This window comes from Pelobates fuscus, chromosome 6 (genome assembly GCF_036172605.1).
Source record: "Pelobates fuscus isolate aPelFus1 chromosome 6, aPelFus1.pri, whole genome shotgun sequence".
Taxonomy (NCBI): domain Eukaryota; kingdom Metazoa; phylum Chordata; class Amphibia; order Anura; family Pelobatidae; genus Pelobates; species Pelobates fuscus.
The window spans coordinates 71,482,136-71,626,314 of record NC_086322.1 but is presented as its reverse complement, the minus strand read 5'-3'; the positions used below and the strand labels follow the sequence as shown (position 1 = coordinate 71,626,314).

Here is a 144,179-nt window from a genome sequence, read left to right as displayed (position 1 = left end):
TGCAGGGCTTAGCTCACTGACTGAGAGCGATTTGCATACTTTCTCAGCCAATGATTTGACCCTGCACAGCCCAGCTAATGAAAGCTCCTAAGCAGAAGCTTCAAGTTATTTTGCTGAGGTAGTGGAGGCAGGGATATGTGCCCTGTGGACCCCAGGTAAGAAATCAAACTGTTCTAAAACAAAATAACTCCTTACCATAAGAGCTACCATGGCTGTCTTGGTGATGGCCAATGGTGGTTATATGGCTTGTAGTGTCTCCTTAAAAATGAAAGCCTTTATAACAGTTGCATAATATTATGAAAGTGCAGTGTAAAGGAGAACGGTCACTTCTCAAGAAATTACGCCATTGAATAAAACATTGAAAATCACCTATGAGTTGTGTGAAGCATTTGTTCATGCGATACTCCATTTTCTTCTACGTTTATATCGAAAGGACACTCCTGGCTCACTCATGGCAACACAACCTAAAAGATAATCATGCTGTGTTTATGCCACATTCACATCTTTTTAGTTTTCCTGTATGTGTTCTCTATGTCGAAAGCCAGGTATAAACTACAGGATTATAATATTTGACAGAGGGCTAAGATGGAGGTAACTTGTTTCAGAGGTGTTGTATTTTAACATATATATATGTCTTCTGTCTATATGTCTCTCTGTCTGTATTTCTATGTGTATCAGTTCATAGGTATAGAGGATACATACAGATGAACCATGTTGTATGGGAAATAATGTCATTAACAACTTTATTTACACCAAATACAATTTAATGTTATTTGATAGTGTAATATGACATGGTAATGTTTGGTGGCTAGTGTGTAGTGTGTTATTGCAGTGTAATGGTAAATGTGTAGCATAGTGTGTTAGGATTGTGTATGGGTTAAAGGAAGAAGTTGTCTCTTTTGCAGCCTGTAACAGACACATACCCGTTTGATTAGTGGGAGTGGGAGTAGCTATTTCAACTACTGTAACTAAAAGAGTGGCAAGCCCTGTATCTCCCACTAAAGTCTGGCAGATCAGGAGACTATGTCCGAGTTCTGCCCGAGTTTAGGGCCCCTAGACTGCCCAGAAGTGATACATGTATTAATACATCTCATTACGGGGAATAATTGCACGGATATATATATATATATATATATATATATATTACTCTCTGTAACCTGTACTTATTTTTTATGCACCCACTATACAGATGTGAGCAATATGGTGGTAATTTAAGAATAAAATTAAAAACAATTTTGTAAACATATTGTATCCAGAATGTTGGTGCTATGGCACATTTAGGGGGCACATTGAGTGAAAATTGTTTGTAACTGCCTTGGCACTAAGCAAGTGAATTACTGTGCTGTGTTTGCAAGGCCGGCATGACCACTAGGCAAATAAAAAAGTCACCTAGGGCACACTGGCACTGGCTGGGGGGGGGGGGAGGGGGAGCAGTCTCCGGGTGACCGGCAGTAGAGGAGCACACAGTGCAGTGCTCCACTCTAGCTGGTCACTACATGTAGCATGGCCGAGCCTGGGTCAGCGGTAGAGGATCTTATGTATCCCCTACCCAGTCTGACAGGAAGTGCTCACTGAGAGCAACTAACAACTTCCTGTCAAACCAGGAAAAGGATACAGAAGATCATCCACTGCTGTCTGCAGCTCGGCCACTCTACATGGTTAGAGACTACAAAGGGATGGGGAAAGAGGAGCACAAGGGCAAAGAGGCACACAGAGGGCTAATGGTGGGAAGGGGGGGAGACGCACACCGGAGTGATGGGGGGGAAGAGGCATACAGAAGGCTAAGGTGAGTGAGTTGCACAAAGGCCTTGGAGGGGGAAAGAGACATACAAAGGGGCTGAGGGAGAAAGACACCCATAAGGCTGGGGGTAGAAAGAGAGACACGAAGAGGCTGCAGGGAGAAAGAGACACAAAGGCATTGGGGGGGAGAAAGAGAGACACACAAAGGGGATTGGGAAGAAAGAGAGACACAAAAAATTGTCTGGGGAGAAAGAGGTACACAGAGGGAATGGGGAAGGGGAAAAAGAGACACACAAAAGAGTTGGGAGAGAAAGAGACACAAAGTGGCTTGGGGAAGAAACAGACACACAAAGTTGGGAACATTTGTTTTGGGTGGAGGAGGTGCAAGGAACTGGTCTCGGCTAGGACACAAAATAGTATTGCACTGGCCCTGTGTGTATAATAGCAAAGTTATTAGAACCGTTTTAAAGTAAACCCTAGGTATTCTTGGGAGTCCAAAATTGAGCCCTAGGAAGTATCCATGCATGCGAGGCACCGATAACCTATGCTTGACAAAACGGAGAGACTAGCAGGTGGGAATGCCGAACTGCTAGGTCATATAAGAGGCTGTCTGTACCAGGATATTAGAAATACAAATTACTGAGTTGCAACAAAAGTGAAGGAGATTTTTCTACACAATTTTTAGTATTCTAAATCTCCTTCAACTTATTGCTGGTCTTGTGATTCAGTCATTTGTATTTCTGTTGACCAGGGTTTTTTTTTTTAAGAAAACCTGTCTGCACCCAGCTAACACTCTTGTGAGTGCTGGGCCTCCATATTGTGTTTCTGTACCAGAATATTGTTCAGGTATGGGGTAATTCTGGTACCAATGTATGCACTTAAGTCATTAGGGCACCAAGAACCTTGGTGTACACCCTGGGAGCCATAGCCAATTCAAAGGGCAAGGAGACAAACTGGTAGTGATGGTCTAAAAAACTAACCATAGAAACTTGATAATCCAAAAGGATCTGAATATTAAGTTATTTGTTCAGCAGATTCATAGTTGTCACAAATCATAGGTCTCCATCTGAAAAGTTGAACCCTGATAAACAACTTGACTTCAGGTCTAGAATGTGATGAAATGTACAGATGGGACAGATTGAGGTGTGAGTAAACAACACACCCTATTCGGGAACTAGAATAGGAGAAAGCACTTTGTTTCTTTCTAACATGGTTATTCAATAAACTGAGTATTCAAAGTGAATTTAACATTTAAGGTCAAATTAGCCAAACTAGAAAAAGTCAGTTATGATTTCAGTTTGGCTACTCTGACCTTAAAGAGACACTATAGTCACCAAAATAATAATAAATTCATTTTCAATCAGCTGTTAGCTTACTTTGGAAGTTTTTATTTCCTAGAATGCAAGGTCTGGAATGCAAGGTCTAGCATTCTGTTAACAGTGCAGGAGATATGAAATTCTAATTTAAACAGAATTTGCAATAAAAGAAGTGTAAATATTAGATCTAATTTTAAAGGAAGTGTTTTGGAAGGCTGTTCAGGTTACTTGCAGGGAGGTGTGACTAGGACTGGCTAAACAAAGTGATTTAACTCCTAAATGGCAGAGAATTGAACAGGGGCATGATCTATACACCAAAACGGCTTCATTAAGCTAAAATTGTTTAGGTGACTGTAGCGTGCCTTTAAATTTGAAATTAACTTAGAATTCAATACAAAGTTAAATTCAAGAATGAATGCATTGAATTATCACTTTAGTAAATAACCCTGTAAGACATGGAGTCCATAAAGGCTTGAGCCTAGAGAAGATCCCAGGAACAGTGTTAAAGCAGGAATTTATCCTGAAAGCTAAGCTGTTAACCCAAAGAAACCATATCCAGGATCTATGGGTCTGAAAAAGACTGGGTCAAGGACTTTAGCTAGAACTGCGTTGGTTCCCTAATTTACAATTCAGGCCATGGGGTGGGCCACTTTCATGGATTCTTTGTGGGGATGGTAACTCAATTTGGCTGCTTTGTTATTTTCAATAAGAGAAACCTTGCCTCCACAGGGTTATAACAGTGGATTAAGAAGATCATTAGGCATTTGGAAAGGGCAGATACCCTACAAAGCTCTGAAAGAATGAAAGTAACCATGGAGCTAACAGCTTAAAGATCATCGACAATAAACTGCTTTGCCTTGGCAACTACACCCCATATGGCCACTCTACTCAAGACTGCTAATTTGGAATTAAAAAAAACAACCTTAGCTGAGACATTGCATAGTAATCAATTTGCCAGCTTTAGTAAACTCACATAATCCAAGGTTTCTGCTGGTAGTCCAATTTAGCCTCAATAAGGACTGAATCACAGCAAAAGGACATAGCTGATGACAGGCTGACCATAAGGACAGTGGGGCTGAAAAGCTCACTAGAAACCTGTCAATGAGGCCCTTGAACAATTTACTATTCTTTAAAAGTATAGTTTTCTAAAAAGTGGTTATTGGTTAAAGCTAAGCAGGAAATGAGCATCATCCTCCTTGACAAAAGAGCCGAAATTAGGGGAGCTAGGCACATCAAAAGTATGCTCAGCAAGCCTTTTGGCTCAAGGGCATAGCACTAACCAGATCAGCAATGGCAGCCTTAAAAATCCTTTTTAATTGTTATGTAGTATAGCGGAATGGACGCTGTTATATACTTTTTACTCCCTTTTTCCTTCTCCCCCCCCTCGTCTACCGCACCCCCATCTGTGTGGTCCATGTGGTCACTTCTTTTAACAACCAAACACCCCTGGCTGTTAACTATTGCTTGTCTGTACCTCTCCTCCTTTCTTTTCCTGTCCTAGCAGGACGTTGTCCCTCTTCCATCCCCCATCCGCTTCTTGGGATGGGAACCCTGTTGTTTGTGTTGGAGACCCCATGTAGGGGTCTGTGCATGTAAAACCTTATGTGACGAAATAAACAGAGGTCAGTTAGGTTTGTTTTCTTTTCAAACTGTGTGTCGTCCAGTTACTGGGGGAAAAATGATGCCTGCTTGTTGTAAGGGTTCCTGAATGGCTGAAGGAAGGGAATTAGCGGAGGTAACTGGTCTGGTTACCCGGGGATCCGCTGCATGTAGCATGCTCTATTCAATTACAATTAAGACCCCCTTAATAAAACCCTGTAAAAAGAAGATAAACGTACCCAGCATCCATTTCCACACTGACATCACTGCTACCCTGCAAGATCCAAACAAATGCCTCTCAAAGAGAAGCATTTGATTATACCATTCTCCCGGCTGGTAGCAGGAGTGAGTGGAGGTGGGAAGGAAGGAACATTAAAATATACAAAAATACAAACTTTACATATATATGGTGGTGGGGATGGCAGGGGGGACTTAAATGAAAGAAGGGAGGGTGATGAGAAATTAGGCTTCGCCTTGCAGGTAATTTATTCACAGAATTGATATTAGGCTTCTGTTTTGAACTATTGTTTGCAGAGAACAAGACAATAAACTCTACCAACAGTCTCACTGCCAGGAACCCATGGCATAGTTATTTTATAAATGTGTCAATTTAACTTAAAACTGACACTTTTATAAAAAGAGTCATCAATTACAGAAAATGTAACCCTTTAGGTGCCTGATTGTGTGCTTTTTGTCTGTCACTTTTTCAAGACGAGCCTTTCAAAGTGTATTGGACAGCACTGCCAAAGTCTAACAATGAGCATCACTTTGCTAATAAATTATTGATGAGTCCTCTGCTGATTTAATGACCAGTGATTGCGCGCTCTGCAAAATCAAAGCCATAAAACAACATCTAGCTGCAGTTAATCGCAAAGACACAGGTCAAATAATTATTTAACAGGTACATAATGCCACAAGCAAATCAGAAGCAAAGCAAACAAAATACTTTTTCTTTCATTCTATTTTTACACTGTTCAACTATTTAAATGCAATCACACATCTATTTTTGCATGGAATGTTTTTGTTTTTTGTTTTTTACTACTTTTTCGGTTATTTATAAATAAAGCACACAAATGACAATTTTGCTGAATGCTACAATGCTACAGTTACAATATATTTTAAATATTACGTTAATTTACAGTTAAAGCAGCACTATCACCATCTGTGGACTTTCAATAATTTGCAAAGACCACGACAATGACATCGCCACTGGTGGTCCAATGGCCAGGGGGCAGGGGAAGGTGATATTAAATTACCTGAATCTATCCCTCGTGGGTGCCATTTTCTTTTTTGTCGGTCCTCTTCTGCTCCTCCGGAGCTGACATCACTGCTGTACTCTTATGCATGCGCGAGAATCCAGCATTAAGATCTATGAATTCTGAATTCTGTGAGAATGCAGGATCCTCCATAGATACAGCTAATATCTCTGCAGCCATCACTGGTGACAGCTGGGAGATTGACACAGCCAGTATAAGGATTTAATAAAGATTTTATCTTTATGTAATATTCATTTTACATGGGGGGGTAACAGTTGCCCTTTAAGATGGCTTAAAAATATACCAAATTATTGTCAATCTTTCTTTTATTATGGCATTTGAGTCACATTTTACGGAATAAAGGGCGGAGTTATAAAATGGTAACATGAAAAAAAGGTGTCAACGTAATCTGGAGGTAACTCCCCAAAAAGACTGCCACCTTTTTATATTAATTTAAAAATGAGAAATCAAACAAGAGATTGCTGCGTACAAGATATCTAGAGATAACATTATAAGTGCTGCGAGTAGATTATGTAACAGAGAAGCTGGGAATAATTAACTAGCATTGTTTATGTGTGAACATCATGCACAGCAAGCATTTAACTCTGATTAAAGTAACCTTCCACTGGGACCGCGATCTATTAAACACATATAGCGCGCCACATGAGAGAGAATAAACTAAGATATAGCAAAACTCGGAAACAACAGGTCTGCATTAGCTACATGGTCAGGGCTTCATCCAGTGTCCACAGTGAGTCGGCCTGGTGAGTCGGCATAGAGCATAGGGTAATATTGTGTAGGAACAGTAGAGGAGGAACCAGCTGAGAGACTCAGTGAAGCAGTGGCAGTCTGTGATTTTAAGCTAAGCTGGCCTTGTTAGGCATATACTAGTGCGGTCGTAGGGATAGTGGAGCTAAGAAAGTCCATAAGTCGAGATGCATAAAATTGGAGCGTGATAATGTCACAGGCTTAGGAAGCCATTGGGGCTCAACATAGTCAGTGTCAGAGTCTCTTTTAGGTGGTGCAGATAAGCGGTATCTGTCGGGTGCGACCCCTAGGACTCCTTGTGGCTTGGAGAGTGTCAGGTGTAGAAGGCGAACAGGGGCAATTGCATAGCGGTGGCGGGGTGAAGCCTCTCCTCTGCCCCACGCCCATGTGAAGACCGGCATCCATGTGCCACGGGCTAGGTTCTTCTGTGGGTCTGGGTCCTTCCCATGTCAGGCACGACGGAACGCCCAGATGTTCTGCTGCCGCTAGCGGCAGGTGGTGCTACAGCGAGGTGGCCAATGCTTCTGGGGTGTCCCCCTTGTGGTCTCCAGCCCAGGCAGGCAAGCTGCAGGAGCTGTGCCCAGGTGAGGCCCCCCCGGCCTCCGACCTCCACCCCCCATCCTCTCCCCCTTAGGTAGGTCTGGTATATGAGTTGCGCTCTTCCAGATTGCTCGGTTTAGTTTGGACCAGAAGCAAGCAAAAGCCCTTTTCAGGCGCTCTTCCCACCAGGCCCATAAGGAAGTGTTCTGGCTTGTCATTGTTTCCCCCGCAGTGGCCATTTTAGGTTGATTAAAAGCAGAGGGGTGTGTCCAGGGATCATCTTCTCGGTATGAGCCAAAAGAGCCGCTGCCCCAGTGGGGACCGGGATAACCCCCACCGGTCCAGAGGGGGGAGGGGGAGTAGGAGCATGCTGGGTGTCCGCTGTCGACCAGAAAACACAGAGAGTCTCTCCCTGTCCCAGCCATCCGCAGGCCACAGTTTCGGTCCTCCATGGATCTTCCAACAGCCGATAATATTTATACTGATTAGCAGTGCTCGGGACACTCAGGAGGGCATGGCCTGCGTTGCAGCCGCAGAGGATAAGTATTTTGTTGAGAAATCTGGTTAGTTTAGGCTCGTAGACACGGAGCTCAGCTCAAGCTTGCTGGCTCAGCAGTCGGACTCTGCCCCCCAATAATATGTCAAATTATTTAATCAGCAGACTTTGGTATCTGACTATAATACTGTTTTGTATACCCTTATTATTTTTTTACAATAAAGTTATGCTATCAGTGGGCACAAAGCACAGTTTTTCTGTAAGCTTCAAAAATGATCTAGATTAGCAAAATTCTGTGAAATTGTCCTAATTTTCCCATAAATTGCTATTTGCATCTTTACTAGACAGAACTTGTGATTTATATGGGGATTCGCACAGATCATGCTTGTCCTGATCTTGTCCTGATCTGAATAAATCTGTGTGTGTCAAAAACAACAACAGAGAAATGGTTTACATGTCGTACAAAATAGTTTATACGTTTTTACTAGTATTTATCACAAACTAAAATTTACAGAATTGATGCATAGATACGGACTGTTTTACATTGCAGGATTTCAATGAGATGAAGTGGCTGTGTGCCTATAGTGTCCTTTTAAAGAGACACACTTTTAGAACAACTTTAGATTAATTAAGTGGTGTTGGTGTATAGATCATACCTCTGCAGTCTTACTGCTCATTCATCTGCTATTTAGTAGTTAAATCATTTTTTTTCTGCAGCCCTAGCCACAACTCCCCTGGCTGAGATTCACACTCCTTACACACTTTCTGGAAAATAATCTATTTGTTAGCTTCCCTTATTCCACAGACTGTTACATTTATAATTTCTTATCTACTGCTCTGTTAATGGCCTGCTAGAGCCTGCAACAAGCTCTTGTAACTGATTAAAGTTCAGCTAACAGAGCAGGGGATGAGAGCTTCTACAGTAAACACACTGTGCGTCATGATCTGATTGAACATTAAACCAATTTTTTTCATGCAGGCTGCGTGTCACAGCCATAGGAGGTGTGTCCATGGCTGCATAAATAGAAACAAAAGTGATTTAACTCATAAATGCAGAGAATTAAGCAGTGATACTGCATAAGCAGGATTGTTACATCCAAACTGTTTTATTAAATGAAAGTTGTTTTGGTACTTGGAGTGTCTCTTTAATCTTTACTCAATATGTGTTACTAAGTTCCTGTAAAACCGTACATTTTACTCTGGTGATTGTGCTACCAAATAGCTGAATAGTGTAACATACATCGTAAAGTGAGCCAGGAACTACTATATATGTAATCGCAATCAACAATTAATTGTTGAGTAAATTTGAAGATCCTTTCCCTTTTTAAACTGTTTGTATATTATTTGTGTTGTTCCTGAGGAAGTTCTATACGGAATGAATCACATGGTCTTCCACCCATTACCCATGCCATTTAGTAACTGAATACAATCATTACTTCATATCGATTGAGGAGTTATTCCCTGTAAAAGGGATATGGAGAGAGAATACAAATGCATCTAAAATGTACAAATTGCCTCCCAACTGGGACTGGGACTTACTATAGATTTTCAGAAACAATAAAGACTTTTTACTCAACATGAATGCAATTCTAGCACTGAGAGAGAACAGATACAGTTGCAAGAAAAAGTATGTGAACCCTTTGGAATGATATGGTTTTCTGCACAATTTGGTCATAAAATGTGATCTGATCATCATCTAAGTCACAACAATAGACAATCACAGTCTGCTTAAACTAATAACACACAAAGAATGAAATGTTGCCATGTTTTTATTGAACACACCATGGGAACATTCACAGTGCAGGTGGAAAAAGTATGTCAACCCTTGTATTTAATAACTGGTTGAACCTCCTTTAGCAGCAATAACTTCAACCAAACGTTTCCTGTAGTTGCAATTCATACGTGCACTACAGTCAGGAGAAATTCTTGACCATTCCTCTTTACAGAACTGTTTCAGTTCAGCAATATTCTTGAGATGTCTGGTGTGAATCGCTTTCTTGAGGTCATGCCACAGCATCTCAATCGGGTTGAGGTCAGGACTCTGACTGGGCCACTTCAGAAGGCATATTTTCTTCTGTTTCAGCCAGCCATTCTGTTGTTGATTTACTTCTATGCTTTGGGTCATTGTCCTGTTGCAACACCCATCTTCTGTTGAGCTTCAGCTGGTAGACAGATGGCCTTAAGTTCTCCTGCAAAATGTCTTGATAAACTTGGGAATTCATTTTTCCTTCAATGATAACAATCCATCCAGGCCGCCTGACTCAGCAAAGCAGCCCCAAACCATGATGCCCCTACCACCATACTTCACAGTTGGGATGGGAGGTTTTGATGTTGGTGTGCAGTGCCTCTTTTTCGCCACACATAGCGTTGTGTGTTTCTTCCAAACAACTCAACTTTGGTTTCATCTGTCCACAGAATATTTTGCCAGTACTGCTGTGGAACATTCAGGTGCTCTTGTGCAAACTGTAAACGTGCAGCAATGTTTTGTTTGGACAGCAGTGGCTTCCTCTGTGGTATCCTCCCATGAAATCCATTCTTGTTTAGTGTTTTACGTATTGTAGATTCGCTAACAGGGATGTTAGCATTTGCCAGTGACTTTTGTAAGTCTTTAGCTGACACTCTAGGATTCTTCTTCACCTCATTGAGCAGTCTGCGCTGTGCTCTTGCAGTCATCTTTACAGGACGGCCACGCCTAGGGAGAGTAGCAGCAGTGCTGAACTTTCTCCATTTATAGACAATTTGTCTTACTATGGACTGATGAACAGCAAGGCTTTTGGAGATACTTTTATAACCCTTTCCAGCTTTATGCAAGTCAACAATTCTTAATCGTAGGTCTTCTGAGAGCTCTTTTGTGCGAGGCATCATTCATATCAGGCAATGCTTCTTGTGAAAAGCAAACCCAGAACTGGTGTGTGTCTTTTATAGGGCAGGGCAGCTGTAACCAACCCCTCCAATCTCATCTCATTGATTGGCATCCAGTTGGCTGACATCTCACTCCAATTAGCTCTAGGAGATGTCATTAGTCTAGGGGTTCACATACTTTTTCCACCTGCACTGTGAATGTTTACATGGTGTGTTCAATAAAAACATGGCAACATTTCATTCTTTGTGTGTTATTAGTTTAAGCAGACTGTGATTGTCTATTGTTGTGACTTAGATGATGATCAGATCACATTTTATGACCAATTTGTGCAGAAATGTATATCATTCCAAAGGGTTCACATACTTTTTATTGCAACTGTAGCTTAGTTCCAGGACTCTGTATGCTCCGGTTTCCCTCTGTGACCGATCGGGAAGGACTTCCATTCAGCAACATTGCACATTCAGTCTGGAACTTATAGAAATATGAATGTTCGAGTGACAGAACTTTTAAAGTTTTACATGTCTTGTACAGTATATGTACACTATGTTTGATCAAGATAAACTAAGGAAAAATGAAGCGGTCCAATTACTAAATTGTAAATGTAAATAGTAAATTGCCACAAGTTAATAAATGACTTAGATAAAATGGATACATTAAAAACAAAAGCATGTCACTATACAGCAAATAGATTCAAAAGCATTTGTTATAAAATCAATGAACAGGATACCTGAGAAGTAGGTGATCCCAATTTGTGCAGTTATAAAAAAGCATTCAGACAACTTCGTATGAATTGCAGCTATCTTCTCTGTTCTCCTCTGTTCACCACAAAGGCACACAATGTAGTGCTTAAAATCTCCTATTCCTTATGTTTGGTACAGTTAACAATAAAGGGACACTATAGGAACCAAAGCAATTTTAGCTTAATGAAGCAGTTTTGATGTATAGATCATGCCCCTGCAGTATCAATGCTCAATTCACTGCCATTTAGGAGTTAAATTGCTTTGTTTGTGCAGTCCCAGCCACACCTCCCTGCATGTGACTTACACAGCTTCCTACACACTTCCTGTAAAAAGAGATCTAATGTTTAAACCTCCTCTCTGCACTGTCTGTTTCATATTGAATTTCTTATCTCCTGCTCTTTTAAGAGCCTGCTAGAGCTTGCAGTAGCCTCCTGTGTCTGATTAAAGTTTAATTTGCAGTGTTTAGAATAGAGTAATTTAAGATCTGATTTAAAATGAAACAATTTATTTCATGCAGTTGTTGTCTGTCACAGCTAGAGAAGGCGTGGCTAGGGTTGCATGGCCAGAAACAAAAGTGATTTAACTCCTAAATGCAGAAAAGTAAGGAGCGAGATTGCAGGGGTATAAACTATACACCAAAACTACTTAATTAAAGGGACACTATTGTCACCAAAATCAACTTTAGCTTAATAAATCAGTTTTGATGCACAGATCATGCCACTGCCTTCTCACTCCCCAACTCTCCATTTAGGAGCTAAATCAGTTTGCTTGTGTTTATGCAGCCCTTGTCATGCCACCCGATATATATGACTTACACAGCCTTCCTTAATACTTCCTGTCAAGTGAGATCTACTGTTTATGCTTCCTTTACTACACAGTCTGTTTAATTTAGAATTTCTCATCTGCTGCACTGTTAATATCTTGCTGAACCATGCAGGAATTAAAGTTTAATTTATAGAGCAGGAGATTAAAAACATATAAAATAAGTTAACAACTGATGCTTTTTTCATGCACAGTATGTGAATCACAGCCAGAGGAGCTGTGGCTAGAGCTGCATGGACAAAAACAAGAGTTGTTTAACTCATACATGGCAGAGAATTCAGCAGTGAGACTGGATGCACATGACCTACACACTAAACTTTATTAAGCTCAAGTTGTTTTTGCGACTATAGTGTCCCTTTAAGCAAAAGTGTTTTTGATGCCTATGGTATAATTTTAATATAGATTTTGCAATACATCTTGAAGGGAAACTCCAAACCTCTAAAACACTTTAGCTGGTTGAAATGTTTTAGTTGCGAGAAGTTTGCCTCAATGTTTTTTTTTTTCATTTTACTAAACGAAAAAATGTAGCTTTCAATAGAATTTGGTGGCTGGTGAAGTTTATGTCACAATAACCCTAACTCACAACTTGCTTAGGCAGAAGTAGAAATGGATGTGTTTTACTTGTCTTTAGAATTGGCTGGGCTTAATGCTACAGAATAGCAACTTGTAAGACAACGGTCAGTAACTAGATAAGGTAAGGTTGCGCCAAGTAACAAAATATGTAGAAAAATACTAGAAAATGTATAAAAATATAGAAAATGTATAAAAATATAGAAAATATAAAATTAGTTCAATAGCAGTGATGATAGTTTCAAATCACAATCAAATAGCAGAAAGAAAAATGCCTAATGCACAACTTGCCAGGAAGGTAACCAACAGTCTGTAGGGAAGAATGTTCTTAAGAGGAGCCGGTTGGGGACAACTTTTTGGAATACGTATATGGAAACAGCGAGAAGATAACAGTGCAATAAGTCCTATAAAAATCGGTATTTAAAAAATACAGGGTCTGATGTGGTCCTACTCACGTGTAGTAGAGCTTAAAACCAGCTCTAGTATGAATGGCATACAGAGGTACATTCCCCACTTATAGGATATGTGAAGAGGTGTGAATATCACAGCAGTGTGTAGACCATAAAAGGGTAAAAAAGAGACAACAAATAGTGCTCACTGTATAAAAGGATAATAAGAGTATAAATATCAAAATGTTTACTCACATTTAATTGAACAGACGGACTGCTCAGTGAATCAAGTGTAAGTGGTATAATCCCCACCTTGGATTTCTTTGGAGTAATACTCAACTGGAATAGTAAAATCTGGATACCAGGCAGTGATAGTAATAAAAATATAAAATGATAAAAAGTAAAATGGCACATTCAAATAATTAAAGATGGTCAGTTACTAGCTGAGGTCGAAGGTTACAATAAAGTAGACATAAGCCAGTCTATTTACAGAAAATAGAATAGTCAGATACAAGCTTGGGTAGCAATAAACTAATTAAACTCATGTTTGGATCACCACAATGGAAACAACTAGTATCTTCAATTTTATTTATTTCCCTGGGCCTGGTGCTGCCTCTTGGTCCAGTTTAGCACCCAGATCTTCACGTGATTGGAGCGTGGTTAGTTTTTTTCTCTTTTTACAAGGGAAACAACGACAGAACAAAGCTTAGAAGGCAGAGATGTCTAAGAACCCTATGATTGGTTTGCATCATTCCTCCTCAGGAAAGATGCCTGAGAGCTTGCATCAGTAATGACGCAAGGCTTACTGGTGTCATAAATTGACATGGGACTGGAGCAACCAGCATCCAAAGTGATGCTGGAAAACGTGAGTGTGGAAAGAGGTGGCTGTTGGCATCAGAATCAACACAGAATTTACACGCAGCATCAATATAGGCGCCAAAATGACCATGACAGTTTATGTTTGATGTTGAAGTTCTAGACTCTACCCGTGAAATTTGGCTCCGTGTGAAAGGGCTGTGGAGAGGGAATGGAATTATGGCAGAGGGGAGGATAAATATGACTATGGCTGTGGGACTGTGGGGAATATGGCTAAGATGACAAGGGGAAGTGTTGGTGAATAGATAAGGAAAAATACTTTGGAAGACTCATGATAGGTGTAAATTGAAATTACAGCTTTTGGAAGTGTTTGTGTGAGTTCCATGCCTCGGACCTATAAAATCTTAATCTGGCTCTGATGTCATATTTCTCTTGTAATGTCACGTGGTAGGGGGAATTTAACTATTGGCCAGAAGGAATTGAGACTCTAACAGTAACCATGACCTGTTCAAGAAACATAAGTGTCTATAGGGAGTCTTTGTTCCTTTCTTACTGTGTATTTGGCAAAAATAGCAAATAGTTAAATATTACTAAAATTTAAACAAGAACAAAACAATTAAGGCTAAAAGTGTTATTAGCAAAACATTGTTGTGCCAGAGCTAATGTACTCTGACCGAATACCTCCTCCCACTCCACTTCCTAGCCACTTGGGAGGGAGCCTGGAGCGCTTCAGTCCCAGTCGCCGAAGCTTAAATGTGGTCTCTCTGAAGCTCTTCCACCAGACCAGGCTGCAGCTCTCCTTACAGTCAGGTATCTTCCACTTTGTCAATTCTTTTGCAGCCCTCCTTCCAGGCAGGTATCCACCTCTGCCTGCACTGTGATAGCTCCTGTCTTTGCAAAGACACTTGAAGCTCTCAAACCTAGCTCTTATTTTTACTTGTCCCAGGTTAGAGGGATTGTACAGCCATCCAGGGCCGGATTAAGAGCACAGTGGGCCTGGAGCTGACAATTATGATGGGCCTAATTACTGACTCTTATCGACCAAAATCACTAAAACAATCATACCTCCCAAGCGTGATGTATCTGATGGAGATGGTGCCCGAGGGAAACTCATAGGATGCAGCTATAAGAAAACACATACTCTATGCTAATCGCTCTCTAATTTATGCTTTCATCTTTCAAGTAAATCCATAACCCCTAACAGCAGTGTCCAGTGAAGCAGGAAGTCAATGGGCGGGGTAAAAGGGTGGGCCACTGGCGCAAATCACGTGACTAGACCTGCCAAAAGGGGTGAACATGCCCAAAAAGGGGGCATGTTTGTGCAAAGAATTGGAAGGTCAGCCTGGCATGAATACATGTCAGGCTGCCTGCCAATCCTGCAGGCTACCCAACTAAGGACATACTATGCAGGCAGCACCTTGAGCTTGACATAAATGCGTCTAATAATGCGCTCACTCCATGCTTTCTAAGGATTGTCCCCTAGCACTCGCTGGTCCACTTGTCTCCTTACCTTCTTACTAGCAGGCAGAAGTTCCTGGTATATAGTCTGAGACAGAGAAAAGGTGTATGTAGTGAGTGTAGAAGAAAGGGGACATGCCACAGTGTTAGAGAGACCAACGTCTGCATTACCTAAACTAATTTTAATGTCAGCCAGTCCACACAAATTTTGTTCCCATACATCTCTCTTAAGCTTCCAAACTTAAAGGGACACTATAGTCACCAGAACAACTACAGCTTATTGTATTTGTTCTGGTAAGTAGAATCATTCCATTCAGGCTTTTTGCAGTAAACACTGTCTTTTCAGAGAAAATAACTCCACTGGCTGCTCCTTAGATGGCTGCTAGAGGTGCTTCCTGGGGCAGTACTGCCTAGTGTGCAGCACTGCCATTCAGTGTCTCCACCCTCTGCATGCAGACACTTAACTTTCCTCATAGAGATGCATTGATCCAATTTATCTTTATGAGGAGATGCTGATTGGCCAGGGCTATGTTGGACTTGTGCTGGCTCTGCCACTGATCTGCCTAGTTGACAGTCTCAGCCAATCCTATGGGGAAGTATTGTAATTTGCTCAGACCACCACTTCTGAGCCAGCATCTGCAGAATTGAATACAAGTAATATTTTACTATATTTAGGGAGGCAAGAAGGGGCCAGGGTGGTGGTTTTAGCATAATAGGGTCAGAAATACATGATTGTGTTCCTGACCCTATAGTGCTCCTTTAAGCAAGAGTATGTGAAGAGTAGTTAAGGTTGCCACCTTTCTTGGAAAAAAAAAATACCAGCCGTAATCATTTGTATAATTAATTAGTTATGCGTGACATCACATGATGTAAATCACAAGGAGTGACATCAGATAAAATTCTGTAAAATCACAAACAAACTACTCACAGTTTGATTCTGCTGTATAGATGGATTGCTCCCAGTGTCTCCCTGTCTCCCAGTGTCTCAGTGTCCCTATGTATCACAGTGTCAGTGTCCCCATGTCGCCCAGTCCCCTAGTCTGCCAGTGTGTGTGTCCCCATTTCTCCCAGTGTCCCAATGTCTCAGTGTGTCCCCATGTCACTAGGATACTGGGGACACTGAGAGACATGGGGACACTGAGAGACCCGGGGACACAGAGACATGGGGACACTGAGACATTTAGGGAAACTGGGAGACATGGGGACACTGAAATATTTGGGGACACTAAGACACTAGGGACACAGAGACATGGGAACACAGACACTGGGAGACTAGGGGACACTGGCTGGGAGACAGACACTTGGGGACAGTTGTGGACATAGACATGTGGACACTGGGACATATAGGGGCACTGGGAGACATGGGGACACCAGGCACACTGAGACACTAGGAACACAGACACTGGGAGACATGGAGACACTGAAACATTTGGGGACACTAAGACACTAGGGACACAGACACTAGGAGACTAGGGGACACTAGGAGACTAGGGGATACTTACTGGGAGACAGACACTTGGGGACAGTTGTGGACATAGACATGGGGACACTGGGACATATAGGGACACATGGGGAGCAGGGGCGTATTAGCCGCGAGGCAAACAAGGCATTTGCCTTGGGCGGCATTTTCCAGGGGGCGGCAAAAAAAGCCGCCCCCAAATGCCCAAGGCAAAAGTTCTTGTTAGCCTTGCGGCTAACAGACATGCCGGCGGGCTGCTGGGCGATCGGGCGGCACTGCCTGGCGGCCGGCCGGCCGGCGAGGGAGCACTTCCCCTGAGCTGTCTGCTCAGCTCCCTCGCCAGCCGCAGAGTGAGGCTGGGAGGCGGAGCCGGAATATGACGTCATATTACGGCTCCCAGCCTCACTCTGAGGCACGCGAGGGAGCTGAGCAGACAGCTCAGGGGAAGTGCTCCCTCGCCGGCCGGCCGGCCGCCAGGCAGTGCCGCCCGATCGCCCAGCAGCCACTGGACCACCAGGGAGGAAGAGACACCCCCCTCCCCAGCATTCCCAAAGGTAAGGAGGCTGGGGGGGTGGGGGGGTGTTAAATTAAAAAAAAATGTGTTAAAAATAAATTTTAAAAAAATGTGTTAAAAATAAATAAAAAAAAATGTGTTAAAAATAAATAAAAAAAAATGTGTTAAAAATAAATAAAAAAAATGTCTTAAAAATAAATTTTAAAAAATTTGTTAATTTTTTTTTAAAAAAATGTGTTAATGTGGGTGGGTGAGTGTGTGTCTGTGTCTGTTAGTGTGTGTGTCTGTTAGTGTGTGTCTGTGTCTGTTAGTGTGTGTGTGTCTGTTAGTGTGTGTGTGTCAGTGTGTGTGTGTCAGTGTGTGTGTCTGTTAGTGTGTGTGTCTGTTAGTGTTTGTGTCTGTTAGTGTGTGTGTGTCTGTTAGTGTGTGTGTCAGTGTGTGTGTCTGTTAGTGTTTGTGTCTGTGTCTGTTAGTTTGTGTGTCTGTTAGTGTGTGTGTCTGTGTATGTTAGTGTGTGTCTGTGTCTGTTAGTGTGTGTGTCTGTGTCTGTTAGTGTGTGTGTCTGTTAGTGTGTGTGTGTCTGTTAGTATGTGTGTGTGTGTGTGTGTCTGTTAGTTTGTGTGTCTGTTAGTGTGTGTTTGCCTGTGAGTGTGTGTGTATGTTAGTGAGTGTGTGTGTCTGCTAGTTTGTGTCTGCTAGTGAGTGAGTGTGTTTCTGTTAGTGTGTGTCTGTTAGTGAGTGTGTTTGTCTGTTAGTGTGTGTGTGTTTCTGTTAGCGAGTGTGTGTTTCTGTTAGCTAGTGTATGTGTATCTGTCAGTGAATGTGTGTGTGTATTTAGAATGCGGGGCGGGGGGAAAGGTTGTGTGGGGGTGGCGCCTGAGTTTTGTCCTGCCTAGGGCAGCACAAAACCAGGATACACCACTGATGGGGACACTAGGCACACTGAGAGACATGGGACACAGACACTGGGAGACTTGGGGACACTGAGACACTAGGGACACTGGCTGGTGGACATGGGAACATAGTGTCTCCGTGTCCCAATGTCTCAGTGTCTCCCAATATCCCTATGTCTCACAGCGTCCACATGTGTCTCAGCATCCCCATGTGTCCCAGTGTCCCCTAGTGTCTCAGTGTCCCCTAGTGTCTCAGTGTCCCCATGTGTCCCTGCTGCCTTTCCCCCCCAATCCCTCACTTACCTGAGCTGTAGAGCTGCTGTCTGGACTCTGTGCTGTGTTGCTGCCCCCCCATGGATCAGTGAGTAGTAGAGAGAGGCAGGGATATGCTGTGTAACTTCCTATCCCTGCCTCTCTCCACACGCAGTGACCCCTACTGGCCGGTGCTGGTATTGCAGAGTAATTTCCATTTATTCTGAGAAAATTACTTGCATTTGTATTGCCGGTATTACTGCAATACTGGCACTGGCCAGGCAGCTTAAAATACCAGCTGTGCCAGTAAAACACCAGTCAAGTGGCAAACCTAAGAGTAGTGTGTAAAAAAAAATAATTTTTTTTTTTTTTTTTTAAATGGGCCTATTCCATGGGCCTGGGCCTGGAGCTGCAGCTCCATCAGCCCCTATGTTAATCCGGCCCTGCAGCCATCCAAAAGGTCTGATGACTCGGTTACTAGGATCCCTGAGATTCAACACAGGATACACAGTTCCAAAAGGAACTAACATACAAAACTTAACTTTGAACTTGGACTAACCGTTGGGGACAAGTCCGGAAATTTGTGGTGACAACCATAAAAAAATACCATTACATAGAACATTAGAGAACAAGCAATTATCATTAATACATGAACTATATAATGAAAGTAACATTTTCATACACACTAAAAAGCAATAATATATACATTAAACTACATATTTTGTTGCACTCATTTGCATACCAAGCTTATGCAAATACACACACTTCTAGTCAGTCAGCAGAGGGCACTGCAGAGTTATAAAAGTAACAATGTTTTCAATGGATTTCTGCTGTCACACACATCTTTCATGGACTCTGTGGACAAGAGGCTGGCCTTCGAGCCTCTCCAAAAGGCCATGGCAGCTTTTGGGAGCTTTTGTCACAAGCCTTGTGCTTTCTTAGCTTGTTTCTATAGAACACTAAGAGATAATGAGTACACTCCAAGCTTGTCAATATACATTTCTCAGGGAATTTTAGTTACGGTCCTTTATAAGACTTACTAGAGGTTGGGAGCTACGTCAAATGTAGAAAAAAAACTAACAATAATACATTAAATGTATAGCAAATCTATTTATTTATAAAGATGTTAAATATCACACTAAACCAGATGTGCGCTTTCTGTTTTATCACCTGACTGTATTTTGTGTATGCTATTCCGTAGAGGTGCTCCCCTCATTACAATCTCCTGCAGATGTTTTTAACTCCAGTATCGAGTGATTAATTGTGTTTTCCCTTACACACAATAAAATGGAAATTCTGAGTAATAGCCATCTCCAGTAACAATTACAAATGGTGGATAAAAAAAATGTAACTTCCAGCTGTGCCTAAGTTTTTTTGTAACTGTGATGCCATGAAAGCGTAATATGCTGAACTGTATACCCCAGACTCTTTTCCTATAAATCACATTATGTCTGCAGAAACCCACATTTACCAACTAATGTACTTCATTAAAAAGGGAAGAAAAAAATAATAATACTGCACCATAAAGTCTCATTTATCAAATAACATGTGGCATTGGGGTTATATATTTGTATGAGCAAATACTATTCATCAAACAAGCAGTATCAAGGAGTCAGGTAGAAAATAAGGGTACGCTGAATTTGCACTTTCTGTTGCTAATGTATTTTTCATTGTTTAAATAGCATTGGCTGCTACTTGTATGCGTTAGTTTCTAACCATGTAAGAGAAAGAGCTAGGGGTCAGTTCATTAAGCAGCGAGTTTAAGACCAATGTAAGCCAAGAGCCAAACTAAATAAACTAATTTTCCAAGTTATTACATTTTGTTTTCTAATTTGTCTGTTTTTGTCTCAGTTTTGCAAGTCAGTAGTAGTGAATAAAACCATTAAATTGCTGCCACATTGATCACAAAAAGCTGTGACCTATCATGTGTTGCCGTTTAAAGGAGAATTACCCCGGGTACAATGTATAGTGGTGCACACACTTTCAGTATTACTGTAATCCTAGAAGAACTGGCCAACAAACTCGTTATACGTGATGTCTGATTTATTTTTAACGGTTTCCTCTAATACCCATTAAATTGCTACACCCGTCTAAAGTATTAGAAACAATGTATGTTGCGTATCTATACCCTCGATCGAAATGGAAGTGATAACAAATGTAGCACAACAACAAGTGGAAAGACTCAAGTCACCCAGCCCCACTTGCTTCACCAGGACTATTGTGGACTATAGAACAATTGTTACAGGGTTTGCGCCTCCTCATTGAAGAAAATGATATGCTACATGCTCAATATCACTTTGGCATTTAAAGTAGAACTTTGAAATGTAGGATTTCCATACAAACACAATTATATCTATGGTCTCCTGCTTTCAATTTGGCTACTTTGACCTTAAAATTGACAGTATCTTGGAATTCTCAGTTTAGTAAGTAACCCTGATAGGTCTGGATACATAGGATTTGAAAGAGCACACTTGGAGGAAGTACTAAAAATTTAAATGTAGCTTTATTGTGCTTAAATGACAATATTTATCTAGCACTGCCAATGCAAATAAGGCTGACATCATTGGCAACCAGACTGAGCAGAAACACCAGAGAAGCAGAAGCAGAAGCAAAGAGAATTAATGCCGGAATTATCAAAGAACCATCCAAGGTATACACACAGCTGCAGAATAACCACATATCCACTCAAGACGCACCAAGAGCGGAGACTGAACAATACTGGAAGAAGATCTGGGTTAAACAAGCATCACATTACACCAAGGCCCAAAGGCTACTACACAGGCAACAGACCTGACATGATCCATACCTACTGGATGAAGAAACAAACACCTCTTAATGGACACCTAGCAGCAGAAACAGACCAGCTACTAGCTACTTGCTCCCACCCTGATTGGCTAACACAAGACAGAACTGGTCATGAAGGACCCTCACAAAGGAACAACACCAGGAACTACACCATCGAACAACCGACCAGCCCCCTGTCTCCGACACATGGAAAGTAAGCATCTTAGCCTCGAAGATCGATGGGTATATGAGTTACTACATGAGCAATACTTAAAAGGGAACTGGAAACAACACTAGAGGTTAAAATACTAGCTGCTCGTAGACCAAGCAGTCACTTGGGATTCCAGACAGACCAATCTGGGCACAGCCTGGTTTCACTACAAGAAATTCAAGAAAGATGTAAATTATTTTATTAATGATAGCAAATGACTCTCTGTAATATAACACTATTTCTGGATGTTCCAACACACACAGATTTATTTTTGTAACTGGAAAAATGTAGCAAAATAGGATATAGATTTAACTCTTAATATTATTCATCTTGTTTTTTTTATAAAGCCTAACAGATGGACAATGTATTTGTTGAAAATGTATTTTGTTTACTAAACACCTAATTAAAAAGTTTTGAAACTGAATTGCAAAAATTTGGTAAAATAGCCAGGCTGTGACTTTATCAGAGTTGGACATTTTCTCCCCAGAGTTGGACATTTAAATGAGAAAATTGGGGAAAAATAAAAAAATGAGAGAGCAGAAAAGGAGTATCAGGTAGCATTGATATGTGACACATCAGTCGTTCTGTGCATAGAATAAATATTGCATTCAGTAAACAGTGACTTGTGCTATGTTGAAAACAAAATTGGTGAACTCGGTTATTTTGGGTAGGTTTTGACAACTCTGTTATGAACACACCAAAGTCCACGATTTTTTGTAAATAAAAAGTGTCACTCACTCGTCTGCACAGTAACTGATGAGAGTTGTTGGGTTTTATACACCTGCAGCAATCTTCTAAGTAAGCACAACATTTATAAGCCATTGATGAGAATAAACCGTAGTTATGGATTGGAAAAATCTCGGGTTCCAAATATGGTTTGGAATCACTGTAACCATAGGTAAACTGGTAAAGCCTTTTTGGTTAATCATACCAAGTAATCTAAATTTACCACTGTGCCATGTATTGCCTAACACAATTAATCCAATAATAATATAGAGCATCTGTAGGAGGCAGTCAAAAATGGTGGGACTTAATGGAACTCTCAAAGCACCATAACTACTATAGCTTGCTGTAGTGGATATGATGCCCCAAGTGCCTTGTAGCCTCCTCTTCCCACCCCCACATTGTAAGGAGTCAAACAATTTTGAATGGTTTGATGTCTTCCCTGGGGTGCTGTTCCCTGCCTCCACTACCCTGCAATGTAGCACAATGCAGCTGATCACTCCCAGCCAATAGCTTAGAGAGGCAACACAATTTCCTACTTAGGCACTTCTGGCAGTCCGGCAATGGTAGTGGAGGCAGGAAGCTAAACTTGGCAGAACCCAGGTAAGAAGTCAAACCTTTCAAAAACATTTTTACGCTTTACAATGGGGTATGGCAGGGCACTCCTGGTACCATAACAACTATAGTGAGCTGTAGTGCTTATGGTGCTTGGTGTGTACCTTTAATTTTTGGCATCTCTATGTGAGGTCTATTTATCAATGCTTCATTATGTACATACCAACATCCCATTGTATGCTGTTTAGCATTACATCAATATATACATTAAAGAACATTAGATTTCATAATTCATAATATGTCAACCTGTAAAGCAAAAAAGTTCACTTGGAGACAATTTTAAAGAATATTAAAGTCACTTCTGAAGGCAAAAGGCAGACGTAACTTATGCTCAACCTCTTCATGAGAGCATTAGAAGAGTCTATCGCTCTTGTTGCAGTGTAACGCACCTGTCAGTACTCTGCCACATTGTCCGATACATTCAGCTAGACTAATTTTGAACATCGCATTGTCTGGTTCCCTTTTAACCTGCTGTCTTCATTTTCAGCTTGCTGAATTCTAACTCATTCACAGTCATTCGAGATGATTCCTTTGCTGGTCTCTTTCACCTTGAATACCTGTAAGTTTCCCATTTCATATATTATGCTGCATTTGTTTTGTCCACAATCTCTGAGCTGAATTTCAGCTGTTAGTTTACGTATATGAATAATCAAAAAAATTATGTTTGGATTTTTTTATTTTATTTTTTATACTGAGACACTTCAGATTGGAGTTGACCAACCATTTTTTTATGTATTAGAAAAAATTAGAAAGAAAAAAAAACGATTCTACTTTTAGTGAAAATCTCCAGGCTTTACCGTTTCTGCCGCGAGCTTGCTTAAAGCAGGTAGTGGCGCTAATCCATTATTTTCGGAGTGAGACAAACATATTCTATTAAGTCCTTATGTGGAGTTTATGTGACTTTTAATTCTGTCATTGGCATTGTAGCACACAGGATGAATAGACTTACTGCCTAAGCTGAAGAGCTGCAACAAGGCTACTGGTCAGCTTACTGACAGCTCCATTTACAGTTTTTTAGGTAGAGCTAGTTGACATAATTGTTTTACTACACATACGAGCAGTCACGGCACAGGCTCACTCACACTAAACTGTGAAGCAGCCTATTAAATTAAAACTCTAGTGTCAGGAATTCAAACGTATTCCTGACACTATAGTGTTAAACCCACTAGTAAGGTCCCTTATAGCCCTGTCAGATCACCCTGAAAGGTGATTTTTTTACTCTCCCTTTCTCCCACCCCCACCAGTCTTGGCGCTTCTGGCTCTGCCTCCTTGGCTTCGATCATTAATCTTAATCTCATATGAAAGCATTGGGAGGCTATTGCGCATGCGAAGCAAAATACTTAATTGCGCCAATCAGTATCTCCTTATAGAGATGCATTGAATCAATGTATCTCTATGGGAGGGGTTCAGCATCTCCATGCAGTGTGTGGAGATGCAGAGCGCCAGTGCTACACACTGTGCCGCACTGACACAGGAAGCATCTCTAGTGGCCATCTGAGTGACTGTTACTGGAGGTGTAACTAGGCAGTCACGTAAACACAGTGTTTACATTAAAAACCCTGCAGGGTCAGGCTATAGATGGCAGAACAACTAAATGAAGCTGTAGTGGTTCTGGTGACTATAATATCTTTTTAAGCAGATGTGGATTTGCATAGTGCACACAATCCATACAAATACAAATGCCTGGACAGATAGGAGCATTAGTCTATCCTGTGATAACTGTCAATGGAAGGAGACCAGTATGGGATACCTTCTTGCACCATTGCCTATGCAAAAACATAAAGATGGTTCTGGAGTGACTGTCACAGTTCAATGGCAAATATTGCATTATAACAATCTAGTATTTAAAAGTTCTATTACAAAATGGAATGTTCCACTCATTTAATGACTGCAGGTACCATATTGTGAGGATGGCATGACATTTCAATGGTCTTTTAGGGGTTAATGTCACTGTACATTTTCATTATGTAGTTAGCACTTTTTTATTGACTTAGTTTAATGAATAACCTGAATGAGCCTGTATTAAAGTTGCAATGCATTAAAACTTACCATCTCAAGCCATTGGGTACCTTCACTGCATTAAAGTCACTGCTGCCTTGTCTGATGCATGTATATGGACTTAAGGAGTCCTTCACAGGGCTGGAATTGACATGTTAAATGTAAATATAGATAATTCATTTCAAATAAATAAATTATATATGACTAATAAAAGATAAACTTTATACCTATAGAAAACGGTACATGCAGTGATAACACCACAAATAAATCAGTAAATGAATAAAAAAGAAGAGTAGCAGCTACACACCCACTCTAGCGACTTGATGAGTTATATACTCAGAAATGGAAAATAGGGTGTGTGCGCTTAAGATTATAAAACTAGATAAATAGTATAAAATTTATCAAAAATAATTTATTAATTAAGTAAAAAATAAATCAGCAAAGGACTAATTCCGATCACCACTGTTATACCTTAACCGGACAATTAAATACAAAAATCTCATAAAACAGAATAACAAAAAAAAAAAAAAAAAAAAAAAAAAAAAAAAAAAAAATAAATAAATTTTTTTTTTTTTTTTTTTTTTGTTATTCTGTTTTATGAGATTTTTGTATTTAATTGTCCGGTTAAGGTATAACAGTGGTGATCGGAATTAGTCCTTTGCTGATTTATTTTTTACTTAATTAATAAATTATTTTTGATAATTTTTATACTATTTATCTAGTTTTATAAACTTTATACCTAACAAAATATAAAATAAATTCTCATATGAAGTTTCTGCATTTGCATTAGCTTAGCCTATTTTTAAAAAAAAAAAAAAAAATCATAGCAAATTGCAATAAAAAATAAATATATAAAACACATACACATTGATTCAAAATTGGTATTCATTAAATGGTTTATCTTTGTTCTGACTTCAATTACTAATGGGTTCCAAATCAGATCATCAGTCTTGAACTCTGCCCTCATCAGCTGAAACTCTCAAACAATCAATGAGGTTCAAAGTTGCACTAAATGGACGTTCCAAATGTGGAAATATGAAGCTTTGCATTGGCATTTTAGGGCTCACCAGAAGGACTTCAGGTGCTAGACAGAACCAAGTAAGCAACAAACAATTTGTAAATAGTTTTACAGCTTCCCGTGAGATGGCACTAGGGGACTTCTGGTTCAATAGCCACACTAGTGGCTAGTTAAAGGGAGACTCTAGGCCAAAACAACTATTCCTTGATGACACAGTTTTAGAGTATAGATCAAACCTCAGCAGTCTCAATGCTCAATTCTCTGCCATTTAAGAGTTAAATCATTGTAATTGGATATGTATAGAAATACAGTATGAAACAACAGTGCCATTTAATGAATACCAAATGACAATAGAGATTCTGTGATTTCCTGTGAAGTGCTCATGCTGGAATTTTGGTGTGACTTTCCTGCAACACTAATAAAAAGCCTTATGCCGCTTCGTGAATCTAGGTGTATGCATTTTTTACATTTTATGATTTAAAAAAAAAATTAGGCTAGCTTAATGATAGAGCTACTGGTCTTGACCTATTAATTTAAAAGAACACTATAGGGTCAGAAACACAAAAGTGTATTCCTGACCCTATAGTGTTAAACTAACTATTTAGCCCCCCCTGCAACCCTCCTTGCCCCTCCTAAAGCTAGTAAAAACCTCATTTCCAGCACCATGCAGGTCGGTTGGGACTGGCATCACCCTTGATCCACCTCCTTGGCTACACATTATTAGAATTGGTGATCTTAGCCAATCACCATGCTTTCCCATAGGAAAGCATTCGATTGGCTGAGATCGTCAATTCTGACCCTGGCCAATCAGCATTTCCTCATACCTACCATTTCTAAAAATTACTCTTTTGTGATTAATTGGATATAATGCAATTCTGAGAAAATTAAGGCAAAATTAAGATGAGGGGAACTCCTACCAATAGGAGGTCTAGGCAAGAACTAGTGCAAACTTACCACAAAAAAATGCCAAACCAGTCACACACATTGTTTACAACAAGTATGTTAATCTGTGGTACAGCCACAATGTAGGGGTGGAATTTAACTATAGACATGATAATATTGTGCATGCTGCATGATACAAGGTCTATATTTAAATAACTCACTTCCCCAAAAAATCCAACTATATTTAAAATATATCCAGTGATGTGTTTGGACTAATGAGAACACCATACACCACAACGAGAAGCTATAATAACATTTACTTACTTGCAAAGCAAGCTATTATCAAAGGCTATGTGGAAAACATTTTACAAATTAGGGAAATACTTGTTTCTCAGCTATGGGCACACTGGGCAGTTGGCCTACATTCAATGTGGAAACAGAATCAAAGAAGGAATCCTATGAATTCTAAATAGAATACTGCACCTGGATATGTATAAAGCGACCAAAATGTGGGCGGGTCCTGGCACTTAAGATGGCCAGACGTGTCTTTCATTAGCTCCTGCTACCACAATTTATAATCGAGATTTTAAGGGTTTACTCACGCTGAATGTGAATCAGAATTATGAATGTACCACCTTTGAAGACAGTCCAAACTCAAACAGTGGAGCCCTATCCTGCTGGGTACTGAACAAGTCTGACGGCCTCATGGCTGGGAGAAGCAGACGATCTCCCGGTACTGGGCTTGCATCTCACGAAAAGCTGCCCATAGCCCTGTCACCTCCTCCCCCGTCTGTACCCATGGGGGATATCCCAGTCCTCACTGTGTGCCCAACGATACTCAGACTAGCGGTGGAGAGCTGCACCCTGTGATTTACTCTGCAGGGCCGCATACACGTTGCCTTCCAAATAAGATGGCCATCGCATAGACATCTGAACTTCGGGCCTTCCACAAACACCACATTGATAGGGCTTTTGAGCAGCTGTGGTTCAAATTCTAGGCCAAAGTCACTGCAAGGGTGCAGACACAAGAAGCAAGACAGCAGTCACCATCTAGCCATACCCTACCTTTGCAGTCTGCACTGACCCACCGTAAGTTTTGCTGTTAGCACAGAGGAGACAGAAGGCTAAGCAGAGAGTTTCTCAAAACCGGAGAGGCCCACGGGTACGCTACCATCACCTACCTTGGCCTTAGTCTAAAAGGGGAAACTTCTGCAGGCACAGGGAAGCATGTATCCAGCGACGACTTTAGCGTGGATCCTGAATCTCTGTCTGGACAGATTGGGTCCGTGAGACCCAAGTGTAGGACGGTTATAGAGCCTGAGACTGGTGGAGTGGGTTGACTGAGCTCTGGGGGCTTCCACAATTGTGGGGCGAGCTGCACTGGACAATGGGCATAGGCTAAGCGGCCTTTTAAACATGGGGCCCAGTCCTTTACCTCCCTTAGGACCTGAGACTCATACAGGGCATTGTTAACGTTATCCTTGCACTACTACCCACCCAATTTAAGCTATTAGTTTTCAGTTTAAAGTATTTGTTTACACTTTTGTTATCTTTCATGAAAACCTCATGCCCTTTTCTTTTCCACACTTGCCATGTCTAACGCTACACCTTTATATGAATATGAAGAGTCTTCTTAGCACTTAGAAATGTTTATTCAGCTTGACTTTACTTTACATTATAAAAATGTGCAATAATAGAGATTGCTACATACTGTTACACTACTAGATACTGATGCCTTCTACCTATATGTTTTTCCTTGTCAATTAATACTTCTGTACTGTTGTCGCTGTCACAGCAAGGGTGCATAATTCATTACTGCACTATGGAATATTGTCCCTTAATGTAATTTGTGTAGTGCATAGATAATCTGAGGTGGTATTGTCAATGTCAAAAGGGGTTAATTTGATTGTATGGAAGGTTTATAGCCTTAATGCATTTTGAAACTGGGACCCCCACAGAGGTCAGATGACAGAAGGGGTAATGTAAATTGCAGAGGAATGTGAAAGCTGCAAGGTGTGAGATTCTACACTTGGAAAGCCTGAATGTCTGACTTCAGCCATATGACCTGTACCTCTTAATTGATGAGTCAATCTATTTGATATGCTAATGGCCATTAACCTTGTTCCAGTACTATATCCAGAAGGAAAAAACATTACTATTTACCCACAGAATAACAATTAAGCCTCTTTTTTTGTTATATTTGGAATGTGACAAGCGCCATCTTCTAAACAAGCCCAAACATGATTGACATAATTTAACCATAGGGGAAGGAATTGTGATGTCTGCCATATTGGGTCGCAAGTAAGGTGTACGACATATTTATAGAATGGGTAAAATAATAACAAATTCGTAGATGCAATTATTATTTCTGTGGCAGGTACATAAGAGAAGATAGAACCAAATGTTTCCATTTGGATTTATGTTGGTCTGAAACACAAGGGGGTGGTCACTCATTATCTCTATAGATACACCTTAACTCCACCTATAGACCGGGCGTGGTAATCCACAGGGAATATATCCAATGATACTGAAATGTCTTAGTACTTGCCAGGGGCCAGAATCTAATTATAAGTGAGTCACCATCTTTCCTACCAGAGACCCCCTGGGGTAAAATTATTTACTTTGAAGAGCTGAGTAATTGATAATGACTTTCTGTTATTTTATCCCTTTTGTTTTTATCTATTGTTGGTGCAAATAATTTTGATTGTCATCTATATTTTTGTATGCACTGTAACTATTTTATTTGCTCATGATAAATATTCCTTTATTAAGTTCTGCCTTTGTCTGGTAAAGAATCACGTTACCTGAAGAGACTAGTTAGTATTTTGTAAATACATAGATATTGTGCCAAGTTACATTTGGTGGGTTTTTATTATTGATTTACCTGGGGAACCAAGGCACCCCATTTATAAATTGTTTTGGTGGTGGAAGCGTTAAAATAGTAATATTTATATTATTATGCCTAAGTGTGGTTGGTGTTAAGTGGGATTTTATCATTATTTCCAGTCTAGTGCAGACAAATAGTGAACTTTAACCCCTTCACCATCACAACTACGTCACGCACACTCTTGAAGTAGGGTGCGTTTGTGACAGTCGCTTTACAGGTTGTCTCTGTATTAACAAGCACAAAATAAATAAAGAATTTAAAAACAAAAAAAAGTGACCAAAATGTTCTGAGGATTCTGGCCAAAATAAAGCTGGGAAGAAGTCAGATCAAGAACTATAATTTGAGATACCACCCTGTAAATTATCATACATCTCATACAACGTGTAGAATACTTTAATCGTCATTCTAAGAGGATATTGCAAAAATGATGATGGACACACTGTTCAGAAGGGGTGTTGGAGAAGCAATACAATTTGTGGTCGGTTAATATCGTTACCGTGAAATACCTTGTGATTGGAATTAAGTCGGTGCGGTGTGGTGTGCCAGAATCGACGTAGGGGTAGGCCTGTAAAAGGATTGTATAATTAAGAGGGTGAGGTGGGTGGGGTGAATGGCGTGCATTTATAGGAACGCTAACTCTTCCCACAAATACAACTTATCTTATTAAACGTATCATATTTATTGAGTACGTTGGGCAGACTAAACAGTAGGTGGTGCTTTAGGAAGTATATATAGTTACAGAATGAACTGTATTTTGTCTCTGTTTTCCTACAAGTTTCTAATTTTACAGTTTGTTGTGTTTTAATATATTTTTTTAGTTAAGTTGAATTATATGCATTCGTTTGAAACCTGCTAAAATTATTTCACTAAACATACATTTTCAAAATAGCAGTTTGTAAAAATAATATTTACACAGCATAGAACCCAAGACATTTTAACTGGTCTGCAGCTACACCACTTAACAAGACAGCAGGCAAGTATGTAACAAGAGAATATTTTGTTACAAAAGCATACGTGATCACATCCACTCTGTGTTAACATGCATTTGTCCGCTATATGATCTGCAGTGAAATTATAATCATGGGTGTCACACAGAATGCCACATAGGTGAACCTATACATAGCAAATACCAAAGACCTATTGAAATTGTAAAGGACTCACATACTACATTTACATACACACAGCAAGTACACTAACAAAGATTATTGCTTTGAAGCTCCTTGATACAAATGCTTCACTATACTGTGAGTGACATTGGAGCTCTGATTTTTTTCTCTAATGCTAACTCAGATTTAATTTTGTGATCTAGAGCTGTGGGGATAAACCCAAACCTCCTCAACAAAACAAAACAAAAAAACTCACAGTAATGCAGCGTGTAGTAATTTATTACAAAGGTCTGCAGAAATAAAACACACAATAATGTGCAGAAATGTACAACAGAGTTCCCCAGAAAGAAAACTCACAGCAATGTGTTGAGTATATGGATATATCAGAGGTCCACATTTGTAAAACGCAGCAATATGCAGTGTGTATTATTATTTCATAAAGCTCCACAGCAACAAACCACTTTGTAATGTACTATATGTGTGAGTGTGTCACAGAGCTCCTCAATAATAAAACACACAGCAATGTGAGTAATGTGGTGGCTGGGTGTATGAGGGGAGGCTGTTTGTGATATGGGGTGCTGGGTATGATGTTGTGGTGGCTGTGTGCGATGTGTCATGTGCTGGAGGTGCAGACCATACTCTCCCTTGCTGAATCAGCAATATAATAAAAACAATTTAGTGGTGCCACTATTTATTAGTATTACTTATGTTCATTCTGTATGGTTAATAACATGCATATCCATGTTATACATTGATAACACACAGATTCATGCTATATAATTACACATATACCTATGATATCTGAACAAGAGCAAGCACATTCACAGCCATTGTGGCTGTACCCAAAATTAGATCATTTAAAACCTAATCAGTCCATGGGAGTATACAGCTGCTAGTCATGGTCTTGAAGAATATGGCTCCTAATCATGGGTTACTGCTTTTACATTTTGCTGGCAGTCCCCCTCCTCTTGCTGTTTTTTTTTTTTCTTTCTACCCTTTCCTGGCATTTTTTTTAATGTTACAATGTTGGGCTACTGTTAGACCTGCTATTAAAAAATGATGTCTTCTTACGCATTCAGACTTGTTTGATTTATAATTTTGAGGTAAGAGGTAATGCACACACTGTTGGGGGATACTCCCACTAGGATGCCTCCAAACAGGGAAGGTCAATTCCCAAGTAAAGTCAATCTTTAAAATACATATTGTCTGAGCACACTTGTGGTTTCCTCATAAGGCAGTCCTTACTGCAGAAGCACAGAAAACAGACAACATTTCGGCACGCTTATACTTGACAAAGGCACATAAGAGTGCCGAAACGTTGTCTGTTTTCTGTGCTCCTGCAGTAAGGACTGCCTTATTAGGAAATCACGGGTGTGACCAGACATTCTGTAATTTGAAAATTGTTTGATTTATAAGTTTGACACCTTTTAAATAAAGAATTGAAAAATAATTACTGAGAGACTGAGAAGTTTTTCTAACAGTAAAGTTTACCTTTGCTGTAAGAATACAGTTTCACACTTGCATGATAAATCATGGCGTGTTTTCTTATTTCTAAAAAATAAATAAATATATTAAATATTGTATACATTTTCAGTATGTAAACCTGTCCCCAGTATATATCATAAATAATTGCTGTAGGAGCAGTTATATTACTACTTACCAACGCTTCGAACAACCCTACCATCAGAGGTCTGTGGGCATTACACTAATGTAATACCTACCTCCATGTCATGCCATGCTTCACCCCACTCTCTGTACAAATTGGCCCTGTTTGGGAACTCTTCCTATAACACAGCAAGCCTCCTCATTAACATCAACAATATGTCTTCATTGACAGCGCATCAGTATCAGAGTGGAATAATGTGCAATCGTAACAGAGCTCTATGTTGGAAATTGATTGTCAGGAGAGTTGTTTTTTTTTTTTTTTTTATTAAACTCTATACAGTAATTTTATAGCAATGTTTTTTACGATGTATAATCTAATGTAAATTGTCTAATCTAATTCAATGCTAAATTGTGATTACCGTGGCAGATACATTTTAACATTGTCTAATGTACAGGAGTGAGACGTACTTATTGCCTGAGTTTAGTAACAAAATTGCACAACGGTCTGGGTTTCCATACTCACCAAGGCACAAGTTCATTGTTAGGCCTAGGTTATGCTGAATAAATAAAGTATAAAGTATTGACTGTTAAAATAAAAAGAAACTTTATAAACCAAGGGACCCTGATAAAACAGGCTTTGATTTTATGCACGTTACAGTGTCTACATACGCTAACTTAATGCATGTATAACAGTGTTATTTGTATGTAAAGTATGTAATACTTTGCAAGTTACAGTAGTGCTTTAGTTATATATTATACAATATGTTATATCATAGTGCTCTTTTATAACACAATGTTTGTTTCTGATAAAGTACATTCCTTCTGGGTGGAGAGAGGCAACAAGTTATCACATATGGGATGAAGTCTCTCTAAACCAGAGGAGGTAGAAACACCCATATTGCAACACTTCAACATGCTTTTCCCTCTCCAACTCCTCCTCTAGTTGTATGTGTATAATGGTGCTTTGTGGGATCCCACCACCAGGGGGAGGAGAGGAGTTTGTTATGTTAGACACAAATTTTTTTTTCCTTCCTTGGATGTTGAGAGCATAAAATGTGGGATCGTATGGTCAAGCAGATCAAAAGATTGTCAGACAGGTGACATACCAATTGTGCAGTGCTACGGAATTTGCTGGCGCTTTATAAATAATAAAATATAATAGTAGGAACTGATCCAGAGTATGGGGTGCTGAAAGATGTCAGACTGAAGACATCACGATCACACCCAAGATCAGTCTGAAACCAGAAGTCAATGAAGAACTGCAGATGACCCTCTTCATGGAGACTAAGTAGGAACCCCTCCAACTTATTAACCATGGAGTCCTTGAAAGATGTGATAATAGTTGCCTTCTTGTAGAGATAGCTCACATATCTTAAAAATCAATGTCCAAAACAGCGAGCGTCTCACAGTGTGGAAAAAAATCTTCACAAACTTAGGGGAAGAAACCAGTGTAGAACAAGGTCTGTACCACTAGTAGCACACCAATGTCATTAGAACAGGAAAGTGCAAAGCTAAACTTGACCCAGCACCTTAAATGCTTCCTATTACTCTGCAAGGGGCGGATTAAGAGTGAGCAGAACCTCCAAGAGGAGAATGTTCATGTGCTTGCCTCTAAAGGCATAAGACACTTCCTCCTGGCAGACTAAAGGTTGTGAGGGAACTGATAGACAGAACCATAATTTGACTCTGGAATGTCTCGATGCTCAAAGCTAAGCAGGGAATGAACAGCATCTTCCTTGACAAAGGAGTTCAAAACCCTGGAGCTATGGTTAGCATGCTCAGAGCTATTCAACTGCCAGAGTTTAGTCACATGCGGCATAATGCTAACCAGGTCAGCCATTGCAACCCTAACAGCAGTGAGTCTCACAAGCCTTACCTCCTCAGGCAGATGTGAAATGATCAACGTAGGTCTGAGAGGGTATGGCTAACTGTGCCTTAACATTGAAGTAGATGCAATAAGAAATAAAATTAGCGTTCCTTACTGTGCCAGTTTAATAGGAATATGATCAGTTTATGATCTTAGGATTCCCCCTGCCCCCTTCTATTCCATGCAAAGATATTTAAGTGAAATGTTGTTATCTTTGCATTATACTCGGGTGGATTTATGTTGTGTCTGCACTATTCCTATTAAACAGGTGCAGCAAGAAATGCTTCTCTTATTTCTTAATGCATCTACCTCAGTGCGGTGTATATACTTTATATCTTCAATTTGACAGATTTCAGGAATTGAAACACCAGCACGGGGGTTTGACTAAGTGTGGGATTCTTCTAAGTAAGTGGATAGTTTTGTGTATATAGACCATTTACAAAGTTACATCTTCTTGATACATTGTTAAGACTGGGGAAGTGGCTTAGAAAATCTTCCCATGGAAGACCTCAGATCAGTCGAAGTGACAGGTAGGCAAACAGATGCTGCTGCAAGAACTGAAAGCCTCTTGAATGGGTCACGTCTCAAGAACCCTGCTCAAACCACAGACTGGGCAACAAGGAGCGAAATGTAGGTAGGGTCTCTGAAGTGTCTCTCTTTTACACTTTAGGATGATGTGGGGAGAACAGGGTGACCAAGAGAACACACAAGGTGCCCCCAGGTTCTTTCCACACAAAGAATATAGTCTGTCTGGAGCTCAAGACCAGCAATGGGTGTCAACCCAAGGGACCTTCAAGAGGAGGCACCAATGCACACCCACGTGAGGAACGTTCAATACCCTATATGCACGCTTCGATACACTGACCGAATCATATAGGACTTAATAGGGAGGTCATGTGTCCCATAATAGAACACACATCCTCAACTTCAGGCTTGAAAAACAAACAAACAATAGAAAGCCCTTCTTACTCTAGTAAACAAATATACTTTCCCCCTGAGAGGCAGAAACAGAACTGAGGATTCTAGTAGGGCTAAGGGTGAGGAGTGTGCTGAAGTGCCTTATAGATGTTTATAAACCCTCCTCTTCTTGGGAGGGACTCTATCCCATATATGATGTCTTATATGCTTTTAGGAAGGAAGCATTACAGTGCTATATTTATTTTTGTATAGGAAACTGGAATAAATACTTTATTAACTTTATTACTACTAATGAGTCTTGCCTGGGGAGTGACCCTTGGGTTTAGTGAGTGGAAATCTTTCAACATGTAGCATAATGCAATATTCAAGGACTGTAGAGCATAAGCTCAATATTAACCAACATACCAACATACTTACCAAGACAAAGTATATCACATGCAATATATAGCATATTATACACTCCCCCCCCCCCCCCCACCCACTATCCCCCATGTCATTGCATTCTCTCTGTAAGACTAGATGAATAAGTAATATGTCGATAATACTGGCTTCATTTGATCTAATGATTTTTCTTTTATTTCTTTTAGATTTATTGAAGGGAATAAAGTAGAAACCATTTCGAAATATGCATTCAGAGGACTTCGAAATCTAATCAATCTGTAAGTATTGCAGGTATTTTTTTTTTTTTTTAAATATACATTATTTTTTGACGAATTATACCAAGTCTAGGAAATTTTGAAGGTTAGTTAATTCTTTGGGGAATGAAGACAAATAAAACACAGAGACAAGTGTATGTAAAAATTATATAAATATCGATATTGGGTGTAAGATTGGCTACTCTCAGAGTAATACATATAAACACTGGATATCCTAGGCCTTGAACACAATGTAATGTAATACATTTAGATTTTCATTAGCTATACTTCTGGCTTGGCTGTCCCCTCTGTCCTTCATGCTTTTGCTAGTTACTGGGGAGACGAAATGAAAGGAGCCAAGAGAACTTTTCCCCCAGTGGGTATGAAATCTTAAAGATTTGGGCCATCCCCCTACTCACTCTGTAGTAGCACTAACTGCTATACCCCAGCTGTACAATTCTCTTAGTATCAAATTAAATTGACCTCTTTTCCCACCAATGTCTAGATAATCTACAAGTCTTATTGCCCTCATTCAAAATGCTGTTTCCATGGGCACAATTATCTTTTATATTTCAAGGGTGACTTCAAGCACCATGCCCACTTCAGTGATTTGCTATGAAACGCTGCACATACTCGCTTTACCTCCTTGCTGCCAGAGGTGTAGCTCCACCTCCAATAGTGTCATGTGGGCCTTGTTAGTTAGTGTGTGACTGGCCAATGCCAATTCTATGCATATTACTGTGCACAGAGTTGCAATTATTACCTCTGAGTTAAACCGCTGGAACGCTTTTGATGGTCAAAACTGTTTGGAGTATGAAAATTACCTCACATTGTGAAACCAGATCTATTCTCAACCAACTATATATGCACACATCAGAACCTGGTATTACTATATGATATAACTGTATCATAACCATAATAATATTCAGAACATGAATACAGTTAAAATCGTATTCAGAGGGGGCGGGGCTAGGTCCTGACACGAGAGGTCGCAGGTCCGCAGAGCTCAGTGCTGGTAAGCTACAATTACCCAGATCAAGGGACATCGCAACCCACTGCAAAGCCCAAAGGTGTTTACCACAAGATGGGGAAGAGAAATAATAAGCCGAGGCCAGATAGCCCCAGGTTTACCGCCGATATTGGGGATTTGCTGCGGAGGCTGCATGGTGAGAGCGGCCCAATATGGTGTTGGTCCTCTACAACTTTTCAGATGACACAGAGACTAACTTCTCCACAGCATGGAAGATCTGGGCTTTAAGGGCCCATTCAAGCCTTCTTCACAACAGCAATTTTCACCAGTCTTCTGGGAGATCTCAAGTAATCACTCTCTGCTGAAATCTCATAGGTGAGGGAAGATGTCAAAGGATTCACTGCACGCATGGAAACAGTGGAACAGACCACAGACACACATAGTTCACCGATATCAGAGCTGCAGAAACAGGTTCAGGGCCTTGCCTTAGCCCAAGTTCTTCTAAACCACCAACTGGCAGCACAGGAAGATAGGAGAACGTGGAAACATCTCAAGATCAGGGGCATATCGGAAAGCATCACCATGGCAGAAACGCCTCATTTCCTTCGCAGGTTGTTTACAGCTTTACTACCTCCTAAACAAGCAAAGGGCACAACACTTGACGGCATGTTTCGTCTGCCTAAACCTCAGCCGAGCTCAACAACTGCTTCCAACGATCTTCTGGTACAATTCCAGAACAGGCAAGATAAAGCCTTTCCTGAACATGACTAGAGGGAAGACACTGTACAAATTTGAAGAGACAGATTTTACCTTCTTCCCTGATCTTTCCCGTACCACCTTGCAGTGGAAGAATACTCTCTGACCTCTCACATCTATCTTAACCGCTAACGGCATAAGGTACAGGGGGGATCTCCTCGCTACCTTACTCTACAGCCCCAGAACACAGAGTACAGGGTGTCAGATGCCTCCAAAATGGATGCTATCCTGTCTAAACTGGGTGTCAGCATCAGCTCCCAGGCCACCATCACTACTTTCTGGGACCTTCCTAAATTGTTCCTGTGACCCATGGCGCAATGAATGCAGCAAAAACATTACTCTCTGTTTTTCTTTTTGATAGAGAATGCCCTATGTTTTATGTTGAGTTTTCTTGTAAAGGTCAAATTTCTTTGGACGGCCTAAGCTGAGACCATGAGTACCCCGGCTATTCTAGCTCCATTTAACACCAACCCCCCCACCCCCCAGCTCCAATGATTTACTACACTGCACTAACCAAACATGTGGAGCTGTTATTCCTAACATGTCTTCCCTTCGAATGTAAACTCATTCTCTTTCCGAATCTACCTTAAAGCGGCACTGTCATGCCGAACTTACCTTTCCCCAATCGCTTCTTCTTCTCTCCCTCTCTCAGGATCTGTTATCTGTTTCTTCCTATCTGCTCTAGTTTTCGTAAGGACTACTTTGTCTAATGCATTTTTCCTTCGCTTGACCAGCTCTGACCTACTTCCTGTGGGTCACAGAAATTTCCCACAATACTCACCCTTTTCTCAGTGATCTCGCGATGCTTCCTGTCAGAATTCCCGAACGTCCTTTCACATAGACAGGATGCTGGTGAAACTACCAAATTTCGCCCTCACAGGATGAGAACAGTTTGTTCATTCATGTTAGAACGCAATTCGGTACTTTCTGTTCGGATCGTAATTTCATTTGAATGAATGAAATGCTGATTGTATTCGTGTCCCGAGTAGATAGCTCCCTAATAACCATGGTATCAGGGAGCTTTCTACTGAAAAGCTCAAAGACCTAAACTGGTTGCTCAATGTTTAAAAAAATAAAAATAAAAAAAAAGACCCTCACTCCTATAGAAATAATGAACGGGGGAGGGGGAAGGAGGACATAGTGTCCCCCCTCCCGAACCCCTACCCATACAGCGTGAGTTGGGGCTATTAAACTGAACTGGGAACCTAGTGTCCCCTCCACCCCCACCCATGATCGGCGGGTGGGGGGCAAAAGGGAGGGACCTATTGTCTCCCCCCGGCCCCTACCCATGAGCGGCGGGTAGGAGCCCTAAGTATCAATAGGGGGGGCGTATTGTCTTCCCCCCCTTTTGCCCCCACCCATGAGCGGCAGATGGGGGCACTAAGTATCAATAGGAGGGGACCTATTGTCTTTCTCACCCATGAGCGGTGGGTGGGGGCCCTAAGTATCAATAGGGGGGATGACCTATTGTCTTTCCCCCTTCAACCCTCACCCATGAGCTCTGGGTGGGGGCCCTAAGTAACAAAAGGGGGGGACCTATTGTCTCACCCCGGCCCATACCCATGAGCAGTGAGTGGGTGCCATAAGTATCAAAAGAAGGAGGACCTAGTGTCTCCCTCCTGGCCCCCAGCCATGAGTGGCGGGTGGGGGGGAAAAGGGGAGGACTTATAGTCTCTCCCCAGCCTCCACCCATGAGAAAAAAATTATAAATTGCGGCTATCCAGCCAAGCTTTTAGATAAAGAAAAGAACAGGATACTTAGTATAGAAAGATATTCCCTTATGATGCCCAAGAGGAAAATGGTGAATAATTCATCTAGAATACCTTTCGTATCCCACTTTAAGTCATAGAATAGCATACATCCTTTGGAGACACTGGGGTGTCTTAAAGAAATCCTTTCCAGAATTTCTTGAATTTCAGACTCCCCCCCTTTTTTCTTATAAGAGACCACAAAATATAAGGGACATTCTTGTCCGAGCAGATATTGGTCCAATAAAAGCTAAAATACAGCGTTTTGTGTCTACACCAACTTTTGGCACTTTTCCATGCCATAATTGTAGTTCATGTAACTCACTTATTAAAGGCAACAAGTTTTTCCATCCACACACTGGTCGTACTTACTACATAAGAGGATATTACCAGTGTGAATCTTCTTATGTAGTATACAATATCAAATGTCCTTTTGGTCTCCTCTACGTTGGGGAGACCAAAATGAAAGTCAGAGAGAGACTAAATAAACAAAAATCTACTATTAGAACTAAACAGGTAAAATTACCGATCCCAGCTCATTTTTTGGAACAAAAACAAACAACATCGCAACAACATTTCCAGGTCATAGAAAAAGTATTACCATTGAGGAGAGGGGGTAACCATGTGGGTCAACTAAAAAAGGGAGAGGCTTACTTTATCCACACGCTGGAAACATTGAGTCCGAAGGGACTCAATAGAGAATTTATAGTGAACCCCTATTTGTGAATTAGTATGTGAAGACATGAGGCCTTCGTTTTGATGATTTAACTCTTATTTATTTCAATGGAAATCTTGTTCATAATTATGATCTTACTTTTTGACATCAGGAAATTAGTCTTGGTATGTCTTTCTCAATTGTGATTATTTTGAATGAGCAATAAGATCTATTAATAGAAAGAAAACCAATTGGGTCGCAATTTGGATATTAATTTAAAATGAACATAGATCAATTTATAAAATATTGAACATAGAGATTGTGTTTAGACAATATGGTACTGTTAAAATCTAGATTATTGATTTTTTGTACACCAGAATATATTTATACAAAAACTTAATATTAAAATTCTCATGTAATGTAAAAAATATATATGGCTAAAAAAACTCCGAGTGTAAATTATGAAGTATACTATAAAGTAGTTTGATGGGAATAAAACCAGTTAAATCCATGTATACTAGAATACAATAAATTTGCAAATTAGGTATATGTCTGTCAGATAGTTATAACTATAATATCTTCACCTTAAATAGAGAATACTCCATGTCATGTTTTTATGTTGTTTTTAGTGATCACATAGGCATGTAACCAATATGAGTAATCCATGTCAGGATTTTAGGAATTCTCTGTTAATTGGACTGACCATGTGATCTGTTAATTGATTGATTTAAATGGTATATATACCCAGTGTATGCTTGTACTTATTATGCATGATTGAAGCAATATAGCTGAAACGTCGCAGTATTTTTTATTGAGGAAAATTACCCTTGAATAAAGGAAAACCATTACGGACCTTGGAGTGTCGCCTGTGTTCCTTGTTGTTAAGTTATAACAATGACTAACAGGGAGCTAAAACAAAGGTTCCAAAATAGAACTTTTAATGTTCAGCCATAATTTGAATTAGCTACCAGTACTTCAGCCTGCACTGTAGTGGTTACGGTGTTTGCAGTATTTCTTTTAAACATGTTTAAGGAAAGTTGATGTGCACATGCGCTATGTTTGTGCACTGTGATCCTATACAGCACCTGATTACTTTTGGAGAAGATTGCATATGCATTGATGAGCCCCCACCCAGCAACATGTGTGCCACACTGGTCACTAGAGAGAAGAGGGGTCTGATAAATGACAAATGAGTAACTAAGCAAGTCTCTCTGCAAATGGAACTTTAAAAGAACAGTTTAAAGTAACACAAAATAAGTATATCATATAGCAATGAACATACTATACCTCTGATTTCTTTTTTTTATTAACCATTTTTGTGAAGTTGTACTTAGCAGATGATTCAGCATCACTGAGATAACATGCATAGTTTATTAAACAAGCTCTTTCCTTTTCTAGCTCCTTGGCCAATAATCACATTAAGACTTTGCCAAGAGACATCTTCAGTGATTTAGATTCTCTAATTGAACTGTAAGTATTGTAAACCTTTGTAAAGTTCTTCGTCAATCTTTGGCTTTTTGTGGGCTTACCTCTTTTTCACCAGATTTATCTGTATTCATTCTCATGCTTATCAGGATCAATAATTACTTTCAAGGTATTTCCTGCGAGAGTCACTATGGAGACGGAGAAGCCTATAAAAGCAAAGGATCATTTGTGTTACAGTCATGCATTGCAGGCTGGTGGTTTTGGATTGGCTTATATGTAGCAATATTCCACTATAATATTCCAAAGTATTAATAGGGTCGAACAAGGAGCAGGTCACATTAAGTCCTTCTTGGATCTGTTATGTATATCTTAAAACTACTTTAGTTAACTATTGCACTAAGCTTCGAGAAGTATAGACCAAGTGTTTGAGGGATGAAAAAGGTGCAAAGAAACACTAGCAAACAGTGTGTACAAAGATTCTTTTTACTGCCCATTCCTTTGAAAATATTTATTGAGTGATAACTTTCTAATGGAGACTACATGGGACATACAGTGAAAAACTTCCTCTTCCAAGACATATGTTGGTAATCTACGCGTTTCGCGTTTTACAATCACTTAAATATTTTTTGAAGGAATGGGCAGTGAACATAATCGATGTGCACTTGACTTTCTATTGTTTCTTTGAAGATTCATTTGAATTGACCATTCGATTGTGATTCATAGAATTGGGAGGTCAGTACAGCAGGAATTGTTTCAAAGGTACACTGGAGAAAGGAAGAATGTATTTATTTTACCATATGGAAGGACTGGACTATTCATAATTTTATTTCCCATTTGCAAATCTTATGCATACTACACTTTCTAGAATTTTCCAGTTGATGCTTAGAGAGAGTCTGTGAAAGGTGTAGTATGATTGCAAATTAGATTTTTTTTTTTTTATGAAACCAATTCCGATTTTGTTTATTTTATATTATCATTCAACCCAAAGCTGCTACATCATTTACCTCACTATCACATTCAATCTCTATGCAATCTTTGTTGCAATGTATGATAATTGTCTGTCTGGTCTATTTCATGCTTTGAACTCACCACAAGCCAGTTATGGTAGGGGGTGGTGCTGATCAAGAGCTTCATGGTCCTTCTAACCCTCCTACCCTATAAAAATCTCCTATCCTATAGCTTACCTTCATACCTTAATTATTGAATCTTGAAGAGTGAAAGTGGGCTACAGTGCTTTGAAGTGTCAGGGCCTATTTTTGCTCAAGGCCAGTTTCCCTCAAATATTTTTTTGTTTTGCAATTCCGAGGACCCAATAGACTTTGTTATGTTCCCCTGAGATCCACTTGGAAATGTTAGCTGTCATCCTGAGTCCCCTGGATTACCTCTTTAGAACACCATTATACTCCAGGTAGGAACTAGTGGTCACCTTGAAGCAAACCTATAATCTACACAGTAATTATTATCCATTATCCAAATTATTAAAATCATTGTCAATAAAAAGAATTAATTTGTTTAGAATGAGTCATATTTGTTTACAAACTATCTCTCTTAGAAGTCAGAGAAATGTTAATTTTCACGCTTGAACTCATTCAATAGGGGCCATTGTACATAAAATGCCAAGTTCACCGTGCTGAAACATTTATTCTCTGCAGAGAAACAGGCCAGAGAATGTATCAAGAATAGGAAGAGTATGTGAAACTCATATTATTCATAGCATGAAGATTCATATAAAAACTATACAGAACTACTAGAAACTATATAGAACCACTAGCATGAGATGAAGAATGTATAGATGTTCCAAGGTGGGCAAGTGGCTAGAGGGTGGTCTACAGGCAATACAAGCAGAGTCCTGATTAACTCCTACAGGACGAGAGATTAGGTAAATACAATAATATAATAATGCCAGTTATAGCACAAAGGGTGTCAAGGTGGGTTAAGATGATTGCCAGACAGTTTTGTACATTTGGCACTTATAGAGGTCACTTTTTGATGTTCTCAAGCATGTGTTAATGGGTTCTAAGGCACACGCAAGAATGTCCTATTAACAATGTTCATTCATTTTTCTGAACAAAAATAAACAGTAGCTATATGTGGAAATATTACATGACCTCTTATCACGTGTAATTAAATACTTTACCTCTAAATCCTTCCCTCTCTGCCTTTTAACATCTTATCTCCCCCACTTTAATTCCTTCTCCTCCTCCATTCAATATCATCACAACGAAAAGTAAGATAGGCTCTTTGTTGGCATAAATCCCAGGCATTTGTATATAATCTCTGTATGCCTTCACCTACACCATGTTCTCTTTGTGTTTATTTTAGAGATTTGAGAGGCAATATGTTCGAGTGCGACTGCAAGGCAAAGTGGCTATTTTCGTGGCTCAAGATGACAAACTCAACTGTCTCTCATGTTTTGTGTTCCGGTCCTTCTGACTACCAAGGGAAAAAGTTAAATGAAGTGGCAAGTTTTGATGCTGAATGTATAACAACAGGTATATTCATCCTGGCTTTCCTTATGCACATAATCTGTCCTATACTTATATTCCATGTCTTCCCTATGGGTTTACTCAACTCTCTATGGTATCATTGTCTGCTGATCACAAACATACATAGTTTCAATATAAATAAAATGCCTTAGCACTAGAGAGTTTAAAGTGGGCAGTCTTTATTAAGGCTTAAAGCCATGTTTACTGAAGCCTTTATCAAGCATAGTGTACAAATCGAAAACAAGCATAGTGTACAAATCGTATTTATAGGACAGGCCAAAAAAAAAAAAAACTCATGTGAGTTAATATATTACATATAAGTAAATTAATTGCAATACTAATTACGATTTTGTTAGGAGCAGTCAGTGGGGAGTAATCAGAATGCCGTAAAACCAGAAACGGAAGTGGTGTCCAACGTAATGACGTCACGTACGTATAGCAAGGATTTTACTTAATGTAAATATCAAAAGATATAGAAAGCCCACTCGAAAATGGAGCTAAGAAAAATGATTAGTAAAGATGAAAGTCAGGAACAAGCAAAATAATGGGAGTTTATTTATGTATGCAGCAACTTAATATGAGTATCTATTTTATCTTTCATTATTTTTATTGATTGTTTTGGGTTATTTTGAAATGTATAATCTGTACAGTGCATTAATACTAGAATAATACAATCCCGGCGCGAACCCTTGAATAAATTATTGCAGCTATAAATATATATATATATTTTTTATATATATTCTTTATTTTTGTTGTGCAAAAATGTTTACAAACTGTCCTGCAGTGCTACAATGGCAGTAACAGGCAAATCAAGGCATTCAGTAGCATGACATAGGATTGAACTGCACAATTTTAAACAAGTAAACAGTGTTCTGTAGGTCTCTGCAGAAGATAAGCAGGTAAGAGCAGTACGAAACAGGTATATAAACTGGCATTTTTGGTATTTAAAAAAAAAAAAAAGGAAAATGGTATTATAATAAGATAGTAAGAGCATGTTTAACAGGTATAGCCAGCTTCTGTATTATGTGTTTGCTTGGAATTGTATATAAACGGGTAATCGTTCAGGCAATTTGCACGTATTGCAACATGCGAGGCCTGTTGGGTGGGTATGGGCCGTAATGTTAGGTTGCAAGCCATGTGGCTGCTGGTCAAGGGTGCCCCTTGTATAAGAAATGGTATTTAGTGCAGAATTACCTGGCGCTGACTGTAAGCTGTATATCTGGTACCTGCTATGTACATTTAGGGTTAAGGTGTGTCGCTGGGCGTTTTGCATCTTAGTAGCTACTAGGTCTTGTGCCGGAGATTCTACTGGAGAGGTCTGATTGGGCTCTGTGGTGTTCCTTGGGTCCGTGAAGACCCTGGATGGTGTGGAGTGGGCCCTGTGGCGTGCAGTAGTTTTGAGTAGCTGCCCTGTAAATATTGTGTCGCTTTAGTGTTAGGATTGTTAGGAGCTTATACATGCCTGAGTAGGCATCTAGTAGTGTGTGGGTTAGGCGGTGTGCGATTGTTGCCTGCACTGGATTTGAGAGATGATGAGGCTCTTGCTTGGTGATCCCCTAACCATGGGGGATGCAGGGGGGGGGGGAGGAGGGGGGGAGAGGGGTGTCACAGGCTCCCTTACTCGCGGGGTTGGGGGTTGTAACTCCCCTCCTGTGTTTCTTGTCTTAAGAAGACCCTGATAGTGAGGCAATCATTTGTAAGTGCAACAAATAGGAATAAAAACTTGTAACAAAATACTTGAACAAAAACAGTCATGATGCGGCCCTTGGTTGTTTGCGTGAGCCGTGTCCAGGTAATCAGTCATGTCCCATTCCGTGGTTCTTGTTGTTGGCATCGTAGGGTGAAGGGGACTATGGTGGTCGGGTCCCATGAGTGGGTGCTGGCAGGGCTGCCATCAGAAATTTTGGGGCCCCTGACACAGCTCAAGGTCTGGGCCCCCCGGCGCCTGCACCCGAGTCCCCCCCCCCCCCCCCGAGTCCGCCCACAGGGATGCAGTGTCTGCAGGGCCGGTGCAAGGATTTTTGCCGCCCTAGGCAAAAGTAAAGATTGCCGCCCCCCCATGTGACATCACAGTGCCCCACCCATATGATCTGCCATGTTAACTAACACAGTGCTGCAGTGCCGCCGTGTTTACAATAAAAGGCCTGCAGGAACAGGCTATAGACACCAGAACCACTACATTAAGCTGCAGTGGTTCTGGGGACTATAGTGTCCCTTTAATGTGAGGTAAATTAAAGATTAGTGCCACGAATAATATACTAGATTGCCTACTTACAACCAGATGAGGATGATGATGGGCTTCAGCTGCCGTCTGGCTCCACTGGTCTGGTGTAGAACAGGCTCTCTGGAGGCGGTTTGTAACTGTGGTCACAAAAATCAATGTTCTGGGAGAACGAGAAGCAGCTCCATTTTTTGAGGGCCCTTTACACAGCTCAAGGTCTGGGTCCCAGGGTCCACCTTCATGTTCCACCAATGAGTTTGTTCACAGGGGTGTGTGTGTGTGGGGGGGGGGGGGGATGGGGGGGGGAATCTGTGTTTGTATGTGTAAGGGCTGCAAGGTGAGTTTGTGTATGTATGGGATGCAGTGTGTGTGTCTGTAAGGGATGCACTGAGTGTGTGGAAGGGGTGCATTGTGTGTTGCTGTGTGTAAGGGATGCATTGCTTGTGTATGTGTGTCTGTGTGTAATGCATTGTGTGTTTTTCTGTGTGCAAGGGGTGCATTGTGTGTGTGTGTGTGATGGATGTCAATCTCTCCCCCTACCCCCGTCAATTTCCTTCTTCTCCCCCTCCCTCTCATTTCCTTCTTCTCCCCCTCCCTCTCATTTCCTTCTTCTCCCCCTCCCTCTCATTTCCTTCTTCTCCCCCTCCCTCTCATTTCCTTCTCCCCCTCCCTCTCATTGCCTTCTCCCCCCTGCAATTCCCTTCCTTCTCCCCCCTCCAATTTCCTTCCTTCTCCCCCCTCCAATTTCCTTCCTCTCCCCCCTCCAATTTCCTTCCTCCCTCCCCCCTCAAATTTCCTTCCTCCCTCCCCCCTCAAATTTCCTTCCTCCCTCCCCCCTCAAATTTCCTTCCTCCCTCCCCCCTCAAATTTCCTTCCTCTCCCCCTCCCTCAAATTTCCTTCCTCTCCCCCCTCCCTCAAACTTCCTTCCTCTCCCCCTCCCTCAAATTTCCTCCCTTCCTCTCCCCCTCCCTCAAATTTCCTCCCTTCCTCTCCCCCCTCCCTCAAATTTCCTCCCTTCCTCTCCCCCCTCCCTCAAATTTCCTCCCTTCCTCTCCCCCTCAAATTCCTACCTCTCCCTCCCCTCCCTCAAATTTCCTTCCTCTCCCCCCCTAAATTTCCTACCTCTCCCCCCCAAATTTCCTACCTTCCTCTCCCCCCCAAATTTCCTTCCTCTCCCCCCCAAATTTCCTACCTTCCTCTCCCCCCCCAAATTTCCTTCCTCTCCCCCCATCAAATTTCCTCCCTTCCTCTCCCCCCAAAATTTCCTCCCTCCCTCTCCCCCCCACTCCTCAAATTTCCTCCCTTCCCTCCCTCTCCCCCCACTCATTCAAATTTCATCCCTCTCCCCCCCGACTCCCTCAAATTTCCTCCCTTCCCTCCCTCTCCCCCCCACTCATTCATATTTCCTCCCTCCCCCCTCCCTCTCCCCCCCACTCATTCAAATTTCCTCCCTCTCCCCCCCACTCCCTCAAATTTCCTCCCTTCCCTCCCTCTCCCCCCACTCATTCATATTTCCTCCCTCCCCCCTCCCTCTCCCCCCACTCATTCAAATTTCCTCCCTCTCCCCCCCACTCCCTCAAATTTCCTCCCTTCCCTCCCTCTCCCCCCACTCATTCATATTTCCTCCCTCCCCCCCTTCCCCCCTCTCCCCCCACTCATTCATATTTCCTCCCTCCCCCCTCCCTCAAATTTCCTGCCTTCCCTATCCCCCCCACCCCCACCCACTCAAATTTCCTGACACCCGGTGACCCGGCGGGCACGCGAGGGAGCACTCTCCTCTGAGTGCTTCCTCTTCAGCTCCCTCGCGCGCCGCGTACTGATGCCGGAGCCGGAAGATGACGTCATCTTCCGGCTCCGGCATCAGTACGGTGCGCGAGGGAGCTGAAGAGGAAGCACTCAGAGGAGAGTGCTCCCTCGCGCGCCCGCCGGGTGTCAGCAGGGCCAGCCCCTGGGGGGCCCTGAGGTGACCGGCTGCTGGGCCCCCCAGGAGAAGAGGCTGGCCCAGTGGGAACATACCGGGGTCGCAGGGCCCCCTGCGACCTGGTATGTTCCCACTGAATGTGGGGCCCGGACGACCTGAGCAGTCCGGGCCCCCCAGGACCGCCGGGCCCATGACAACCGTTGCGGTTGTCATGCCCTGATGGCGGCCCTGGGTGCTGGCTGAGTCATCAGGAGGTGTGGAGAGTCCCAGTCTCCCAAAGATGGCTGGAGCTTCCTCTGCTGAGAATATAGTGTGAGCTGTCCCGTTGTGGAGCACGCTGAGCGATCTTGGTGGCGTCCAGTGGTATGCTATTCCAGCATTCCTGAGCCGGCTTGTTACTGGGAGCATTGTGCGCCTCCACTGTAGGGTGGACCATGACAGGTTTTGATAAAATGACAGGCCTGAGCCCTCAAACTGGTAAGGTGTGTGGTCTCGTAGTGCTGCCAGGAGTGTCCGCTTGTCTTGTGCGGATGTGCAGTGGATGAGAATGTCGCTGACAGCCTTGGATGGGGCCCTGGCTGATTTTGGTAGGCGGAACATACTGTCGATCGTTACTTTTTTGGCTTGTGTTGGAGGCAGTAGTGAGGTCAATAGGCGCCTTAGATAGTGGGGCAGTTCTTCCATTGTGATAGTTTCAGGCACCCCCCTGATTTTCAGGTTATTGCGTCTGGAGCGATCATCTAACGTAGTAAGTTGTAAGGAGAGTGCTTGTTGGGCTTTCCTCACTTCCTGCAGCGAGTATCCCATGGTGGATACTGCTTGTCTCACATCTATGATGTCTTCTTCTGTGGTACGGACCCTATCAGTCACCATTTGCAGATCTGTCTGTATCACTGCAATATCTGCTGCCCAGTTCTGCCTAAAGTTGGCTAGAAGTGCTTTAATGTCTTGCTTAGTGGCTAGATTGGAGAAGTCAGGGTAAGGTGGTGCAGCTTGCTCATAACCCTGTTGCTCAGATTGAGGCTGTACCTCCTCCTGTGTGGGAGCCTGAGGTGTATTGGTGGTTGTACCTGCGTCTGGCGTCTCCATCTTGCTTTGGGCCTGTTTCTGGAGCATGTCCCCAATGTCTCTAGAATCTCCTGGTGTCCCCAGGGGTGGTCTTTGCGATCTCCTCCCCATTTCGGATAGCAGCCCCGGCGTAGGGGTTGCAGCTGTCTGTGCTCTTGTGTCCAGTATCTGGAATGGGTTCTGCAAAACCTCGAGGCCGAGGCCGCAAGCCTCCTTTTCCGCCGTTTCAGCCCGGGTTGCAGAAAAAGAGGCATGTACCGGCTCCGTGCGGCGTGCCGGGTTGGACCTGCCGGTCGTGGCAGTCGGATGGACACAGATGCCCCTGATTGTGGATGGATTAGGCCGTTTTTCTCGGGAGCCGTGAGTAATGGCGTCCGCTCCGGTCCGCAGTTAAGCCCCATCCCGCTGCTATAAATATTATGTAATTTGGAACTAATATATTTGAATTTTAAGAAGAATTGGCTTCCATGTGCTAAGTAAGGGAATATATCTGTAAATGCTTCAATGTGGATATAATACTTGCTTGTTTTTCCTTTTCAGATTTCATTGATCATCAGAGTCTGCCCTATCAGTCTGTATCAGTGGATACCTTTCATTATAAGAATGATGTCTTTGTGGCAATTGCACAGCCTAGCATGGAAAACTGCATGATTCTAGAATGGGATCACATCGAAATGAACTTTAGAATCTATGACAATATCACAGGTACAAAATATTTAAAATCTTCTGTGGATACAAAAACAACAAAAAACACAGCTACAACTATCCTGGAATCATTATTTGGAAGAATATATTTTTATGATTAGGGGAGACTATGTAATCCCCTAATTGGACCTCACATTGGACCTCACATAATCAATGCAGTGTGGTAGTAGAGTCAACAGTAAATGTTTAGATTGTCAGGTTTATTCAGTAAAGTGAGGGAATTCAGAGGTAATTTCACATTTAAGGCCAACTTTCTTGGGTATGCTTCCAGTTTGTTTATTTTGGCCTTAAAATTGACATCCATTTTGAATCCCTGACAATTCTCACTTTAGTAAATAGCCCTGTATCACATAAGTTTACTTAAAAATTGCATGTGCCTATTGAAAGATGGCTTCTGGAAGTGGATGTGAAGCAGCTTTGCAAAGCCATAGAAACTGCATCACTTGGGTTACAAGTGCGTTTGCATCCATAAACATGCAGAATCTCTACAAACACACAATGCCACAAGCAGCCTGCACACACACAAACACACCCACCACAAGTAGCCTCCCCATCACATGCATCCCTATAAGCAGCCTCTAAAGACGTACAATGTGTCATTGTCGATAACACAATACACTTCCCTCTTATTGGGCTGCTCTGCATTAAAATTTCCAGGCCGAATTTTTGTCAAAGTTCGAACCTGCTCACGGGACTTAGACTCTTGTCCTACTGGGCCACGCAGAATAAAAATTACATTTTACCTTCCTGCCTAGGGCAAATTATCCCACAGAGGAAAATGCATTCCCTTTTAGATATTGTCTGGGCCTCTTATTCAGGCTGATGTAATATATTAAAAAGGAGGAAATCTTTATTTTATGAGAAATATTGCTCATGTAAAACATCTTATTTAAAGTCCTTCTCACATAGAGCATGTTACATTTAATCTCTAAATCCTTCACCCAGAAGCAGAATATAAAGTGGCAGTTAAGCACTAGACAACATATCGCACCTAATACGCAATAAAATGAAATCAAGAATAGTGAATGATGGTGGTGGTTACATAAATCCCCACATGAAAGTATGTTTCCTTATCATACACTAGCTGACCCGACTACATTAGAAATCCTTGTAGATATGTAGTAAGCAGGCTTAACAGTTATTTGTAATTCGAATAAACTCATAGAATAACAACTGACAGAGAAAGACAGAGAGAGAGACATATAAAGCAGGTGGTTATAGGCAACAATCAATAAATTGTAGGGGAACCATCTAAATCTAAGAAGAAGAGCAATATTTATTTTCTCTAAGGAATTCTAATGCCATATATATGAATTTGTATCAGGTGCAGAGAGTGAGAAACAAAGTTCAAAAAATACATATGGATAATAGTGTAACATAAGAGCAGAAACACCGAAATGTACCTGAAAATTTTTTTATTGTGTTTTAATCCTTCAATTTACAGTATATGTTTTTTCATTCAGTTTAACTTACTCAAATCACTCATATTCAAAAGAGGTTGAGTTGTCACATTGCTGAATGTACGTTCATAAGCAAAACATGCTTGTTTTAGTGCTCTTGCAACCAAAATATATTTTTTGTAATCACTGGATGGAACAATACGTAATTGAAACGTACTCTAAATGTGATTATATAGTTGTGTTTTGAATCTTGAATATGTATGTTATATTAACCTTCATGTAATTTGTTGTAGGTCAGTCAATTGTTGGATGCAAAGCTATCCTCCTCGATGACCAAGTGTTCATGGTGGTGGCACAACTGTTTGGTGGGTCCCATATTTACAAGTATGACGAGAGTTGGGCCAAGTTCACCAAGTTCCAGGACATAGAAGTCTCACGTATTTCCAAACCGAATGACGTAGAGCTCTTTCAGATTGAAGGTGAAACATTTTTTGTCATTGCCGACAGCTCGAAGGCTGGTCTGACTACAGTCTATAAATGGAATGGCAAAGGCTTCTACTCGTACCAGTCACTTCATGAATGGTTCAGAGATACTGATGCAGAACTAATTGAAATCGATGACAAGTACCATCTTGTCTTATCCAGTAGGTCTCAAGTACCTCTCATCTTGCAATGGAATAAGATCACTAAGAAATTCACCCCTCACAGTGACATTCCAAATATGGAGGATGTCCTAGCAGTTAAAAGCTTTAGAATGAAAGATGAACTCTATATCTCTTTGACCAGATTTATCGGAGACTCAAAAATCATGAAATGGAACAATAACCAGTTCAAAGAAATCCAGGCTCTCCCGTCTCGTGGCGCTATGAGTTTGCAGCCTTTTTCTTTTAAGGACAGATACTACCTTGCGCTAGGAAGTGATTATACATTTTCACAGATTTACCAGTGGGATGTAGAGAAGAAGATCTTCGAGAAGTTTAAGGAAATTTACATCCAAGGTCCTCGTTCCTTCACTGCAGTATCCACAGATCGTAGGGACTTTTTATTTGCGTCTAGCTTTAAAGGAAACACACAAATACTTGAGCATGTCATTGTTGATCTGAGTTTGTGAATGCTGCCCCTCTGAAAGGCACAAGGTATCCTTTTTACTTTCCTCACTGCGAGACTCGGAAATCTCAAGAATGAAAGAAAAAGAAAAATGGAACATATGTAGGTTTAGGCGTTCTACTTTAGAAGAACAGAAGCTGTGTTTCAATCAAAGGCAGTTTTTGGTTAATTGCATGACTGTGTATATTTTAATAACTTTCAATAATTTTATAACCAATACCAGGAAACTGCTTTGGAATAATTTTAACATAAGTAGGTACTGATAAGCCGTGCATTTTGAATAAGACAAATAATTTAGGTATTTCAGATTTAATATCAATCATTCTGATTGTCTAGTGTAATATGTATTGATAAGGCCATTTTATGCTATAAGTTTCAGTCATATAAGGTCAGGTGTATAATGTGTTTTCTTTTGGTCAATACCATTTTTTTTATATTATTGTACTGTTGGCTACAACAGCCAATTTTAGTAATATCTCTATAAGATGAACATCTCAAGCAATAACTAATAATCTAATAATAACTAATAATAATAATAATAAAAAAAAAGGTTTATATTAAAGCAATACTCCAAGCACCATAAATACTACAGCCTGCTTTAGATGTTATGGTGCTAAAAATGCCCTGGCTCCGTCCAATGGTATTATGTCAAACCGTTTTAGTAAAGTGCTGTAAATTTCATGGATCCCACTAGGCGCCCATTGCCACATCAGTTCTACTCCAGAGGAGATGCCAAATATCTCTGTAGAATAAAGCACAGCTAATGCAGTACCATGCAGATTGGCTGAGAGCACTCAGCTCACCCTCTCAGTCGGTGAGTGCGGTCCTGCATGACATACTCTGCTCTATGTAGTAATTTGTTGGAGGAGACCGGATTTAGGGATATGGCAATGAGCACCTGGTTGGATCCATGTAAGTTGTCAAACCATACTAAAATGGTTTTACATCTTACCATGGGCCAGCAACCATGGAACTCCTGGCACCATAACTACTACAGTGGGCTGTACTGATTATGGAGGTTTGACCGTTCTTCAAATCAAAAAGGAAAAAAAATTAAACATGTTAGGCTAACCTATTTTTTTTCTTTTTTATAAATTGTGTCCAAGCAGATAGGCCACAATTGGCAATTTTTCTGGTGGTCAGGCCCACCAACAAGCAGCTAGATCTTGTTTTTTAACAAACATACAGTAGGTCCTACCAGGCCTCACTTGAGTACCCAGAGAGTTACTCAACATGGAGCAATAGTTAGAATCGTGATACCTGCTATCCAGTGAAATAAAGGAGGATTGAAAGACTCTGAAGGTTGTTTACTAAAGGAAGACTTGAAAATTTAAGCGCAGACTGAATGCATAGCTGACATTTCCAATTTAGCTATTGTGACCTTGGATTTGAAATTCACTGTGAATTCTCACATTAGGGTGTTTATGTAAGAGTTTTATTCAATCCCCATTATAGAATTATCCAGCAAAGTTCAATCTCATTTGGTGATCTACTTAAAATGTACTAGTTAGTTATCTCATTATTTAATATTTAGGATCGACGGCAAATCATCTGAATCTACCTTTTCATGAGACTCTGGGTCAAACCATGAAAGTAACCGAGTTATGCATCGAATCCCCCCCAAAACAGGCCAAAGGAAGCCATTTTGAGACCAGTATTAGTCAGGCTGCACTGCTATACTAAGCAATCTGCTTGAGATATAAAGGAAGGACAAAATGTGAAGGGTATCAAAGCAAGAAAACACACTGAAATTCACAGTGGATTTCAAATTTAAGGAAAAGTAGCATAACTGGAGGCATAGCTAGTTTGGAGATTTTTTTCGGTTTGTTCATTTCAGCCTTAAATGTGAAATTTACTTTGAATTCCCATCAATTCTCATTCTAGTGATTAAGCCTGTAAGACAAATAATGAAACAAGGACACAGTTGTAATTACATTTTCCTGCTATTTATAACCGTGGAAGTATCATGGGAATTGTTCATCTGTGATTTTCTAATTGTAAGATGATATTGCCAGGTAATGCAGGGATAATAGAATCGGGATTGTTTGTGTTCTCTGTTTTTGAATGTCACTGGAAGCTAGAATTGGGCAATGATGCAACACACATAAAAACGGGCAAAAATGAGCAATTTGCTACAAATCTTCATTTCTGTGGAGTTGTATTTTAATCGGGATTTTTCACACATTTAATTTTGAAACATGCAATTATGTGTCAATGAGTGCAAAATAAAGTAAGGGTGAAAAAAACTACAAAGGGCATTTTCTGCATCAAGAAGTTAAATTCGGTAGAAATCACCTCTAAAGATCTGTGTAATTATTAAGTGTTCTTGCATAGCAAGACCACTTAATGTTATCTCACATATAGATTATTCTTATTCTTATTATAGCTAAATTTACCACCCTAACTCCTCCCACAGTTTTTACACTACATAGACAGTAATATACCGAAACGTGTGGATTGTTCCTGATTGGTGTGCTATTACTTTGTGGAACGTTTCGCTGAATGGTTCATGGAATATCGTCGTTCTTGTGGCGAAATTTGTCCCATAGGAATGAATGGCAAAGCTAGAGTGGGAGCTGGCAAAAGCTGAAAAATCAGGACATGATTTCTAAACTGCCACTACTCCCTCATTTTCAGGCCCACCTACACAAATCTTATATCAAAACGTTCAGCTATCCCTGCTGCCACTAAACATGTCCACGGCTAAGCCATAGTCCTGATAGTTTTCACAATATGACCATTTGTTTGCAACTCACTCCGTCCATTGACATTCATTGAAACTTCACTCTAGCCAGCTCAAACTTGAAGGGTAATTTCTAAACTGCGACTGTGCCTTCATTTTTAATATTTCAGAGACATACTATACATCAAAATGTAGGTCTGGGTCTTGTGATTCTCACAAAATAAAGCTTTTCGCTGTAGATTCATAGTTTTTAAAATACGACCGTTTGTAGATGGCAACTGCCAAAATACTCTGACCTGTGCCAGACTGGAGCAGCAAGTGATGTCATAGACAGGGCCTTTTGTACACCTGCTAATGTTTTTTATAAATTTATGTTTTAATGTAACTGTGAAGCACTTTTGGCAACAATGTTGCAATTAAATGTACTATATAAATAAATAATAACAGTTACTCCGCCCACTCCAGTTGTAGACTACTGGTGGAGGCAAGAACACTTCACACAATTTCCCCAGAAATTGTAGCTTTTCTAGTTTTATAGTAAACTTGAAATATGCTGTAAAGATTACAGTGGTTCTGGTATCCCTGTAGGCTTTTCAATGTAAACACTGCCTTTTCAGAGAAAGAGCATTGTTTACATTGGTGCCTAGTAATATCTCTAGTGGCAGCCACTTACACGACCACGAGAGGTGCTTCCTATCTCAGTGCTCCACGCTCTGCATGGAGACCCTGAACTTTCCCCATAGAGATGCATTGATTCAATACATCTCTATGAGGACATGCTGATTGACGCAGTGCAGTGTTTTGCTGTGCATGCGCAACTGCTTCCCATTGCTTTCCTATGGGAGTGCATTGGATTGGCTGAGATCATCAAGACTGATGATCTCAGTCAGGGAGGCGGGGCCAGCCATGTCAAGACCGGCATGGTGAGTAAGAAAAGGTGAGTGAGACCACCTTTTTACTCCATGGAGTTGAGGAGGGAAAACATGTTTGTATTCCTAACACTATAGTGCTTCTTTTAAGTTACATTACATGGCAACAAATGGCAAACTCTTGTAACCCAAACAAATGTTGTTCTGCTGAAACATGGGAGGAACAGGTAGCAGTTGCGTCTAGCAAGTATGGATGGAATTATACAGAAAAACATTATTTACATGTATTGCAATATGCAGACTCATTTGGAATTGGATTAAGGTGTAATATAAACTTTTTCCAACATAGAACAATTTTAATAAAATGACTACATCTGATCTCCACCATTGTCTAGTATTTATTATGTACACACAGCTAATTAAATGGATAATACAACAAATAAAAATATTTTCAGTTATTCAAATTAAAGAGCAAAAATGAAATATGAGAAAATGTTACGGAGAATGAACAAAAGCTTAATTCCTTCCTTTGTGGTTAGCTTCTATTCAAAAAATCTTAGCCGTGATTTAGGATTCTGGTATCTTTGTGGGCAGTCCAGAACCAAGTGGCATGCAGAGTTTAATTTTATTTTACGCAGACTGCAAATTGCATCTACTTCAAAAAAATGCATGATTATATTTTTTAATGGTCAGTAGTTTTAGACACGTCCCACTGTGCATGAAAGATAAAGTCGCCCTAGATAATTATTTTGGCCTCCCACGGACTTGCTAGTGAAGTACAGTTAATACCTCTTTCAGCACTGCAAATATCTTAATTACAATGTAGAGTTAGAGATCCTAAAATGAAACAACAGACCCTACGAAACACATAGTTATTCAGTAAAGTGGGAATCCAAGGTGAATTTAATGTGTTTTAAATGTTAAGTGAAACTATAGGCACCCACACCACTTTAGCTCATTGAAGTGGTCTGGGTGCAGTGTCCCTATTGCCCTTAGTGCTGCAATGTTAAACATTGCAGTTGTAGAGAAACTGCAATGTTTACATTGCAGCACTAAGACAGCCTCTAGTGGCTGTCTACCAGAGACAGGAGGCACTTCCGGATGTTTACTGGACCTTAGGTCGCCTAACTGACGCTGGACGTCCTCTCACTCTTCATGAGGACATCAGTGAAATTCCTATTGGAAACAATTGAAGCAATGCTTTCCTATAGGGAGGACCTAATGTGCTTGCGGTGCCCGCTACGCATGCTTGTTAGATCCCTTCGCCAGAGGACGTATGCAGAGCACTGACCCAGTGCCGAGGGATACCAGCACTGAAATCAGGTTAGTAAATAAAGGGTTAATTGAGCCATGCAGTGCCGAAGAGGGAGTAGTGGGGGGAGTGTGAGAGCAATATATTTTATTTAATACAGTTTTGTATTACTTACACTATAGAATCCCTTTAAGGGCAAAGTAGGACAAACTGGAAGCATAGATGACTTGGAGAATTTTTCCCGTTCGGCTACATTAACAGAAACAGAAAATCGGATCATTCTACTAAAGAACCAAATTAAAGACGAAGAAATGTATTCTTGCTTTGGGTCATGTTTGTTAATTCCTTCAGCCTTATTTTTTGCTTCCCATCACTATGGTCAAGGTTAATAAAGGGAAACTATAGTCACTACAGCTTATTGAATTTGTTTTGGTGAGTATAATCATTCCCTTCAGGCTTTTTGCAGTAAAAATGTCTTTTCAGAGAAAATGCAGTGTTTACATTACAGCCTAGTGATAACTCCACTGGCCACTCCTCAGATGGCTACTAGATGGCTACTGTGCAGCACTGCCATTCAGGGTCTCTGAACTTTCCTCATAGAGATGCACTGATTTAATACATCTCTATGAGGAGATGCTGATTGGCCAGGGCTGTGTTTGGCTCTGCCCCTGAACCTTGACAGTCTCAGTCAATCCTAGCTGAAAGCATTGTGATTGGCTCAAAGAATCATTTCTGATGATGTCATACAATCAGGTATATCAGGGGCAGAGACAGCAACTGCAGACTTGAACAAAACTAAGATTTTACTATATTTAGGTAGTCCAGGAGGGCTAGATGGTGGTTTTAACACTAGAGGGTCAAGAAAACATGTTTGTGTTCCTGGCCCTATTGTGTTCCTTTAAACGTTGTTATATCTGCCTGTAATACTTTGTTTCAGAACTCTACAGATTCTTATGTACCTTTTGCCAAACTGTCACCAGTTCATGTTTCATTTGATTACATGCCTAATGATCTTCATCAAATGACAAACAGAAATCGAGGAAGACAGTAGAACATACTGAAATGATAGATCCTTCTCTAAAGTAGTATATTGGTGTACTGATGTCTTCTTTTGTCAAATGGTTTGTAAATAAATAAATCAGGTTGGATTTTGATCAAGTGATCCCTACATCCTCACACTATTCTTTGAGCGTTTAGTCTATTCCTTAATGGGACATTATAGACATCAAAACAACTTTAGCTTAATGAAGCAGTTTTGGTGTATAGATCATGCCCATGCAGTCTCACTGCTCGATTCTCTGCCATTTCCGAATGTAATCATCTTTGTTTCTGTTTATGTAGCCCTAGCCACACCTCCTTTGGCTGCGACACAGCCTGCATGAAAAAATAGTTACATTTTCAATCAGATGTTAATTTGTTTTAGGAGTTTTTATATCTTGCTCTGCGAATTTAAATATAAAGGAAGTCTTAGCAAAACTGGGCAGCAGCACTGCTGATTGGTTGACATTCTCAACTAATCACTATATCCCCATTCATAAAACTGGCTTGACAAAGGTACCTTTCTTTTCAAGCAAGTTTTATGAATGGGGAGTCACTGATTGCTGAGAGTGTCAGCTGACCACTCTCAGCCAATCCTAGGCGCTGCTGCCTGATTCTAAGGGGGTATTCCAGTGTAAAGGTTTTAAGAAAACAGAAGGAAGAGAGGCAGAGAGATTCGGAGTTTGAGCACAGACTTTGGGGTTAAGGCATTTAATACCTTAAGGCAGTGCTCCCCAACCTTTTTATCGCCGCGGACCGGTAAACGTTTGATAATTTTTCCGTGGCCCGCTTGTTTTGATTTAATAAGACAAAAAAAAACCAAACAGTCACATATATTAAAAAAAACACGCAGACACATACATAGTCAGAAAATCACAAACACAGTCACATAAAGACATAGACTCAAAATTGTGTGTATGTGTGTGTGAGCGGTGCAGTGTGTGTGAGAGTTTCAGTGTGTGTGTGGGGGGCAGTGTTTGTGGGGCAGTGTGTGTAGTGTGTGTATGGGGGAAATGTTTGTGGGGCAGTGTGTGCAGTGTGTGTATGGGGGCAATGTTTGTGGGGCAGTGTTTGTGGGGCAGTGTGTGTATGGGGGCAGTGTTTGTGGGGCAGTGTGTGTAGTGTGTGTGGGGGCAGTGTGTGTATGGGGGGTAAGGAGGCTTTTTTTAAATGTATTTAATTAAAATTAATATATTCATGTCCCCCCTCCCTTCTTACCTTTACTGGGAGGAGGGGGGACATTTCTTAGTCCCTGGTGGTCCGGTGGGGAGTCCCTGGTGGTCCGGTGGGTATTCCCTGGTGGTCCGGTGGTGGTGAGGTGAACTCTAGCCCAGTTACAGGGCTAGAGTTCACTCTCGCGAGATTTGGAGCGTTGCCGTGGTTACCGCGGCAACGCTCCAAATCTCGCGAGAGGAGGACCCGGAGGAGCTGCAGGTAGGAGCTCCCGGGTCCTCTCTCACTCCCTCCCCTGCCGGCTGTCAGCAATGTGCCTGCAGACCGGGGAGGGAGATCTCTGATGGCTAATGCAGGGCTGGCACTTGGGCAATGCCAGCCCTGCATTAGCCGGCAGGCTCGCACACCCCACACCCCTGGGCGGCCCGGTACCGTTTGATCCACGGACCGGTACCGGTCCGCGGCCCGGGGGTTGGGGAACACTGCCTTAAGGTGATCCAGCGCAGGAACCTACTGACGCCATAAGTCACATGCAGGTGCAACTAAGGCTGCATAAACAAAGTGATTTAACTCCTAAATGGCAGAGAATTGAGCAGTGAAACTGCAGGGTCATGATTTATACACTAAAACTGATTTATTAAGATGAAGTTGTTTTGGTAATTATATTGTCCCTTTAACACTGTTCTCTAACCCCTCACACTATAAGCTATCATCTCACAGTATTCCCTAAGCACTCCTTATACTAACTTAACCACACACTCTATTCTCTAATCACTTCCTAATTCTACCACCGCTACTAATGTACTAATTTCAGTGATCAACTGGCCCTGATCAACTTGGATGTTATCCAAAAGTCCACAAACAAATTGTCTGCAACCAAACTGTAATGCGCAACTTCTTCGCACCTACTATAGAAAGACGAGCAATAAACTCAAAATGCCACCTAGAATAAGCTCTAGACACAGTTGCTTTTAAACTCACAATCTAAAAAAAATGAAAATCCCAAGAGAAATGTATTCAACCTATTTTATTGACAGACTTAACAGTTTAGAAGCTTGGGCAACCAATACAATACACAACCATTTAGGCCATAATAATCTCACAAATGTTTAAATACTTGACATATGGCAACACCTATTAGAACACATGCAATGTAAATGTTCTAGAACCAAAGGACCATAGATGGAAAGCAAGCCCCCTGCTAATATTGATTAAAAGTACACACATGTTGCTTTACCAGCCTGTAGTTACCCTTGCTCTAGACAAATGCCAGTATTGTCAATTTTGAGTTGAGTTACTATAGTGCAGGCTTCCCCAAACTCCGGCCCTCCAGATGTTGCTGAACTACAACTCCCATGATTCTCAGACTATCTATTTAATTCATAGAATCATGGGAATTGTAGTTCAGCAACTTCAGGAGGGCAGTAGTTTGGTAACGAGGTATGGACAAATGTTAGCTCAATCCCACTTACTCCCGTACTCTGCTTATTGTGCTATGCCCCTTGTGACTGTAAATCCAATATGGCCAGTTTATCCATAAAGCTTGCTTAGTATCATGGGAAATATGTTACGCAATCATCTGTAATGGCAAAGATGGATGTCAATGTCTTAAGCATAGAAGAAAATAGTTTTGTTCCTATTTACACTGAAATTCTTGTTATGGGAATGATATATCGATGATGGCAAATTAAGTATTTTTTTTAGGAGCGCCCAAGCTTAAAAGATTGCATTAATAAACTATGCAGGTTATCCACCATTTATGGTATTATTAGGAAACAAAATATTACCCAGGTGTTTGCTAACATTTTTAATATGTTTTTAAAAAACGCACTAATGTAAATTGTAATTTATATTATGGAATTTAATAACGAACGCAAGCAGATGGAAACATTTTAAGAATGTATATATATATATTTATGTTTTTGGTACATTAATAAATTGATAGTGGTATGCTGTTACAAACCTATGCAGTTATAGAAATAAAATAATTACAATTAACACTGTATGTGTGTTTCATTTTATTTTTTTTTATAATTACATGCTTTGTGCCTTCAGTCTTTCCTGGTGATCAACTGTAAGACATAATGTTCAATCCTACAGTTTAAAGGTTCCTGCTAGGCAAGGAGTAATTTACTTCCCCCCTGATAGCTGCATAATTGCCATTTGCATAAAAATAGGATAAGATAGGAAACAGGTAGCTGTAGGGAGCATCCTGACATCAGCATGGGGTTGTGAGAGGCGCCATGGCCTCTTTGCATTTAGTGTGCAACTTACTTAAAAGGTTACTCCAAGCACCATGACCTCTTCAGTGATTTGAAGCGGACATGATGCCTAGAGTCTCTATTTGCAGCAGTTTGCTAGGAAACACTGCACATATAAAGTTTAACTCCCTTTGCTGTCGGTGTGGTAACTACATCTCAAGCAGTGTCATTGGGGCATCATTAGCCAGCCTGGAACCACAAAACAAAAAAACTGCAAGAGTCAGAATTTGATAGCCATAATGAAATAGAAAACTGTGACTAGCTGTACTCCTATACATACTTTTTGCCACTGGTGGGGGTCAGTGATGTGTGCAGCCCTAATTATGTATTTTAAAGCTTCTACCTAATGCCCATAGTGTGTGTGTGGGGGTCTGGGGGAGAAGGGGGGAGGAGGGAGAGTATACATTGCATAAAAATAGGTTAATAAAGGTCATCGATAGGGAACTGATGTATTTTTTACATTAGTGATCAAATATAATGAAAGGGTCTACAGTGTTAGGTAGCCTGGAAAATACTGCTGTTTCATAAATCACATATTAATACTTCGACAATTCTTCTCCCCTGTTCTCCGTATTGCCTAAAGCTCTGTAACTCAGAATTCCACTTGTATTACCTATTAATATGCCCTACATTATGTGATTTGCACAGAAATTCCCCTTAAAGGGACACTCCAGACACCTAAAACAGGTTAGCTTGCTGAAATGCTTTATGTGGGAAGAGTGTGTCCTCTTTTTTAAATTTTACAAAAAAGTGCAGGTTTCAATAGAAATTGACACTTTTATAACTTAACCTTGTTACACCTCCTGACTGTCAATCAGACAAAAGGTCCTGTTACTTCCTGGTTTGATTAGCTCATGGGGCTAAGCTCAAGAGGCAGCACTTGTTCAGAGCACCTGCCTGGCAAAGACTTCTCATTGAGCTGAATTGTGGTGTCTGTGATTGGACTGCCACAGAACGTCTGGGTTAGGGAGGAAGGAGAGGGCTTGCAAAGGCTGCAGATAAGAGATCTTAAATATAATCAAGATATAATCTAAATGAAAAAATGCCCAATTAACCCCTTAAGGACCAAACTTCTGGAATAAAAGGGAATCATGACATGTCAGACATGTCATGTGTCCTTAAGGGGTTAAACAAATGCATGGTTTCATTTGGGGTATATCTACTAAACAGTGATTTATTTATTTAGGTAATGGAGTGTCCCTTTAAATATGCCACAAAAGTAGGTGGAATAAAAAAAATCAATCCCATGAAGCATTTCAATGTGGACAAATAAGGTTGGTTGTATCACTGTCCTGCGGGCCTTTAAAACATAAACTGATAAGTGTCAGGTAGAGTAACAGGTTTTTCACATGCTCCACGCAGTCCCCTCCCTTGCAGGTTTAGCTAAAGCTGACGTAGAATAAACAGTGCAGAGAACACCGATGAAGCTTAGAAAGCTGAAGCCCATGGCTGGATGAATTACCATATAATTGATCAGTGTGCTGTGCAAACATTTCCCACTACCAAAGTCTACTTACCATGCAAAGCAATCAAAGAGAAAGTGATTGGCAGGGGCTCGTCAGTGAGGTGAGTTCTTTATACACGGGAGAATGTTTTTTACAGAGAATTGGCAACACGTATGATACTCAGTCTTCAGTGACAAAAAATGAATTGGCAGGTAGTAAATATGTCACAAAGGAGTTTATCCACTAAGCAGAGAATTGTTGAGAATTTAAAAGGGGGCCAAAGGAAAGCAAATCTTTATTTCAGTTCCGTTTCCACTTTAGCTATTTTCACCTAAAATTTGTAAGTCCTTTGTCATTTCTGCTCAATTTCATATTTAGTAAATAAACCCCAGTGAGACACAAGTATTGCCAATAGGCCGACCTGGGGTATTTGCATGCTTTAGAATTCTCTTGCCATTCTACCAAATATAAATAGACGTGATTAAACAGGAGTAGGCAATCTCTGTAAATATGCTTTATAAGGCTCTTGTTTTGTGACTAGCCTACATCCTGTTTCATGTTATAACACTTTATTGTGTACAATGAGGCAGGTAATGAGAAAAAAAAATGGAAAAGTTACATTTACAAAGTTCCATTATAGAAAGGTTTTTTTTTCCTGCGGAATGTTCGGTAAATATGCAATTATCCTCGTCTGCGATATTTATTATGCTGATGGAATATGTCAGATCTGCTGGATGCTCCAGTAAACACATTATAAAGGCAATGTTACAGCAAGGCCGTATATTCTAGGTCATGGCTGGGCAAAAGTACTATCCAGCTTTTACAGAACTCCAACTCCCATGATGCTTTGCCAGCATTAAGGATCATGGGAGAATCATGGCAACTGTATATCTATTACTGCTAGAGCTGGGAGTTAAAACAAAAAACACCCGCCTTATTAAAACACAAACAAAAAAGAAATAGAAATAAAAGTAGTAATATGTCGACCTGGTTTTACCAAAGTGAGTACTGGCCAGAGGTATTAAATAGTTGTAAGGTAAATTATCTCATTGAAGTTGTTATAGTGTTTGGAGTCCCCTGGCGCCATCCTTTTATTCAGTGTTGAAACGTTTTAATGTATTAATGCTAAACGAATGTCCTGAGCAGCAATGTGTGGCAGTAATTGGTTGAGAGTGGTATCTGACCAGCAAAGTATGCCTTGACATGTGTATAACGAAATGTGCAATGTGTGCCTTAGCCATACCTTCATTAGAGGCTGGGTTATGGGTGGCCAGAGATCCTTACTGTTAAACTGCTTGAAAATGTAGAGACCTTGCCAAGGGACTCCAAGCACTATAACCAATTCAATAAGATGACATTGTTATAGTGCCTACAGTGTCTCTTTAAATCAGACACCCAGTTTGAAAATAAGAAATGGATACTTTAATCACATTATACAGACAAACTAGTTAATGACATAAAACAGACACACCAAGTGTCCCTATTTAAGAGGAACAGTGCCTATTTTGGGCACAATTCCTTCTGTCCTTTTTTTCTCTCCTAATGCACCTCTTTCCTAGGAACTCCATATGTTGGTCAGTCTGATGCATTGTTCTTGCTCTAAATAACATTTTAGTTGCAATAATGGCTCTTGGTAAGTCACCTAAAAATTTTTAAAACAGCTCTGCCCCTTGCCACCCACACCTCTAAAATTATAGTGTCCCTCATCGTCCACTAGAAATGTTGGTTGGGAGGTATGCTATAACTTAATACCGTAGTGGAATGTCATCATAAATGTAAAGACTGATATGTATGCACAGTAACTTAACATATGTCAAATCGCTAGTAGGATTGTTTTGATAGGATAAGAAAAGTTATATTAAAGGACCACTATAGTGCTAGGAAAACAAATTCGTTTTCCTGTCTCTACAGGGTCTTTAGGTCCCCCCCTCCCTCAGGGTCCCACTCCCGCCGGGCTTAAGGGGAAGGAAAGGTTTAATCTCTTACCTTTCTCCAGTGCCGGGCTCCCTCAGCGTTGGGGACTCTCCTCCCTCTTCCGACGTCATCCGCCAAATGTGCATACGCATTTCCTATGGATTTTCACAGTGAGAAGCGCGGAAGCGCCTCTAGCGGCTGTCAATGAGACAGCCACTAGAGGCTGGATTAACCCTAATGTAAACATAGCAGTTTCTCTGAAACTGCTATGTTTACAGCTGCAGGGTTAACCCTAGATGGACCTGGCACCCAGACCACTTCATTGAGCTGAAGTGGTCTGGGTGCCTATAGTGGTCCTTTAAGACTGCACTTTTTGATGCCATCACAATTTTTTTGCACAAATGAATTCTGATACACAGCTGCTGGCACTTTTAGTTGCCTCTGTAAGCTGTTCAGATGGTGTAGCTGCATCTCTTTGTAATGTCTTGTGTCTGTGAACATGTGGCACCAGGATTTTTTGTATAATTTGTTAAATAGTTTTTTTTTTTTTTACACATTGTTTTAAGAAAAGGCAAGTTTAAGAGCACAGAGTTTACACTGTATTACAACAGAGAAAACTAAATGATTTTTGTACATAATTTTTTTTTAAGGACAATCTTATCTTGGAGGTACAATATGAACATATTCTTTGATAATTAGTGATGTCGCGAACATAAAATTTTCCGTTGGCGAACGGCGAACGCGAACTTCCGCAAATGTTCGCGAACGGCGAACCGGGTGAACCGCCATAGACTTCAATAAGCAGGCGACTTTTAAAACCCACAGGGACTCTTTCTGGCCACAATAGTGATGGAAAAGTTGTTTCAAGGGGACTAACACCTGGACTGTGGCAAGCCGGAGGGGGACAACCGCAAACAGTCCATTTGCACAACCGCAAACTCCCCATTTGCACAAGGTTGGATACCAAGCTAGCCATGTCCCGTTCCTTGTCCTCACTGATGTAATTGAAGGTCTCTTCCTCCACCCAGCCACGTACAACACCAAGAATCCCCGAAAGGTGACAACAAGCCCCCTGTATTATTTTTTTTTAAATGTACACTACTGTTACACCAGATATGAGTTGCACTGGTGTGACACTGTGCCCTGGCAGGCCCTGAAACGCACACGTGTGAAAGAAACTGACTGCTATTATATATATTTTTTTAAATGCAAGCTATTGTGACACCAGATATGAGTGGTGCCACTGGGCAAGTGGGCACAGTATACGCTGTGAGCCTGACACACACGCTGGCAGGCAGGCAACTGCAATTAGATTACAAGGGGAAAAAAAAAAGCAGACTGATGTTCTAGCCCTAAAAAGGGCTTTTTGGGGTGCTGTCCTTACAGCAGAGATTAGATGAGTCCTTCAGGACTGTAGTGGACACTGAATACACTAGCCTAGCTATCGATTTCCCTATTAAATCAGCAGCAGCTACACTGTCCCTCCTCTCACTAAGAATGCAGTTTCTGGGGGGCGGGGCCTAGCTGCCATGGAGGAAAGACGCACTTCGTGTGAGCTCCCTCAATATCTCACTTGAAGCAGCTATCAACAAGCGAATTTCACCCCAGAAGGGGATGACCCAGCAATGTTGCTCCTACCTGACCGACCCGACATGCTTATTAGCGGTCAGCAACTCAACAGAGTCTTACTGACCTCCGCGTGGCAAGTGTGGCCTGGTGCTCACCGGGCGGGAGAGGCGGCCGATCTCTCGATCCTGGGATGCCCAGGAGCAGCTACTTCCCGGCAGGAGCTCCGTTACCCCCCCTTGGACCGGTGGGGGTTATCCCGGTCCACCCCTGAGAGGCTGTCTGGAGCTAATGGACGCACAGAGCACAGCCGCCCAGGCTGACATACTCATCTGCGACTCTCCCAATATGGCGGCAGCTGCGTGTCCTCCTGGTACCAGCAAAGCACGGCAGGATATTGAGTCTAAGCTGGACAGACTCTTTAATCAATTTTGGAAGCAAATAACAAGCAGGAAGCCCCAACAAGCTCCACCACAGCCCCAACAAGCTCCACCACAGCTAAGCGAAGCAGTCCCCATTAAAATCCACCAACGCAAAAGGGGTCGAAGACGGGACCGGAGGCACAAACAGAAATGCAGAGCCTGCCCCACGTCAAGCATCGCCTCCACCTTAAGCCACCACAATCCCGCACCGGACGTGAAGCACCACCGGGGCAGATCCGACCACCCGACAAAACAAGCTTCCACCACCTCAAGCCGCGAACCCGGCACTCAGCCAGAGACTTGCCTTTGTTGTTCCAGGTATCAGGGACTCCCAGGGTCTGCACCTGGCGCCCAGAAGGGATCGGATGAGCACAAGCAGTAAACAGCAGCCTGCCAAGCATGTCCCACTATAGCCGATCCTCCACACCATGCCTTTGATTACATGAACTGCTCTCTGCACATTAACTAATCGTAAAGTAGCAAGCGTTTAAACATGTCATTATTTCACCTCCTAAAGAGTTTATTGTCGTAGTTCCTTACATGCCTTTACCTTAACCGTTCATGTATTATGTTATTCACTAGTCTCATCTCATGGGGCAACTCACACTTGATTTATAACTAGTGGTGGAGCTGCTGATATAAATACACAGTTGATAACGTGCAAGCTACACCCTAAACATGACAGCCATCTTTCACAACAATGTACTGCTATATACTCATACCCTCAGTGCAACTAGCCATGATATACGCACGTTCAGCCTAGCATGCTCAAATAGAACACACTTCTGTCTAAAAAAAAAAAGAATGCAGCTTCCGAATGAATCTTAAATGGATGCTGTCCAGGAGGTGGGAGCGTCTGGGAGGGAGGGTCTGCTGCTGATTGGCTGGAATGTGTCTGCTGCCTGTGAGGTACAGCGTCAAAGTTTACTCAATGATGACGAATAGGGGGCGAACCGAACATCGCATATGTTCGCCATCCGTGGCGAATGCGAACAAGCTATGTTCGCTGGGAACTATTTGCCGGCGAACTATTCGGGACATCTCTAGTCAGGATAGATGCCTCTGGAATGGGAGGTATGGGTTGAGATGGTACGCATACCAGTGTCTCAAGGGCCAAATAAGCATTTCTGGACAAAAGTGTCTGATGGGCCTGGGCAATCTGGTCCATACGGTGATCCTGTTCTTAAAATCTTGCCTCATAGCAGGCCATTTGCTGTCCTAAACCTGCAGGGCCCATGGTCCTATCATAATGTCATGATGTAATACCCCAACACACAGAGTTTAGGATAGCAAGGGACAAGACTAGGATATAACTTATTACCTGGACTTAGAATGGCCAGACTAAACGTCAGACAGAGATAAAGCGTAATCAGAAAGGTCATGGTAACAGAGAGACTACGAAAATGAGAACAAGCCAGAGTCAGGTAGATGGTAATCAGTCACACGGGCAAACAAGACAGGAAAGGGTTAAAGATAAATTCAGAGTCAAGAACAAAGCCATGGTCAATACCAAAATAAACAAAATAGATCAAGGAACGCACCAAAGGGTACTGACACAGAAACCACGATAGGACAAAGTGGATAGGGCTAGGGAAGTTTAAATAACCTTTAACATTTGATTGGCCCACGTCATGCCGTGGGCCAATGGGAGCCTGAATCAACTTTTGGCTCCCACTGCCCCTATAAGAGCGAGCTCGTGATTCGAGCCGTGCTCCTAGTGCCAGGCAGGCCACGTGACCGATCACTGCGGTCAGTGCACGCGGCTAAGTCAGAAGAGGAGATCAAGCCGCATGCGGCTCATGTGGAGGCAGGAGTGATCCAGCCAAGCGCGGCTCAAGCTTAGGAGCCAGGTCGGTCCCAGGAAAAGGTAAATACAGCCACAACCACTTATCCCAATCACACACCTTTCCTAACGTCCTATCCCATTAAAAGCATATTACCGCGTATTTAATAAAACAGATAGAAACCCTACTACATCCAGGTTACCGATCGATGGTTCAATATTCTGAGCCCTCTGATTTACTGTACACGACTATTCAATATTCCCACAAATTTTATATGCCATTTTATTTTTGTTTGAGACCAACTTAAAAATATTGGATATCGCTAAAAATCATGATCACTATATACTTTCTCTACAAACCTCTAAAACGAACCAAACTAGTCATCCATCCGCTATACCACTTTATCCCACCTAGAACTAGTGCCCAGTTAAAATACTTGACTCTTACTTACCCACACTCAGTCATGCCACACACATTTCCCCACTACTCTCGCTGAATCCCTCTGACTACGGCTAAATTCATCTTCTACATCAGAACACTACTCCTAAGATTGGGTTGTATCCATGCCTCGGGTCTTCCATTTAGAATAGGGGCAGCTTCGGTCTCCTTGAACACTGACACTCCAGTGCATATTATTAAAAGATTGGGCAGATGGAAATCCTCAGTCTACAACCGATATATTCCTTATCCCGAGAAAGAAATGAGGAAAGCTTTTAAAAGTTTGGCTTTGTAAATTTGATGCAATAAGTGTGTTTTTCTTTACTACCTTTTCACCCTCTTTGCATGAACCCGAATTACATATATTACTAATATGTTTCTGAACATATATATTATATTATTCACTCACTCACTCACTCACTCTCTGGGCCGGCCTAAGACATCATGCTGCCTAGGTCCAACGATAAATGACTATGGGGGATAATGTATAATAAACACAGGTTACTGGCTATGGGAGGGATAATGTATAATAAACACAGGTTGCTGGCTATGGGAGGGATAATGTATAATAAACACAGGTTACTGGCTATGGGAGGGATAATGTATAATAAACACAGGTTGCTGGCTATGGGAGGATAATGTATAATGAGCACAGGTTACTGGCTATGGGGGGATAATGTATAATAAACACAGGTTACTGGCTATGGGAGGGATAATGTATAATGAACAAAGGTTACTGGCTATGGAGGGGATAATGTATAATAAACACAGGTTACTGGCTATGGAAGGGATAATGTATAATAAACACAGGTTGCTGGCTATGGGAGGATAATGTATAATAAGCACAGGTTTCTGGCTATGGGGGGATAATGTATAATAAACACAGGTTACTGGCTATGGGAGGGATAATGTATAATAAACAAAGGTTACTGGCTATGGAGGGGATAATGTATAATAAACACAGGTTACTGGCTATGGGAGGGATAATGTATAATAAACAAAGGTTACTGGCTATGGAGGGGACAATGTATAATAAACACAGGTTACTGGCTATGGAAGGGATAATGTATAATAAACACAGGTTACTGGCTATGGGAGGATAATGTATAATAAACACAGGTTACTGGCTATGGGGGGATAATGTATAATAAGCACAGGTTACTGGCTATGGGGGGGATAATGTATAATAAACACAGGTTACTGGCTATGGGGGGATAATGTATAATAAACACAGGTTACTGGCTATGGAGGGATAATATATGATAAACACAGGTTACTGGCTATGGGGGGATAATGTATAATAAACACAGGTTACTGGCTACGGGGGAGATAATGTATAATAAGCACATGTTACTGGCTATGGGGGGAATAATGTATAATAAACACAGGTTACTGGCTATGGGAGGATAATGTATAATAAACACATGTTACTGGCTATGGGAGGATAATGTATAATAAACACAGGTTACTGGCTATGGGAGGATAATGTATAATAAACACAGGTTACTGGCTATGGGAGGATAATGTATAATAAACACAGATTACTGGCTAAGGGATATAATGTATAATAAACACAGGTTACTGGCTATGGGGGGATAATGTATAATAAACACAGGTTACTGGCTATGGAGGGATAATATATGATAAACACAGGTTACTGGTTGTGGGGGGATAATGTATAATAACCACAGGTCACTGGCTACGGGGGAGATAATGTATAATAAGCACATGTTACTGGCTATGGGGGGAATAATGTATAATAAACACAGCTTACTGGCTATGGGAGGATAATGTATAATAAACACATGTTACTGGCTATGGGAGGATAATGTATAATAAACACAGGTTACTGGCTATGGGAGGATAATGTATAATAAACACAGGTTACTGGCTATGGGAGGATAATGTATAATAAACACAGATTACTGGCTAAGGGATATAATGTATAATAAACACAGGTTACTGGCTATGGGAGGATAATGTATAATAAACACAGGTTACTGGCTATGGGGAGGATAATGTATAATAAACACAGGTTACTGGCTATGGGAGGATAATGTATAATAAACACAGGTTACTGGCTATGGGGGATAATGTATAATAAACACAGGTTACTGGCTATGGGGGAATAATGTATAATAAACACAGGTTACTGGCTATGGGGGATAATGTATAATAAACACAGGTTACTGGCTATGGAGGATAATGTATAATAAACACAGGTTACTGGCTATGGAGGATAATGTATAATAAACAGAAACACACAAAAAAAAATAATACAAAAAAAAGGTGGGAGGGTCTAGGAGGGAGGGTCTGCTGCTGATTGGCTGGAATGTGTCTGCTGACTGTGAGGTACAGGGTCAAAGTTTACTCAATGATGACGAATAGGGGGCGGACCAAACATCGCATATGTTCGCCGTCCGTGGCGAACGCGAACAAGCTATGTTCGCCAGGAACTATTCGCCAGCGAACCGTTCGGGACATCACTATTGATAATTTCTCTTTTGAGCAAATCAAATCATATGCTAACTGAGAGGTGGGAAAACCAAAGATAAAGAGAGAGGGGGGAAAAAAGGAGTAAAAAAAGGGGATGTATGAAGTCAGGGGATGAAGAGAATCCCGGGGGATCTGCCTTGACAAAGGTAGTGTTTTGCGTTAGGTATTGTAGTGTTCTTCCCCTGTTTTCCAAATGTTGTGAAGCTTCCTAATGGACCCTACGTATCTGTGTATCATCTCTTCATAAAGTTTTGTACAGGAGTATTTTTATTGGTATTTATGTAGCGCCAACTTATTCCACAGCGTTTTACATTATTATAAAGGAGGACATTTAACAATAAATAAGACAATTAGAAAATGTTACAGGATAATTTAGGTTGAGGAGGACCCTGCTCAAAAGAGCTTACAATCTAGAGTACATTAATGTAAGCATTTTGAGGTATAGGCATACACAGGTCCATTTCCCTTTTATATCCTGTGTTCTTCAGTCACATAAGTTGTGATCTTAGAAATCGTTAGATAATACTTAGGTAATACTAATCGTATTAGTAAGATTACAGTCATGGTTGTCCGGAGCCCGAAACATCACTTGAAAAACAGGTTTCAGAACAACACTTAAAGGGACACCAGAACTACAGCTTAATGTAATTGTTCTGGTGTCTATAGCCTGTCCATGAAGGCATTTACATGTAAACACTGCCTTTTCAGAGAACCTTGACACTGGTTCATTGGTTGTCCTTCCTTGCACCACTTTAGGTCAGTACTACCCACTCCATACCAGGAACACCACACGAGACTTGTAGTTTTGGAGAGGCTCTTACCCAGTTGTCTAGCCATCACTATTTGTCCCTTGTCGTCAGTCAGATCTTTTTGCTTGCCTATGTTTCCTGCTTTCCACACATAAAATTCAATGCTATTTACGTCACCGGTTTTAATGCTGTGGCTGATCAGTGTATTGTAACAATATTCACAGTTTAGTAATTACATACTACAGGCAGGTCTTTCCATGCACACACTGTATTGCATGTATTACAGGGCCAATATGTAATGCTACCTATTGTGCACATATTAAAAACTGCAGCACAAAACCTTACAAAGCCAATATCTGCCTACAGAAACCCATATCTGCATGTTACTACTGCTGAATCAGGGTCTCCATGATCAGAGTGGGTGACCCAACAAGACACACTCTGCCCACAGCTCTCCCAGTGACGTCACGCCGAGCAGAGGGGGAATCCTTGCTGCCATAGCTCTGCGTGCGGCGCCTGTGATTGGCTGCCTGACGTTCCAACCCGGAGCTGGGACGTCGCTGCCGCCGCCGCCGCCGCCGCAGCCAAGTGGCGCATGCGCAGATTGCGGGGACTCCTGGGGATCAGCTGCACCCCAGCAAATAACATGAGGAGCGGTGCAGGGGGAGAGCCCGATGATGGCCGGGAATGGGAGGTGAGACCTGTGCAGCTCCAGCAACCCTCAGCAAGCTGAGCTCTCTGTATTGTAGGGAGAGCTGGCTGAACCTGGCCATTTAAATCATTGCATTGTGTAACCAGCTCCCGAAACACAGGGCTGAGTGATTTCAAAGCACAATTATTTCAAATTGTCAGATTGTGATTCCTTCTGAGTGTATCCATAATGATATTTATATACATTTGTTACTAGAGCTTCAATGTTTTACTTGACATTTATCACTTGTACATATTGATGGCAGCACCTGGGAATTACTATCCAGCAAAAAATTATATATATATATATAAAACCACTATTTAATCAACATGGAATACGGCATAATTTTAGTAAATAAATATTGCAGGTCAGCACCTTTCCTGTACTGCCCATCAAATGGTAGTAGTGATCCCTGTCTAGTGAAACATGGTGTACCTGCAATATTACATGTAGATTGTGTTTGCATTAAAACAAGGGCAGACTGAATGATCCCTTGTTGTAGCTTTAAGCCTGGGAATGCATTATGGGAAATATTTCATAACAGCTGGGGTCAGCCTGCTGACCACCTCTGCATTAAAAACATTTCCATGCATATATGGTGAGCAGCAGAATAAATATTTATTTAGCCAACCCTTGTGTAGCATTATATTTAATATTACTTTGCTCTTAAACGCTCGGCATCTAAATTAGTTACTTGTGGATGTCAACATTTTAAAATAAATAATACAAGAACACTTTCATTTGGGCAAATGTCTAAAAATGAATTAGTTGTTGGAATAATATTGCGTTACTTGGATAATGGTAACAGATGATGTGATTTTTTTATTTTTTATTTTTTTTTTGTATGATATAGGATTGAGTGAATAGAAAATGTAATAAAAAAAGGTGCAGAACAATGACTGCTTATTACTGTAATATTTTTTTTTACATTTTTTTACTTTTACTACTATACAAAATACTTTTTGGCTGAAGAGTGTACAACCTCAGTGTCCACGTTTAACGCTCTCCTATAAGAAGTGATTTAAACACTATACTAAACTGAATCCTGTTTAGAGCTGGGTATTGGGGATCAATTCAGTTCAGGTCTTTGTAGGAGCGTTCTAACCGACTTTTTTCTTTTTCTTATTAATTCTAAATCACTGTATGATGTATAAATCTAGAGTCTTAAGTCTATGCTACCCATCTAATAGAGGAGAGCAGCAGGGAGATGGAGACACAGAACAATTAAGCTGGAGGGCCTATGTACTAGGGAAGACGATCGGGGTAGATTTTCTTGATCTCTGTTGTCCAACAGTGAGACAAATTTTAGACACCAGTTCCCATGTTGTGTCACCATAATTACCTGTATTTGTTGAGCCCTGTTCTTCATGGTTTACGTTTTGTGGCTGTATATATCCAGGCTAGGCACCATAACCATTGCATCCCATTGTGCTTGTAAGTCATGGATTCTGCTTTTGAGCTCGTCGTCACCTTGATGGCTATGTTGCTAATGTGGACATGTGACTTCCATGTTAGCAATGTTAGTTTTGTCTGTATTTGTCTCAGTTGGTGCTGTTCAGATGGACAAAATTAACATTTCTAATAGATATGTGTAGCAGTATGGACAGCGATTGGCTGAGTCTCGAAAACAGTTTGACACAGAATTGGAGTACAGCACTAGTAGCTGACACCATAACCACTACAATGGGCTGTAAGATTTAGGGTGTTTAGACTGCCCCTTTAAATTCAGGATGTCATTGAGCACGTTGTCCTCATAGTTGTTTGTTAATGTAAAATCCATTGTGCGAAGAGAGCTAGAACAATTGTTTTCCTGTCTAATTGTTTAGGGATTGAAAGATTGTCAATTGCAATTTAAAGAGCTAGTACAGCATTATTATGTAAAGTATTATTACAAGGACAACATGTATTTTTAAGTGATCAACTATTTGCTGAATATTATTACAAATACCATTTCTCCTTAAAGAAAACGAAAAAAATGCAACAAAGTAGTTCATCATTATCTATAGCTTCTTTTCGTCTTAAATATTACATCTGAATCATGTCCTCTGATTTAGATGCCAAATAGACTTTTTTTTTTTTTTTTTTTTTGATATGCATGTAATTTCACCTATGTAACTTACTGCTCGGTTTATTGTGGCTGTGAACGACTACCCACATGTATTTATTTATTTTAATTCCCCTCTCTGTGCTTGTAGTATTATGATGTCCCGCAGCATCACCTTCTTTTACCTTTTAAAATGACATAATTATCACAGGGAGGAGATCTAAGGAAGAATCCTGGCCCCTAATAACTAGATTCCAACATTCTGTGGTTTTATATAGTTCAGTAAGACGAAGCTTTTATGCATATCCCTTATTGTTCTTAGGTTGGTGGTACTATCCACAGTTTGTGTTTCTACCTTGTCTTCCCAGAGCATACGAACATGCTTAAGTGCTGTGTTAAATAAACTCAGTGGATTAAGCTCAGAGAAATATGTGTAGATCATTGTCTGTCCTGAGTGGGCCTACCTAGACATGTTGACATGCAAACGTTTTGTTGGCTGTGCCTCTTTATCGAGCGGTTATGGCACTTATCAATGCCCCTCATTGGTCAACTCACCCCTCTATCTTAGACTCTATATGTCTAATGTTTTAAATATGTTATTCCAAGCACCATAACCACTACAGCCTGCTGGGGTCCCTGGTCAGTAACAACATTCGACTTCAACAGAGCTGCAGAAGCTAGATGTTGTTTCCACCGGCCATTAGTAGGCTTAATGTGTCAACTGACCAATCTCAGCCGGTGAATGCAATTCTGGGCATAGGAATATGCACAAAATTCACATTAGCCAGCCAGGAATGGTTATATAATGCCACATATACACAGATGAAAGTTCTTGTTTTGTTTCTCTTTCCAGTTTCTCGTTTGTAAGAGGAAACTCGAGAGCAAGAAAGAAGCATTACTAATCCTTTCAAAAGAACTGGACACATGTCAGCAAGAACGAGACCAATACAAGCTGATGGCCAATCAGCTCCGAGAGAGACACCAGTCCTTGAAAAAAAAGTACCGGGAACTCATTGTATGTATCACGTGACCTCAAAACTAAGACAATATAAATATATTATCGATAGATTTAGTTGTGTAAAATGTTATGTTTTAGAGTATTTTCTAATGATTTATTGTATCTTTACACTTAAAGCATTAACTGCAATGTTCCATAAAAATAAATAAAAAAATGACATCGCCAGGCTAGCAAATGAATTACATTGTGAATGTTTGCCACAGTTTAACATGCTAGTTTGCAGACAGGATTTAAGAGATTTATAGTGTTAAGAAATCTTATCCAGATATATATATATTATTTTTGTAATCTTTTGTCATCATGGTACAGTCACATAACGGGGAGAAACGTTTTTGTTATTTTGCAACATTTAGACTCTTGGTCTTAACCGATTGGTACCACTTTGGCACTTGTCCTCTCAAGAGCGTGTCATTTTGATGTAGTTTGTTGAGGGGGAATGGGTGCCCAAATGACACTGCTTGTTGGTGCCATTATGATTTGCCTTGTTTCAATTGTATTTTATTGGAGAATTTTCTAAATTCTAATCATCTTTTTGTTGGTCCACTGGCCAAACTTCCTCATAATCTTGTGGTGGCCTTTTTCTCTTCAGTAAATTCAATTCACTGTTTGAATATATGGGATTTACATGATGCACATACAGCTGAGCATTGTAGGACATGTAGTCTGTAGACACCTGCAGAGTCAATGTTAGTCACTGAAGGTTATCAAACATTGACCTATGATATGCCTGTCCGCTTACTATAACAATTACCATATATATTGCAGTATTATAAATCCAGTGCTAAAATATATCCTTGCTCCTGTGTTTACATAGTGTAAAATGTGTATTTACTGTTGCAGGACGGAGACCCGTCACTTCCACCAGAGAAAAGAAAGCAGGTAATATATTGTTTCTCTTTAAATGTATGCATGAGGTTTATACATTTATTAGTAACTTTTCATAGATTTCGTGTTTTCTGGAAGGTTATAGCAGAATTGCTGGACAGGTCTGGTAGAGTCTTTGCATTTTTCTAAACATGCATATACATATATATTTGTTATACGTGTGTGTGTGTGTGTGTGTGTGTGTATATGTGTGTATATACAACCACACAGTCTTAATGATAGGAACACAACACAAATCAGATTTCTTGTAAATGCAGTCTTTTTCTTTATTAATGTGAATTCCTTACAGGGAAATTTTATAGCAGTCCTGTGCTAATCATTGCCAACAGGTGAGTAACTATCTGGATGATCCTGGACTGGATTGCTCACCTGCTGTGCTGTATGTAAACTGTGGAATGGAGCACTGGCCCTCCCTTCACTCCAAATGCTACACTCCAGGCACCCAGACCAATTCTGCCCATTGGAGTGGTCTGGGTGCCAACTCTCACTACCCTTAACCCTGCAGGTGTAATTATTGCAGTTTTTATAAACTGCAATATGTACATTGCAGGGTTAACTCCTCCTCTAGTGCCACTAGAGGGCACTTCCTGGTTTATAGCACATGAAAATGTGAGGACCTCCAGCGTCGCTGAAATCCCCATAGGAAAGCAGTGAAAGCTTTGGGGAGGTCTAATGCGAATGCCGCGCATGTGCATTAGGTCTCCCCCGCCGGCGGCGGGGGAGGAGTGGGGGCAGACCCTGACCCAGCACCGAGGGACATCGGCACTGGATACAGGTAGGTCACTGAAGGAGTTTTAACCCCTTCAGCAACATGGGATGGGGGTGGGAGGGAGAGGAGACCTGCAGTGCCAGGAAAACGGTTTGTTTTCCTGGCACTGGAGAGTCCCTTTAAATTGCTAGATTGCTCTGACTGAAACAGACAGACCTTCTTCCTGTGGCTATTCATTTACATATTCCAATACTTTTGGAGAAATATACACTCCATCCATAACAATGCCTTGCACTTTGTGTGTGTGTGTATATATATATATATATATATATAGTGTAAAAAAAAAAAAAATTTGTATCTTGTAATACCTTTTTTATTGGACTAACATAATTTTTTTAATGACAAGCCTTCGGGAGAACCTCCCTTTCTCAAGTCTGAAGCATTTCTGAGCAAGACGACACATAGAATTCAAAGTTGAGTTGTGATACAGGGGTTAAAGCGACATGAGTGCAGATAAAACACAGGTTTGATAGAAAATAGACACCATTTCTGCAGAGGGTCATAATATATTATTTAATATAATATTTCGTATTGGGCACTGAGTAAGTGTGGCGCCATCTTCCTTTCTGGTTTCTTTGTATTGTGGGTTTTGTGGACTGACTGTCATTTTGTTCTTTAATGTAGGCAAATTTAGCACAGCTTCTTGGGGACTCTAGAGAAAGAAGTAAAAAACTTGAGTTAGAAATCAAAGAACTGCAGCAGAGACTGGTGGAAATTCAAGGCGACAATAAGGTAAATGCTTGTTGTTTTGTTTTTTTTACTTCAATGTCTGTCGTTTGGTCCTTGGCAACTGAATATATTTTTTTTGTCCAGTCCTGTAGTCCAGAGCATCTGGAGCCCCAAGGCTGTACATCCCTGGGTTAGACTGTGTGTTTATGGTAATGGGAGATTAAATGGTTGGTCTTTATTAATTAGTGGAAAATATAGTATGATCCGAAGATCATCTTTGTGGGCCCTTGTCAGAGTTATTCACTAAACACGGATATGCTAGGGAATTGGCCAGGAAATTGCATATTTGCAAATAAACCAATTGGAAATTTTCCCCAACTAGTCTGTTTTGGCATAAAATTTGTTGTATTTTATCACAGAAATGACTCACGTAATGGGAGTTGCACATAATACACATAATACAGTAGTAAAGATATTGTGAAGGTTTTAGAATGTATAATCTTATCCAACAGAAAAACCAAACAATAATCTATATAAGATTTTGGTCGCAATGTATACTTACTAAAATACTAACATTTTATGAGACAAGCAGATAGTAACGCATTTATAGGCTGCAAACATACAGCATTCTATATATATTTTAACTAAAATGTATCCAAGAGCACCTGTTAGATTATATAAGCAATATAATGTTAGGGTATTGACACTAATCTACAGTCATGGGGGAAAAAATGTATACCCTCTTTGAAATGTATGGTTTTACATTTTAGGACATAACAACCATCTGTTCCTTAGCAGGTCTTAAAATTAGTTAAATACAACCTCAGATGAACCACGTCACATGACATATTACACTGTCATGATTTATTTAACATAATAAATATTAATATAAAGCAATAAATGAGAAGCCATGTGTTAAACACCTTGCGTACACCTTATGATTCAATAGTTTGTACAACCACCTTTAGCAGCAATAATTTGAAGTATTCATTTTCTGTGTCGTTGTGGAGGTATTTTGTCCCACTCTTCTTTACAATGTTGCTTCAGTTCATTGAGGTGTGCTGGCATTTGTTTAATGCACAGCTCTTTTAAGGTCCCGCCACAGCATTTCAATCGGGTTGAGATCTGGACTTTGACTGGGCCATTGTAACACCTCGATTCTTTTCTTTTTCAACCATTCTGTTGCAGATTTGCTTGTGTGCTTGGGATTATTGTCCTGTTGCATGACCCAATTTCGGCCAAGATTTAGCTGTCATAGAGTCAAATGTGAGGCCTTCTATCTAATTCTTTGGTATACAGAGAAGTTCATAGTCGACTCAATGACTGCAAGGTTACCAGGTCCCATGGTGGAAAAACAAGCAGAAATCATTAGATTAGAATGTCTTGAATGTTTTCCACTTTTTAATAATCTTTCTCACTGTAGAACGATGGACTTTAAACTGTTTGGAAATGGCCTTATAACCTTTTTCAGTTTAATGAGCGGCAAAAATTCTCTAGGATCATTGATGATCTTTCCTCCTTGGCATTGTGTTAACACACACCTGAATGCCGGGCCGCCATCAAGGCATCACAACCATTACATTTCTTATGTGCACATATATATTGAGATTCTCGTGATATTTATGTGCACTAGGTGCCCCCTGCTGCCTGTACATTGCAGACGGGGGGCCCAGCAGCACACTCAGTCTTCCCTTTAGATTCTCTGTCTAACTTTTGCGTGTCCAGGCGACGTCTGAGCGTTGCCACGGGTTACTGTGGAAATGCTCTGCACAGCACGCACAGCGGTCTTGCGAGAGTTAGAGAGGAGCTGGAAAGGGAAGTGTACTGCTGGGCCCCCATCTGCAATGTACTTCGGCAGGTTCCCTCCACCCGACCACTAGGGAATGCAATCTCCCCCCTCCCTGGCCAGGTAAGAAGCAGGGAGGGGGAATAATATAAAACATACACAAATAAATGTAAAAATAACTGCGCTTCCCTTTCTCCCCCTCTCTCCACACAACAAAAACAAACACTCTGCAGTCGTTATACAAACACACACTCTGTATTCACTATACACTCACTACATCCACTATACAAACACACTCTACACTCACTATACCCACTCTGCATTAACTACAAACATATTACATTTACTGTACACACTCTCTACACATACACACTCTGCATTAACTACAAACATATTACATTTACTGTACACACTCTGCACTTACTACAAACATACTACATTCACTATACACACTAGTCACTATACACACTCTGCATTTACTACACATACATTACATTCACTATACACACTTTGCATTTACTATACGCACACTACATCCACTATATAAACACACTGCATTCACTATACACACCTACATTCACTACACAAACACACACTTTGAATCTAATGCATACAAACATTACATACATTAAACAAAACATACAATCTGCATCCACTATACACACTGCATCCATGACACACATACCGCATCCACTATACGCACACCACATTCAGTACACACGCACACACTTCATCCTTGTGGACGGACTCGGGGGCGGGCCCCGGGGTCCAGACCTTGAGCTGTGTTAGGGGACCCAAAATTTCTTATTTCAGTCCTGCAAACCAGTAAACTGCTAAAACTTCGGCTTTTATAGAGGTGGTCAGACTTGCTGATAATCAATTAATCAAGGGCATTTGATTAGTAGCACCTGTCTGCTACTTAGCCTCTTAATTCCTATGGTATCAGTAAGGGTGTACTTAGTTTTTCACACATGTCTTCTCCATTTTGGCTTTATTTTTGTAAAAATAAATCAAGACCCAGTGTAATATGCCATGTGTTGTTTTTCATCTAAGGTTATATTTATCTAATTTTAAAGGATCACTATAGTGTCAGGAAAACAAAGCGGTTTTCCTGACACTATAGTGCCCTGAGGGTGCCCCAACCCTCAGGGTCCCTCTCCCGTGGCGCTGAAGGGGTTAAAACCCCTTCAGCAGCTTACCTTATTCCAGCGCTGGGCTCCCTCGGCGCTGGTGACCTCTCCTCCCCCGCCGACGTCAGCTGCCTCGTCCGACGTCAGCGGAGCCGAATGAGCATGCGCGCATTCAAAGTGTCCATAGGAAAGCATTTCTCAATGCTTTCCTATGGATGCTCTGCGTGATGGAGGCACTAGAGACTGGCTTAACACCAAATGTAAACATAGCAGTTTCTCTGAAACTGCTATGTTTGCATCTCAAGGGTTAAAACCTGAGGGACCTGGCACCCAGACCACCTCATTGAGCTGAAGTGGTCTGGGTGACTATAGTGTCCCTTTAAGACCTGCTGAGGAACAGTTGATTGCTATTATGTCTTGATATGTAAAACCATAGAAATCAAAAAGGGTGTGCTTTCCTTTTCCCATGACTGAAACCAAATGTAAAGCAATTCAACACTGAATTACGACAGGATTTCTTAGATCATGAATGGTGTATCTCTCAAATCAGACCACTACCAATATCCATCATCCTCACCCCAGCTAAACCTGCGTACTACTGGTAACTACTCACATCCTTTTAGCCTTCCTGTTAAAGACATCGTTATCCAAGCTTTCTCCTAAAATTCATGCTCTGTTCTTGACATTGACAATTCCAGTTTTAGATACTGTAGTTAAAAAAAAAAACCCAAACAGTTCACTAAATGGTATTTCCAGTCACTGATTGTGGAGCAAGATTGCTGCCACAAATCCAATATGACTTCTAGCAGGGGTACAAAAGGTAGATGGTTCCTGGTTCATAACTAGTTCTCTGGAAAGGCCCAATACTCCCCACGCAACATACTGAATCCAATGCCCACAACTACTACACTTTACTCATTATTCCTCTGTTATAAATAAGGAAATGTTCCTATCTACCTTCCCCGCAGAGCTCTACGGTTGCAATATTACTATCTAGAATACAACATTTTTCACCAACTTAAAATCTCTCTGAATAGATTCCTCTCTATAATCGAATGGTCACGGTTTTATATTTATTTATGAGCTTTAATGGAATCTTTTCAGTGTTTTAAGTCTTTAAAACAATACAATCTATAATGTTTTCTTCTTGGTAATACACTGGATCAATACATAATTAGCAAAAATAAAAAAATCTAGTAAAAATGCTTAAAGTCTTTTATGCCCATGTTCGTATTTGGGTGATCTTGTAACTTTGAGATCCTGCATCCCCAGCTGCTGAGAATGACCATTGCCAAGCAGAGGTTAGGTGATGATGAAGTTGGAGTCCGTCACTTTGCCCCACATGAGCGTGAAGACCTTGTTTTACAGCTGGAGAAAGCACGAGAGCAGGTAACACATCAGTTACCACGCATTCTATACCATGATGTTTTTATCCATCAGGGTATTTCGATGATATGCTTAAAGTACACTATTAACATTGATGGCATAGGAATTTGCAGGAAATGTTTGGAAATTCAAATATGAATATTTACTTGCATATTTTTGATATCTATGTAAAGCATTAAAGGACCACTATAGTGCCAGGAAAACACTTGTTTTCCTGGCACTATAGTGCTCTGAGGGCGGGGGACTCTCCTCCTCTCCTCCTCCTAAGCTGAATGCGCATGCGCGGCAAGAGCCACGCGCACATTCAGCCAGTCTCATAGGAAAGCATTCACAATGCTTTCCTATGGACGCTGGCGTCTTCTCACTGTGATTTTCACAGTGAGAAGCACGCAAGCGCCTCTAGCGGCTGTCAATGAGACAGCCACTAGAGGCTGGATTAACCCTATTATAAACATAGCAGTTTCTCTGAAACTGCTATGTTTATAGAAAAAAGGGTTAACCCTAGCTGGACCTGGCACCCAGACCACTTCATTAAGCTGAAGTGGTCTGGGTGCCTATAGTGGTCCTTTAAGAACAAGTCATATCCAGCCTTGATTGTCCATTTTAAAGGATAATCTACACACCTAACGTACTTTAACTTGCTGAAGTTCTTTGTGTAAAGAGTGTGTCCTCTTTTATTTTATTTTTATTTTTTTTCATTTTACAAAAACTGCAGATTTCAATAGAAATATATATATATTATAAATTGACCTTGTTATACCACCTGGATGTCAGACAGATGGTCATCGTACTTTGAAGTAGATTAGTTCTGTGTAAGAGGCAGCAATTACTCAGAGCACCTGATTTGCAAAGATTTCTCATTGAGTTACATTGTGAAGTTTGTGATTGGACAGCCACAGAAAGTCTGGGCTGGGTTAGAGGAGGAAGGCTTTGAAAGGCTGCAGACAAGAGATCTGCAGCTTTTGTGGGCGTTTTTGTTTGTTTGTTTGTTTTTTCTGCAGGTAGGTACTGTGAGCTGTTTTTACCCCCAATGAAAAAAATATAATCAATACATGTTTTCATTGGTGGTATATTTACTACATTGTTAAATATATATTTCTCTATTGGAGCGTACCTTTTATGTAGACTGTTGATAGAATGTTCGTGAACTTCTTAATATACTCTTATATTCTTCGAAGTATTTCTTAATATACTCACAGTATGATCTGATCTCCAGAACAAGTTTACAGGGAAGTTTCCAAGATGCACTGGGTCTAAGAGATAATTGAGCTGGGAAGTTTAGATAACTCCATTATCTCTGTTACATGAAATAAACTTTTATAAAACACCCCAAAAACACAATAAAACAGTTCAGGAACCCCACAATTCTTATATCCTTAAATAGCCTGAACATATACGCATAGCCTGAACATATACGTAAAGTGCTCAGATTGGTTTGGTGGAACGAGATCGCTATTTGGGAGAAGATTTCACCGGCCAGCCACGAGGTGATGCCTTCCAGAGCATCCAGGACTGTAGCCGGTCTTGGTACGGGAGTTCCTGCACGAACACAGACTAACGCTCCCCTTGGCTCTTTGGTAGCAATATGTTGGTAGCGAATGCTCCCCCCAGTCGGTAGATTATATCTCCCGAACATCATTTGGGAAGTATACAGGCAGCAGTACCAGAGTTCACAAGCACGTGTAGCCGAAATTAAACCCTAAGGCAATACACTAAACTAAGCTGAATACAAAAGAAAAGTGGGAAAAAAGTATTAACTAAAAAATATTTTTGAAAATTACCCAGCAGTATAGGCATTGCAGCTTTAAGTCTAGTGTGTTATGAGATGGTTTATTAAAGGAATACTTCAAGCACTATAAACACTACAGTTTTTTTGTAGTGGTTATGGTGCTGCTGACCATTTGAGAAAGGCTTGACAACTTACTTGAGTCACCAGAGTGCCTGGGCGCATCTGGCTTCTACAGGAGACGATAGATGTCTATCCAGTACAGGACTGGTCTTATTGGCTGAGAGCGCTTTCAGCATGACCTTGCTTAGTACTCTTACAGGGTTGTGGCTGCAGGCACTCAACGAGACCCAGGTTAGTTGTTAAACTGTTCTACTCTGGGAGGGCACCAAGACCTCTGCATCAGGCTTAATTGGTTATGGTTCATAACTCTTAAAGTGTCTCTCAAAGAACCATAGTAACTTATGTTCAGGTTGTTGTGCAAGAAAGTTCCCAGTAAAACTCTTGCACATTTGCTTATTCATGTAGCCATTCCTAAGAACATGTACAGGTATAAACACACACTGCTCCGTGCTTGACATCACTGGATGACCTCTGTGCTTTCGCCTCTATTGGCATGCTCATCCTCATATATATTAAAACCCCCTGTACAGCTTACAGCTTAATCAATCTGGAATGTAGCTGTGCATGCTATTTCCTCTTACAAATCTGTAAGTTGAGTGCAGTCGCTATACGCTTTGGAAGTTTCCTTTAGCTAATCTGATGAAAATTGTTTCTAAAGGGAGTAAATGAGCAGGTGTGGGGCAGGTAATGCTGGGATCTTGGCTCTTTTATTTGTATGCAATGCTGTGTTTTTTGGGTTTTTTTGGCATTGTTTTGGCTAAACAATCTTTTTTGATTTTCAGTGTTGAAGTATCTGGTATGTTTATTTGTTGATATAAAGGAATTTTAAGTCAGTGTTTATGGTATGCAGACCTATTTGTGTTCAATTGACTCTCTACATCTTGAAACAGTTCGATTCAAAACTACCATTAAAGCACAGTCCTACAAATCACAAAATAAATTATTATTATTGGAAATCTATTCATAAACCGGACTTATACATAAGACACGAAGTCCCACGTTTAGACCGGAAGAAAGGAGATTTAGTATAAGGCAAATGAAATAGTTTTTACATTAAGAACAGTAAGAATGTGGAATTCAGCCGTCTGTACAGATGTTTAAACCGCAACTGGATGACTTACAAAATCATAATATTCATGGATATATTTTTTAATTTGTGGGTTAATGACTTCTTGATCCAATGAGCAATCTGATTGCCATTCTGGGGTCAAGAAGGATTTTTTTTACCCTAGTTTCTAAATTGGGAAGTGCTTCAAACTGTTTTTATGCCTTCTTTTGGATTAACTGCAAAAACAGATTTGAGAAAGGCTGGACTTGATGGACACATCTCTTTTCATTTAACTTTGATCAAGGTGCTAATTGCATTGTGCAAGAGAGAGAGAGAGAGTATGTGAACATAACTGACAGGATACCTATTTTATTAAATGTAAAAAACTGACTGGACACCTATTTAATTCAACAGTGGGGACTGGCTCATATAAATGTCTCTAAAAGAAATTTGGTGGCATATCACGACTCCAGAATTAATGAGAGAGGTGCTTATCTTGCCATCCAATACATTTTGTGTACATGAATTTCATCAGAGGAATATAGATATCTAAAACATTTATTACTATAATTAACATTTTTGTAACTTCAACATAATTTACCTTATAATTGATTTATTTCTGTTTCATATGTATTTAAAAAATGAATGACCATAGATATTCCAAAAATAGACTTTCTATTTGGTTTGTATAGCATTCCTTTGGGTACGAATAGCATTTGATGGCAATTTATTAGGTGTTCTTTTTTTGGAATCCAGTACCTTCTTTCTAACTCCAAATGATGTTCTCACAGATTGAAAGTCTTGAGCATGAGATGCAGTCTGCATTGGATGAACTCCAAGATGTGAAGCAGGAACGCTCCTTTTTCCAGGACAAAGCTGGAAGATTAAACCAGGAACTGAACCACGTACTTGGGGGTGATGAAAATCGCATCATAGACATTGATGCCTTGTGCATGGAGAATAGGTAGGTGGCTTCAATGTACAAGCAATGGGATGGACGTCCGAGGAGAGAGATATTTGTGTTCTAGAAAAAAAACAACAAAAAAAATATCAGCCATTGCTGCAGACGGGCATGCCTTCTATAGTCAAGCCTAAAAAGTACACCAACTTAAAGGGATGAGCCAAAAGGACTTACTGTCATGATCTATGTGCTAAAACTGATTCATTAAGTTATAATTGTTTTTGTGCTTAGAGTATGCCTTTTAAAATAGCCGCTGATATCCTGTATAATTAGCTGGGAAATATCCTTAAAGAAACACTTTAGGGTCAGGTACACCAACTGTATTTCTGACCCTATAGTGTTAAAACCACCATCTAGTCCCCTGGCTCCTCCTTGCCCTCCCCCCCCCCCTAATATAACAAAATCTTACTTTTATTGCAGTCTGCTGCTCCTGGCGCTGCCCCTGATCTGCCTCCTTGGCTGACATCATAAGAAGTCTTGATCAAAGCCAATCATAATGCTTTCACATTGGATTGGCTGAGGCTGTCAAGGAGGCAGATCATGGGTAGAGCCAGCACAAGCCAAACACAGCCCTGGTCAATCAGCATCTCATCATAGAGATGCATTGAATCAATGTATTTCTATGTGGAATGTTCAGTGTCTCCATGCAGAGGGTGGAGACACTGACTGGAAGTGCTGCACAGTGTGCAGCACTGCCCCAGGAAATACCTCTAGTGGCCAATGGAGTTATACCTAGGCTGTAATGTAAACACAGCATTTTCTCTAAAAAGACAGTGTTTACTGCAAAAAGCCTGAAGGGAATGATTCTACTCACCAGAACAAATACAATATGCTGTAGTTGTTCTGGTGACTGCTGTGTCCCTTTAAACCAGTGGCTGATATCCCACATCCATAGCTGGGAACTATCGTTAAACCAGTGTCTGATATTCTGCATCCTTTTTCAGTTTTTTTTTTTTATAAATTCTTTATTTTGAAAGATTTTTGTTTTATGGGGTGGGGGTACAGAAAAGAAAATTGGGAATTGGTTTGTGGTACAGTGTTTACATATCATACATCTACTGTTATAGCAGTCGTTCACCATGAGTATAAGTGCTAGTCAACAGTCTTAGTTACAACAGTTGGGTATTGCCTTTTTTTTTTTATAAATTCCTTATTTTCAAAGGTGCTTATTTAGGCTTACGTACAGATCATGACATGGTGGTACATCAATTAAAGCCGGTTTCCTAACACTGTCTCGTTGTTCATGGTAGTGTTGCTGTTGCTAGCTGCTGAGCCTAAACAGTTCACAAATTTATCCCATGTCCAATCTGATTGATTTGTGTACATTATCTTTTTAACCGGGTAGGGGTGAACTGGGGTACTTGGTCCCGGGGTCTATGAGCTTCTCTTCTTGGCAGTATCTCTTCCCGTTTCTGTTGGGGTTGTGGGGGAAGGGGGTACCGTAGAGGAGGAGGGAGAGAAAGGAGGGGGAGAAGAGAAAAGAAAAGAAGGGAAAAAAAAAAAAAGGGGGGAAGAGGGGGGGGGGGAGAGAGAAGCCAGGGTCAGTGATTTGTTGTGGTGCGCTTGGCTGTCCGCCTAAGCGTGTCGGTGGTGGGGGGGGGGGGGGGGGTAATTCTCACTGTTTGCTTCTTCCTTGGTTGTGTGGGGGTGTTTGAATGTGTAGTCGGGGGGGGCCTAGGGTGGAGGCCTAGTGTCTTCGGGGTTCTTCCCGTCGTTGTGCGGTGCGGGATCCCGCCTCTGGCCTCGGTATCTGGTCTTTGTGGACCATTGCCATGCCTGTTGTAATGGTTGGGGCCGTGGAGCTGTGCCGTGTTGGGTCCTACCTGTCTGGTGCTGAGGCTCTGGGCGGGTGTTCGTCTTGGTTGGGATTCCCATTTTCGTCCCGTGGGGTGGCAGTAGTTCGGTTGTTGTGGTCAGGGGCGGGTATGGGATCTGTCCTGGGGTGCCCCCTTTCTTTCCTGGGCTTCCTCCTCCTCTAACAACTGGGGAGTCCTGTGGTGGGGTTGTGGGTATTGTTCCCCCCGGCCGCCCGCGCCCGCCGGGGCCCCCCCCTGGGGGGGGGGTGAGGGGAGTGGGTTTGTGGGGGAGGGGTGCAGACGTTGGTGGGTCCGCTGTGCGGGGTATGGACATGCCGCGAGGTCCGCCAGGTGGTGGGGCCGGCTGTCCGATGGAGCGTTTACGCTCTGACCATGGTGTCCAGCGTTGGGTAGTTTATGTCCCAGGGATCCCAGGTTCGGTGAAATGCTTTGTAAGAGTCGTGGATCTGCGCGGTGAGCTCGTCCAGGTCTCGGGTTTCTATTATCTTGTTGATGATGGTTGAGAGTGCGGGAATTCGGTGGTCGGCCCACCGCTCCGCGATCGCTCTTCTAGTCGCTAGTGTTATCCTTGCGGCTAGCTTGTTCTCGCTCCTGGTGAGGGAGTCCAGCGGTTTGTTGAGTAGTGCCGTCCACGGTAGCGCCGGGTAAGGTTTGTTGAGTATTTGTTCTATGAGACCGCTGATTGCCGCCCACAGTGGTTTAAGTTTTGGGCAGGACCACCAGCAATGTATGTAGGAGCCAGCTTCGCCACACAGTTTCCAGCACAGGGTGTCTGTTTTTTGTCCCATTTTGTGGAGTCTGTACGGTGTCAAGTACCACCGGAACAGCGTTTTGTACGCTTGTTCCTTGTGGGTGACACACACTGTCAGGGAGTTTGTTGCCTCCCAGATTTCGGCCCAGTCGCTCGGTTCTTCCGGTGGTCCCAGGTCCCTTTCCCATGCAGCAATATAGGTGAGGTTGATGTGTGAGGTATGCGTTGTTAGGGTGGCGTATAAGCTGGAGATTTGTCCCGAGTGCATGGGTGCGTCGAAGCATCTTTTCTCAAATGGCGTTAGGGGCGAGGTCCCCGCTTGTTTGATGATTGGCTGTCTGGCTAGGTCTCTGAGCTGGATGTAGCGGAAATGGTCCGCAGTTGTAAGTGTTTCGTTGTCCGGCAGGTCTTTGTAGTCTATGATTTTCCCTTGTTGATATAGGTGTAGGAGTCTGGAGATGTCCCTCTGGTCAAACGCGCGGAAGTGTTTTGCCACCATCCCTGGTGGGAAGAGTTTGTTCCGGTATATTGGTGTTACCGGGGAGATGAAAGAGGACAGTTCGTATTTGAGGTTGAGTTTATCCCACAGCGCTAGCGTGTGAGTGATTGCCGGAGAGGTGGGCGGTGGGAGCGGGCGATGCGCGGGGGGCACCCACATATATGATGATGGTAGATCCCATCCCATGACATCATGCTCCAGGTCCACCCATCGCTTCGTGCTTGGGGGGGCGTGCCAATGTTGGACGTGGGCCAATTGTGCTGCATTATAGTATTGTTGGAAGTTGGGTAGTCCGAGGCCTCCGCTGGTTTTGGGGACATACATGGTCGATCTGCGAATGCGTGGTCGTTTGCCCCTCCAGACAAATTTGTCAATAGCTGCTTGAAGGTCTGTAAAATCTTTCTTCTGTATGGGGATGGGTAGTGTTTGAAAGAGATACAGGAAGCGTGGTAGTAAATTCATTTTAATGGTTGTGACTCTACCAATTCATGAGATCCCTAATTTGTCCCAGCGTTGGAGGTCCTGGTGAGCTGCTGTTAGAAGTGGTTTGTAATTGAGGTCGTAGGTATCTTCCAAGCGTGGGGGCAATCGAGTGCCCAGGTATGTGAGATGAGACGTAGAGATTTGGAAGGGAAATGATTTGCGTAGGAGTTGGATTTGTTGCAATTCCATTGCCATTGGTATGAGAACTGATTTTGTCTGATTGATTTTGTACCCGGAGAAGCTGGAGTATTCGGCTATTACTTCGAGCGTGGCGTGTAGGGACGGTATCGGGTCCGCGAGGGACAAAAGGACATCGTCCGCATATGCCGCCACTGCGTATTTTTCATTTCTAATTTGGATGCCTTTTATGTCCGGGCGGGTGCGTATGGCCTGTAGAAGTGGCTCCAGGGAGATTGCAAAGATTAAGGGTGAGAGGGGGCAGCCCTGTCTGGTCCCGTTCTGTATGGTGAAGGTTCGGGCCTCGATGTTGGGTAGAAGAAGTTTCCCTGTGGGGCGATTGTAAATTGCTTCTAGGGCGTTCATGAAGCCGGCCGGGAATTTGAGGTGTGTGAGTATTTGGAACATGTATGGCCAGAGAAGGCGATCGAACGCCTTCTCTGCGTCCAGCGAGAGCATGACCGCCGGGATGTTCCGATTCTGGGTGTACCAGATTGTGTTGAAGGCTCTTCTGGTGTTGTCCGATGCCTGTCGCTTCGGAATGAAGCCGAACTGGTCGGGATGTATCAACTGGGGGAGGAAGGTGTTGAGACGGTTGGCCAGGGCTTTGGTAAGGATTTTCAGCTTTTTCAGTTTTAAAACAAACCTAATATTCCATTTTGTTTAACCTGCTTATAACCTGCAGTGTACTTTGTGTTTGTAAATCATCAGCTATGTCCGTCTATTTCTATATCTAAATATTGTAAAACTAAATGACCAGGGCAGCAAGACAGACTTATGTTTATTACATTGTTAAGATCACGGTAATTAAATACAGACTGAAAGCTATGTACATACTGCTGTCCATATGCTCATTTTATTGGAACATATGTTTAGTAGGAGTTAATGTTGTAGCACTTGATGGGCTGTTAAGCCACATTTTAATTTTATTATATTTTTTTTCTCTCTCATAAGAGATGTGCTTTCTATTTTACAGTTGTATTATTATCTTCTATTTAATTAAGCATTTGTATTTTCTGTTAATATTTAAGGGAATAATCAGCTATTTTTTTTATTTTTTAAAGACCTTGTTACTTTGTTTGCGTTTTGCAATTCGATATTTCCCTTTTAATGTCCGAGCATAAGAAGCTATCCAATTATTTAAATTTACATGTGTAGCAATTCTTGTAGAAGTCAGAAGAGACAAATATTAGCTTTGTAGAAAAAGGCATGCATCTCATTCCAAAAAGAGGATGAAATTAACTCGCACACCTATTATCTAAATGCTGTACCTAGAGATAAAATTGTGAATTCTAAATCCACGTCTTTTGTCTTATAAAATATGCTACGTTTCAAAATAATTAATTTCTAATTAGCTTGTAGAAAATTTTATTAGTAGAATTGTAAATCTTAAAAATGTAAATATATTTTTTTCGTAGTGCTGTAATTTGATTTATTTTTTAAAATTCTTTATTCTTGTTGCGCATAAAACAAGACAGCGTGATCCATAATGCCCCAACAGCAAAACCAGGCATTGTGCAACATTCCGGTACAGTTGGTTAGCATTAAGCTGTCGTTTTAAGTTATCAATGCACTTTGAGTAAAGGTCAGGATGACCTGTAGCTGTGAGTGCACATTCTATTTTTCATATTCGTGCAGATTCAGATTACGAGTCTGGGTGCTAGGCAGTATTTAAGAAACACTTGGGTTCCCCGCCCAAACACTTTAAATGTATTGTGCCATTTGTGGTTATTGCACGTATAAAAACTGGTCCTGGTATACATTGTTATCATAGATGTGATCAATGATAAAATTAATTAAAAATAATAATAATTATATGTGGGTTATATTTGTGAAACCGAGAGCGATGGTAAACTTTGCTAAATAAAGTAAAATAAAATACCATATGTGGAAAACATTTTCACCTCTGCTGTTCTAGCCCAATGTAACAGTCTAGCATTCAGTTTTATTTTTGCAAAGCTCTGTTATGTTGCCTTGTAGCACTGGTAAACACTATAGATTATTGTAAGGGTGTTTTTCTTTTTTTTCGGGGGGTGGGGGGGAGGGGGGTGGAACACTGTGTTACTCACACAAACCTCAAATTAGTGATACTTGTTTTCCTTTGCCATAATGCACCCACATATATCCTGTATCACATCCATGCTATATCCCTTCCAAATTGCTGTTCACCATTCACTATTTATTTTTAAACCTTTTACCCCGTGATAGACATACTTTACCCATTATTTACATGAGACACTACAATGCCATGTTTTATCCCTTAATTGTCACATGCCATAATTTAACCCACATTGGGTATAGTTTATCCCATGTCATATTTCACCTCTAATTTGCAGAATTTCATCCTGTACGTTCCTTCGTATTCTACCCATCACAAGCTATTTTTATCCTTGATATACCTTAAGACACATTCAGTGTCATAATTTACCCCTTGCTTACCTTATTTCATCTGTCACTTGCCATAAATCACACCATACTATATTTCATCCCAGTGCTATAATTTACAATTCATTTGATATATTTCATCCTCTTATTATCATAAATCACTTTTTATTCAGTTTATAGCCCATCACATACAGTATATCAACCCTCATATACTGGATTTATTCCCAGCTTGCCATAAATAATCCAAGGTCATATTTAGTGATCACTGATCAGAACACACAGCGAGGAGTGTGATTTTTTTTTTTTCTGCATGATGTGTACAGTTTCAAATGAAATGTAAAAAAAAAAAAAAAAAGCCAATCCTTAAACTACACGCGCCAACACATTTTGCACACAACTTTCGTTCACCATCTTTTCGCTAGTTTGCTGTGTTAGGTAGTTTTAGTGCAGACAATGAATGCACAATCGTGAACATCTGCTCCTGATTTTTCTTTTTCCTTTATTAAACACTGACAGCCTTTCTGTGTTTTTACACTTTCGTTCTAAATGATTCGATGGTTTCACTTTAAAGGGACACTCTTATGCACCAAAACCACTGCATTTTAATATAGTGATACCGGAGAAACTGACGGAAGCCAAGCACAGAGAAGTGGACACAGGTTTCTTCAGGAAGGAAGAGATTCACCGACCAGGGCTCAGATGGACTAGCGTCACCACAACAAACAGTCTGAGCCCAGAACTGACTGTGTAAATGAATGATATAGACATATAGCTCCTCCTATAGTTAACTCTACCCACATATACTCTTTACCCAATCAGCTGAACAAAGCCTAAATTCCCTTACCTGTTAGACCACATGGCTCACCCAGAACAATGGAGGAGGGGGAAGTGTTTTCAGTTCCTGCATTCCTGCACTTGCTCAGTACACTGTTGATTGTATCTTAGCTACGTGTAACTGACTAACTGATACACCAACATACACATATGCCACGTGGAAATCTCGGCCTACTAAATTTAATTTCTACCGAGCTTCCACCACAATAGTGGTTTTGGTGCATTTCTCTATCAATGTAAAAGATTCATGTTTCTCATAAATAGCTATGTTTACATTTCTCAGACAACAAGCCTCACGCTGACAGCCACCAAAGGCACTTCCTTGTGGAAGAAGGTCTTCACACACAGGTGTCCTCACGAACCGCTAATGCTGGAATACGATAATGTTAAAAACTTATTTTTAATGTTAGCGATGCTTTATTATACTTTCTGATTTTTACCAAACTGTTAGTAGATTGCAAAATACCAATGCATGCAAGAGAGCCTAGGCGTTACCAGCAACATTTATATAAAGGAACTTTATTAACTAAACATTTAGACTGTAAGCTCGTGTGAGCAGGGTCCTCATCTTCCTATTGTTCCTGTGTCACTGTGTATTTGACTCCTGTATTGTAAATCCCTCCCCCTCCCCCTTTGTAATATTGTAAAGCGCTGCGGAATTAGTTGGCGCTATAGAAATACCAATAATAATAACAACAATAAACAGCTGATGGTGGTAAACCTTAGTACTAAACTGCTAAATGTAGGCTAAAATAGCTGATCTGGAATAGTTCTCCAATTCAACTCTGTTCTCAGTTGGACTATTATTGCCTGACTTTTTCAGCATGGTTTCAATTCACTATAGTTTGGTGTTTTTAGGAATAGACCTATTTAAATACGATTGTCTATGTGTATAGCAGCGTAATGGCTATGCGTAACACTTCCTAAAGACTGGCCTGCAGTGTGAGCATCGTAGTCTATACACATCTACAATGCCAAGTCTAGCTTTCACAGAAGAAGCTTTGTCCTACAGTATTATCTACCATGCCATGTTAAACAAACCTGCCTGCTAATTGCACAATTCCTTCTTATAAAAACATCAAATATCGCATTCAGTCTAAACCTTTAATCGCCTACTTTGATGAAATCTTTATTCTTCCATTTCAGGTTTTTCCCAAAAGTGTTACAATATATATTACTACTAAATGAATTCAGCACATAACATTTAACTGGTGTTGTAAAATAACAGCTTTTTTTTAATTAATATTTTTCCCATATTACGACCAATGTGTAATAGAAGCATATGGAATGTGTGCCCAGTTGCAGTAAACTATTAAGATAAACAGAGTATTTGCCTATAGTTTATGCATATCCAGTCCAGCTTTTCTGCAAACATTAATAACTTTCCGTGTCTTTACGTTAAAAAATAAATAAAAAAAAAAGTGTGAAAATCTTTTAAAATGTTAACCACTTATATTATAATGCAAAAAGAGATTGCACACTAGACTACTCCAAAGAGATACACATAAATGCTAAACCAAACAGGCTATAACAAACACAAAGCACAAAAATCAAATGGAGCACCTAATCAAATTTCAAGTAACAACAATAAGGCAAATACTTGAAACAGTGGTACTACCCACAACTTACTCAAGCCTATCCTGGCAAAAACACAAGCCCCTAATACCCCCCAACGTTTCGGCACCTCCTGGCTGCCTTTCTGAAGGGTGTTTGTATTGCTGCTTACCAGAATCTATTTAAATATCCCTCCATACAGCTGATGGCCATCAGACAACAATCCGATCCGATCCTGGAAGTGACCTCATCACTTTCGGTTTCGGTCAGTAATAACATATCCTCCAGTATGCCCCGATTGAGAAGTAATAGTAAATATAATTCATATTATATAGATATTTACATCCTAAGTAGTGCTATATGCACACCGGAGATAGTGTATTCTCACCTCTCCGTGCGGACAAACTCGCGCATGCGCATTCTCTCGTAACAGCACTACATCTCCATACTCCTTCCTGGAACCTGCCAGTCTTTAAAAAAAAATGCTATTACATTGCGCATGCGCCATCTACTTCATCGCGCATGAGCATTCGCTCGTAACAGCGCTAAATCTCCATACTCCTTCCTGGAACCTGTCCGTCACGCATTTATGTCAACCTCTCTGGAGTAGTCTAGTGTACAATCTCTTTTTGTATTATATTTTGTATTTGTTGGGCATTTGAGGGAGTGCTGTGGAGTATTGGACCTAGTTATTGTATATATATTATCTCTCCATACAGCAATGTTATAGTAACCACTTATATTATAACATATTTTTTATTTCAATGTAACAGTGCACTTTGCTCCCACAATTATAGTAATTAATGAAGGCTGAAAGCTCTCTAACTAAATCTGACTGTACTTTTTATATGTGACCCAGCAAGAAAAGGAGCAATATTAAAATCACTTCTCATTTGGAATATTCCACAGCTAAAGAGACAAAAATAAAAATCACTTATCAGTAGGTATACCACTAATGAAGACGTACATGCATTTAATTATGTATGTTCTTTAAATTGGAGTTATATCTACAAATAGCTTGCAAAAACAGCAGATCTTTTGTCTGCAGCCTCTACAAACTTCCTCTTCTAACTCCGCCCAGACTTTCTGTAGCTGTCCAATCACAGACTTTCCAATGCAGTCTTTGCAAGACAGGTGCTCTGGTCATTAGCCTTCCTTTTGAGTTTAGCTCTACTGAGCTAACCAATCCAGGAAGTAACAGGACCTGCTGTCTGCTTAAAAGCCAGGGGGTGTAAAAAGGTTCATTTAAACATTTTTATTTTTTTATTTGTTTTTTTGTCTCAATCCACAAGCATATGGTATACATACAGCAATACAATACTCCTAGTAAAATGTAAAGTATTACCTTTCAAACAATAATGAGTGGACTGAGAGTATTAAGTGAGGAAAAGATGCTCGTAGCTTAAGATATAAGAAGTTAAATAGCCTAGTATACACTCATATTTATAATAAAGGTAAACAAACGTTAAGGAGCAGAAGGCATATGACTGCACTAGTATAACAGCTTCTAATAATGATTCATATTATCAAAATGCTAGTTACACAAAGCAGATAAATCACATCTCAAAACCTAAACTGTGGAATAATTAAGTGACCGTGTCTGACTGATCCGCATGGCAGTCAAGCCCTGCCCCTCAACAAGGTTAATTTATAAAAGTGCAAATTTCTTTTGAAATCTGTAGTTTTTTAAAAAATGTAAATAAGTGGACACAAAGCACCTCCGCAAACGAAAAAAAAGTGGAGTGTCCCTTTAAGTATACATGTAAAAAACAAACAAACCATATCGAACATAGTACAACGTAACACTTTGTGCTCAAATGGGGGTGGAGAGGAAGACCTACCGCACACCTGATGAAACTGAATGCATTTGGCATCTACACCGGATGCTTTGTTAATAGTTATTTAACCTGTAGTATAACCAGGATGGTGGGGGGATGGATTGTGTGGTTCCTTTGTTGTTTTACGTTTGCTATCCTTGAAAGTCTGCATTTTATTTTTAGTGTTTTGACAGATTTAGTTGCTAATGTATTAAATCAATTCTCAATTAAAATGTTTGATTTTTTTTTTTAAATATATCAAAGCAAGATAACTATGACCATTAATATAAAATAATTTCCTAAATAATTAATTGTGTTCTATTAGAAAATCGTCTGTTAATAACCAGAAACACTGTGGCTTTGTTTTACATATACTTATATTGCTGCATCCTAGAATATGTCAACCTTGTTCTATCACATCTGTTCATGAACGTGCCTGCAGTGCCATTTGCCGCTGAAATGCTTTTCAATTCTATTTTTCTGCAGGTACCTACAGGAAAGATTAAAACAGCTACAGGAAGAAATTAATCTACAGAAAAGTAATATTGTCAAATACAAGGTAAAACACATTTGTGAAGGCGCACAGAAAAATGCACAAATGAAAGAGGCGCTTACGTTTAATTGGTTTAGCTGCAAACAGTTTTTCAGATTTTGTAGACGTGAGTTTATTTCATAGGACCACGAAAATTCATATATTTGACAAGACGGTAAAATGTATTCGACATTGAAAAGAGCAGTTTACCGAGGGCAATGCTTTTATTTATTTTTACTGCATTGTTAACCAGTGTAAATAGTCGGCACCATTATTATTTTGTTATTGATTTAACGGCCCTTTATAATAGTGTTGTGAAGTTGACATTAACAGCAGTGTAATATGTTCAGCCATTTCATATTTATTTACATTCGCGATGTAGCTCACTTATACAGGGAACTGCAGAACGATGAACACCTTCATGATAAGAGCTGGGCAAATTCCATGATGTACCAAAATGCCAATGGTTTCCGAAACACTGTTTGTAGTACATGCTAGATCAGGGGTGCCCAAAAGGTAGATCCCGAGATGTTGTAGAACTACAGCTTCCATGATGCTTTGTCATTTTAAAGCATTCTAAAGGCATGCAAAGCATCATGGGAGTTGTAGTTCTAAAACATCTGGGAATCTGCCTTTTGGCCACCCTTGAGCTAGATATTCCTGAATGAGATTCTGTGAATTGAATTACATGTTTGCTAGAAAAAATTCTATTGTTGATTTGTTTTCAACTGCGACTAAAGTAACCGTCTTATAGAGTCGGCTATTGTGCGTTTTTACAGATTTGGATCTGAAGATGTGAGTGAAGTGTTGCCTTGGATTCCAAATTGTTTTGCAATGCTTTGCTCATAGGTCTTGAACTGAAAGGGCTACGAGTTAATAAAGTGTGCAGTTTGCTAAATGGGATCTGTCATGTTTCAGTAGTTTTTAATCCAGCGTTTAAAAGCCGTTATTGGTTGTGCTATTTTTAAAGATGGCTCCATTTATTTTCTTCACCAAATCTACATTCTGATTTCACAACTGGCTTTTTTTCGAAAAGCAGACTGATATGCCACACACATTTTCCCATAAACCTCTGGTATAAGGATATTGAGTAATTGCCTGTTTTGATTGCCTTTTTTTTTTTTGTGTGTGTGTGTTTACCAGTGTTGAGTGTCCGGATTGCCTAAATTCCAGGGTGTTTTGGGCTGGCAAACTTGCAAACTATGATCGCTGACTAAGAAGCCAGTGTAGTGTTGTTAAAGAGTCACTTTAAACACCATAACCACTATATCCCTTTGTAGTTGTTATGGTGCTAATACTCAAAATTCTGAGTCAAACCATTTTTGACCAAAACTAGGGTGTCATCACAGCACCCACTGCCCTGCCTTTGCTTCCAGTATTTCTAATGTCAATTGTTTACGGTCTTGCCATTTGCTGTGTTCATAGTCTTATGTGATGTTATTTATGATGTAGAATGCTCTGGAACGGCGCAAGAATTCCAAGTCAAACATCAAGTCAACCAGCAGCGCTCTGACTGGCGTACTTTCTGCCAAACAAGGTACCGTGTTGCGAGTTTCATTTATTAATACTGACTTCATTATTGTTTTGGAATTAATGTTGAGCATTCATGCTATAGCCTGCATGATATTTAAATGTAAGCATATCACCCTTTATGCAGAAACAAAGCCATATGATTTTTTTTATGATTACTGTAGCTTTAATATCTTCCCAGAATGCCTAGCAGCTTTCTAATCTTCCCTGAAATCCATAGGAATTCAAATGTTAGGCTTTCACAGGGGGAACGGCACTGTGCAATGAATATGAAGTGTGTGTACATTTCTTTTCCTTGCCATTTCCATGCCGGCATCACTAATGGGTTAAATCTCCACTCAGAAGTCAGGAAAGGAAGCATCAATTAACAAGTCTTATTAAACCCCCTCTTTAGAAGCCTCAGTCTTATTATAAAGTCTCCACTGAATGGTGGGAAGTTGATGCTGACATAGAAATGGCCAGGAAAAGAAAATTCCACTAAGTATGGGTAAGAATTTACTTATTTCCTGGACAACATGGCATTAGTCACCAAAGGGGAATCCCCAAGCCCAGATGGGAGGGAGACATAAGTGTACTGCAAAGACTCGGTGTATTTAAAGTGTTATTAAGAGCATATGGAGGATAGAACTTAACATGTCACCATTTCTTAGATAGAGATCTGAGGAATGAAAGAATCTCCAATCCTTATCAAGAGGGGGATCCAGAAGAGGCTAATTTCTTCTCCCAAGATTAACTAATTAGATGGAGGATAGCTCCAATGCAAAGCAAATACTTTCTTGCATGCTGTATATATGCAAACATTACAGACCCAGTTGATTAATAGGCCAAAGTAAAAAAAAAAAAAAAAATACACAATACAGCATTTATATCCATCAAAATTATAGTACAGTCAAATGTGCTAAGCCACGTTCTGTCCCAGTCTTCCCCTGGAATAACTTCTCATGGCCGTAATATACAGACAGACCTCCAAGAAGCACAGCCATTCGCCCTGTTAGTCTCCGTTATTGCTGGAGTTAGTATCTCCTGTGTCTGTAGGACCATAACACACAGACAGACTTCCTCCGACGTTGTCAATTAGCCCTGGTATTGGACTCTCAGGGCTGTAATATACATTCAGAGTTCCCATGAAGTATAGCCATTATCTGCACTCTTTTCTTCAGCTCCAATCCTGGACATATAAAACGTACCTAGATGCTCAATGATAACCTCCTCCCATTTGTTATAAGAAAGCCTCAATGGCAGTAATAGAGACTACAGAAATTCCATAGCTCCCATACTTATACTATTCAGTAATGTAAACTACTGATGCTCTTAACTGAGGCCGGAAACCTAAAATTAAATGGCCTGAATTGAGGCAGATAAGTTGCTGCAAGCTTGTATTACACTGGATTATGAGGATTTCATAAACGAACAGTCTGATTTACTTAAACTAGAGGCCTCGTTATCTCCAAATGTACCATTGTCACCCCTCCAGTAGAGAGGTTAGCCACTGGTCACTAAAATGGGTAGACCCAGCTAGTTACCTTTCAAAGATGCTGTTTACTGGGTCTTCAGGAACAAGAGGCTGAACCCTGGCCCAGTGAGCATAAAATAAAATGTAGGCCTGCTAAAGCACTAACAAAACATAATCTTTAAAAGGAGGTGAATTCATTATACTTTATGTCCTAACTGCTGGGTGGTTGAGTTAAAGGGACACTCCAGGCACCCAGACCACTTCTGCCCATTGGAGTGGTCTGGGTGCTAACTCCCACTACCCATAACCCTGCAACTGTAATTATTGCAGTTTTCATAAACTGCAATAATTACCTTGCAGGGTTAACTCCTCCCCTAGTGGATGTCCACTAGACAGCCACTAGAGGGCACTTCCTGCTTCATAGCACAGGTTTTCTGTGCTAGAGCGTCGCTGGACGTCCTCACGCTGTATGAGGACCTCCAGCGGCGCTCAGTTCCCCATAGGAAAGTATTTATTAAGTATAAATTGTATCTTGATCTTCCTTTGCATATACTGTTAAAATTTGAATAAGAGTAAAAAAATAAAAAGAGTAGTATCTATTTTAAGTGGAGGAAATTTCAAGTCACTCTAACCATAAGGGAAACATACATTCCATTGGTTGTGATCCAAGGAGTTGCCCTATCAGTGTGCCCCTGCCAATAACGCTGCAGCTTACCTTCCAGATGGCAGATTTAAATTCCCCATTCTGAGTACAGGTGGCTCGAACAGCTCCTTTTACAAAACTGTAAACGGCTTTGTTTCCACTGAGAGCAGCCACAGTATGGCTGCTGTGTGGGTATTCAGTAGTTGCATTTATCAGATCTGATTAATGAACTGTGCCTGGCTCTGTACTGCATTACCCATAATCCCCCTAGATAGGGGTTTACAGGATAAGATTGTACCCCACAGACCAGAATGAGGAGCTGCTGGTTGGTGGAAGTTGTATTCAATGATTCTCTATGGCAGAATCTTAGGCACACGGCAACAAGCTCTGTGCATAAGGTTCACAATGCTCTTCTCTGAGGAACATTAGATCTGACCATCATCGTGGAGGCACGCTTCTGGAATCATGTCTCTCGAAGAGGAGGTTGCAGCAGTGCCAAGTCTACTTGTAGAAAAGGTAAGTAATTGGTTTTATTCTAATTTATTTCTTCTTTACATGCGGTGGCTCTAAACTAAATAGCCACATGAGGGCTGTAGCGTTGGGAAAATATCAGCCTATCACTGGGTCCCCATTAAGAGAAAATTGTACCCAGTGAGTTTATAAATTTTCCTGTCTGAGGAAACAAGTTCCACAGGCTACAGTTAGTATTGGTAAAAACATACCAGTGCTACAAAAAAGTTACATGTGTTACTAATGCAATGTAGAGTTTGTCAAACCTGTTCAACAAGTGTTACCACTAATACCAACAACAAAAAAAAAAAACTGGACTTGGACTTGGAACTTTAATGGGATTTTTCTTTAAGGTACATGCTATTTCTCCAATAGTAAATACTGTGGACCAAGCTAGCCACAAAAAAACACAAAATTAGGCAGAAGGGTTAAACAGTTGCTTACCTTAAGTCCTTATGTGGGTGACATCCAGCAAAGAAGCTCTTTTCCTAAATACAACAGCAGAGACCCAAATGACTTTCCTTTAGAGGTGCTGCTTTAAGGAAACACCCCAAACCAAGTTGATCTCAATACTATATCAACATTTATGTTCACAACCCAGAGTATGGGGAGCGCTGCGCTACATAGACCAATGGGAAGCCGACCTGTGGGGAATAGATTGGTAAGAGATCTGGTAGACCTGCTCTAAGACCTCAATGTGTGTCACATTGCAGGAACAATGCTATAAGACAATATATAGATGGTACACTACACCAGTAAAACAGTACCATATGAAGGTAAGCCCAACAGATACATGCTGGTGCCTCTGTGTAGATAGGGGAAGCTACATTCACATGTGCTGGCAGTGCCCTAAAGTAAGTGACTTCTGGAAGACAGTAACTTACTTAAGCTCTGAAGTCTTTCAGAGGCCTATGAAACCTGATCCATGGGCCTGCCTTCTCTCTAAACCCACAGATGGTCTAACCAGACATGAACAAAAGTTATTAAACATGATATATTTGGCAGCAAGGCGGGCGTTGGCACAGACATGGACAAACAAACACCACACTACGTCCCATGTCCTTAGTGAAAACTAAACTCAGGGACTATTTAACTGACAAACTAACAGCTAAAGTGCGAAATACAGAGGCCACCTTCAACAAAGTATGGGACCTATGGGACCAATACGAAAACTAACATGCACAATATCGGGAGACACTGTAGATGCCTCCGCACTAAGCCCCATCTCTGTACGCTCAAAGTAGCAAATAGACCTGCTGCACTGATACCATGGAACAAATAGATATCTAACATATTATTATTTATGTTTAAAGATGTTGAGTATTAACCTACATTCCAACTTAAAAATGGCAAATATCGGCACACGGCAGAATCTTGGAGCTCGGGCCGGCCAAGAAAACCCCACAGATACACCTGCAAATAACTTCCTCACATGCCCCACCATCCTAGATCACAACGAGATAGGCTAACATTGGATATATGTCACTAGCAGCAGTATGCAGACTGATATATCACGCATTATGTACAGCACTTAAAAACAAAATAGGTCATCAACACGGAGGGAAATTATAGAATGATATGGGGAGGGTGGCGAAGATTGCCCATCTCCCGGCCTCATGGGCTTTCTGGAGGGAGTACCGGTTGGGATCACGGCTTTAAGCAAACAAAGAAGGACTGGCTGGGGCACTTACGGGCAGTGCGTGAGATTATGGGGTATGGCTATTAACCCTAGCCAGAAGAAAGTTGGAAACTCAATAACCCTTGCCATATGAAAAACTTTGAGTTTAATTGTTTATTTTAATTTCTATAATCTAAAAGTAAAAGTTGATGGATTGTAACAAGGCACCACACCAAAGTATACTGTCATGCCTACCTTAACATGATATGAATGTATTCTGGAACACTGCATTGACTTTCAAAAGAATTGGCTTTTGCGCAAGCCTGAATGTACCTGATATGCTACATCTGTCATTCAAAAATAAATAATTTTTTTTTTTTTTTAATAAAGAATCCTTAAGATCCCATGTAATTCAAGGCACAATTACCTTAGAATTAACTGATTCATTATTAAAAAAAAAAAAAAAAAACTAGAGCATGCAAAATCAAGTTTAAAAATATAATATGGTGTATTTGATTTTTATTTGTTTGTCTATGTACCAATAGCCCAAATGGAGTAATTGTTAAATCTTTTTATTGATGATGTTGCCTTATTTTATAACAAACAATACTGTGTTCATAGAAGTTCTTAATGTTCCTATTTCACACATCAGTTGTTCTGTTCCTTTTTTTTGTTTGTATATTTTAGTATTCAGCCAACATTTATGTCTGTGAAATCGAATGTGTTTCTTTTCTTTAGCTGCTATCCTTCGTTCCAGTTGGTTATTAACAGTGACGTGCTTTGTAGAGTGGATACTTTAAAATAGAACCAGCTAAAATATTACTTACTTTTTTTTGGAGATTATAAACTCCCTGCTTTTACTGTGACCTCTGTCACATTTAAATACATTTTACTTACATTGTTTCCTGCGCCAAGACTCCACCATTACAGCCGCCCAGTCCGCCACTTGCAACGTCATACTGGCTCCTCTCCCTCTTCTCATCTAATCGAAAGCTAGAGAATTTCCTGTTTAAGAGCAGCATTGGGTACAAGAAGGAGATATGTAGCAAGTCCCGCCCTCGTCCAATAAAATGCATTTCATAGAGACGCATTGAATCCAGTGCTTCCCTATTATCAGCACATGCTGATGTCCAACATTGAAAGTCACATGATAGAGTCAAACTCAGAAAGACAGTCACTAGAGGTGTGTTTAGTCCAATGAAAACATTGCCATATTTACAAAACGGCAATGTTTTACGTTGCAGGGCTAAAATTATTATGTTTTCTTGTTCTTTTAAATGTTATAAGCTTTGAAAGTTTTACCAGCTTGTTTTGAGGTTTTCTGTGCCTTTTAAAACATTTTTGCAGGATTCTTGCACACGTCGTTACAGGTGAAAGCTTCCCTGCAGGCATAAACTAAAATAATTCAACCTTTATCACGGTTTTGACAAGTGCACAGAGTTTGATTTTCTTCCAAAGAATTCCAGCTTTCCAAATTGGTAAAGCTTGCTGAACTAGAACGCATATTTGTCTTTATTATTCTGATTTAACAATGCAGCAACAAGTTTCAGTTTTCATACCATGAGCAAATGGTATGAAATTACTTAGAGGGACAGTGCACAATCCTAAACCACTACAGTTTATTATTGGTCATGTTGTACATATGGAAGTAAAACAAACAAGGTAAAAATTGGCGCTTAAATTTAGATAAATATACAAACTAAAAATTAAATAAAATCTTTTTTAAATGAAGCAGCACCTATAATGTGTTTTAGCCCCAAAACACTCCAAATATAATAAAAACAGAAAAAAAATATTCTCTTGAATATGCACTTTAATTTCTAGCGCACTTTTTTTTTTCTGTTTTTATTATGTTGTACATACGGGTGATGCCTGCAGTTTTTAAAACGGTTTTCAAGCAGTTTAACAAAATTGGAGGATTGCCCAAGGCCCCACCCCCTTTGCAACTGATGTCATCATTAGACATTTTGCTTCCTTGTTATCCGCACAAATGATTAGATGATGCAAACTTTGTGTGCTCACTGTGCAATGATAGCTTATATCTGTTTGGCTGTAGAAGGATCTATTTTAACCACTGCAGCCATTTCTAAACCCATAGTTGCCTTTGCACCATAGCTACTGCTGTACGCTGTAATGGTTCTGGGGCTTGGTGTCAATTTAATTTGACAGATGGAAACAAATTGAGATAATTCTGAAAACACGGTCTGCCAGCTGACCTTGTATTTATTCATTTGATCTCCGCATTGAACTCTTTTTAACTTGTTTTGGCACATCTCTGCATTTTTTATTCATTAAACAGGAAATTCTGTGACTTGACAGGATAACTGCCAATTTTAGCCCAAAAAGCAGAGTTGGAAATTTGACTTTACTATTCATATTTTGGAATCCCTCTGTCCGTTCCATCTCTGGATTGATATAGTGCAATGGATATTGTTTGTTTTTTTTCATTTTCTGATGTCATATAAATATTATTTTTTTTTCTCTTTAAAACAACAACAATCTATAAAATCTCAGAATGAGGTCTCTCTCAAGTCATTTGTATGCCTTGAAAAGCTCCTGTACTCATTTATAAAGTAATTGATTTACCAGTAGGAATATTAACCCTTTGTCTCCTGTTTTCTTGAGCAGTCCAAGAGCTGCTGTCAGAGGAGCATGGATGCAGCTTGCCAGCAACACCGCAGTCTATCTCTGATCTGAAATCCCTGGCAACAGCCTTGCTGGAGACCATCCACGAAAAAAACATGGTGATCCAGCACCAGCGACAGACTAACAAGTAGGTTTACTTCCCTGTAGCATCCGGTTTACTGCACTCTCCGCACTGTTCCCTTGCTCCTGCCAGTACATCTTATTTTTACAATTTTATTTTTCTGCCCAACCTAGTGGAAGCAGTCCTATTCAACACCTCCAGGTACATGGGGCGAGGCAGATCCTTCGTAAGCGTGACCGTTCTGACCTTTGTGATCTTGCAAGGGTTCTGTTAAAGGATCAGAAAAGGGTGTCTGTAACTAGTGGCATTCTATCAAACACCTGCTAAACTTGTCACATTGTACTTGTACCAACAGATATTTACTAGACTGATTAGAGTCATTTGAGGAAACCGGACATTATTCATGCATGTTGGAGTTTAAGATAAAAGAAGGTAGAATATATATAAAATATATTGTCAAGCTCAAGATTAATAGCAATAGCTGTCTATTTTTTATTTTTTTTAACATTATTATTGCCATTTATAAAGCGCCAACAGATTCCGTAGCGCTTTACAATATTATGAGAGGGGGGATTTAACTATAAATAGGACAATTACAAGACAACTTACAAGAACGATAGGTTGAAGAGGGCCCTGCTCAAACGAGCTTACAGTCTATAGGAGGTGGGGTATAAAACACATTAGGACAAGAAATAGCAATGAAATGAGGGGTGTGTGAAGCAGAGCTGGAGGAAAGAGTAAAGTGCTGCCCTTTAGGAGAGAGCAAGGGACAGGTATGTGAGGTAGAGGTTACTCTGGGAGGCCATAAGCTTTCCTAAAGAGGTGGGTTTTAAGGCACTTCTTAAATGATTGGAGACTAGGGGAGAGTTGGATGGCGGTAGGCAGGTTATTCCATAGGAAGGGAGCTGCCCACGAGAAGTCCTGCAAGCGTGAGTTGGCCATACGGGTGTGAGCAGCGGACAGGAGTAGGTCACGGGCAGAGCGGAGAAACCAAGAAGGGGCATACCTATGGATCTGTGAAGAGATATAAGAGGGGCTAGAATTGTTCAGTGATATATATATATATATAATATTAGTATGGTAGTGTTAATTACTTTAAAGGCTGGGAAAGAATCTTGGAAATTGTAGTAGAAGAAACTCCATGGATCTACCTATTGGTATACAATGTATGAAAATAATATTTAAAGTGACACTCCGAAAACTGTCTTGCAAGGAGCTCCCATTTATGTTTCCCTTTATTGTGGTGGTTAAAATGGAAAATATAATCCCAGCTCAGTGATGTGGATATGTAATACATCCCACCATATGTACTATATGTACTTGTCTAGAAAGTGCTAAATAAGCTGACTACCTCTGCTTGGCCGGGCCTGGCTCTCTGAAATTTCTATGAGAACGCTTGTACTGTGGCTGCTTTCATGAGAATAAAGAGTTGTTCAGCAAGCCAAGGCATTTATACCTCCTGAACTACATATCCCAGAAACCTTTGCTAGGTTTTGATTTAAGATATCTGATAAACTCCTATTGTGGAACACTATGGATCAGTGTTTTATGCTTTTATTGGTCTTAAGAGAGCAAATTTATTTAAACTTTTTGTATATATTTATAATGGATTTTCTATATAAAGCATTTGGCCGGTTCCTACATTCAGTGTCTCTTCCATCTCTAGTAGGTCTCCATTGCGTCTATTGGAACTGTAACATGCTACTTTGTGTTATTGTGGATTGTTTGACTTGTCAAGTCTTCTAATATTGAACTCTTCCAGATACTGTGAGTGCTTGGAAAAAAAATGTCTGTAATTTCTTGTACTTTTTCCAAAGACTTGTTGCAATGAGCAGTAGTTGAAGTATTTAAACGGAATAGTGAGACACTCTAGATGACTAGGAAAACTTGTGTAAAACATTTCAATCAAATTCGTTCTTTCTTATAGACAGAGGTGGTGATGAATAAACACTGATGTGTTTTATCGGCCAATCCTGATGACTTTAAATTTAAAACACTGAATCGCGATAAATTGAAATGCAAATTGCAAAAATGGAAGTTAATATAACCTTGTTGTAGCTATATCTGATTTGTAAAAATTTCTTCCTAAATTTTGCAGTTGGGTTTCCAATTCTCTACCATTCAGTACTTTGATGATTGCAAAATCAGTGAGGATATTTAGCCCATGTTCTGCATAGTGTCATAGAGTCACTGAGACTATTAAGGCTGCAATTTTAGTTTGGAGTATTGCAGTACATCTGCTCATTTGAGATGAAGTTGAATTGTGGAGAGCTACTTATTAGCGGTTGGTGATCTACAGGATGCCCCATTGTATTTTGGCACTATTTGAATTTAGGATTGTGTGAGAATAACTCAATCTATGTTCAGAATTCTAGGTAACAGAGTGGCAGAACTGGAGAAGAAACTAAGAACGCTAGAGGTTTCTGGATTGTGGAGTCTCCCAGGTATGTTTTATATCATTCCAAAAGTATTTTGTAATTGGAGAAAGTTGTACTTTGAAAATAAGGTGCTCATATGTCTGCTACCAGTGGCAAAATCCGAGAAAATTGCTGCTCATATGTCTGCTACCAGTGGCAAAATCCGAGAAAATTGCTGCTCATATGTCTGCTACCAGTGGCAAAATCCGAGAAAATTGCTGCTCATATGTCTGCTACCAGTGGCAAAATCCGAGATATGATGTTGATCTGTAACATTAAACGTTTTCACACTGCGGTAACACGGTAATTAGTGTGGGGTTCTATGCATATAAAATAGGCAGGGCAACAGGTTGAATAGAAACAAATCTGGAATGACACATACCCTGCTGTATTAGCAGTTTAAATTCCCAGAGATTCTCAAATCACTTTGCTGCATAAAATCACCAGCTTTAACACCTATTTAATTACATTTTCCATGTCGTGGCAGAAGTCTGCAGAAAGCAGAATGGACCACAAATTCCTCTGAAAGTCTCATAGCTGTGAATACAGACCTGGGAAGTGGTCTAAGATTTGGGAATTAGCTTCTTCAAAGTTTTTTTTTTCTTCTTTTCAGTAGAATGAGGACTTGGTGAAATCAACTGAAAACTTACCGGTAATTCCAGGATAAAATGAGTAGTAGTCCAGAATATGTGAATGTTATGAGTCTATAAAACAGACTCCTATAATGTATTAGAACATCAAATGAGGCTATAAAACAGACTCCTATAATGTATTAGAACATCAAATCTAAGTGGATCACTAGAGTCCGATGTCGACATTGGATGCCTCTCAGTGGAATGTGTTATCTTGGGTTACTTTGCAAATTCTATAAAGGAACAATCCAAAAGTTATGGTGGGCAAGAAAGAGTTCAGATAAACTCTCCTCTAGAGGTACAGTACAATAAACAGAGCAATGTTTACACATTACTATGCACTCCAGTAATGGTTTAACAGAGATTTCCACAGGGATATTCAAATGATGCCATAAGTGATTGCTCTTGCCATCTGTTTACAACTTCTACTCAATGATGTTATTTTCATTGTACCCATTGTACAGCGCTACGGAATTTGCTGGCGCCATATAAATAGTAAAATTAATAATATTAATTGTAGCCAAAGCTAGAGGGCCTACAGCTCCTCTTATGTTAACCATTTCATCCTTAATTGATTCCTCAGCGTGATGATGGTTTCAGGAAAATAGTCTGATGAAACTGCATCCTGGACAGGTCTGTGAGAAATCTGTTCTGTCCGCTTTACTGGAATGTATATTGTGCTCAAACAATGCTCTACAGCATGGGTCCTCAAACTCTTGCCCCCCCAGATGTTGCTGAGCTACAACTCCCATGATTCTTTGAATTACATAGATAGCCAGAGAATCATGGGAGTTGTAGTTCAGCAACATCTGGGGGGCCGGAGTTTGAGGACCCATGCTCTACAGACTTACTGGCACTTGCTGGCCTTTATTTTTTTTAATCCCTTCATGGCAAATGACGTGCATTGACCATGTTAATATAATCGGATTTGCAAAAACTTTAGTCATGCTGGGGTTATTTAACAGGTACACTTTAAAAGTGGTCCGTTTCGCTCCGTTCTCTCTTTGTTCTGTGTACAAATGTGTGTTAGAAGTTCACCCATGATGAGAATGCAAATTTCACACAGAGACGTATATATGCAATGTGCTTTTCACCGATAAATCAAAAATGCTTAAAAAGAAAAGAAATAAACAGTTTAACAGTTACGGATGTTTAGAGCAGTTTCACATCTCTGATGTTTTTTTTTTTTTTTTCTTCATAAGCAGTTTTTTTTATACATTGCGCACAGCAGTTGAATACATTTTCTTGTGAGAAACGAATTCCTGTAAATAATGACTTTCTTTTTCCTTTCTCTGCTTCCTGAAGGCCTCAGCTACAATGTCTCAGTGGGATTTGGGAGTAGGTTACATTTAAAATGTTTTGTTAAACTGTTGTATAATATTGCACATTATCTATACTACATCTCTTCATTGCATTACATATATTTATAAGTAGGTCGATATTGTTACCCTCAGATCAACATTTGTATACACAAAATACACTATACGCATTGTCAATGTTCCAGCATGCTTATTAACCCCTTAAGGACACATGACATGTGTGACATGTCATGATTCCCTTTTATTCCAGAAGTTTGGTCCTTAAGGGGTTAATTCTGTACGTTAATCTAGAAAAGTGTGATGTCAACAAGCCCATTCCAATCCCTCTATCCCTTGAGTCCCATTAATTAAAAATGAAAATACATACATTCTCAGAGGTGGCCTGTTGGTTCCAAAAACAGCGTCTCCAGGATCATCTCATTTGCTCACAGGTAAATTGGGATCACCAAGATGAGAAGATCTTTTAAAAAAAAAAAAAAAAGTTGTTCATAGTCCTTAAGACTAACTTTGATCATACATTTATTTAACAAGAGTTACATTTTGCGTTGACCGTTATTAATGTTCAAATTAGGATCGTTGTACGCCTTTTAGTCTTATTTAAAAGCCTTGTCTTCTTTTGATAAGAATAAAGATCAAGAAAACAGATGTCACAGTGCTGTGATGAACAGTGGGCTTTCAGTGAATGTTAGTTATTAGTTGCCTTCCTCGGGGATGTACGTGTGGAATATGTTTTCAGATTTTAGTAAACTAGGGAAATGGTTTGCATATATTTGATCTAAATTGGAATTTCAAGTAATGCATTATCATGTAATTTGTGCACAGAAAACCCAAGTGGGGATATATTTTGAAGAACTGTGAACAGCTTTCCCTCCCCGCACCCTGGTCCCTCTCCTGAAACTGTCATTAAAACAAAACACTAAGCCCTCAATGAACACTATCCTACCAACCCATTTTTCTACCCTACCCTTACCTTTTGTGTTACTGTACCCAACTCCCTCTAGCATGTAAGCTCATTGTGAAGAAATTACCCTGTTTAGTTGGTATTTCTCCATGATTCCCTTCTATTTCTTCATGTTTCCATTCGGTAGATGAAACTACCGAACAAAGACCACCCCCTGGCTCATTTAACTTCAAAACCGGCATCAATTAAACCCTCTACGTGTGCGGCAGCGTTCGTACTACCGAACGCCACGTGGCTGAGAAAACCGCGGCCATCTTTTTTCATACGAACAAAGCAGCGGGACTTGGTTGTCGAGTGTCTGGAACTAAAATCGGACACTCGACTTCCCGAACACCAGTCTCAAACACACGAACGCTGGAACTATATGTACCGATTAGCTAGAAGAGTGCTATTCAGTACGGTTGTGCATACGAATGAGGGGAACAATCGCTGATAGGAGCCAGGGAATCCATTCTGTACTTTTGTTTGTTTTTTCTCCTTTTTCTAAAGTGACCGGAAAAAACACCCAAACTTGTGGAACTATTTTGGGCAGCCCACCCATGGTGAACCGGTCACAAAGGACTTCCATGGTTTTTGAGAACCCCTGAACCGATCCGGGTGAAACTTGAATATGTTGGTCACCCAGATCGGGGCTATCAGGGGACATATTATTTGTGGGAATACTCCATGTATAAAGGGGTGTTCCAGATATTGGGGAAACAGTGATTTTTCTGCCTGGAGATAATCAAGTTATTACTTTATCAGACTTGATTATCTCCAGGGCTAGGGGAGGGAATTATATGTTTGTGCTGGGTGTGCTTTATGTTTTCACTGTACGGGATTGGTTACATGTTGTCCCTCCCTGTGGGATGTCCCCTTGCATGTGGACTTGCATAAAAGCCTGTGTGTGTTAAATAAAGCCAGTTCATCTTGTACCCTGCTTCTTGACTTTGTCTGTTATTTGGAATTTGTATGCTTTACTAAGGGAATTATCTTGTGAAGCTATTGCTATTTCATATGGATTTCGTCTATTGCAACTACCGAACAGAGAGCTATATATACTAGGCTCTGGCGGTTCGGGAGGAAACTACCGAAGGAGGTTTAAATACACTTGGTTTCCTTACACTCATTGAGCAGGGCCCACAATTCCCTCTGTTCCTGTGCGTCCAACTTGTCTGTTTACAAATACATGTCTGTTAGTCCACACATTGTACAGCACTACGGAACTCGTTGGCGCTTTATAAATAATAATAATAAAAAATAAAATCTTAAAGGAAAATTATAATGTTTAAAATACAAATCTGTGTTCCTGTCCCTAGTAGTACTAGATTGTGTGTGTTTGTGTCCCTTCAGCAAAGAATGGGTTAAAAGGTTTTTGCTCCCCTTGTTTCAGCGCTGAGGCTCCCCCCCCCCCCCATGTGCTTATCTCTTCTCCCCAGTAGTGTCACAGAGGAGACAGAGCCTCTGCAATGGGCCATAGATGAGCACTGGTGACCTAACGTGCATGCGCGGGGAGTGCCACAGGAAAACATTGAATCAATGCTCTCCTATGGGGCTTCCAACTCACGTGACCAAGTTTAACAGTGCAGTGGTAGCTCCTCTAGTGGCTGTCAGTATGTGGATTCAACCCTGCAATGTAAACATTGCAATATTGCATTATTTTACATTGCAGGATTAAAGGGTTACTCCATCCATAATGACCATTTCAGTGAGTTGAGGTGGTCATGGTGGTAGCAGTATGTATGTGCGGTATTTCATATGGAAACACTACACATACAGAGATATTGTTAATTGTGTGCTAGGGTTAGTTGAAGCCACAGCAAACGTGACATTGGCAGTCCAAAACTCTTCCAGGCTGCCAATGTTAATTCTGTGCATAAAAAAATAAATCTGGTGTTGGTGCGCACACGTATTGTTTGCTGGTTATACTGCAATCGAGGAAGGGGAACTTTCTCAATATTGCTCAATGGGGCATTTTACACAGTAGAGGTCCCCATCCCCCCAAAAAAGTGTTGGAGTAATTATTTTTAATAACACTGCACCCCGACCACTGGCAACAAGAGAAATGACATAGCCTGGGTGAATGGTTTGATTAACTTGTATCAAAGTCTGTTTTTATATCTGCGATCAAAATCTGTTTTTATATCACTGAATAAAAAAAAAATAGCAAACTTTTCCAGGTTAGTACAGTGTAAAATATCTTTTTCTTTTACAATTGTGCAGTTTTTATCATTTTAAACCTGTCCAGTAATTTTTAATAAAAAAATGTATAAAAGACATATTTATTTTTCGTCTTAATGGTTGATGTGGTAGGCACATGCGTGATAAGAGAATTCTTTGGAGGGGTTTCTGCACACTGGACTGTTTGGAGCTTGAGATGTGTGCTGCTGTATTTTTCATGAATTGTCAATGAGTAATATTGAAGCTCCCCATACTTTTTCCCCCCCCAATTTTTTTTTCTTTCCTATGCGGTTTCTATCGTGACCAAGTCGTATGTTTGCGTTACATCTTATTAGCGAGATCTTTTCAATGCTTGGCAGGAGTTATTTTCTTTGATCTGTTTTAAAGGGCACGCATCCATGGATGTTTAATAATCACAGATTATCTCCACAAAGCTATAATTTAGAATAATTAAAGACTGTGATAAATTAAAGGGGAGCCTCTCTCTTTTAAAAAGAAGAGAAAAAAAGTTTCACAAAGGCTTTATTGATTTTTTACTACTATGTTTACTCTTTTTTTTATTATAATTTAAACATTTTAGTTGTTTACTTTTATTCCTTTACAATCACTTTATTTATTGTAGCAGAAGAATTGTGTTTATATATTGATCTTTTTATTTGTGTCCAATTACACACCATAAATCTGAATTCTGTATTTACCTCTGCCAAGCTCTGCACTTGCTTCCATATAGCTTTTGTAGCACAGTATGCATAATTATTAAAGGGAAACTCCACACACCTAAATCACTTTAGTTTGCTGAAGTGCTTTATGTGTGAAGTGTCTTATTTTTTACATTTAGCAAAAAGTGGATATTTCAATAGAAATTTGGGACCTTTTATAAATTAATATTGTTACACTCCCCTAGCTGTCAATCAGGTCCGGTTACTTCCTGGTTGGTTAGCTCAGTGGAACTAAACTCCAGGGGCAGAACACCTGCTTTGCAAAGACTTCTCATTGAGCTGCGTTGGGAAGTCTGCGATTGGACAGGTGGGGTTAGAAGGGGAGGACTTGCACACGCTGCAGACACAAGCGATGCAGTTTTTGCAAGCTGTTCTTAGATATGCCTGCAGTGGAAAAATGCAAAATTAAAGGGTTAATATAACCCTTTGTCACATGAAGAATTGTTTGTATCTAATACTGACCTGTTGGGCACTATAGCAAATCCCCCCCTTATTTTTCTGTCATAAAATTGTTTTTTAGTTACTTTGAATCCAGCGCTAAGCAAAGCTCTCGACATCACTTTCAACTCTTTTTCATGAAGGCAGGATAGCAAGATCCAGTAACCATTTTCTCATAGAGATGCCAGTGATTTGACTGTTTTACTGGCTCAGAGTGCGTGCACGCAATTTGAGCCGGTGAGGGTACGAGGAGGATGGGAGGATTTTTTTTTTCTCTTTCGGCAACAGCGGGAGGAAGCGCAATCTTCCCTTGCAGGTACTCTGCCTGCAAGAGAGAAGATAAGCGCCAGTGCCCTGTGCGCAGTTATGACAGACTCAAAATATGCACAGAATTGAGATTAGGCCGTTCCAGGCTGCTAGTATAACACATGTACCTACCTCCTTGCACGAAAGTGCAGATTACTTAAGTTTCAGGTTGAAACATTGCACTTACATACTTCTACCACCATGACCACTTCAAATCATTGAAGTAACCCTTTAAATGCAAACATGTTCTCATTGTGGGTATGTATACTAAATAGTGTTTTTTTTTTTGTTTTTTTTTAATATACATATAAAATTTAAAGTCCATCGTTGCTAGTCAGGTCTTAAAAGTTACTCACCACTACGAGCCTGGAGGGTCCACAATATACTCACCAGGGGTGACTTTCTGCTTGCCAAGGCTAAATTAGTTTCAGTCTTTATCCTGATCTCACATCCCTTCTTACCATTTACTCTAAAGCTGCTAGGACATATCAAACTCCAATGAGGGAAAGACAAGTTTCCACCCAGCAATCTAAAACACTGTGATTTGCAGCACATGTCCCTATTATTTCCTTTGGGTAAGCATTGGATTGGCTTAGATTATCAAGATTGATGATCTCCGCTAAGGAAGAGGGACCGGCAGCATAGAAACATCATGAAAAACTTTCACAAAAGCATATCAATTAAAATGTTAATGGCTCCAAAAAAAAACACACAAAGTCTTCATTGAATACTATTCTACCAATCTACATCCCTTGCCTTCTCTCTCACTTTACCCCACTCCCTCTAGCATGTAAGCTCCTTGAGCAGGGCCCTCAACCCCTCTGTTTCTGTGCGTCAAACTTATCTGGTTACAATTACATGTTTGTTAGTTCACCTATTGTAAACCGCTATGGACTATGTTGCCGCTATATAAAATTAATAGAGACTGGCGTGGTTAAGGCTACAGAGAGTGTTAACCTGATATTTATTTTTTTATTGCAAAAGGGGACAATGGAGGGGCAGAGACAGCTAAATAATGTAGTATAATGTATAGCTATAGTATTCCTTTAATGAGGGAGGATACTTAAAATCTGATCATTTTGGGAAAGTGACAGGTTCAGATTAAATATGATATGTAAAGTTTCTTTTTCTTATGATTAGCTGCTAAGGGAGGTTTGATGAACATGATATTAAAGTTGTCTCGAGTTTTTCTTTGACTTAACCTGTGAAGAGTCCTTGTTGAGATCACAGCTCATATGTTGTTTATAATAGATAGTTTAAACAAACTGAGACATGTATTCACGGCATCTTTTCTAGAGGCAGTATCTGAGTGAAATTTGTTTAATGTAGCTAAGTAAGAAATGTACAAGTCATAACTCTAACTTTATATCTCAGATGTGACTAATCCTCTTTAACTTGTGAAGTAGGGACGGTTTAACGCCGATGCAATTTCCCTGAGGTTCCGTTTAATGTCCAGTTATCATTGCTTTGTCCTTACTGCATTTCCATTTTGTATTCTCTTTAGATTAGACTGTCGTCTGATTGTTTGCGCTGTCACTATTCATTTTCCGTGTCCTTACAGTACATTTACTTTATCGTAATGTGTTTAATTAGATGTGAGTTTTCTGTAGTTTCCTTGCAATTATTTACAATCCAGTCTCCAGCTGGCTTAGCAGCATGATCACCAATACTGCGTGAAGTCTTTCAGGATAAATTGAGGCCCACCAAAAAGTCTATCTATATCCTCGAGATGAACAAATTGAGCCATATGGCAGTGAATCATAATCATATTTTGTTGGACTGTCTGTCTCTATTAAAAACAGAAGAGTGCTTAAAGCTAAGTGACTGGATGAATTGAAGGAGCACGTTGTTATGCAAATATGTTGTTCAGAAGTTGTCAGACCCCAAAATTAGATTTCAGCTTGTATTTTGTAGTACTATTTTTACCACCTATCACTATTGTTTTACCTTCTTCTTGCCCATTTTTTTTGACTGTGCATTATATTACTCATGGAATTAGGTAGTTTTACATTGAACATGCCTTAAAACAGAGCTGTCACTTTCGGGGGTCTTTTAATATTTTGCAAAGAACCCCACATCTCCAATTAGGGTCCAGTGGCTGCTGCCACCATGTTCCAGAGAACCGTCTTTAGAGGAGCCAGATCAGTGCTGTACTCTCGCACACTTGTGACGGCTGCTGGAATTGGACAAAATTTGACCGCGGAGCTCCACCGTTTGTCATCTTTTGCAAATTTCATGCTTAACCTTACCTACTTTGTCTAATGGCAGGGGTAGGCAGCCTTTTGGCACTCCAGATGTTGTGGACTATATCTTCCATAATGCTGTTCCAGCTGTAATGCTGGCAAAGCACCAGGGGATATGAAGTCCATCTGGAGTGCTGAAGATGGCAAGTGAAAATTCCACCCTGGTAAGTGTGTCATGGACTCTCCATGCTTGCAGTGTGGCAAGTAATTTTTAAGGCCTGGCTAGTGGTATAGGATTTCAAATGTTAAGCCTTCTAAGAATAAGCAATGATTTCAAGACTACAATATGCATCTTACTTTGTTCAGTATTCTATTTTAAATTTTGTTTTGGGTTTTCTGCTAATAATCCATGGAAGATAATTGGAAACCCAGCTCTAGAACCGGCATTATCATTTAAGAAACTGATTAATTAATCCAGCATTCGTACTAAATGGGCTGCATTTACAGTGCCCCCCCTTATATGTCCATCAGTTTACAATTTTAAAATTCTATTGCAGGAATGTTTTCATTACAAGCCCGGCGGTCCTGTTGGGGGCTGGCAGCAAGCTCCCCTGTCAGCTCCGTTCTGCTCACAGTGTAAGTCTCGCGACAACTGCGTCCGTCAGAGCGTTGCCACAGGTTACCTTGGCAATGCTCCGCACGGCACGCAGACCGCGAGACTTGCACTGTGAGCAGAACGGAGGAGCTGCACGGAGGTGAAGGGAGCTGACCGGAGCTGCTGTAAAGGTATGTAACAGCTCGCTGCCAGCCCCCCCCCCCCCCCCCACTGAACAACCCATCCACTGGACCACCAGGGATTCACATAGCCCCCCTCCCTGGCCAGGCAACAAGCAGGGAGGGGGTACAAAAAATAAAATGAAACAAAAAAATAATAAAATAATATTAAAGTAATAATAATAAATATTAAAATAATATTGAAAAATATATATATATATATTAAAATAATAAAAATGCAGTCCCCCCACCCAGTTTACACACACTACACAAACACACACACTCCACATCATATACACGCAGTGTGTGTATATAATGCAGTGTGTGTTTGTATGAATGCAGTGTGTTTGTTTGTATGAATGCAGTGTGTTTGTTTGTATGAATGCAGTGTGTGTATATAATGCGCACACTGCATTATAAACACACACACTCATTCAAACACACACTGCATTATATACACACACTGCATTCATACAAACACACACTGCATTCACACAAACACACACATTCTGCATTCATTATATACACACACACACACTGCATTCATTATATACTCACACTACACACAAACACACACACACTGTAAATAAATATTCAATTAATGTAATTTTTTTGGGATCTAATTTTATTTAGAAATTTACCAGTAGCTGCCGCATTTCCCACCCTAGTCTTATACTCGAGTCAATACGTTTTCCCAGTTTTTTGTGGTAAAATTAGGGGCCTCGGCTTATATTCAGGTCGTCTTATACTCGAGTATATATGGTAGTTCAATATTACACGGAGAGCCATGGTTGGACTCCCCTAGCTAGAATAATTTACACACAGCACATTCTTTGATAATTATCTTTTGGTAACTGCATACTATTTTATATTCATTTTTATTCTGTTGGTGCTTATTTGAACAGTAATTAAACCTTACGAAGTTTTTTTTTTGCAAATAAGATTTATCAAAAACAAATGATGCTACACAGTGTGAGTCAGGGAAAGCTGGACAATTCAATACATAACAGAAGACAGACAACTTTTTCGTATAAGGAAAACAGACTACTCTGATGGTTTCCTGTTGTGAAATCTCAAGCACACAATGTGCTACATTAATATTAGACACCCTCTCCATCCATCATTAAACGTTAATCATTTTCTTTATATGAGTGCTGCTAATTAGAGAGATGAGATGGTAGCTCAATAACGAACAGAAAATTGTTTCTATTACTAATAAAAATGCAATAAAGTTAATTTCTATAATTAGGTGCTATGGGATGTATGAATACATCATTGCTATGAGATAGCAAAATAGATATCTGATCAGGAACGCACACACTTAGACATAGATCTGTACATTGATCAATAGACACACACATAAATACATAGATAAATTGCACATGTGTATTTACACTATTGATTATATATGGTGATAAAAGAGAGCAAAATGTGTGAATTTTCTCAAAATACTGGTGCGCACTTTGATGATCCTAATAGACACACACTGTGGTTATAAGGGGTTATATTTAGGTTCTAACGTATTCTACATGCAATAAAATGGCACTTCATGCCCCAAATATGATCTGGTATAATTGATATTTCTACCAAACTCCTTTGATGCAAACTGGTAAACCGTATTTATGAATGCAGCCTGCATTTCTGTGGGTCATTAGTTGTGGATCATTGGTATCCGCATTTATTTTAGGCTAAGCAGCCAGGATTTTACCTTATTTTATAGACTTCGATCTAGCCTGTACGTAAGGTGGATTGGTTTACATAAAATAAGACACACACTTGCTGTTTTCTTATAATAAAAGAATATATATTGGTATTGGTTGCCAGGGGAACCCTTAGAAATGTGGTTTGAAGTCAGAGAGTGAAACGCTGACAGCTAATATATCTGTCAACTCGTACGTAAATTAAATAATTTTTGAAGCTCACCAAAGCACAGAATTAACCAGGTGTTTGCAGGCAAAACACGTACACATACAAAATAAATTAAAAAACGTAATTATAGGTCTTGCTAAATGAAGAGCAGAAATTTGTGATCCTATGTCAAGTCATACCATGAAGCTTAACCTGCCATCTACAACAAATATAAATAACAGCAATGTTTTTGATAGGTATTTAGAAAATTTAAAGGAACACTATAGGGCCAGGAACACAAACGTATTCCTGACCATGTAGTGTTAAATCCACTATTTAGGTGGCTTGCCCTTTTTAAAAGGTAAAAAAACCTTTCCCAGGAAGCTCCTTTAGTGGCCATCAGTGGGGTGGCCATTGGAGGTTCCCCCTAGGTTCTAATGTAAACACTGCCTCTTCTTTGCAGGGACATGCTATACTCACAAGAACAAATACATTAAGCTGTAGTTGTTCTGGTGACTATAATGTCCCTTTAAACTTAATATTGTCAAAATCATTAGCACATCTATAAGTTTAGAAATATATTTACAGGGAGCTTGTGCCCGTCTCCTCCAAGGTTGCAAGTGGAGGTCATTATATCTAAATATATGGCTGCACCATGACATGATACATAGCATGGATAGCAAGAAACCAAAGTGTGTGTGTCCATTTCATAGACTATATTTCTGTTCTTACCTGCATGCCTTTGACTCCAAATGCTAAAAACATTGTCTGCATATTTGATGGCTCGCACAGTGTATACCTTGAATCACGTGTTTAGATGTGACTTGTGTTTCTTAAACAAGTAAAGCTTCCCTTGATTCTGGTAACATTTCTGTCTGGTTTTTGGTAGGAGGAAAAGACACAATATCTTTACATGATCCAGCCCCTCCAAGTCTGCAGCGACCAAAATCCCCAGTTATTGCATTTACTGAAATACCTTGTCACACACCACTAACATATGAAGGTAAGCTGGCGAGACAGAAGCTAGGCAGCCAGTCCTTACTCAATCTGGATTTTTTCTGTTATTAATAAAAATTGACAACTTGAGGGCTGAAAAGTTGACGACGTCTATCTTTATACAATTGCTATTTTTTTTTTTCTGATTGCATATACACAATGGTAGGTCTCCATTTTATGTTGTAGATAATTGGCTATAGATATATTTATCTTTGAATAGTGCGAGAACTAGACTGTACTTTCTATACTTTATCATTAAAATAATAACTAATTGTTTATTGTACTTCAGTGTCCGTTTGGCTGTTCTTGCACCATTCACAATGTTTATACAGAAGGATCATGCAAAATGTATTGATCTATGGACATTCTAGACATGTTGACAGAAAAAGTCAGTTTTGTTTCAATTTTCATTCCTGGATAGACATTAAGTAGTTAATTTACTAAACGCCAAAATCTAGCAAATTGCCAACCTCTGATTTTTAACGTAGTTGGAGGTTTTTCCCACATCTGCTATTTAATTTTTTTTATTTATTCAGGATTTTGCCATTCAGATTTTAGGATGTTCCAATGTGCAGTTAAGTGAATAACTAAACCTGTGTAGTGTTGACCTTTTGTATTTCCTTGGTTGTTGCATCATTAAATCCAGTGCTGCAGTTTTACCTTTAGTTACCTTGAAAATCCGCTTCCTTTGGAGTATAACAAATGGATAGTGTCTGTCCTGTATATCAAACAATGACTTTCTTGCTCTGTCTTGATAAAAATGCTTTCATTGAGCATTGAAGAACAAGTCCGTCCATGCCATGAGAACAAAATCAGCTGGATCTGAGATATGTGTACCCAGCCTTTAAAAAGGAGTGTGCTTAGTGTGCTTACAGGTTAATGTGACCTCCGTGAGAACAGAAATGTCTGTATTATTTAAAACCAGATCTCGTCATGAATAAGGAAACTGGAGCAAGTGTGTCTAATAGCTTAAATCATTTTTTATTTGTGACAAAACAAGCCAAAAAGGCTACCCGACTATGCAATTAGGTGTTCTGCTTTCTTTCCTTTGTAGAAACAAATGTTGCATAGGATTTTTGTGTTTGATGTCTCAAACAAGACATGCAGCTAGAATATAGTGCAGCGCAACACTGCATAGTGAGGTTCCTAATCCGTGTAACAGCAAGCTGCCTGAACATGATGGGAGTTACAAATGTTAACAGCTAATCTCGCCTGCCATATGCCTAATGGAAGAGGGGAAGATTTAATGATTACAGCCACAGCGTTTAATGTACTAAAAGAGGATGCCATTATTATAATATTGCCATCAAAATTACTAAAAGCTTTTTCACTAATTAAATTTGAGGGACTCTTTTCCAACCTAGTATTGGTTAACAAATAAGATAAAAAATACTGTTTTAATGCTGTTTGAAATATAGAAATACATTTTCATATTTTAGTTCAGCATAACTAGAAAAAAATGTTTTGTTTTATTTTTTACTTTTCCACAAAGAATGAACTAATATTTACATTTTCATATCTCCAGCTCACAGGCAGCCAAGCCTTGATTTATGCTCTACAGCTTTGGAAATGACTGCTAAGAGTGAAACAAACCAGCAGTTAGAAAACTCACAAGATCCCCTTGGCAATGCTTATGAAAACATGTACCTCCACCCTTTAATTCCACTTTTTAGTTCAGAGAAAGAACAGCAAGGGAAGCAGATTGTGGAACTTGCAGATGAGCTGTCTTCGGTGGAGTTGGAAGAAAGCCTTCTACAATCTCCTGTTGACAACCAAATTGTGTCAATAAGCCAAGATCCCCTCGCCAGTTTGGTGTCCCCCTTGTCTAGTCCAGGACCTTCTGATACATCAGAAACACCGATCTTGCCAGCAACTGATAGTTTCTTCCATGAAATGCAAAACACAAATGGGGGACTTTCAGAAAACAGTGACGGACAAACGAAAATAACTGGACTACATCGGGAGGCCGAAGAACTGGAGAAAGTTGAAGAAATAAAAGATGAAAAAACAAAGCATTGTGAAATGACTGAAAGGGACTCTCAAGACACAGGAGTTCATGACAATGAAAAATGTTAACATTTTGATGATAACTCATTTTGACTAAATACATACAACTGCCAAAGCTCCATTTTTGTTGTTGAGATCTGAAGTTGTAGGTTTTTTTTGTGGTTTTTTTTTTTTGTAATGAACATCCGTCAAACAGACAAACAAAAAAATATATGTAAACTAGGTCATTTCATTCTTCTGTATGTTTTAGATGGTGCAAAATGATTTCCTTTGTTTTGTTTTTTCTGTTCTTTTATGTGTGTTAAAATTCATGTATTACACAGCTGCAAGATCATTTTAATTTAGGCATTGTGTAATGTGTATTGTATTAATGTTTGGGGACATGTTTCATGGCAGACAGTGATAAGTACGTATGATGAAATTGTACATTTTACATATGTCCTGAGTGGGCTATGATAATGTACATGAATACAGTGACACCATTGGAAAATTCTGCAATTACTACAATATGCATGAACGTGCAACATCTAGCAAGAAATGTATTTGTTCCATGGATTACTGACCATCATTATAATATAGAGGGTTTTTCTTTTTCTTTTTTTTTTCTAGGTTTTGGTTGTGTACAGACACTTTATCCTCTTCTTCCATGTTTTATTATCAAATATCCATAGGGGACATTATTACATACACTATGAAGCAATCCTTTAACCAGAGACCCACACCATGCATACTTGAAGCTTACTTTATGGAGATTCTAAGTTATATTTATTATGATTGCGAAATAGAATTTGGCGTTATTCATTTAGTTCTCACCTGCATCAGGTATTCCGTGTCTCTCCCGAGACGTTTCTGCAGCATTAACAAAGGACCGAAAGCATGCATCTTTCCAGTGTAAATACAGTGTAACTCACACCATCTGCCAACCAGTGCAACATGGCAGGATGTGTTTGTTGTGTAATAGAGGTTTCCAGCGTTTGCATATTTTCCGCTTGCACAAGGAATTCTGTGCATGTCTTTTATATGCTTTGACCTACTGTTGTTCCAAGTGCTATTTCCAATAATTTATTAAGTTGTGAGGTATTGTTGTTACTTTTGTTATATAGATTCTCATGCAGACAGGTTATATTGTGTATATTCTTTTGTTTATTTATGCTGTATTGTCTCGAATTACGCATCAAAAACACCAAAGTTTGTACATGGCAAACATAGGATATATTTAGTTGATTTATCTAATAAAACCAATCAAAAAGGTCTTACCATGATATTTTTTGAACGTATATATTTAGTTTGTAAATAGACTGTGTAAATAGTCAGTCAATGCTTCATCCATACTCTGGTCTTTAATCAATATCTGTAACAATATTGATCTTTATCCTTTTTTTTTTTTATTCTTTATTTAGTCATTGAGGCATCATAGACCCCACATTTACCTAGTAAATTGCATCACAGCCTCAGATTTTACAAATTGGAGTACAAGAAAGAACCAAATTTAACAAAACTGTTAAACTAAAATTCCTTGTGGTACATGTCAATAGGTGCACTTGAATTTAGTTAGTTTCCACTTTTAGGTATCCATGTAGTCAACCCCTGTGGGCATATTTCCTGACCTTCCCTTCTCTCCTACCAAACTACACAGTATTTCCAAGATCCCTACACTTTGTGATATCTGTTTTTTGAGTTACAAACTATTGCTGTGAGCTAATCCATTAATCTTTTGTCCTCTATTTTAACTTTTATCTTTTGAAGGGTTGCGAGTCTATCATCCAGCCATCCAGCTGCTATAGCTCTCTAGGCTCCTAGCACTATTATAATCTATAGCTTTTGTTAATTGGGGGAGGGGGGGGGGGATGTATACCCGCCCCGGTGATCAAGATCAAATTGTATGAGAAATACTTGGCCAAGCAAAACTTGGACCCCCTCACAATATTAACTTGTGGGCATCCCCACCACATATGCAAATATGTCCCCCGTAACACACATCTCCTGCAATCATCTGTTGGTATTGTTCCTATTCTATACAATTTCACTGGTGTTGTATACCACTGCATCATGACTTTAAACATTTGGTCTTGGGAGTTCTCGCAGATTGACATTCTTGTAGCAGCCTACCATATGTCCTCCCATCCTCCCCCCAGCACCAGCTGGGTCAGCCTGTCTAGGTCGGAATAATAGTTTCCTGGTACCTGGTTGGAGTACAGATTGTGGAGGACTCATATATATTAATGGGGGAGGGGTGTGGCAAGAGACTTAGGATACCCAGGAAACTATTATACCAACCATTTTCACTGTGTTTTCTCTACCCAATCACGATATGGTTTTAGCATCCCAATTCTCTAGTTCCTGCCTGAGCTTGTGCAGTAGTGATCCGTAATTCTACGTGCCCAGCCTCATTAAGTATGCTGCCCCCAAAAACGTGAATGAGTTTGCCTGTAGGCAGACAAACCCCGAAACACTCCTAAAGCTGTATCATGTCCTGCCATGTCATATTAAGCAGCATTGCAATAGTTTTGTCAACCTGATATGGCTCCAAACCAAATTAATAGGTTGAATAGTGGGGGAAGACTAACCATCAGGTCTGCAAGGGTCATAATAAAACATTACCAGCATAAGCATTGGGTCTGCAAGGATCAAAGGAACATTATCAGTGTAGGATTTGCCTGCCACAACGATACCCTTTATATCATTATGGTTTCTGATTAAGTGGAGAAGGGGCTCCAATGAGAAGGCAAATAGTAAGAGTAAAAGTGGACACCCTTGTCTAGTCCCATTATGGACAGGAAAAGAAGGGGGCTGTCACACCTAGTATTACAACTCAAGCCTGGAAATTCATATGTAGGGCCCTTATGATGTCAAAGCATCTGGGAAGCCCCAATGTTGCAACAGACCAAAGAATTGTGGCCACTGTATGTAGTTGAATGCCTTCTCCACATCCAGCGACAGGACTAAGGATGGTACCTCCCATCTTCCCGCCCACCAAATCAGATTAACTGTTCTACTTGTATAGAAAGTATAGTAGCGAAATTAATTCAGGGCAAATATTTTGGCTAATATTTTTACGTCTGTATTAATTGTGAGATGGTTTGTAACGACCTGCTTGCTGGGGGGTTCATTACCCTCTTTCAGTAATAAGACAATATTAGCTAGTTTGGTTTCTGGGGAAAGAGCTTGACCCTCTTTCAGCTTGTGATGGGATGCTCACTAGTAGTCCATTTTGTTTGATTTTTCGTAAAACTGTCTCCGTGACCATGTTAACTTTTGGGCTACATCAATTAACATCAATTATATATATGGTTTTTTTTATTTTATTTCCCCATTTACTGCCTGCAATTCTATCAGAGTTTGAGCGTTGGGGTCAGAACATTGTCTTGCTTACAGCTTCTGCAATGCTGCCAGAAATTCTAACCGTTGTTTTGTCTTTTCCTTTTATCTGTGTGATGTCACCACTATGAAATTACCACGAATGAAAGCCTTATGGGCAACCCTATTTTGGAACTAAATATCTCCTGGGATCGTTCTTCTAAAATACTTCTGCATGACGGTGGTGGACCCTTCTACCAACAGCCCATCTCTAAGTATGGAGGTATTCAACCTCCACGTCCATTCTGTATTTCTATGTGGGAGCTGTATCGAAATGGCTATATCGGTGTGATCTATTATTATTTTTTTTTAATGAATTTTATCCATTTATTCAGAATTATTTTAGGAGACAGCGGGCTAGGCAATATGGCTAAAGTGAAGGACTAAATGAGTGTGGGTAAAGTAGTACAATGGCAATTGTTTGGAAAATCAGATGGGGGTGTTGAGGTGGGGGGTTTTCTATGATTTGTGTTTAGGTGTATAACTATGTGGAAGGGTATCAAAATGTACAGGAGCAAGCAGTGGCAGTAAAAACACAGTGTAACAGATATGGATGTGCTCACTGTATCAATCTAAATTGAGCAGTAAATAACCAGTGTACAAATGATTGTATTGGTCAAGCTAGTAACGTTTATTGCATATAGAGTACAGCAGAAATTCAGATCCAAATGCTGTTTTCCAGCCACATATGGCTTCTTTAAAAATTATTTTTGTACAGGATTACAGAATTAAAATAATTGTAAAAACACTGTCCAGGCAGTAGCATTAACTGTTTCCTTTTTTATTTTCTAGCTGTGGTGATAAGCAAAAGTCACTGCATTTATAAGCCCTGTCCTTGTCTGATGGTGTCAAATGAAAATTATACTTCCCCTTGGTCATACAAGTTCTTGTACACCTCGTGTGCATAATGCAAGTTCTATGTAAAATTGTATTTCACATGAAATCTATAGCGGTTACAAGTAGCACTCCTGTTTTCATTTTATAAAAAAAATTAAAAAAAATGTTTTTACAGAGGGGAGCACTGAAAGAGGGCGTTCTCATTGGCGGTCCTGATAGTGTGATTGTCTGTCACTGAATGACTTCAGCTAATCTGCTGTGAGTCCATAGGGAAAACTCTCATGTATGCTACAATTGTTATTCTACAATTCTACATTTGCTGTAAAGAAATATTACCCACCTAAAATATACAATTAAATGCTAATGACAAAACCACTGTCAGAGTTATTTACTAAATTCTAAATGTTCTGGAATTCAATATGGATTTCTAGGAATTCTAGTTAAAAAAGAACTATATTTTGTAATAGAAAACTATTTTGGTAATGTTTTCAGTTTGGCTATTTTGCCCTTCAATTTGAAATTTGCTTTTGAGCTCCTGACAATTCACACTTTAGTGAATAATCTTGTGTGAAATGGTAAAATCAGAACTTGGGGATTGTTATGGAGTATTGGTCCGCAGCTCTAACTGCTCTTAGGGAATATTCGTCTACAAGAAAAGAATAAATGTGTTGAAATTACACAATAAAATGACAGGGCTGCTGATTACATATGCTGTATTTTACAAATTAGTTGACCTTTTGTCCATACTCATTTCCCCCAAACACAAAAAAACTAACCACACTTCATGGTTGTAGTTGCAGTGAGCACCCATTCCCTCCTTAACATGAGCAAAGAGACTCAGCTAATAGAATAGCATTGCTCACACTAAGAAATATTAATCTGTTTGCAGAAGTCATTTCAGTATCTGGGGTTTGGTTGCGGTATACATAACTAAAATTCCAGAAATATGGAATTTGCTAAATATATGTATATCATGGTTTCCTAAGTTATCAAAGCATATATTAAAGTGTTATCCAATACTTGTCTCCTTAGGGGGTTACCTCTTCAAGTTTAGTTGATTAAACTTTCATGGTAAGCTTTTTGCTGTTAGATCTTCGGGAAACTCTTGGTGTTTTCAGTCCAGGGTGAGCTTCCATATATTTATCCCAGTTGCTTTTGCTACTGAAACCAATGATACAACAAGCTAGGCGTTTGCCTGCATTCCCATTTTCCAAACTGGCTGGGTTATTGCCTTTGCCAAGGTCATCAGCTTGCATATGGAGTACAATTGATCTGCCAATAATGGAATATGGACCAAACAATGTAGCATCAGGGTATGCTCCATGTCTTTCGATCTTTCCATCCTTGACACGGAAGTTTCCAAAATCTCCAGGATGGTTTGGGTGGTTTACAGTAAAGGGGTTGTAGTGTGCACCGGCAGAGTCACAGCCATCGCTGAGGTCACCATAGTTGTGGATGTGAATTGCTCTAGAAGTTTGATTATTATCCAAAGGAAACCCTTCAACTGCGAAAATTGCTTCTAGATGCCCGTTTGGAAAGGTCTGTTTAAATAAGACCTGACCCGTCAGCTTTAAATCTGTGGGTTGCAACTTGGTACTAGGATTTAAAACACACGTAGCGTAGGATACCCCATCTGTATTTATTAGGAAAGGGTTTGAATGAAGCATTGTTAGCCAAAGATCCTTCACCTTCTGATGCATGTCCACAAATGACTCTTCGTCACATGGTTTAGGCACTTCTGCTTGGATACCGATGACGGTGTAAAGTATGAAGATTATGGCCAGTTGTATCTTGCAGCACATGGTGAGAATTCTAAGTTCTGAATAATAAAAAAGGAATACACAGTTTAAGTTTTACAATATTATTTAAATATATATATAGTAAGGAAAAACTAACAATAATAGGGACAAAATTTGTAAAAGGCAATAAGTCTAATGCATGTTTAAAACAGTAAATGGTTTTATTGATTAAAATTGAGAACATACAATTGCACTGGTGTAAACTGGCTCCAAAAAGATACCTAGAAGCAATCTAATGCAAGGTTTTTCACTACAATGAGAATTTAAAAAAAATTCTAAGTAGATTTCAAATTTAGGACCAAAGCAGCTGAAATGGAAGCATAAAGGACCTGGACATTTTTTTCCCTGAAGCACCCCTAAGAGGAAAAAAAAGAGATGGTAGGCTTGGAGACGCCTGAAGCACCCCTGGAGGAAAAAAGGGATGGTAGGTCGTAGAGATTGTATTTGTTCAATATGAGCAATTTGAAGTTTGTGTACATGCATCCTGATGGCGATTTGGCATTGTTGACTTTTATAAGGATTTTTGTATCACTAAAGTTTCCATTTAGTCTGTAATGCTAATTATATCATATTCCTTGTTTTACAGTATGTCCTGTGTTGAATGCTAGTCTAGAGAAAGGTGAGTAACCTGGGGAACAAGCCTGGAAGGGATCCTGACACTCGCACCCAGTTACAGGCAGACAGTCACACAAACAGTTACAGACAGTCACATACAATTACACACAGATAGAGACACACACACACACACACACACACACACTCTCTCTCTCTTACAGGCAGCATCCCCCAACCACAGGCAGACAGACAGTCACACACATATACACTCTCAGGCACACTGACACACGCAGACAGTCACAGACAGGCACTCACACACAGAGTCACGGGCAGACAATCACACACAGTCACAGGCAGACAGTCATACACAGTCACAGGCAGACAGTCACACACAGTTACAGGCAGACAGTCACACACACACAGTTACAGGCAGGCACACACACACAGTCACAGACTGTCACACACACAGTTACAGGCAGACACTCTGTGTGTGTGTGTGTCTGACTGTGACTGTGTGTGTGTGTTACACATAGTGATGTCGCGAACACAAAATTTTCGGTTCGCGAACGGCGAACATGAACTTCCGCAAATGTTTGCGAACCGGCGAACCGGGCGAACCGCCATAGACTTCAATGGCCCGGCGAATTTTAAAACCCACAGGGACTCTTTCTGGCCACAATAGTGATGGAAAAGTTGTTTCAAGGGGACTAACACCTGGACTGTGGCATGCCGGAGGGGGATCCATGGCATAACTCCCATGGAAAATTACACAGTTGATGCAGAGTCTGGTTTTAATCCATAAAGGGCATAAATCACCTAACATTCCTAAATCACAATGGATATGGATTGACACCTGACCTATGACATATTGACACCTTGACATATGGATTGACACCTGTCCTCAGAGACCCTGATACAAACTGACACAGAGCAGAATAGGGACTGTTCCCCCTACATAGGGTCACTTGGCAGATATGGATTGACACCTATCCTAAGGATCCCTGATACACACTGACACAGAGCAGAATAGGGACTGTTCCCCCTACATAGGGTCACTTGGCAGATATGGATTGACACCTACCCTAAGGATCCCTGATACACACTGACACAGAGCAGAATAGGGACTGTTCCCCCTACATAGGGTCAATTGGCAGATATGGATTGACACCTGTCCTCAGGGACCCTGATACACACTGGGGGGGGGGACCTACTGTCCACCCCCCGCCCCCACCCCTGCGTGGTGAGTTGGGGCCATAAAAATAATGAGGGGGGACCTACTGTCCTCTCCCCAGGCCTCCACCCCTGCGCGGTGGGTGGGGGCCATAAATCACAATGGGGGGAGGACCTACTGTCCTCCCCCCGCCCCCACCCCTGCATGGTGGGTGGGGGCTATAAAAATAATGAGAGGGGACCTACTGTTCTCCCCCTGGCCCCCACCCCTGCGCAGTGGGTGGGGGCCATAAAAAGAATGAGGGGGGACCTACTGTCCTCCCCCTGGCTCCCACCCCTGAGCGGTTGGTGGGGGCCCTAAAAAAAACACTAAGGGGGGACCTACTGTCCCCCCCAGCCCCCACCTCTGAGTGGTGGGTGGTGGCCCTAAATAAAAATCCCCCCCAATCAAAGGTGACTAGGGGTCCCCAAGCCCCTAGTCACCCACCCCCCCACCCCAAAAAATGTTACCCCCTACCTATCCCCTCACACAAAAAAATAGTGAAGGGGGAATAAAATAACTAACATAACTAACTTACCATTTGACGTCTTCTTTTTTCTAAAATCTTATTTTTTCAGCCCCAAAAAAGGCCAAATAAAAAGCCATAAGAACCGACGCAATAAAAAAAAAAAAATCCATCTTCACCCATGGAGGGCTCTGCGCAGACTGAGCTCTGCAGGGCGGGGAAGGCTTATAAAGCCTTGCCACGCCCTGCAATTAGGCTAAGAACACTCTGATTGGCTGGTTTAAGCCAATCAGAGTGCTCTTTGTCATTTTACACAGCGTGGGAAAATTCTAAAGAACTTTCCCACACTGTGTAAATTGACACAGAGCACTCTGATTGGTTAGATTCCAAGCCCACCAATCACAGTGCTCTGTGTCATTTTACACAGTGTGGGAAAGTTCTTTGGAATTTTCCCACGCTGTGTAAAATGACAAAGAGAACTCTGATTGGCTTAAACCAGCCAATCAGAGTGTTCTTAGCCTAATTGCAGGGCGTGGCAAGGCTTTATAAGCCTTCCCCGCCCTGCAGAGCTCAGTCTGCGCTGAGCCCTCCATGGGTGAAGATGGTCCCCCCCCCTTATTTTTTTTTTAGGGCCCCCACCCACCGCTCAGGGGTGGGAGCCAGGGGGGGCGGACAGTAGGTCCCCCCCTCATTATTTTTATGGCCCCCACCCACCGCGCAGGGGTGGGGGCCAGGGGGGAGGACAGTAGGTCCCTCCCTCATTATTTTTATGGCCCCCACCCACCGCGCAGGGGTGGGGGCGAGGGAGGACAGTAGGTCCTCCCCCCCATTGTGATTTATGACACCCCCCCACCGCGCAGGGGTGGGGGCCGGGGGGGAGGACAGTAGGCCCCCCCTCATTATTTTTATGGTCCCCACCCACCGCGCAGGGGTGGGGGCCCGGGGGGAGGACAGTAGGTCCCCCCCTCATTATTTTTATGGCCCCCACCCACCTGGCAGGGGTGGGGGCGGGGGGAGGACAGTAGGTCCCCCCATTGTGATTTATGGCCCCCACCCACCGCGCAGGGGTGGGGGCGGGGGGGAGGACAGTAGGTGTCCCCCCCCCCAGTGTGTATCAGGGTCCCTGAGGACAGGTGTTCGCCAGGAACTATTCGCCAGCGAACCGTTTGGGACATCACTAGTTACACACACAGTCACAGGCAGACACACACACACAGAGACTGAGTTACAGGCAGTCACACATACACACAGCCATAGGCAGTCACACACACAGTTACATGCAGTCACACATACACACAGTCACAGGCAGACAGTCACACACACACACACACACACACACACACAGAGTTACAGTCAGTCACACATACAAACAGTCACAGGCAGACAGTCACACACACATACACACACTCTCTCTCTCTTACTTACAGTCAGCTTGGGCTGGAGGAGTGGATTCAGTCCATGCTGTGTAGTTGTTGGGGAAGAAGGCACTCCATTCTGCTTCCCCTCAATGTGCAGCAGTAACAGCAGTGGGTGGAGGCCATGTTTAGCTCCGCCCCCGCTGCTGGTTTGGCTCTGACCCCACTGTCGATTAACACTGCCCCGTTTATTTTAGATGCGGCGGTTTTAAAGTCCTGCGGCTGCCTGTCCCTGTGTGTGTGAGCTGTGCGGCTGCCATGGCAACCTGTCCCTGCCACACAGCTCACACATCCTAAGGCCGCCCTGGTCATGGCACCCCCGTAGTAAGTGGCACCTGAGGTGGACGCCCCCCTGCACCCGTTTTAGTACATGACTGGTTCTACATGATGTTACATTTTGTCTGTGCATCTACACCAACTTTATGTGAAAGTTTCCCCATACCTTTCAATTTTATTTTTTTCATACAAAATATATATTTTTCTTAATTGTTCTACTTTTTCCAGGGTAAAATGACACTCAGTAGAAGAAATAGAATTTAAATAATAAAAATTACATACATACATACATACACACACACACACATACATACACACACACACACACATACACACATATATATATATATATATATATATATATATATATAAATATATATCATATTTCATGGAAATTTAGGCATTATATCCAACATATTATTTATGTAGTGCCAACTTATTCCGCAGAGCTGTACAACACGTGGACTAACAGACAAGTATTTGCAACAAGACGAATGGAACGCACAGGAACAGAGGGTGTTGAGGGCCCTTCTCAATTGATGTTGTACAAGGTTAGCTGGGATTGTCTAGTCATTTGATCTTACCTCCCTTCAATTTTAAACCATTTAATTATACAAGAGAATGTCAGCCTCCACGTTATCAGAAGCAGAACAGAATTTAGCATATTGAATAATTTGTGACTGTAAAATTAATAACAGATCTCATCAAGCTTCCCAAACAGCAGAATGTTCTAATCTAATACGAGCATCTTTGTGATTTCACTCCTATATAATTACTGCCATTATTTTCATTTGGAATTCGAATATGATGATAGAATCCTTTTATTTTATTTTTTTTTCTGCTAATACTTTTATCTCTAAGCTCAGCTAGCTGGACATCTGACAAATAGTTAATATTTTAAATAAAATTGTTACCCCTTGTCTGGGTCTCTTACTGGTTCTGGCTGCATGAAAATATGCCATTTATAATACCAGAAACCTCTATATTCTTTTGTAAGAGCAAAGCATTCTGGGACAGGTTACATCACATGCTCGCACATACAATATTATTTACCACAGTGAGAATTGTTGGGAATTCAAAGTAAACTTCGGATTTTAGATCAAAATAACAGATCTGGAAGAATTTTGAAAATGAAGCTATTGTGGCCTTAAATTTGAATTTCTTCTTGAATTCCCAACAAAACTCACTTATGTAAAAAAACGGTGGGTGGGGGCCCTAAACAAGAATAAGGGGGGGGACCTAATGTTCCCCCCTGGCCCCCACCCCTGAGCGGTGGGTGGGGGCCCTAAACACAAATTGGGGGGGGGGACCTAATGTCCTCCCCCCTGGCCCCCACACATGAACGGCGGGTGGGGGCCCTAAATACCAATGGGGGAGACCTATTGTCCTCCCCCCGGCCCCCACCCATGAGCGGCGGGTGGGGGCCCTAAATACCAATGGGGGGGACCTATTGTCCTCCCCCCCGGCCCCCACCCCTGAGCGGCTTGAAATCCACCCACTCAGAGTGCTCTGTGTCATTTTACACAGCGTGGGAAAGTTCTTTGGAATTTTCCCACGCTGTGTAAAATGACACAGAGCACTCTGATTGGCTTAAACCAACCAATCAGAGTGTTCTAAGCCTAATTGCAGGGTGTGGCAAAGCTTTATAAGCCTTGACCCGCCCTGCGGAGCTCAGTACGCGGCGTGGCCTCGAAGGGTGAAGAAGGATTCATTTTTTTTGCGCTCGTTTTTTTTGTGCAACGGTTATATTGACTTTTTATTTGGTCTTTTTGGGGGCTGAAGAAAGAAGATTTTAGAAAAAAGAAGACATCTAATGGTAAGTTTATTTTTTATTTATTTACAGGTTTTTAGCTTTATTGACTCCCCCCTCATTATTTTTAGGGTGAGGGGGGTAGGTAAGGGGACCATTTTTTTTTGGGTGGGGAGGGGGTGACTAGGGGTTTGGGGACCCCTAGTCACCTGGGGGGGACATTTTTTTTAGGACCCCCACCCGCCGCTCAGGGGTGGGGGCCGGGGGGGAGGACAATAGGTCCCCCCGCCTATTGGTATTTAGGGCCCCCACCCGCCGCTTAGGGGTTGGGGCGGGGGGAAGGACAATAGGTCCCCCCTATTGGTATTTAGGGCCCTCACCCGCCGCTCAGGGGTGGGGGCCTGGGGGGAGGACATGTTCTGTAACTTACATTAGCCAGCCAAATGTAACATATAGAATCAAATTATAGATAAAACAATACATAAACTTTTCAAAGCACACGAGCAGACAATACGAGGCATTCTCTGATTGCGCATTTTAAAAACAGTTTAGTAATTGTACAGAATCACAAAGTATAACAGGTTTTTATTTTTTTATTCCTTAAACCAGGAATTGTGAAGCATTTACCAAGGATCTGCAATTTTTAGGCCAACATAGGCAACTGTGTAAGGATTTACTCACCAGTGGGGACACACGTTATCCCTCTATAATTCTGTTTATTTTTGCTCAGTTATAAAACGTACCTTTTTTTTTAGGTGCTGTATGTAGCCTTTGCCTGCTAAGCTGTGATGGGGAGAGCCTATGTGTGCAATGTCAAGTTGTATTCAATGCCAGTTCATTGAAATGAATTGAAACCAGATTGGCAATATTCAGTCTAGAATAGGAAAGCTTTCACAGTAGCTCAAGCTTGACAATTTTTCCAAATCATTAATTTTGTCCTAAATTTTCGGAATTCATTACAATTTTCTGTTTACTGAATAAACTCTTGCATATCCAACTTGGCTAATGTTGTGAAAGGTTCGTTATCCCCTGAATCCCCAATATTCCTAGTTTAATATATAATTAGTCCCAGGAGAATGATCATAGAATAGATTAAAGGGTTACATAATATGCCCACGTAAATAGAAATCAAATCAAATTGTGTCCAGTGATAAGCATACTTTTTGGTATGCAGCAAGTGGTAAAGATTTACTCACCAGTGGGGACACGTTATCCCTCTATAATTCTGTTTATTTTTGCTCAGTTATAAAACTTACCTTTTCTTTTAGGTGCTGTATGTAGTCTGTTCCTGCAGAGCTGTGATGGGGAGAGCCTGATTACTGAAAGTGATACAGATTGCAAGGAGTGCTTGTGTTTTGTAACAACGTTTGGTAACACTACCCAGGAGGAGGGATCTGGAGAGAAAAATTTGGGCACATTAGAGAACAAACATTCTAGTGAGCGTGTTTTTGGAACTGGCTTTATTCGAACCTAGTTCAGCAAGTCTGTTCAGCATCAGAGTTTACTGGGTAATGTGTTCTGCTGATCACGATAGTTAGAATGGATAAACAATTATCTAACACGCGACACAAATAAAAAAAATATAAATGCAAGCTTCTGGCTGGTAACACAATATAATAATATTACAATATATTATGCTTTGAAAAACTTTCTATAACAACTGCAGATGAAATTAAAGAATAAGTTGTGAATAACAAGCAGGGCCGGTGCAAGGATTTATGCCACCCTAGGCAAAGATCCATTTTGCCGCCCCTTCATGTCACTCACTCACTGACAGACACACACTCACTGAGAGACAAACAATCACTCACTGACACACACACACACGCAGACACTCACTGACGGACACACACACTCACTGACAGACACACACACTCACTGACAGACACACACACTCACTGACAGACATACACTCACTGACAGACATACACTCAGTAACGGACACACACACACACACACACACACAGAAACTCACTGACAGACATACACTCAGTAACGGACACACACACACACACAGAAACTCACTGACAGACATACACTCAATCACTGACAGACATACACTCACTGACAGACATACACTAACTCACTGACACACACACACAGAAACTCACTGACAGCCATACACTCACTGACAGACATACACTAACTCACTGACACACACACACAGAAACTCACTGACAGCCATACACTCACTCACTGACACACACACACAGAAACTCATTGACAGACACACACACACACACACAGAAACTCACTGACCGACATACACTCAATCACTGACAGACATACACTCCACTGGTCATGTTTAAAAAGAAAGATCACTGTTTAGTATATTTACCTCCAATTGATAAACACATTACATTTTACTTTAGCAAGCTGAAGTTCTTTTGGGGTGTGGAGTGGTCCTTTAAAGTGAAAAAAGGGCTGGAGTCTTAGAAAACATGTCGCGACGAATTGTCACATTATTGTTTGAATCTATAAGCAAGAAGTCTTCTAACTGCTCGCACCCTTACTGCTAACTTGCACTTGCAGGACTTTTCAGGGTGGCTCCTTTTTACTTTTGGAAAAGTCTGCCTACCCCATCAGACTCTCTCATAGTCTTCAATTGTTTAAGAAGTCCCTCAACCCATCTTTTCAGATATACTTATAGCCACCCAGAGCAACTTCTATGTAATATCTGTTTCTTGCTCTCTCTTAAAGAGCCACACTCCACTCTCACCTCCCGTTCTGCTACTTTCTCCCTTGTTGCCCTATTGTGTTTTATACCTCACCTTTAGACTGTAAGCTCGTTTGAGCAGGATCCTCATTTACCTATTGTTCCTGTTTTATTTTGTCAATGTCTCATTTATTGTAAAATTTTCCCCCTTTTCACAATATTGTAAAGCGCTGCGGAATACGTTTGCGCTATATAAATACCAATAATAAAAATAACTGGCCCATTTTCCTCAGAATGTGTTCCATGTGGGACAACTGGAGTGAGTCTGCCTTGACTTGTTAAATTAAAGGCATTCTCCAAGCACCATAGTCACTGCAGTGTGCAGTACAAAGGCAATGCATGGTTTAAACTAGATCTACATCGCTGGACTCAAGGGAGCTCGAATCTAACAAGCGCTAGGAACCTCACCATCGCACGTATCAGGGGAGCTAATGTCCATAAATCGCATTATCTAACACAATGTGCTAGACCAGGGGCAGGCAACCTTTGGCACTCCAGATGTGGACTACATCTCCCCTGAGGCTTCACTTGCATTATGGTTAAAAGAGCATCGTGGGAGATGTAACCCAGAACATATGGAGGGCCAAATGTTGCCTAACCCATTGTTATAAAATATTACAATACCTTCCACTTCTCTGTCAGATATATTGGAGGAGGCAAGTGGCAAACCCCAGGTAAGAAGTAAAAAACAATCTAAGATGGCTTGCCTGTTTGCAATGGGAGGCGTCGGGTTACTCATGGCAGTAATTTTACTGTTGTCAGAGTTATTCACTAATGTGTTAATTTTTGACAATTCTAAGTGAATTCCAAATTTTTGGAAAAAGTAGCCAAGCTGAAAACATAGCTGCTTTGCAGAATTTTTGCAATACCCCCCAAGTGTCTTTATTTAGGATGGACAGTCCCTATTTTGGGCTTTAAGCTCATTGTTAATATGATTATTACTATTGGTAATCTCCCAACTGTCTATTTCAGGATCCTGTCCTGCCTTTCCGACTTTGTTCCTTCGTGTCCCACTTTTGGGTACACCAGGGAACTGTCCCCAGAAAGCGTAGCTAAATGCGAAAAATAGCATCTATCATATTTGGGGAAGAAGAGACTGTGTATACCAACAGACATATCTTTTAAAGGGATGTGTCCAGGATTCTCCAACTAGATATGAGAGATGCTGATTACTAGGTAAAAAATCTTTGGGTTTAGTGAATTAACAGCATTTTTGTTAAAGGGGCACTCCAGGCACCAAAACAACGTCATTTAAATGAAGTTGTTAAGGTGCCAGGAGGCCCCCAGGGGTACTTTTACCTCAAGGGGTTAAATGGTTGATTGGTTTAACCCCAAATTTGCCTCCAGTGGTGATGTTCACTCCCCCCAGGCGGTATTCGACTTCTAAATTCTACGATTCTAAAAGTGCGCAATGCTGTTGGGCAGGGGCGCCGCTGATTTGCTGAGAGCAGTCAGCTGATGCTCTCAGCCAACCAATGACACCCTATTCATAAAACTGGCTTTGAAAGAAACAGACCTTTTCCAAGCCAGGTTTGTGAATAGGAAGTCACTGATTAGCTGAGAGTGTCAGCTGAATCTGAAAATTCAGAAGCTGATGCCGCCTAGGGGAGTTAGAAGGCATTGCCACTGGAGGCAACTTTAGGGTTCAAAATGGTTTAATCCCTTGAGATAAGAGTGTCTCTGGGGGCCTCCTCACACCACAACAACTTAAAGGGACACTATAGTCACCTGAACAACTTTAGCTTAATGAAGCAGTTTTAGTGTATAGATCATGACCCTGCAGCCTCACTGCTCAATCCTCTGCCATTTAGGAGTTAAATCCCTTTGTTTATGAACCCTAGTCACACCTCCCTGCATGTGACTTGCACAGCCTTCCATAAACACTTCCTGTAAAGAGAGCCCTATTTAGGCTTTCTTTATTGCAAGTTCTGTTTAATTAAGATTTTCTTATCCTCTGCTATGTTAATAGCTTGCTAGACCCTGCAAGAGCCTCCTGTATGTGATTAGAGTTAAATTTAGAGATTGAGATACAATTATTTAAGATAAATTACACCTGTTTGAAAGTGAAACCAGATTTCTTTTCATGCAGGCTCTGTCAATCATAGCCAGGGGAGGTGTGGCTAGGGCTGCATAAACAGAAACAAAGTGATTTAACTCCTAAATGAATTGAGCAGTGAAATTGCTGGGGAATGATCTATACACTAAAACTGCTTTATTTAGATAAAGTAATTTAGGTGACTATAGTGTTCCTTTAATTTAGATGAAGTTGTGTTGGTGCCTGAAGTGTCCCTTTAACCCCTTAACGACGCTAGACGGTTCAGTACCGTCATCGGCATTTTTGCGTTGCCGACCGACGACGGTCCTGAACCGTCCTAAATTTAAGAGGTACTTACCCGATCACCGACGTTCCCCCGGCGGCGATCGGCGTTGCTCCCGTTGTGGGGAGACTGCCTGCAGCCCAGACAGTCTCCCCATGGCGGATTAGGACCCCTGTGGCCATGTGATCGCCCAACAGGGTGACCACATGGTCACAATAGGTGTCCAAGTATCTGCCTGCAGGGGGACTGTCTGTGCTGACAGGCAGTCTCCCTGCCAGTGTAAAATCATAAAAAAATTAAAGTTATAGTGAATAAAAAAAAAATATTATTATATATGTGTATATATATATATGATATATAGACATATATTATACCTATATAATATATGTCTATATATCATATATATAATGTCATGCTAAGTTTATTTTTATATTAATATGTACATATATTAATATAAAAATACACTTATTATTAAATTACACACGTATATATATATAATATATATAATAACTATATATATTGTATATATATATTATTATAAAATACAAATAATAAGTAAATTAAATTAAATTAAAAAAATAAAAATAATAATAAAAATTTTAAAAAAAATTATATATCTATACGAAATTTTATTCTAACTGTATTTTGATATTAATATATATATATATATATATTTATATCAAAATACACTTAGAATGAAATTGTATATATATCTATGTATATATAAATAAATAAAAAGAATACGAACTATTCATATGTCCATATACAAAATTACATAAATAATTATATAAATATACACGTAGACTTCAAATATATAAATATGCATATATATTTAAATTCTACGTGCATATTTATGTAATATTTTTACATAATTAAGTTATTTTATTGATTGCAATTTAAGGGACCTGCCTGCCAACCCAGGCCGAAAGTCCAGAGAATTTAATTTGCTGTCACTGTATTTTACCCTGTAACGTTCTACGACACCCTAAAACCTGTACATGGGGGGTACTGTTTTACTCGGGAGACTTTGCTGAACACAAATATTAGTGATTCAAAACAGTAAAACATATCACAGCAATGATATTGTCAGTGAAAGTGACTTTTTTTGCATTTTTCACACACAAACAGCACTTTTACTGATGATATAATTGTTGTGATACATTTTCCAGTTTTGAAACACTAATATTTGTGTTCAGCAAAGTCTCCTGAGTATAAAAGTACCCCCCATGTACAGGTTTTATAGCGTTTTTGAAAGTTACAGGGTCAAATATATGGGTCAAATATTTTTACATTGAAAATGGCCAGGTTGGTTACGTTGCCTTTGAGAGCGTATGGTAGCCCAGGAATGAGAATTACCCCCATGATGGCATACCATTTGCAAAAGAAGACAACCCAAGGTATTGCAAATGGGGTATGTCCAGTCTTTTTTAGTAACCACTTAGTCACAAACACTGGCCAAAATTAGCGTTCAATTTAGTTTTTTACTTTTTTCACACACAAACAAATATGAACGCTAACTTTGGCCAGTGTTTGCGACTAAGTGGCTACTAAAAAAGTCTGGACATACCCCATATTGAATACCCTGGGTTGTCTGCTTTAAAAAAAATATGTACATGTGGGGTGTTATTCAGCGATTTATGACAGATAATAGTGTTACAATGTCACTATTGATACATTTTAAAAATGTATGTTTTGAAACCGCAATATCCTACTTGTACTTTTAGCCCTATAACATGCAAAAAAATAGCAAAAAGCATGTAAACACTGGGTATTTTTAAACTCAGGACAAAATTTTGAATCTATTTAGCAGTTTTTTTCATTCGCTTTTGTAGATGAGTAAAAGATTTTTTCACATAAAAGTCAAAAAACATGTATTTTTTTCAATTTTTCATCATATTTTTTCATTTTTTTTAAATTAAATTACATGAGATTATATAAATAATGGTATGTAAAGAAAGCCCCTTTTGTCCTGAAAAAAACAATATATAATTTGTATGGGAACAGTAAATGAGAGAGCGGAAAATTACAGCTAAACACAAACACCACAAAAGTGTAAAAAGATGCCTGGTCGCAAATGTACAACATCGCAAAAACAGTCCGGTCCTTAAGGGGTTAAGCTATTATCCATGGACTTTAAATTCTAAAACAAATATTGAGATTAGGCAGTTTACAGGGTTTTAATTTTTAACTTTTTAAATAGGATATAGTTGTTATTATTCATTTAGTCTCATTATATTTTGTAACCTGTGCCACTATTGTTGTGAAATGATAAAGTGCGATGTTTGATTTATTTCATCTCTAAAAAAAACCAAAAAACCCATAGCACTGGGAATGTGTACTGCACCAAATGGACCGACAATAGTATATGAATAGTATATGAATGAAAAGACCGACAATAGTATATTTCCTTTTTTTATTGCCAGACAAAGCCTTAAAATCTGAATTGCTAAATGAAGGTCAAAATAGCTGATTTGGAAAAATTAGCTACATAAGCTACGTCACAGCCTTGTTACTATAGCCCTTAAGGGGCAGTTATTCAATATATTTCGCGACTCCCGCTTCTGTCAGTGCAGCAGGAGCAGCATGGGGGCCACCCGTTAATGGTGAAAACAAAGAAAAAGAGATTTTGAAAAGTCTATTAATAGTCCATAGTTGTAACATATGGCCTGAATGCAATGGTCCTTTTGTTTTAACCCTGCTACATAAAGCTTTGCTGTTTGGTAGACAGTGGCGTACATACCAGGGTCGCAGGGGTCGCGGCTGCGACCGGGCCCGGCCCACCAGGGTCCCGGCCGCCCCTGCGACCCGGTATGTACGCACTGGGTCAGCCTCTTCTCCTGGGAGGCCCAGGAGCCGGCCCCCCCGAGGCTGGCCCTGCTTACACCCGGCGGGCAGTCAGGCTGGCCGGTGCGCGAGGGAGCACTCTCCCCTGAGTGCATCCTCTTCAGCTCCCTCGCGCACCGCACTGATACCGGCGCCGGAAGATGATGTCATCTTCCGGCTCCGGTTTCAGTACGCGGTGCGCGAGGGAGCTGAAGAGGAAGCACTAAGGAGAGACCGGCCAGGTGACCGGCCCCCCAGGAGCCCAGCCGCACCACTGGACCCCAGGGAATCCCCTCAGCACTCCAAAAGGTAAGGAGGCTGGGGGGATTAAATTAAAAAAAAAAGTGTTAGTGTTACTCTGAGTGTTAGTGTGTGTGTGTGTGTTAGTGTTACTCTGAGTGTTAGTGTTACTGTGAGTGATAGTGTGTGTGTTAGTGTTACTGTGTGTGTGTCAGGGTACCTGAGGTCTCTACCTCCGAGAGAGGTAGAGACTTAGACGTTTATCCGTCCGGACGCCATGTTTCCTCTGTTCCTCGCGGTCGACCCGGTCACATAAACGCCGGCCGCGTGGGAGTTACTTCCTTATGTAGCATGGTGCCCGGAGACCGACGTCATGAGGCCAATCCGGAACGACCTGTCACTCAATCCGTTGGAGACCAATCAGGACTCGTCGGAGGCGTGTCTATCCTCTCTAGCCAGGGTATTTAAACATACTTCGCCCTGTTGCTCATTGCCCTGTCGTGGTTCTAGCCTGTCTAGTCACACAGTGCTCTGGTGTTTTTCAGTTATCCTTTTGGTTCCGACCCGGCTTGTTTGACTTACTCTGTTTACCTCTGTTATCCTTGACCCGGCTTGTTACTCGCTTACCTGTCCTCTCGTTCCCTCGAACTCGGCTTGTCTCTGACCATTCTCTATACTCTCTGTACGTTAGTCCGGCCATTCTAAGGTCCGGTATACGTATCCTGTACCTGTTTGTACTTTGCGTGTTGGATCCCTGCCCCGATCCTGACATTACCACAGGGCCAATGGATCCTGCAGGTACAAACAGTCAGGTTTGTCCCTCTGATTCCAGGTTTGACGCCATGGAACACAGAATGGACCAAATGGCCTTAGCACTACAGGCGTTATTATCTCGTGCTAATAACCTGTCACGACTAGTAATGTGGTCCAGCACGCAGAATCTATGTAAACATATACATAAGTCAGAAAAGGAAAAATAACAGGACAGAGCGTAAACCGGACCTTAGAATGGCCGGACTAATACGCTAGAGACAGAGAATGGTCAAAGGGAAAGCCGAGGTCAAGGAAGCCAGAAAATACTCAATACCGATAAGACAAGCCAAGTCAGGGAAACCAGAGATCAGAATAACCAGGGAAACGCCAAGGATCAGGATACCAGGAAATCAGAAACACGAAACTAGCACTTTCAGGAAACCAGGAAACTGAAACCACGACATGGCAAAGTACTAGGGTGAATTAGGGGTTTAAATACCCCTCTCTAAGCTATGATTGGTCAGAGGGCGACCTCTGACCCCAGAACGTACGTGTGCGTTGACGTCGTGACGTCACGCACACGTTAGTATAATTCTCGGGGGCGGGGCTATCCATAGACGCGACCACGTGGTCGGCGCCATATTGGATTCGGGCGTGATGCCCGGAAGAACTACACGCGCGGTTCCCGGCTCGCCGACGAGCAGGTAAGCTCGTGTAGTCGGAGCGGTCGTGCCGGTCGGGCACGACCGTGAGGCTCGGCGGGCCGGTGACCGCAACAGTACCCCCCACTCGAAGACCGCGCACCGAGCGGGAAGGACCCGGCTTAAGAGGAAAGCGGTTGTGAAATGACCGGATAAGACGGGGCGCATGGACCCGGTCAGCAGGAACCCAACAACGTTCCTCGGGACCATAACCCTTCCAGTCAACGAGATAGGACAAGACACCTCTGGATAATTTGGAGTCCATAATAGAACGGACTTCGTATTCCTCTTGATCACCCACTACCAAGGGCGGAGGAGGAGTGGATACCATTGTGTAGCGATTGCAAGTAAGGGGCTTGAGCAG

At 40.6% G+C, this 144,179-nt stretch overlaps 3 protein-coding genes across 6 annotated transcripts in view; 2 read left to right on the top strand and 1 right to left on the bottom strand.

Annotated features, from left to right (window-relative positions):
* The window catches only part of LGI2 (leucine rich repeat LGI family member 2), a 55,128-nt gene extending 2,424 nt beyond the window's left edge, over positions 1-52,704 (top strand). The window contains exons 3-8 of one of the 2 annotated variants that reach the window (XM_063459898.1): positions 23,312-23,383; positions 35,693-35,764; positions 41,268-41,339; positions 43,617-43,786; positions 49,532-49,696; positions 51,390-52,704. In XM_063459898.1, coding sequence (XP_063315968.1) covers positions 23,312-23,383; positions 35,693-35,764; positions 41,268-41,339; positions 43,617-43,786; positions 49,532-49,696; positions 51,390-52,207 — 1,369 coding nt within the window. In that variant the 3' untranslated portion in view covers positions 52,208-52,704. The remainder of the gene's footprint in view (positions 1-23,311; positions 23,384-35,692; positions 35,765-41,267; positions 41,340-43,616; positions 43,787-49,531; positions 49,697-51,389) is intronic. The other variant, XM_063459899.1, reaches the window with a different exon arrangement.
* A 10,179-nt stretch (positions 52,705-62,883) lies between these two features.
* On the top strand, positions 62,884-123,838 carry CCDC149 (coiled-coil domain containing 149). Of its 3 annotated transcripts, none has more exons than XM_063457848.1 (13): positions 62,884-63,045; positions 75,882-76,043; positions 76,887-76,925; positions 78,325-78,432; positions 82,558-82,674; positions 86,360-86,532; positions 97,333-97,405; positions 98,831-98,915; positions 105,761-105,905; positions 108,207-108,283; positions 110,194-110,226; positions 120,486-120,599; positions 122,118-123,838. In XM_063457848.1, exons 1-13 carry the CDS (start codon positions 62,998-63,000, stop codon positions 122,666-122,668), a joined length of 1,725 nt encoding a protein of 574 aa, XP_063313918.1. In that variant the 5' UTR covers positions 62,884-62,997; the 3' UTR covers positions 122,669-123,838. The 3 variants fall into 3 exon arrangements, with proteins under 3 accessions (XP_063313918.1, XP_063313915.1, XP_063313916.1); XM_063457845.1 differs by lacking the exon at positions 62,884-63,045 and adding an exon at positions 72,883-72,987; XM_063457846.1 differs by lacking the exons at positions 62,884-63,045; positions 110,194-110,226 and adding an exon at positions 72,883-72,987.
* Positions 123,839-126,563: 2,725 nt separating this feature from the next.
* Positions 126,564-135,601, bottom strand: SOD3 (superoxide dismutase 3). Its single transcript, XM_063459897.1, has 2 exons — positions 135,521-135,601; positions 126,564-128,612 (listed from the first exon to the last, which is right to left on the bottom strand). Exon 2 carries the CDS (start codon positions 128,593-128,595, stop codon positions 127,852-127,854), a length of 744 nt encoding a protein of 247 aa, XP_063315967.1. The 5' UTR covers positions 128,596-128,612; positions 135,521-135,601; the 3' UTR covers positions 126,564-127,851.
* Between the last annotated feature and the right edge of the window lie 8,578 nt (positions 135,602-144,179).

Coding starts and splice junctions, on each gene's coding strand:
- CCDC149 (XM_063457845.1), top strand. CDS start 72,889: ATGCGCAGATTGCGGGGACTCCTGGGGATCAGCTGCACCCCAGCAAAT. Junction 97,406..98,830: donor GTAATATTGTCAAATACAAG/GTAAAACACATT, acceptor TTTATGATGTAG/AATGCTCTGGAACGGCGCAA. Junction 98,916..105,760: donor CGTACTTTCTGCCAAACAAG/GTACCGTGTTGC, acceptor TTTCTTGAGCAG/TCCAAGAGCTGCTGTCAGAG.
- SOD3 (XM_063459897.1), bottom strand. CDS start 128,595: ATGTGCTGCAAGATACAACTGGCCATAATCTTCATACTTTACACCGTC.